The sequence below is a fragment of the Oncorhynchus clarkii genome, chromosome 3 (assembly GCF_045791955.1).
Source record: "Oncorhynchus clarkii lewisi isolate Uvic-CL-2024 chromosome 3, UVic_Ocla_1.0, whole genome shotgun sequence".
NCBI lineage: Eukaryota > Metazoa > Chordata > Actinopteri > Salmoniformes > Salmonidae > Oncorhynchus > Oncorhynchus clarkii.
This window is the reverse complement of record NC_092149.1, coordinates 89,176,052-89,314,303: the sequence shown is the minus strand read 5'-3', so window position 1 is coordinate 89,314,303 and position 138,252 is coordinate 89,176,052. Positions and strand designations below refer to the sequence as shown.

At 44.7% G+C, this 138,252-nt stretch overlaps 2 protein-coding genes and 1 long non-coding RNA gene across 4 annotated transcripts in view; 1 reads left to right on the top strand and 2 right to left on the bottom strand.

Annotated features, from left to right (window-relative positions):
• Positions 1 to 18,987: 18,987 nt before the first annotated feature.
• On the top strand, positions 18,988 to 87,515 carry LOC139405541 (abl interactor 2-like). The gene is made up of 11 exons (XM_071147956.1): positions 18,988 to 19,212; positions 47,222 to 47,389; positions 49,723 to 49,899; positions 50,139 to 50,156; positions 50,972 to 51,072; positions 61,591 to 61,734; positions 81,870 to 82,069; positions 82,214 to 82,306; positions 82,600 to 82,743; positions 86,926 to 87,036; positions 87,340 to 87,515. Exons 1-11 carry the CDS (start codon positions 19,096 to 19,098, stop codon positions 87,513 to 87,515), a joined length of 1,449 nt encoding a protein of 482 aa, XP_071004057.1. The 5' UTR covers positions 18,988 to 19,095.
• A 24,027-nt stretch (positions 87,516 to 111,542) lies between these two features.
• LOC139406206 (uncharacterized) lies at positions 111,543 to 112,977 on the bottom strand. Its single transcript, XR_011633940.1, has 2 exons — positions 112,308 to 112,977; positions 111,543 to 111,847 (listed from the first exon to the last, which is right to left on the bottom strand). It is a non-coding gene; the product is annotated as an uncharacterized lncRNA (long non-coding RNA).
• Positions 112,978 to 121,115: 8,138 nt separating this feature from the next.
• The window catches only part of LOC139405540 (ras-associated and pleckstrin homology domains-containing protein 1-like), a 131,927-nt gene continuing 114,790 nt past the window's right edge, over positions 121,116 to 138,252 (bottom strand). For both annotated transcript variants that reach the window (XM_071147955.1, XM_071147953.1), the window contains 4 exons: positions 134,023 to 134,121; positions 133,262 to 133,382; positions 132,158 to 132,291; positions 121,116 to 123,973 (listed from right to left, as the gene is read on the bottom strand). In XM_071147955.1, coding sequence (XP_071004056.1) covers positions 121,910 to 123,973; positions 132,158 to 132,291; positions 133,262 to 133,382; positions 134,023 to 134,121 — 2,418 coding nt within the window. In that variant the 3' untranslated portion in view covers positions 121,116 to 121,909. The remainder of the gene's footprint in view (positions 123,974 to 132,157; positions 132,292 to 133,261; positions 133,383 to 134,022; positions 134,122 to 138,252) is intronic.

Sequence of the window (138,252 nt, the reverse complement as noted above, 5' to 3'; positions counted from 1 at the left end):
ATGAAAGAAAAGCTCTCTACCAGTGCGTTCCCGAGCACACAGTTGGCTGATAAAATAGGTATGCTTGCCGCTGACTTTCGACGCCGATTTGCTGACTTTGAAGCACAAAAAAGCAGGTTGGAACTGCTCGGTAACCCATTTGCTGTTGACGTGGAAAGCTCACCACCAAACCTCCAAATGGAGTTGATTGACCTCCAATGCAATGATGCACTGAGGGCAAAATATGCGGCAGTGGGTGCTGCGGAGTTCGCCCGTTTCCTCCCCGGCACAATGCCCCAGCTGCGCATCCAGGCTGCTCAAACGTTGTCTATGTTTGGCAGCACATACCTGTGTGAACAACTGTTTTCTTTGATGAACCTGAACAAAACATCACACAGAAGTCGACTTACTGCTGAACACCTCCACTCAATTCTGAGGATTTCTTCAGCTCAGAGCCTTACCCCGAACATTGATGAACTTGTGGAAAAGATGGGACACCACCAAGTATCACCCTCAACCTCAAACAAGTGAACATTACTGTGCAATCACATATTTAGAGTTTTTACTCAGTTCAAGTTTAAAAGTTAAAATTTAATATTTGTTTTCACTGCATGTTACTTCTCCTTAAACAAAGTGTTGTTTTTGATTAATAGATTTTTGCACTTTATTTTTTTGTATTTCAATCCAATTATATTTTAAAAATATTTCAGTTGAGTGGATGATAGAAAATTGCTATTATTGTTTTTTCTTTGAAGTAAATTTAGCCCACTTTTGCTAAAATAGAAAATATAGTCTACTGATGGTGCCTTGAATACCGGTTTCTTTCATTTAATGTTCATGTTATGGGGATATTTATATAAAGGAAATTTGTCTTTTGTGTCTGTTGAAAATTAAAGATTACTGACAGAGCCATAAGAAAATATTGCTTTATTTATCTGATCATATTGTAATATATTTGTTAGGTTTTCAGTAGGTTCAATTAGGTTCACTAGACTATATGCGTCATTTAAAAATTTTTCAATGAACATTCGAACAGTCCGGCCCTCGTCTTGTAGCTGATTTTTTTATTTGGCCCTCCGTCCATTTGACTTTGACACCCCTGCCCTAGACCCACTCCAATTTGCTTACTGCCGCAATAGGTCCACAGACGACGCAATCGCAACCACACTGCACACTGCCCTAACCCATCTGGACAAGAGGAATACCTATGTGAGAATGCTGTTCATCGACTATAGCTCAGCATTTAACAACATAGTCCCCTCCAAACTCGTCATCAAGCTCAAGACCCTGGCTTGTCACCAAAAACACTCACAAACTTTTACAGATGCACAATCGAGAGCATCCTGTCGGGCTGTATCACAGCCTGGTACGGCAACTGCTCCGCCCATAACCGGAAGGCTCTCCAGAGGGTAGTGAGGTCTGCACAACGCATCACTGGGGGCAAACTACCTGCCCTCCAGGACACCTACATCACCCGATGTTACAGAAAGGCCATAAAGATCATCAAGGACAACAACCACCCGAGCCACTGCCTGTCACCCCGCTACCATCCAGAAGGCGAGGTCAGTACAGGTGCATCAAAGCAGGGACCGAGAGACTGAAAAACAGCTTCTATCTCAAGGCCATCAAACTGTTAAACAGCCACCACTAACATTGAGTGGCTGCTGCCAACATACTGACTAAACTCCAGCCACTTTAATAATGGAACAATCCCACTTAATATAATGTTTACATACCCTACATTACTCATCTCACATGTATATACTGTATTTTATACCATCTACTGCATCTTGCCTATGCCGTTCGGCCATCACTCATCCATATATTTATATGTATATATTCTTATTCATTCCTTTACACTTGTGTGTATTAGGAAGTTGTTGTGAAATTGTTAGGTTACTTGTTAGATATTACTGCACTGTCAGAACTAGAAGCACAAAAGCATTTCGCTACACTCACATTAACATCTGCTAACCATGTGACCAATAACATCTGCTAACCATGTGTATGTGACCAATACCATTTAATTTGATCTTGTCTTTATCCATGTTTGTCCTTGTCCTCCTGTCCTCCTGTCCCCATCCATGTCCCAATCTCTTTCCCCTGTCTCTATCCCTCCTGTCCCTCTCTCTCTGTCCCTTTCCCTGTCCCCTCCAGGCCTCCTGGCTTAGAGCACCAGATCCTACACCCCTAGATTGTGGTCAATCTGGTGATATCCCTGTTAGTGGGCCTGGGCCTTCGTCTCAACACAACCAGACAGGGACTACACCGAGGGTGAGAGCTCAACTTCGTTATCATGTTAACTAATCACAACTAGGTTTTGGCCTTTCTAGGGAGTTTTTCCTAGCCACCGTGCTTCTACACCTGCATTGCTTGCTGTTTGGGGTTTTAGGCTGGGTTTCTGTACAGCACTTTGATATATCAGCTGATGTACGAAGGGCTATAGAAATCAATTTGATTTAATTTGAACTAATCACTAATCACAACTGGTTATTAAGCCAGAAAAGCTCAATCAAGCACAGATGAAATCATTTGAAATGATTTCAAACAGATCTGATTATGTATTTGTATTTGTTGTGTTATGTATTTAGTGTTACCATTATAGAGATTTATATTCCATAACGTAATTCAAACATGAAAAAAAGGGTGATTACTGCCACTGACGTGTTTGTGGTTCACTGCTGCCCTCTAGTGGGATCATCTGATACTGCAGTGATGTACTGCTGCCCTCTAGTGGGATCATCTGATGCTGCAGTGAAGTACTGCTGCCCTCTAGTGGGATCATCTGATACTGCAGTAAAGTACTGCTGCCCTCTAGTGGGCTCATCTGATACTGCCGTGAAGTACTGCTGCCCTCTAGTGGGGTTGCCTGATACTGCAGTGAAGTAATGTTTTGTGGGGTGTGTGTGTGTGCACGTGTGTATGTGTGTGTATCTCTCTCCCTGATGATGTGAAATTTCTGAGACTGTGAGCATAACTTTCTATTGATCCAGAAGAAATAAACAGTTTTTGAGTCTGAACCAACTGTGCACAGACAGACTGAGACTCCAAATCAATAAATAGATATTTGAGCTGTTGATAAATCAATAAGAAGAGATCTTTGAGCTGTTCATCATACTACCAGCTGGGGCCCCTTAGGGATCCAAGGGTCACTGAAAGACATTTCATCAATGATTAAAAAGATAATTTGGGATGCATGCACTTCTCCTTCTCACCTTTCAGTATAGGACAGCAATACAGTGCATTCGGAAAGTATTCAGACCCCTTGATGTTTTCCATGTTACGTTGCATGTTATTTTATGTTACAGCCTTATTCTAAAATGGATTAAATATGGGTTTATGTTACAGCCTTATTCTAAAATGGATTAAATATGGGTTTATGTTACAGCCTTATTCTAAAATGGACTAAATATGGGTTTATGTTACAGCCTTATTCTAAAATGGATTAAATATGGGTTTATGTTACAGCCTTATTCTAAAATGGATTAAATATGGGTTTATGTTACAGCCTTATTCTAAAATGGACTAAATATGGGTTTATGTTACAGCCTTATTCTAAAATGGATTAAATATGGGTTTATGTTACAGCCTTATTCTAAAATGGATTAAATATGGGTTTATGTTACAGCCTTATTCTAAAATGGATTAAATATGGGTTTATGTTACAGCCTTATTCTAAAATGGATTAAATATGGGTTTATGTTACAGCCTTATTCTAAAATGGACTAAATATGGGTTTATGTTACAGCCTTATTCTAAAATGGATTAAATATGGGTTTATGTTACAGCCTTATTCTAAAATGGATTAAATATGGGTTTATGTTACAGCCTTATTCTAAAATGGATTAAATATGGGTTTATGTTACAGCCTTATTCTAAAATGGATTAAATATGGGTTTATGTTACAGCCTTATTCTAAAATGGACTAAATATGGGTTTATGTTACAGCTTATTCTAAAATGGATTAAATATGGGTTTATGTTACAGCCTTATTCTAAAATGGATTAAATATGGGTTTATGTTACAGCCTTATTCTAAAATGGACTAAATATGGGTTTATGTTACAGCCTTATTCTAAAATGGATTAAATATGGGTTTATGTTACAGCCTTATTCTAAAATGGACTAAATATGGGTTTATGTTACAGCCTTATTCTAAAATGGACTAAATATGGGTTTATGTTACAGCCTTATTCTAAAATGGATTAAATATGGGTTTATGTTACAGCCTTATTCTAAAATGGACTAAATATGGGTTTATGTTACAGCCTTATTCTAAAATGGATTAAATATGGGTTTATGTTACAGCCTTATTCTAAAATGGATTAAATATGGGTTTATGTTACAGCCTTATTCTAAAATGGATTAAATATGGGTTTATGTTACAGCCTTATTCTAAAATGGATTAAATATGGGTTTATGTTACAGCCTTATTCTAAAATGGATTAAATATGGGTTTATGTTACAGCCTTATTCTAAAATGGATTAAATATGGGTTTATGTTACAGCCTTATTCTAAAATGGATTAAATATGGGTTTATGTTACAGCCTTATTCTAAAATGGATTAAATATGGGTTTATGTTACAGCCTCATTCTAAAATGGATTAAATATGGGTTTATGTTACAGCCTCATTCTAAAATGGATTAAATATGGGTTTATGTTACAGCCTTATTCTAAAATGGATTAAATATGGGTTTATGTTACAGCCTCATTCTAAAATGGATTAAATATGGGTTTATGTTACAGCCTTATTCTAAAATGGATTAAATATGGGTTTATGTTACAGCCTTATTCTAAAATGGATTAAATATGGGTTTATGTTACAGCCTTATTCTAAAATGGATTAAATATGGGTTTATGTTACAGCCTTATTCTAAAATGGATTAAATATGGGTTTATGTTACAGCCTTATTCTAAAATGGACTAAATATGGGTTTATGTTACAGCCTTATTCTAAAATGGACTAAATATGGGTTTATGTTACAGCCTTATTCTAAAATGGATTAAATATGGGTTTATGTTACAGCCTTATTCTAAAATGGATTAAATATGGGTTTATGTTACAGCCTTATTCTAAAATGGATTAAATATGGGTTTATGTTACAGCCTTATTCTAAAATGGATTAAATATGGGTTTATGTTACAGCCTTATTCTAAAATGGATTAAATATGGGTTTATGTTACAGCCTCATTCTAAAATGGATTAAATATGGGTTTATGTTACAGCCTTATTCTAAAATGGATTAAATATGGGTTTATGTTACAGCCTTATTCTAAAATGGATTAAAATGGATTAAATATGGGTTTATGTTACAGCCTTAAAATGGATTAAATATGGGTTTATGTTACAGCCTTATTCTAAAATGGATTAAATATGGGTTTATGTTACAGCCTTATTCTAAAATGGATTAAATATGGGTTTATGTTACAGCCTTATTCTAAAATGGATTAAATATGGGTTTATGTTACAGCCTTATTCTAAAATGGACTAAATATGGGTTTATGTTACAGCCTTATTCTAAAATGGACTAAATATGGGTTTATGTTACAGCCTTATTCTAAAATGGATTAAATATGGGTTTATGTTACAGCCTTATTCTAAAATGGATTAAATATGGGTTTATGTTACAGCCTTATTCTAAAATGGATTAAATATGGGTTTATGTTACAGCCTTATTCTAAAATGGACTAAATATGGGTTTATGTTACAGCCTTATTCTAAAATGGATTAAATATGGGTTTATGTTACAGCCTTATTCTAAAATGGATTAAATATGGGTTTATGTTACAGCCTTATTCTAAAATGGATTAAATATGGGTTTATGTTACAGCCTTATTCTAAAATGGATTAAATATGGGTTTATGTTACAGCCTTATTCTCAAATGGATTAAATATGGGTTTATGTTACAGCCTTATTCTAAAATGGACTAAATATGGGTTTATGTTACAGCCTTATTCTAAAATGGATTAAATATGGGTTTATGTTACAGCCTTATTCTCAAATGGATTAAATATGGGTTTATGTTACAGCCTTATTCTAAAATGGATTAAATATGGGTTTATGTTACAGCCTTATTCTAAAATGGACTAAATATGGGTTTATGTTACAGCCTTATTCTAAAATGGATTAAATATGGGTTTATGTTACAGCCTTATTCTAAAATGGATTAAATATGGGTTTATGTTACAGCCTTATTCTAAAATGGATTAAATATGGGTTTATGTTACAGCCTTATTCTAAAATGGATTAAATATGGGTTTATGTTACAGCCTTATTCTAAAATGGACTAAATATGGGTTTATGTTACAGCCTTATTCTAAAATGGATTAAATATGGGTTTATGTTACAGCCTTATTCTAAAATGGATTAAATATGGGTTTATGTTACAGCCTTATTCTAAAATGGACTAAATATGGGTTTATGTTACAGCCTTATTCTAAAATGGATTAAATATGGGTTTATGTTACAGCCTTATTCTAAAATGGACTAAATATGGGTTTATGTTACAGCCTTATTCTAAAATGGATTAAATATGGGTTTATGTTACAGCCTTATTCTAAAATGGATTAAATATGGGTTTATGTTACAGCCTTATTCTAAAATGGATTAAATATGGGTTTATGTTACAGCCTTATTCTAAAATGGACTAAATATGGGTTTATGTTACAGCCTTATTCTAAAATGGACTAAATATGGGTTTATGTTACAGCCTTATTCTAAAATGGATTAAATATGGGTTTATGTTACAGCCTTATTCTAAAATGGACTAAATATGGGTTTATGTTACAGCCTTATTCTAAAATGGACTAAATATGGGTTTATGTTACAGCCTTATTCTAAAATGGATTAAATATGGGTTTATGTTACAGCCTTATTCTAAAATGGATTAAATATGGGTTTATGTTACAGCCTTATTCTAAAATGGACTAAATATGGGTTTATGTTACAGCCTTATTCTAAAATGGATTAAATATGGGTTTATGTTACAGCCTTATTCTAAAATGGACTAAATATGGGTTTATGTTACAGCCTTATTCTAAAATGGATTAAATATGGGTTTATGTTACAGCCTTATTCTAAAATGGATTAAATATGGGTTTATGTTACAGCCTTATTCTAAAATGGATTAAATATGGGTTTATGTTACAGCCTTATTCTAAAATGGATTAAATATGGGTTTATGTTACAGCCTTATTCTAAAATGGATTAAATATGGGTTTATGTTACAGCCTTATTCTAAAATGGATTAAATATGGGTTTATGTTACAGCCTTATTCTAAAATGGACTAAATATGGGTTTATGTTACAGCCTTATTCTAAAATGGATTAAATATGGGTTTATGTTACAGCCTTATTCTAAAATGGATTAAATATGGGTTTATGTTACAGCCTTATTCTAAAATGGATTAAATATGGGTTTATGTTACAGCCTTATTCTAAAATGGACTAAATATGGGTTTATGTTACAGCCTTATTCTAAAATGGACTAAATATGGGTTTATGTTACAGCCTTATTCTAAAATGGACTAAATATGGGTTTATGTTACAGCCTTATTCTAAAATGGACTAAATATGGGTTTATGTTACAGCCTTATTCTAAAATGGACTAAATATGGGTTTATGTTACAGCCTTATTCTAAAATGGACTAAATATGGGTTTATGTTACAGCCTTATTCTAAAATGGACTAAATATGGGTTTAAGTTACAGCCTTATTCTAAAATGGATTAAATATGGGTTTATGTTACAGCCTTATTCTAAAATGGATTAAATATGGGTTTATGTTACAGCCTTATTCTAAAATGGATTAAATATGGGTTTATGTTACAGCCTTATTCTAAAATGGACTAAATATGGGTTTATGTTACAGCCTTATTCTAAAATGGATTAAATATGGGTTTATGTTACAGCCTTATTCTAAAATGGACTAAATATGGGTTTATGTTACAGCCTTATTCTAAAATGGATTAAATATGGGTTTATGTTACAGCCTTATTCTAAAATGGATTAAATATGGGTTTATGTTACAGCCTTATTCTAAAATGGACTAAATATGGGTTTATGTTACAGCCTTATTCTAAAATGGACTAAATATGGGTTTATGTTACAGCCTTATTCTAAAATGGACTAAATATGGGTTTATGTTACAGCCTTATTCTAAAATGGACTAAATATGGGTTTATGTTACAGCCTTATTCTAAAATGGACTAAATATGGGTTTATGTTACAGCCTTATTCTAAAATGGACTAAATATGGGTTTATGTTACAGCCTTATTCTAAAATGGATTAAATATGGGTTTATGTTACAGCCTTATTCTAAAATGGATTAAATATGGGTTTATGTTACAGCCTTATTCTAAAATGGATTAAATATGGGTTTATGTTACAGCCTTATTCTAAAATGGATTAAATATGGGTTTATGTTACAGCCTTATTCTAAAATGGACTAAATATGGGTTTATGTTACAGCCTTATTCTAAAATGGACTAAATATGGGTTTATGTTACAGCCTTATTCTAAAATGGACTAAATATGGGTTCATGTTACAGCCTTATTCTAAAATGGATTAAATATGGGTTTATGTTACAGCCTTATTCTAAAATGGATTAAATATGGGTTTATGTTACAGCCTTATTCTAAAATGGATTAAATATGGGTTTATGTTACAGCCTTATTCTAAAATGGACTAAATATGGGTTTATGTTACAGCCTTATTCTAAAATTGATTAAATATGGGTTTATGTTACAGCCTTATTCTAAAATGGACTAAATATGGGTTTATGTTACAGCCTTATTCTAAAATGGACTAAATATGGGTTTATGTTACAGCCTTATTCTAAAATGGACTAAATATGGGTTTATGTTACAGCCTTATTCTAAAATGGACTAAATATGGGTTTATGTTACAGCCTTATTCTAAAATGGACTAAATATGGGTTTATGTTACAGCCTTATTCTAAAATGGATTAAATATGGGTTTATGTTACAGCCTTATTCTAAAATGGATTAAATATGGGTTTATGTTACAGCCTTATTCTAAAATGGATTAAATATGGGTTTATGTTACAGCCTTATTCTAAAATGGATTAAATATGGGTTTATGTTACAGCCTTATTCTAAAATGGACTAAATATGGGTTTATGTTACAGCCTTATTCTAAAATGGACTAAATATGGGTTTATGTTACAGCCTTATTCTAAAATGGACTAAATATGGGTTTATGTTACAGCCTTATTCTAAAATGGACTAAATATGGGTTTATGTTACAGCCTTATTCTAAAATGGATTAAATATGGGTTTATGTTACAGCCTTATTCTAAAATGGACTAAATATGGGTTTATGTTACAGCCTTATTCTAAAATGGATTAAATATGGGTTTATGTTACAGCCTTATTCTAAAATGGACTAAATATGGGTTTATGTTACAGCCTTATTCTAAAATGGACTAAATATGGGTTTATGTTACAGCCTTATTCTAAAATGGATTAAATATGGGTTTATGTTACAGCCTTATTCTAAAATGGATTAAATATGGGTTTATGTTACAGCCTTATTCTAAAATGGATTAAATATGGGTTTATGTTACAGCCTTATTCTAAAATGGATTAAATATGGGTTTATGTTACAGCCTTATTCTAAAATGGACTAAATATGGGTTTATGTTACAGCCTTATTCTAAAATGGACTAAATATGGGTTTATGTTACAGCCTTATTCTAAAATGGATTAAATATGGGTTTATGTTACAGCCTTATTCTAAAATGGATTAAATATGGGTTTATGTTACAGCCTTATTCTAAAATGGATTAAATATGGGTTTATGTTACAGCCTTATTCTAAAATGGACTAAATATGGGTTTATGTTACAGCCTTATTCTAAAATGGATTAAATATGGGTTTATGTTACAGCCTTATTCTAAAATGGATTAAATATGGGTTTATGTTACAGCCTTATTCTAAAATGGATTAAATATGGGTTTATGTTACAGCCTTATTCTAAAATGGACTAAATATGGGTTTATGTTACAGCCTTATTCTAAAATGGATTAAATATGGGTTTATGTTACAGCCTTATTCTAAAATGGACTAAATATGGGTTTATGTTACAGCCTTATTCTAAAATGGATTAAATATGGGTTTATGTTACAGCCTTATTCTAAAATGGATTAAATATGGGTTTATGTTACAGCCTTATTCTAAAATGGACTAAATATGGGTTTATGTTACAGCCTTATTCTAAAATGGATTAAATATGGGTTTATGTTACAGCCTTATTCTAAAATGGATTAAATATGGGTTTATGTTACAGCCTTATTCTAAAATGGATTAAATATGGGTTTATGTTACAGCCTTATTCTAAAATGGACTAAATATGGGTTTATGTTACAGCCTTATTCTAAAATGGATTAAATATGGGTTTATGTTACAGCCTTATTCTAAAATGGACTAAATATGGGTTTATGTTACAGCCTTATTCTAAAATGGATTAAATATGGGTTTATGTTACAGCCTTATTCTAAAATGGACTAAATATGGGTTTATGTTACAGCCTTATTCTAAAATGGATTAAATATGGGTTTATGTTACAGCCTTATTCTAAAATGGATTAAATATGGGTTTATGTTACAGCCTTATTCTAAAATGGATTAAATATGGGTTTATGTTACAGCCTTATTCTAAAATGGATTAAATATGGGTTTATGTTACAGCCTTATTCTAAAATGGATTAAATATGGGTTTATGTTACAGCCTTATTCTAAAATGGACTAAATATGGGTTTATGTTACAGCCTTATTCTAAAATGGATTAAATATGGGTTTATGTTACAGCCTTATTCTAAAATGGATTAAATATGGGTTTATGTTACAGCCTTATTCTAAAATGGATTAAATATGGGTTTATGTTACAGCCTTATTCTAAAATGGATTAAATATGGGTTTATGTTACAGCCTTATTCTAAAATGGATTAAATATGGGTTTATGTTACAGCCTTATTCTAAAATGGACTAAATATGGGTTTATGTTACAGCCTTATTCTAAAATGGACTAAATATGGGTTTATGTTACAGCCTTATTCTAAAATGGATTAAATATGGGTTTATGTTACAGCCTTATTCTAAAATGGATTAAATATGGGTTTATGTTACAGCCTTATTCTAAAATGGATTAAATATGGGTTTATGTTACAGCCTTATTCTAAAATGGATTAAATATGGGTTTATGTTACAGCCTTATTCTAAAATGGATTAAATATGGGTTTATGTTACAGCCTTATTCTAAAATGGACTAAATATGGGTTTATGTTACAGCCTTATTCTAAAATGGATTAAATATGGGTTTATGTTACAGCCTTATTCTAAAATGGACTAAATATGGGTTTATGTTACAGCCTTATTCTAAAATGGACTAAATATGGGTTTATGTTACAGCCTTATTCTAAAATGGACTAAATATGGGTTTATGTTACAGCCTTATTCTCAAATGGATTAAATATGGGTTTATGTTACAGCCTTATTCTAAAATGGATTAAATATGGGTTTATGTTACAGCCTTATTCTAAAATGGACTAAATATGGGTTTATGTTACAGCCTTATTCTAAAATGGATTAAATATGGGTTTATGTTACAGCCTTATTCTAAAATGGACTAAATATGGGTTTATGTTACAGCCTTATTCTAAAATGGATTAAATATGGGTTTATGTTACAGCCTTATTCTAAAATGGACTAAATATGGGTTTATGTTACAGCCTTATTCTAAAATGGACTAAATATGGGTTTATGTTACAGCCTTATTCTAAAATGGACTAAATATGGGTTTATGTTACAGCCTTATTCTAAAATGGATTAAATATGGGTTTATGTTACAGCCTTATTCTAAAATGGACTAAATATGGGTTTATGTTACAGCCTTATTCTAAAATGGATTAAATATGGGTTTATGTTACAGCCTTATTCTAAAATGGATTAAATATGGGTTTATGTTACAGCCTTATTCTAAAATGGATTAAATATGGGTTTATGTTACAGCCTTATTCTAAAATGGACTAAATATGGGTTTATGTTACAGCCTTATTCTAAAATGGATTAAATATGGGTTTATGTTACAGCCTTATTCTAAAATGGATTAAATATGGGTTTATGTTACAGCCTTATTCTAAAATGGACTAAATATGGGTTTATGTTACAGCCTTATTCTAAAATGGATTAAATATGGGTTTATGTTACAGCCTTATTCTAAAATGGATTAAATATGGGTTTATGTTACAGCCTTATTCTAAAATGGATTAAATATGGGTTTATGTTACAGCCTTATTCTAAAATGGATTAAATATGGGTTTATGTTACAGCCTTATTCTAAAATGGATTAAATATGGGTTTATGTTACAGCCTTATTCTAAAATGGATTAAATATGGGTTTATGTTACAGCCTTATTCTAAAATGGATTAAATATGGGTTTATGTTACAGCCTTATTCTAAAATGGATTAAATATGGGTTTATGTTACAGCCTTATTCTAAAATGGACTAAATATGGGTTTATGTTACAGCCTTATTCTAAAATGGACTAAATATGGGTTTATGTTACAGCCTTATTCTAAAATGGACTAAATATGGGTTTATGTTACAGCCTTATTCTAAAATGGATTAAATATGGGTTTATGTTACAGCCTTATTCTAAAATGGATTAAATATGGGTTTATGTTACAGCCTTATTCTAAAATGGATTAAATATGGGTTTATGTTACAGCCTTATTCTAAAATGGATTAAATATGGGTTTATGTTACAGCCTTATTCTAAAATGGATTAAATATGGGTTTATGTTACAGCCTTATTCTAAAATGGATTAAATATGGGTTTATGTTACAGCCTTATTCTAAAATGGATTAAATATGGGTTTATGTTACAGCCTTATTCTAAAATGGATTAAATATGGGTTTATGTTACAGCCTTATTCTAAAATGGACTAAATATGGGTTTATGTTACAGCCTTATTCTAAAATGGACTAAATATGGGTTTATGTTACAGCCTTATTCTAAAATGGACTAAATATGGGTTTATGTTACAGCCTTATTCTAAAATGGATTAAATATGGGTTTATGTTACAGCCTTATTCTAAAATGGACTAAATATGGGTTTATGTTACAGCCTTATTCTAAAATGGATTAAATATGGGTTTATGTTACAGCCTTATTCTAAAATGGATTAAATATGGGTTTATGTTACAGCCTTATTCTAAAATGGATTAAATATGGGTTTATGTTACAGCCTTATTCTAAAATGGACTAAATATGGGTTTATGTTACAGCCTTATTCTAAAATGGATTAAATATGGGTTTATGTTACAGCCTTATTCTAAAATGGATTAAATATGGGTTTATGTTACAGCCTTATTCTAAAATGGATTAAATATGGGTTTATGTTACAGCCTTATTCTAAAATGGATTAAATATGGGTTTATGTTACAGCCTTATTCTAAAATGGACTAAATATGGGTTTATGTTACAGCCTTATTCTAAAATGGACTAAATATGGGTTTATGTTACAGCCTTATTCTAAAATGGATTAAATATGGGTTTATGTTACAGCCTTATTCTAAAATGGATTAAATATGGGTTTATGTTACAGCCTTATTCTAAAATGGATTAAATATGGGTTTATGTTACAGCCTTATTCTAAAATGGATTAAATATGGGTTTATGTTACAGCCTTATTCTAAAATGGACTAAATATGGGTTTATGTTACAGCCTTATTCTAAAATGGATTAAATATGGGTTTATGTTACAGCCTTATTCTAAAATGGATTAAATATGGGTTTATGTTACAGCCTTATTCTAAAATGGATTAAATATGGGTTTATGTTACAGCCTTATTCTAAAATGGATTAAATATGGGTTTATGTTACAGCCTTATTCTAAAATGGATTAAATATGGGTTTATGTTACAGCCTTATTCTAAAATGGATTAAATATGGGTTTATGTTACAGCCTTATTCTAAAATGGATTAAATATGGGTTTATGTTACAGCCTTATTCTAAAATGGATTAAATATGGGTTTATGTTACAGCCTTATTCTAAAATGGATTAAATATGGGTTTATGTTACAGCCTTATTCTAAAATGGATTAAATATGGGTTTATGTTACAGCCTCATTCTAAAATGGACTAAATATGGGTTTATGTTACAGCCTTATTCTAAAATGGATTAAATATGGGTTTATGTTACAGCCTTATTCTAAAATGGACTAAATATGGGTTTATGTTACAGCCTTATTCTAAAATGGATTAAATATGGGTTTATGTTACAGCCTTATTCTAAAATGGATTAAATATGGGTTTATGTTACAGCCTTATTCTAAAATGGACTAAATATGGGTTTATGTTACAGCCTTATTCTAAAATGGATTAAATATGGGTTTATGTTACAGCCTTATTCTAAAATGGATTAAATATGGGTTTATGTTACAGCCTTATTCTAAAATGGACTAAATATGGGTTTATGTTACAGCCTTATTCTAAAATGGATTAAATATGGGTTTATGTTACAGCCTTATTCTAAAATTGATTAAATATGGGTTTATGTTACAGCCTTATTCTAAAATGGACTAAATATGGGTTTATGTTACAGCCTTATTCTAAAATGGATTAAATATGGGTTTATGTTACAGCCTTATTCTAAAATGGACTAAATATGGGTTTATGTTACAGCCTTATTCTAAAATGGACTAAATATGGGTTTATGTTACAGCCTTATTCTAAAATGGACTAAATATGGGTTTATGTTACAGCCTTATTCTAAAATGGACTAAATATGGGTTTATGTTACAGCCTTATTCTAAAATGGATTAAATATGTTTTTTTTTCTCATCACTGCTGGCTTGCTTCTGAAGCTAAGCAGGGTTGGTCCTGTTCGGTACCTGGATGGGAGACCAGATGCTGCTGGAAGTGGTGTTGGAGGGCCAGTAGGAGGCACTCTTTCCACTGGTCCCCAATAGTTTTTTTTGAATAACATCCCAATTCCCCAGGGCAGTGATTGGGGACACTGCCCTGTGTAGGGTGCCGTCTTTCGGGTGGGAAGTTAAACGGGTGTCCTGACTCTCTGAGGTCATTAAAGATCCCATGGCACTTATTGTAAGAGTAGGGGTGTTAACCCCGGTGTCCTGACTAAATTCCCAATCTGGTCCTCATACATCACAGTCACCTAATAATCCCTAGTTTACAATTGACTCATTCATCCCCCCCCTCTCCCCTCTCTCCCCAGGTCGTAAAGGGTCAAATAAAAAATGTAGAAATAAAAATCAATTTACACACAATACCCCATAATGATATCACAATACCCCATACTGACATCACAATAATGACATCACAATACCCCATAATGACAAAGCAAAAATAGGGTTTCAGATTTCTTTGCAAAACATCACATTTACGTAACTATTCAGACCCTTTACTCAGTACTTTGTTGAAGCTTCTTTGTCAGTGATTACAGCCTCCAGTCTTCGTGGGTATGATGCTACAAGCTTGGCACACATGTATTTGGGGAGTTTCTCCCATTCTTCTCTGCAGACCCTCTCAAGCTCTGTCAGAAGCTACTCCTGCGTTGTCTTGGCTGTGTGCTTAGGGTCGTTGTCCTGTTGGAAGGTGAACCTTCACCCCAGTCTGAGGTCCTGAGGCCTCTGGAGCGGTTTTCATCAAAGATCTCTCTGTAATTTGTTCTGTTCATCTTTCCCTCGATCCTGACTAGTCTCCCAGTCCCTGCTGCTGAAAAACATACCCACAGGATGATGCTGCTACCACCATGATTCACCGTGGGGATGGTGCCAGGTTTCCTCCAGATGTGACGCTTGGCATTCAGGCCAAAGAGGTTTCATTGGTTTCATCAGGCCAGAGAATCTTGTTTCTCATGGTCTGAGTCCTTTAGGGTTAGGGTTACCAGGTCCAGGACTAGAATACCATGCAGCCTAGACAAGCTGGTCCAGGACTAGAATACCATGCAGCCTAGACCAGCTGGATCAGGACTAGAATAGAGTGGCAGCCTAGACCAGCTGAACCAGGACTAGAATACTATGCAGCCTAGACCAGCTGGATCAGGACTAGAATACTATGCAGCCTAGACCAGCTGGATCAGGACTAGAATACCATGCAGCCTAGACCAGCTGGATCAGGACTAGAATAGAGTGGCAGCCTAGACCAGCTGGATCAAGACTAGAATACCATGCAGCCTAGACCAGCTGGATCAGGACTAGAATAGAGTGGCAGCCTAGACCAGCTGGATCAAGACTAGAATACCATGCAGCCTAGACCAGCTGGATCAGGACTAGAATACTATGCAGCCTAGACCAGCTGGACCAGGACTAGAATAGAGTGGCAGCCTAGACCAGCTGAACCAGGACTAGAATAGAGTGGCAGCCTAGACCAGCTGAACCAGGACTAGAATACGATGCAGCCTAGACCAGCTGGATCAAGACTAGAATACGATGCAGCCTAGACCAGCTGAACCAGGACTAGAATAGAGTGGCAGCCTAGACCAGCTGAACCAGGACTAGAATACGATGCAGCCTAGACCAGCTGGACCAGGACTAGAATAGAGTGGCAGCCTAGACCAGCTGGATCAAGACTAGAATAGAGTGGCAGCCTAGACCAGCTGGATCAAGACTAGAATACCATGCAGCCTAGACCAGCTGGATCAGGACTAGAATACCATGCAGCCTAGACCAGCTGGTCCAGGACTAGAATAGAGTGGCAGCCTAGACCAGCTGAACCAGGACTAGAATAGAGTGGCAGCCTAGACCAGCTGAACCAGGACTAGAATACAATGCAGCCTAGACCAGCTGAACCAGGACTAGAATACGATGCAGCCTAGACCAGCTGAATAGGGACTAGAATAGAGTGGCAGCCTAGACCAGCTGGATCAGGACTAGAATAGAGTGGCAGCCTAGACGAGCTGGATCAGGACTAGAATAGAGTGGCAGCCTAGACCAGCTGAACCAGGACTAGAATAGAGTGGCAGCCTAGACTAGCTGGATCAGGACTAGAATAGAGTGGCAGCCTAGACCAGCTGGATCAAGACTAGAATAGAGTGGCAGCCTAGACCAGCTGGATCAAGACTAGAATACCATGCAGCCTAGACCAGCTGGATCAGGACTAGAATACCATGCAGCCTAGACCAGCTGGTCCAGGACTAGAATAGAGTGGCAGCCTAGACCAGCTGAACCAGGACTAGAATAGAGTGGCAGCCTAGACCAGCTGAACCAGGACTAGAATACAATGCAGCCTAGACCAGCTGAACCAGGACTAGAATACGATGCAGCCTAGACCAGCTGAATAGGGACTAGAATAGAGTGGCAGCCTAGACCAGCTGGATCAGGACTAGAATAGAGTGGCAGCCTAGACGAGCTGGATCAGGACTAGAATAGAGTGGCAGCCTAGACCAGCTGAACCAGGACTAGAATAGAGTGGCAGCCTAGACTAGCTGGATCAGGACTAGAATAGAGTGGCAGCCTAGACCAGCTGAACCAGGACTAGAATACGATGCAGCCTAGACCAGCTGAACCAGGACTAGAATACGATGCAGCCTAGACCAGCTGAACCAGGACTAGAATACAATGCAGCCTAGACCAGCTGAATAGGGACTAGAATAGAGTGGCAGCCTAGACCAGCTGAACCAGGACTAGAATACGATGCAGCCTAGACCAGCTGAATAGGGACTAGAATAGAGTGGCAGCCTAGACCAGCTGGATCAGGACTAGAATAGAGTGGCAGCCTAGACGAGCTGTACCAGGACTAGAATAGAGTTGCAGCCAAGACCAGCATGAACCAGGACTAGACTACGATGCAGCCTAGACCAGCTGAACCAGGACTAGAATACAATGCAGCCTAGACCAGCTGAATAGGGACTAGAATAGAGTGGCAGCCTAGACCAGCTGGATCAGGACTAGAATAGAGTGGCAGCCTAGACGAGCTGTACCAGGACTAGAATAGAGTGGCAGCCTAGACCAGCTGAACCAGGACTAGAATACGATGCAGCCTAGACCAGCTGAACCAGGACTAGAATACAATGCAGCCTAGACCAGCTGAACCAGGACTAGAATACTATGCAGCCTAGACCAGCTGAACCAGGACTAGACTACGATGCAGCCTAGACCAGCTGGATCAAGACTCAGGAGGGCAAATGACAAACGAGTAAATTGTTTTGGTGTCTGTAGCTAGCTAGAAATATAACCTCTCTTTTTACACCAGGCAGTGTTGTTCAGTACAGCACAATTTGGTGATTAATTCAGCCATAACGGGCCTTGCTAGTACCAATACAAGCCAAGCTAGCCTTTGCCCCTACCTACAGTATACTGCTGTTACTGTCTATTATCTATCCTTTACCCCTACCTACAGTATACTGCTGTTACTGTCTATTATCTATCCTTTACCCCTACCTACAGTATAATGCTGTTACTGTCTATTATCTATCCTTTACCCCTACCTACAGTATACTGCTGTTACTGTTTATTATCTATCCTTTACCCCTACCTACAGTATAATGCTGTTACTGTCTATTATCTATCCTTTACCCCTACCTACAGTATACTGCTGTTACTGTCTATTATCTATCCTTTACCCATACCTACAGTATAATGCTGTTACTGTCTATTATCTATCCTTTACCCCTACCTACAGTATACTGCTGTTACTGTCTACCCTGTTGTCTAGTCACTTTACCCCTTGACATGGTGCAGGAGCAGACAGGGTCAAGGTAATGGAATGTGGTAGTGGGTTTTTAATGATTGTAAGGTTCGTTGGAAGGGTGTTTTATATATTTTTTAATAGTTATTTTTTTGTAGTTTTCCATTCTTTTGAATCACAAAGTTTAATATATTTATATTCTAGTCCAGCTGGAGGCGATAACGGACCATATTGGATGCCAACCGCCGATACACTCCAAAGAAGAAAGCAGAAGAAGAAGAAGCAGAAGAAGAAGAAGAAGAAGAAGAAGAAGAAGAAGAAGAGGCGCAACTCAGGGTGCCCAAAACTTTTGGAGAAAAGTCAGAATCTGAAGTGAACTCGGTCAAGTCGTGAGATCTTGTGTCCAGGACCGCATCAGTGTAGAATAATGATGTAAAGATGGCGGAGCTACAAATGCTTTTGGAAGAAGAAATCCCAGCCGGTCGGAGAGCGTTACTGGATAGTTTTACGAATCTCGAAAGAGTTGCTGATTACTGCGAAAGCAACTATGTGCAGGTAAATCTATGATTTATAATAAAACGATCGGTTATGTGCGCTGTTTAACTCAGAGAATGACAAGCTAAACGGGGTTTACTGTAGCGGACCTCTTTCCTCTACGCAGACAGCCGCACTGTTTCGACCAGGCTCGTTTACTACACCAGTTTGCTTGTTTATTCTGTTACTGTAGTTGCTTTTTACCTAAGACTACTCTTGGCTAATAATTGCAGTATGTTAGTCATGTGTACTACCAATAACGTGTGTATTGTCAGCATTGCTTACACGTTGACGTGGGTAGCGAGTCCAATAGAAAGTATTTGTGACTGGACCGTGTTGGAGGTTGGTGCCGGCAGAGACCACTTCACTCACAGATACAACAGTAACCAGATCATTTCCGATAGAGATTTAATCCTGTCTAGTTACGTTGATTCTCTTGTCCGCCAATGCGAGATATTTGGCCGCAGAATAAACTGCATTCGGGTATGATCAAATCTGGCATATTACACACAGTCTATGGACATTCCTCTCACATCACACCGTTGTATGGAAGCATCACACACACACACACACACACACACACACACACAGGGAGGATCTCAACTGCAGACTCCTCGCGTCCTCTCTCCTCATAATTCAATCCAATTATTTGCTTGGGAAACGTGTTGCATTGCCAAAGCAAGTGAAATAAGAAAAAGTGAAAAGACGAAACCTCAACAAAAAAAACATTCGAATTTAACAGTAAATATTGTGCTCAAAAAGCTGAAAAATATATAGACATTTCAAGTGTTATCAGCTATGTACAGTGTTTTAGCAATGTGCAAATAATCTCTGAGTAGTTGAGGGGTTCAGTGGTGGAATATTGGAATCGAGGTGGTTGTAGAATTTAACAGCTCTTTTCGGATTTTGATAACTAGCGGGTAAAGTCCTAATTCTGCTCGGTATGGATTGTTTGGGGTTTTGTGTTGTATACAAAGCATTTATATATTTTTTTATTTAACTAGGCAAGTCAGTTAAGAACAAATTCTTATTTACAATGACGGCCTACACCGGCCAAAGCCGAACGATGCTGGGCCAATTGTGCGCCGCCCTATGGGACTCCCAATCACAGTGGGTTGTGATACAGCCTGCAATCGAACCAGGGTGTCTCTAGTGATGCCTCTTGCACTGAGATGCAGTGCCTTAGACCGCTGTGCCACTCGGGAGCCCAAGTATATTTTTTGCAGAATTCTGCATGCAATCTCAATTGGGTGTTTGTCCCATTTTATGAATTCTTGGTTGGTGAGTGGACCCCAGACTAGAGGTCGACCGATTAATTGGAATGGCTGATTAATTAGGGCTGATATCAAGTGTTCATAACAATCGGTATTTTTGGACACCGATTTGCCGATTTAAAAATGTAAAATAATAATCATTTTTAATTAAAAAAAAATATATATATTTTTTACACCTTTTATTTAAGTAGGAAAGTCAGTTAAGAACACATTCTTATCTTCAATGACGGCCTAGGAACGGTGGGTTAACTGCCTTGTTCAGGGGCAGAACGACAGAATTTTACCTTGTCAGCTCGGGGGTTTGAACTTGCAACCTTCCAGTTACTAGTCCAACTCTCTAACCACCTGCCTTACATTGCACTCCACGAGGAGCCTGCGTGGCAGGCTGACTACCTGTTACGCGAGGGCAGCAAGAAGCCAAGGTAAGTTGCTAGCTAGCATTAAACTTATAAAAACAATCAATCTTAACATAATCACTAGTTAACTACACATGGTTGATGATATTACTAGTTTATCTAGCGTGTCCTGCTTTGCATATAATCGATGCGGTTCCTGTTAATTTCTCATCGAATCACAGCCTACTTCGACAAACGGGTGATGATTTAACAAGCGCATTTTCGATAAAAGCACTGTCGTTGCACCAATGTGTACCTAACCATAAACATCAATGCCTTTCTTTAAAATCAATACACAAGTATATATTTTTAAACCTGCATATTTAGTTAATATTGCCTGCTACCATGAATTTCTTATAACTAGGGAAATTGTGTCACTTCTCTTGCGTTCCATGCAAGCAGAGTCAGGGTATATGCAGCAGTTTGGGCCGCTGCATTTATTCCTAACAAAGGCCGTAATTAATTTGCCAGAATTGTACATAATTATGACATAACATAGAAGGTTGTGCAATGTTACAGCAATATTTAGACTTATGGATGCCACCCGTTAGATAAAATACGGAACGGTTTTGTTTTCGAAATGACAGTTTCCGGATTCGACCATATTAATGACCAAAGGCTCGTATTTCTGTGTGTTATCATGTTATAAATAAGTCTATGATTTGATATTTGATAGAGCAGTCTGACTGAACGATGGTAGGCAGCAGCAGGCTCGTAAGCATTCATTCAAAGAGCACTTTCGTGCGTTTGCCAGCAGCTCTTCGCAATTCTTCAAGCATTGCGCTGTTTATGACTTCAAGCCTATCAACTCCCGAGATTAGGCTGGTGTAACCAATGTGAAATGGCTAGCTAGCTAGTTAGCGTTTCAAACATCACTCGCTCTGGTGTTCCCCTTGCTCTGCATGGGTAACGCTGCTTTGAGGGTGGCTGTTGTCGTTGTGTTCCTGGTTCGAGCCCAGGTAGCAGCGAGTAGAGGGATGGAAGCTATACTGTTACACTGGCAATACTGATGTGCCTATAAGAACATCCAATAGTCAAAGGTATATGAAATACAAATCGTATAGAGAGAAATAATCCTATAAATACTATATTAACTACAACCTAAAACTTCTTACCTGGGAATATTGAAGACTCATGTTAAAAGGAACCGCTAGCTTTCATAAGTTCTAGTGTTCTGAGCAAGGAACTCAAATGTTAGCTTTTTTCATGGCTAAAATTGCACTTTTACTTCTCCAACACTTTGTTTTTGCATTATTTAAACCAAATGGAACGTTTCATTATTTACTTGAGGCTAAATAGATTTTATTGATGTATTATATTAAGTTAAAATAAGTGTTCATTCAGTATTGTTGTAATTGTCATTATTACAAATAAATACATAAAAAAAAAAAGATTAATCGGTATCGGCTTTTTTGGTCCTCCAATAATCGGTATTGGCGTTGAAAAATCATAATCGGTCGACCTCTACCCCAGACCTCACAACTGTTGTCTTTACAATGGATTAAGTGATATATGACATGCTATTTTATCAAATAAATTCTCCGTAATTAATATTACCTGTTTAAACTAATCATGTAAATGTAATTAACTAGAGAGTCGGGGCACCACGGAAGAATGTTAATAGAGCTGTTGTCTTCCGAATAAACTCTTAAAGACCTGGTAATATTTTACATCAATAGCAGTCAATATTAATCGTCACCTTAATTCAGTCTCATCTGAAAGTTGTACATTTCTTGGAACCCTGGCCAACAAGTTGAATCAGCAATACAACATTTGGTTTAATTATTTATTTACTAAATACCTACATAATCACACAGAATTACACATACACAGGATGGATCATACATTGATTACAAATTTTGTTATAAAAGAAAACGTCCCTGGCAGACGAAGCCGATATGACGGCTGGTTACACAAAGAAAGGGGGTTGGGTTTGAATAAAAGCGCGGGAAGACTGAGGAACAAAAGGATTGGGTCTCTATCGGACCATATGAAGCTATACTATCGTAAATACAGAATCTCATGCATTCTAAATTACCGCCCATTCGGAAAAGGAAAATGCAAGAAATATATTTACTCTGAGCTGCGCTTCGATAGATTGGTCAAAGATGGAAGGCTGGGTTGCCCAGCAGAGATCTCCCTTGTCCTTTAAAGAATATTTCTGGGCGGATACATTGTAGTCTGTCATCTTGTGGTAGAACGATTACGTTGTAGTACCATGTCTTTCTGAAGAGATTGTATGTCCTTTCCTAGCCCACATTTACAGCCGCTGTTGCTAACTCAACGTCTAGGATGTATCACTTCTTTAGTGAATAAGAGTTCAAAGTTCATACCAAGTTGCCATACTTTAAGCTCATGCTATATTCTGGCTGGTGTAGTCAAATTCATCCTTCCAGCATGTCGATCATCACCTCCATGTTGAAATTCGCCCTTCTAAACGAATGGACAGCAGTCCTCACGTCGTCGGGAACACAATGTTAATTTAGCTTGGTTGTAGTTGTTCAATCAGAGCTGAGGTTGGTTTAGTCCTGGATCACGGAGGCTCATACAGAAATGGCCACTGATTTCACTTATGAAAACTATTCTCTCATTTTAAAAACTAAAATTAAATATTTTCACAAATAGTTGAATATTTCAACATTTAAATTGTACAACAATTCCATGTGAATCTGATAACTAGAATGTGTAGACTTTCCAGTTTGTCGTCCTGTCATCAGTAATAATGTCCCAGACAACAACTGATCTGACATCATATTCTTTAAGTACCAACTGATATTTTCAACTGGTTGGATTACCTAGAGATGGTTCTTTTCCCCAACATGTTGATGTTACAATACTCTCTCTATGTTAACAAAGGGCTTTCCAAGGGTCCATTCTGTAGAGTGGAGAGAAAAAGGGGGGAAGGTATTTATGGGGGGGGGTCATAAACCTCCCCCAACAGGGCAACGTCATGACACAACCATAGAGGGCAATGGGTTCTAGAACTGATTGAATCATTTTAGCCAGATCCTCATTGGGATGTTGACTTTTTTCTGTTCTTTTTGATGGCATAGAAGACCCTTCAGATTCTGTTAGGGTGGGATCGGGTGCTGCAGACTGTTCTAGTGCCCTCTCCAATTCATTGATCTATGGAAGCGGGTGGGGCTCAAGCTGCATCCAAATCTCACCCAACAGCCCAGAGGAAAGAAATCTGTGTGTTTTATGCCAATTTCAACAGCACACTTTTTGTTTGTGTACATGAATCTTCTGATGACGTATGTTTTTCCCCCAACAACTTTCCATCAATTTGTTTAGCAGACCCTCATGCCAAATTGAGTCAAAAGCTTTCTTGAAATCAACAAAACTTGAAGACTTTGCTTTTGTTTGTTTGTCTATGTAACGGTATAGCTTCCGTCCCTCTCCTCACCCCTACCTGGGCTTAAACCAGGGACCCTCTCCTCACCCCTACCTGGGCTTAAACCAGGGACCTTCTCCTCACCCCTACCTGGGCTTAAACCAGGGACCTTCTCCTCACCCCTACCTGGGCTTAAACCAGGGACCCTCTCCTCACCCTTACCTGGGTTTAAACCAGGGACCCTCTCCTCACCCCTACCTGGGCTTAAACCAGGGACCCTCTCCTCACCCCTACCTGGGTTTAAACCAGGGACCCACTCCTCACCCCTACCTGGGCTTAAACCAGGGACCCTCTGAAAACATCAAAAACCGACACCCACGAAGCATCGTTACCCATCGCTCCACAAAACCCGGGGAACAACTACTTCAATGTCTCAGAGCGAGTGACGTCACCAATTGAAACGCTATTAGCTAGCTAACTAGCTAGCCATTTCACATCGGTTGCATCTATAAGGGTGTGCAGATTGTATACATGGTCTGTCGTACGTTATTTTCATAAGAATTAAATTTGACATTTGCTCAGGACATTGTTTTCACTGAGGAAATGTTGGAGTCTGCTGTTGATGATACTGCAGAGGATTTTTATGAAATTGCTGTTGACTCAGATTCCACTGTAATTTTTAGGGCCAGATTTCTCAAAACCCATTGGCTGAAATAGCCAAAGGTCCCTCCCCTCTGACCTTCTCCTCCAGTGGGTTTTGAGAAGGAGGTGAGGGGAGAGTACACGAGGATTGAGATTCTACTAGGAGCATCAATCACAACAACTGAGGTAACATTAGTTTTGTATTGGATTTTCCTCCCCTGATTCAGTATATATAATTGTCATAGTCATGACACACTGCTAAGAGACTCCATGAGTAAGTAACCCTGTACTGATAGTGCAGTCTGGTAGACTTTAGCCTGGTTTGGGCTGCTAACTGAAAAACACAGTCTGGTAGACTTTAGCCTGGTTTGTACTGATAGTGCAGTCTGGTAGACTAGCCTGGTTTGTACTGATAGTGCAGTCTGGTAGACTAGCCTGGTTTGTACTGATAGTGCAGTCTGGTAGACTTTAGCCTGGTTTGGGCTGATAGCTGAAAAACACAGTCTGGTAGACTTTAGCCTGGTTTGGGCTGATAGCTGAAAAACACAGTTTGTTTGGTTTGTGATGGTCTGTCCTAACTCCCCCAGTTCTCTAAGCTGACCTCTTCAACCTTGTCTGCGTCCCAAATGTCACCCTATTCCCATTAGTACTGTTGTTAAAAGCAGTGCTGTACAACAGGAATAAGGAGTCATTTGGGACTAAAACCTCTCCAGAACACACCCCAACTCCCTCTTAAATGTTTAGGCTGCAGGCTTTTAAACCTTTTAAACCTTTTAAACCTTTTAAACCTTTTAAACCTTTTAAACCTTTTAAACCTCAGACCTTCAACAGTTGGATGTATTTTTTTGAATGTGGTTTAAGCATCTAGGATAGCGTTGTCTTAGTTTTTCCTGATGATGCTCTCCACTGCATTCAGAAAGCAAGTCAAGTACCTTGACTTTTCCCAATGTTGTTACGTTACAGCCTTATTCTAACGTGGATTAAAACAAAACAATTATCTCATCTTCTTGGGTATGACACTACAAGCTTGACACACCTGTATTTGGGGAGTTTCTCCCATTCTTCTCTGCAGATCCTCTCAAGCTCTGTCAGGTTGGATGGGGAGTGTTGCTGCACAGCTAATTTCGAACATCTCTGGAGAGACCTGATCGGGTTCAAGTCCGGGCTCTGGCTGGGCCACTCAAGGACATTCAGACTTGTTCCCATGCCACTCCTGTGTTGTGTAGTGAGTCGATGGTCTACTGTAGTGTAGTGAGTCGATGTTGTAGTGTAGTGACTCTCGAGTCGGTGGTCTAGTGTAGTGTAGTGAGTCGATGGTCTACTGTAGTGTAGTGAGTCGATGGTCTACTGTAGTGTAGTGAGTCGATGGTCTACTGTAGTGTAGTGAGTCGATGGTCTACTGTAGTGTAGTGAGTCGATGGTCTACTGTAGTGTAGTGAGTCGATGGTCTAGTGTAGTGAGTCGGTGGTCTACTGTAGTGTAGTGAGTCGATGGTCTACTGTAGTGAGTCGAGTCGGTGGTCTAGTGTAGTGAGTCAATGGTCTACTGTAGTGTAGTGGGTCGATGGTCTACTGTAGTGTAGTGAGTCGGTGGTCTAGTGTAGTGAGTCGGTGGTCTAGTGTAGTGAGTCGGTGGTCTAGTGTAGTGAGTCGGTGGTCTAGTGTAGTGAGTCGATGGTCTACTGTAGTGTAGTGAGTCGGTGGTCTAGTGTAGTGAGTCAATGGTCTACTGTAGTGTAGTGAGTCAATGGTCTACTGTAGTGTAGTGAGTCGGTGGTCTACTGTAGTGAGTCAATGGTCTACTGTAGTGTAGTGAGTCGGTGGTCTAGTGTAGTGAGTCGGTGGTCTAGTGTAGTGAGTCGATGGTCTACTGTAGTGTAGTGAGTCGGTGGTCTAGTGTAGTGAGTCAATGGTCTACTGTAGTGTAGTGAGTCAATGGTCTACTGTAGTGTAGTGAGTCGGTGGTCTACTGTAGTGAGTCAATGGTCTACTGTAGTGTAGTGAGTCGGTGGTCTAGTGTAGTGAGTCAATGGTCTACTGTAGTGTAGTGAGTCGGTGGTCTAGTGTAGTGAGTCAATGGTCTACTGTAGTGTAGTGAGTCGGTGGTCTAGTGTAGTGAGTCGGTGGTCTAGTGTAGTGAGTCGGTGGTCTAGTGTAGTGAGTCGGTGGTCTAGTGTAGTGAGTCGGTGGTCTAGTGTAGTGAGTCGGTGGTCTAGTGTAGTGAGTCGGTGGTCTAGTGTAGTGAGTCGGTGGTCTAGTGTAGTGAGTCGGTGGTCTAGTGTAGTGAGTCGGTGGTCTAGTGTAGTGAGTCGGTGGTCTAGTGTAGTGAGTCGGTGGTCTAGTGTAGTGTAGTGAGTCGATGGTCTACTGTAGTGTAGTGAGTCGGTGGTCTAGTGTAGTGAGTCAATGGTCTACTGTAGTGTAGTGAGTCGGTGGTCTACTGTAGTGAGTCAATGGTCTACTGTAGTGTAGTGAGTCGGTGGTCTAGTGTAGTGAGTCAATGGTCTACTGTAGTGTAGTGAGTCGGTGGTCTAGTGTAGTGAGTCGGTGGTCTAGTGTAGTGAGTCGGTGGTCTAGTGTAGTGAGTCGGTGGTCTAGTGTAGTGAGTCGGTGGTCTAGTGTAGTGATGAGTCGGTGGTCTAGTGTAGTGAGTCGGTGGTCTAGTGTAGTGAGTCGGTGGTCTAGTGTAGTGAGTCGGTGGTCTAGTGTAGTGAGTCGGTGGTCTAGTGTAGTGAGTCGGTGGTCTAGTGTAGTGAGTCGGTGGTCTAGTGTAGTGAGTCGGTGGTCTAGTGTAGTGAGTCGGTGGTCTAGTGTAGTGAGTCGGTGGTCTAGTGTAGTGAGTCGGTGGTCTAGTGTAGTGAGTCGGTGGTCTAGTGTAGTGAGTCGGTGGTCTAGTGTAGTGAGTCGGTGGTCTAGTGTAGTGTAGTGAGTCGATGGTCTAGTGTAGTGTAGTGAGTCGATGGTCTACTGTAGTGTAGTGAGTCGGTGGTCTACTGTAGTGTAGTGAGTCGATGGTCTACTGTAGTGTAGTGAGTCGATGGTCTACTGTAGTGTAGTGAGTCGATGGTCTACTGTAGTGTAGTGAGTCGATGGTCTACTGTAGTGTAGTGAGTCAAGTCGATGGTTGTGTAACCTCAGTGTAGAGTGTAGGGGAGGCAGGTAGCCTAGTGGATAGAGTGTAGAGGCGGCAGGTAGTCTAGTGGTTAGAGGCGGCAGGTAGTCTAGTGGTTAGAGGCGGCAGGTAGTCTAGTGGTTAGAGGCGGCAGGTAGTCTAGTGGTTAGTGGCGGCAGGTAGTCTAGTGGTTAGAGGTGGCAGGTAGCCTAGTGGTTAGAGAGGCAGGTAGCCTAGTGGTTAGAGTGTAGGGGAGGCAGGTAGCCTAGTGGTTAGAGTGTAGGGGAGGCAGGTAGCCTAGTGGTTAGAGTGTAGGGGAGGCAGGTAGCCTAGTGGTTAGAGTGTAGGGGAGGCAGGTAGCCTAGTGGTTAGAGTGTAGGTGCGGCAGGTAGCTTCGTGGTTAGAGGTGGCAGGTAGCCTAGTGGTTAGAGGTGGCAGGTAGCCTAGTGGTTAGAGGTGGCAGGTAGCCTAGTGGTTAGAGGTGGCAGGTAGCCTAGTGGTTAGAGGTGGCAGGTAGCCTAGTGGTTAGAGAGGCAGGTAGCCTAGTGGTTAGAGAGGCAGGTAGCCTAGTGGTTAGAGAGGCAGGTAGCCTAGTGGTTAGAGAGGCAGGTAGCCTAGTGGTTAGAGAGGCAGGTAGCCTAGTGGTTAGAGAGGCAGGTAGCCTAGTGGTTAGAGAGGCAGGTAGCCTAGTGGTTAGAGAGGCAGGTAGCCTAGTGGTTAGAGTGTAGAGGTGGCAGGTAGCCTAGTGGTTAGATTGTAGGGGAGGCAGGTAGCCTAGTGGTTAGAGAGGCAGGTAGCCTAGTGGTTAGAGTGTAGGGGCGGTAGGGTAGCCTAGTGGTTAGAGTGTAGAGGAGGCAGGTAGCCTAGTGGTTAGAGTGTATAGGCGGCAGGGTAGCCTAGTGGTTAGAGTGTAGGGGCGGCAGGGTAGCCTAGTGGTTAGAGTGTAGAGGAGGCAGGGTAGCCTAGTGGTTAGAGTGTAGAGGTGGCAGGTAGTCTAGTGGTTAGAGTGTAGAGGTGGCAGGTAGATTAGTGGTTAGAGTGTAGAGGAGGCAGGTAGCCTAGTGGTTAGAGTGTAGAGGAGGCAGGTAGCCTAGTGGTTAGAGTGTAGAGGAGGCAGGTAGCCTAGTGGTTAGAGTGTAGAGGTGGCAGGTAGCCTAGTGGTTAGAGTGTAGAGGTGGCAGGTAGCCTAGTGGTTAGAGTGTATAGGCGGCAGGGTAGCCTAGTGGTTAGAGTGTAGGGGCGGCAGGGTAGCCTAGTGGTTAGAGTGTAGAGGAGGCAGGGTAGCCTAGTGGTTAGAGTGTAGAGGTGGCAGGTAGTCTAGTGGTTAGAGTGCAGAGGTGGCAAGTAGATTAGTGGTTAGAGTGTAGAGGAGGCAGGTAGCCTAGTGGTTAGAGTGTAGAGGAGGCAGGTAGCCTAGTGGTTAGAGTGTAGAGGAGGCAGGTAGCCTAGTGGTTAGAGTGTAGAGGAGGCAGGTAGCCTAGTGGTTAGAGTGTAGAGGAGGCAGGTAGCCTAGTGGTTAGAGTGTAGAGGAGGCAGGTAGCCTTGTGGTTAGAGTGTAGAGGCGGCAGGTAGACTAGTGGTTAGAGTGTATGTGCGGCAGGTAGCCTAGTGGTTAGAGTGTAGAGGCGGCAGGTAGCCTAGTGGTTAGAGTGTAGAGGTGGCAGGTAGTCTAGTGGTTAGAGTGTAGGGGAGTCAGGTAGCCTATTGGTTAGAGTGTAGGGGAGGCAGGTAGCCTAGTGGTTAGAGTGTAGGGGAGGCAGGTAGCCTAGTGGTTAGAGTGTAGGGGAGGCAGGTAGCCTAGTGGTTAGAGTGTAGGGGAGGCAGGTAGCCTAGTGGTTAGAGTGTAGGGGAGGCAGGTAGCCTAGTGGTTAGAGTGTAGGGGAGGCAGGTAGCCTAGTGGTTAGAGTGTAGGGGAGGCAGGTAGCCTAGTGGTTAGAGTGTAGGGGAGGCAGGTAGCCTAGTGGTTAGAGTGTAGGGGAGGCAGGTAGCCTAGTGGTTAGAGTGTAGGGGAGGCAGGTAGCCTAATGGTTAGAGTGTAGGGGAGGCAGGTTGCCTAGTGGTTAGAGTGTAGAGGCGGCAGGTAGCCTAGTGGTTAGAGTGTAGGAGAGGCAGGTAGCCTACTGGTTAGAGAAGCAGGTAGCCTAGTGGTTAGAGAGGCAGGTAGACTAGTGGTTAGAGTGTAGAGGAGGCAGGTAGCCTAGTGGTTAGAGAGGCAGGTAGCCTAGTGGTTAGAGAGGCAGGTAGCCTAGTGGTTAGAGAGGCAGGTAGCCTAGTGGTTAGAGAGGCAGGTAGCCTAGTGGTTAGAGAGGCAGGTAGCCTAGTGGTTGGAGCGTTGGGCCAGTAACCGAAAGGTTGCTGGATCGAATCCCTGAGCTGACAAGGTAAAAATCTGTTGTTCTGCCCCGGTAGGCTGTCAATGTTAAATAAAGATAAATAAATCAAGATAAAATAACCATTATCAAGCTTCTGTAGTTCCCCAGAACAGTTGATCCAGTCACGTGTTCGTAAACACCTGGAGAAAACAGGAGTGGGGATCATAGATGCACTACTATAGACCAGAGCCCTATTCCAGTGTCACATGAAATACATCAGTGCACATTGGCAGAAAATAAATATGTTTTCATCAGACGACAACAGAAATGTCACTTGGCTGCCAGCCACACAATTAAAAAGCAAGGTATTTTTTTCAGCTACATTTCCTAATGTTTAGCTTAAAGTTAATCTTGCATTTTACCAGAGAATAGTAGGCTGGCTACACCAGAGAATAGTAGGCTGGCTACACCAGAGAATAGTAGGCTGGCTACACCAGAGAATAGTAGGCTGGCTACACCAGAGAATAGTAGGCTGGCTACACCAGAGAATAGTTGACTGGCTACACCAGAGAAAGTAGACTGGCTACACCAGAGAAAAGTAGGCTGGCTACACCAGAGAATAGTAGGCTGGCTACACCAGAGAATAGTAGGCTGGCTACACCAGAGAATAGTAGGCTGGCTACACCAGAGAATAGTAGGCTGGCTACACCAGAGAATAGTAGGCTGGCTACACCAGAGAATAGTAGACTGGCTACACCAGAGAATAGTAGGCTGGCTACACCAGAGAATAGTAGGCTGGCTACACCAGAGAATAGTAGGCTGGCTACACCAGAGATTAGTAGGCTGGCTACACCAGAGAATAGTAGGCTGGCTACACCAGAGAATAGTAGGCTGGCTACACCAGAGAATAGTTGACTGGCTACACCAGAGAAAGTAGACTGGCTACACCAGAGAATAGTAGGCTGGCTACACCAGAGAATAGTAGGCTGGCTACACCAGAGAATAGTAGGCTGGCAGGCTACACCAGGGAATAGTAGGCTGTCTACACCGGAGAATAGTAGGCTGGCTGGCTACACCAGGGAATAGTAGGCTAGCTACACCGGAGAATAGTAGGCTGGCTACACCAGAGAATAGTAGGCTGGCTACACCAGAGAATAGTAGGCTGGCTACACCAGAGAATAGTAGGCTGGCTACACCAGAGAATAGTAGGCTGGCTACACCAGAGAATAGTTGACTGGCTACACCAGAGAAAGTAGACTGGCTACACCAGAGAAAAGTAGGCTGGCTACACCAGAGAAAAGTAGGCTGGCTACACCAGAGAATAGTAGGCTGGCTACACCAGAGAATAGTAGGCTGGCTACACCAGGGAATAGTAGGCTGGCTACACCGGAGAATAGTAGGCTGGCTGGCTACACCAGGGAATAGTAGGCTAGCTACACCGGAGAATAGTAGGCTGGCTACACCAGAGAATAGTAGGCTGGCTACACCAGAGAATAGTAGGCTGGCTACACCAGAGAATAGTTGACTGGCTACACCAGAGAAAGTAGACTGGCTACACCAGAGAAAAGTAGGCTGGCTACACCAGAGAATAGTAGGCTGGCTACACCAGAGAATAGTAGGCTGGCTACACCAGAGAATAGTAGGCTGGCTACACCAGAGAATAGTAGGCTGGCTACACCAGAGAATAGTAGGCTGGCTACACCAGAGAATAGTAGGCTGGCTACACCAGAGAATAGTAGGCTGGCTACACCAGAGAATAGTAGACTGGCTACACCAGAGAATAGTAGGCTGGCTACACCAGAGAATAGTAGGCTGGCTGGCTACACCGGAGAATAGTAGGCTGGCTGGCTACACCGGAGAATAGTAGGCTGGCTGGCTACACCAGAGAATAGTAGGCTGGCTGGCTACACCGGAGAATAGTAGGCTGGCTGGCTACACCAGAGAATAGTAGGCTGGCTGGCTACACCGGAGAATAGTAGGCTGGCTGGCTACACCAGAGAATTGTAGGCTGGCTGGCTACACCGGAGAATAGTAGGCTGGCTGGCTACACCGGAGAATAGTAGGCTGGCTGGCTACACCGGAGAATAGTAGGTCTGGCTGGCTACACCGGAGAATAGTAGGCTGGCTGGCTACACCGGAGAATAGTAGGCTGGCTGGCTACACCGGAGAATAGTAGGCTGGCTGGCTACACCAGAGAATAGTAGACTGGCTACACCAGAGAATAATAGGCTGGCTACACCAGATAATAGAAGGCTGGCTGGCTACACCAGAGAATAGTAGGCTGGCTACACCAGAGAATATTAGGCTGGCTACACCAGAGAATAATAGGCTGGCTACACCAGAGAATAGTAGGCTGACTGGCTACACCAGAGAATAGTAGGCTGGCTACACCAGAGAATAGTAGGCTGGATACAACGGAGAAAAGTAGGCTGGCTACACCAGAGAATAGTAGGCTGGCTACACCAGAGAATAGTAGGCTGGCTACACCAGAGAATAGTAGGCTGGCTACACCAGAGAATAGTAGGCTGGCTACACCAGAGAATAGTAGGCTGGCTACACCAGAGAATAGTAGGCTGGCTACACCAGAGAATAGTAGGCTGGCTACACCAGAGAATAGTAGGCTGGCTACACCAGAGAATAGTAGGCTGGCTACACCAGAGAATAGTAGGCTGGCTACAACGGAGAACAGTAGGCTGGCTACACCAGAGAATAGTAGGCTGGCTGGCTACACCAGAGAATAGCAGGCTGGCTACACCAGAGAATAGTAGGCTGGATACACCAAAGAATAGTAGGCTGGCTACAACGGAGAACAGTAGGCTGGCTACACCAGAGAATAGTAGGCTGGATACACCAAAGAATAGTAGGCTGGCTACAACGGAGAACAGTAGGCTGGCTACACCAGAGAATAGTAGGCTGGCTGGCTACACCGGAGAATAGTAGGTCTGGCTGGCTACACCGGAGAATAGTAGGCTGGCTGGCTACACCGGAGAATAGTAGGCTGGCTGGCTACACCGGAGAATAGTAGGCTGGCTGGCTACACCAGAGAATAGTAGACTGGCTACACCAGAGAATAATAGGCTGGCTACACCAGATAATAGAAGGCTGGCTGGCTACACCAGAGAATAGTAGGCTGGCTACACCAGAGAATATTAGGCTGGCTACACCAGAGAATAATAGGCTGGCTACACCAGAGAATAGTAGGCTGACTGGCTACACCAGAGAATAGTAGGCTGGCTACACCAGAGAATAGTAGGCTGGATACAACAGAGAAAAGTAGGCTGGCTACACCAGAGAATAGTAGGCTGGCTACACCAGAGAATAGTAGGCTGGCTACACCAGAGAATAGTAGGCTGGCTACACCAGAGAATAGTAGGCTGGCTACACCAGAGAATAGTAGGCTGGCTACACCAGAGAATAGTAGGCTGGCTACACCAGAGAATAGTAGGCTGGCTACACCAGAGAATAGTAGGCTGGCTACACCAGAGAATAGTAGGCTGGCTACAACGGAGAACAGTAGGCTGGCTACACCAGAGAATAGTAGGCTGGCTGGCTACACCAGAGAATAGCAGGCTGGCTACACCAGAGAATAGTAGGCTGGATACACCAAAGAATAGTAGGCTGGCTACAACGGAGAACAGTAGGCTGGCTACACCAGAGAATAGTAGGCTGGCTGGCTACACCAGAGAATAGCAGGCTGGCTACACCAGAGAATAGTAGGCTGGATACACCAAAGAATAGTAGGCTGGCTACAACGGAGAACAGTAGGCTGGCTACACCAGAGAATAGTAGGCTGGCTGGCTACACCAGAGAATAGCAGGCTGGCTACACCAGAGAATAGTAGGCTGGCTACACCGGAGAACAGTAGGCTGGCTACACCAGAGAATAGCAGGCTGGCTACACCAGAGAATAGTAGGCTGGCTACAACGGAGAACAGTAGGCTGGCTACACCAGAGAATAGTAGGCTGGCTGGCTACACCAGAGAATAGTAGGCTGGCTACACCAGAGAACAGTAGGCTGGCTACACCAGAGAACAGTAGGCTGGCTACACCGGAGAACAGTAGGCTGGCTACACCGGAGAACAGTAGCTCCACATCATTCTGAACGCTGTCTGCTGATAGAATACCTATTCATGAAATGTCATTTCAGTGGAGAAGTGCAACTGAAGCACAACATTAGTCTGATGCTGAGCAGTAATTACAATAAGAAACATTTTAGAGCATAAGATATTTGTTATGCGTTTCATATTTATTTTTTTTGCTGTGTGAAAAATGCAGAATTCCTAATTTTAGGCAACCCCAAAGGTTAACTTTCTAGTTACCTTAGTAAGTGGCCGAATGAAGAAGGTGACGGGGGGCATCATCGTGTTAGCTTTCTGCCATGTTTGAGAAGTCAAAGCCCATTGGATGAGTTATCTGTACAGCTGCCACTGCTATCTTGATTTTCTGTTTTTCTTTTTGTTAGTTCTCGGCATGTCTGCTCCTCCCCCCTCTTCTCCGAGCAGGAAGGCCCGTTGCCCTAGCGACTCTAGACTCCACACAGACACAGCTCTTCCTTCAGACAAGCATGAGTCAACTCTGTTTGTTTGCACAATGTCTCTTGTTTATATTCTTGTTGTAAATGTGTACGCATTGTAAATGTGTACGCACCAAAAATGACATTAGGTAGCTCCTAACTATATATGTATAACTTTGGGCTGGATTGCCTGTCTGTCGGGACACCGAGTGGCCCAGCGGTCTAAGGCCCCGGTTCTAAGGCCCGGGTTCCACTCCAGGCTGCATCACAGCGGTCTAAGGCCCCGGTTCCATTCCTAGGATGTATCCCAGCGGTCTAAGGCCCTGGTTCTAAGGCCCGGGTTCCACTCCAGGCTGCATCACAGCGGTCTAAGGCCCCGGTTCCATTCCTAGGATGTATCCCAGCGGTCTAAGGCCCTGGTTCTAAGGCCCCGGTTCCACTCCAGGCTGTATCCCAGCGGTCTAAGGCCCCGGTTCCATTCCTAGGATGTATCCCAGCGGTCTAAGTCCCCGGTTCTAAGGCCCCGGTTCCACTCCAGGCTGTATCCCAGCGGTCTAAGGCCCCGGTTCCACTCCAGGCTGTATCCCAGCGGTCTAAGGCCCCGGTTCCACTCCAGGCTGTATCCCAGTTGTCTAAGGCCCCGGTTCCACTCCAGGCTGTATCCCAGCGGTCTAAGGCCCCGGTTCCACTCCAGGCTGTATCCCAGCGGTCTAAGGCCCCAGTTCCATTCCAGGCTGCATCACAGCGGTCTAAGGCCCTGGTTCTAAGGCCCCGGTTCCATTCCAGGCTGTATCCCAGCGGTCTAAGGCCCCGGTTCTAAGGCTCCGGTTCCATTCCAGGCTGTATCCCAGCGGTCTAAGGCCCCGGTTCCATTCCAGGCTTTATCCCAGCGGTCTAAGGCCCCGGTTCCATTCCAGGCTGTATCCCAGCGGTCTAAGGCCCCGGTTCTAAGGCTCCGGTTCCATTCCAGGCTGTATCCCAGCGGTCTAAGACCCTGGTTCTAAGGCCACGGTTCCATTCCAGGCTGTATCACAGCGGTCTAAGGCGAGGGGAGGCAGGGACAATTCCAGGGGCTCTGAAGGGCAGAAGAGGACTGAGACAGGACTAGGTTCTATCATGGGGCTCTAGAGGACAGGAAGTGGGAGCAGAGGAGAGAGGCAGGCAGCCCTGTTGATCCATAAAGACACACTTCCAGGAAGTTGTTGTTTCCTGTCTTCCTGGTCTTATCCTGGCCATATATCACTGTCACCAGAGTAGTCTGGTGGGGTCCTGTCTTCCTGGTCTTATCCTGTCCATATCACCAGAGTAGTCTGGTGGAGTCCTGTCTTCCTGGTCTTATCAATGCATTCCTCACTCTTATCTGCAGAACTGACTGTTGATTACTGCACCAGTCTTAGATAGGAGGACCTCTGATCCTGACTAAGTGTCTTAAAACTTTGCCCAATTTCTCGCCCACATAGGCCTAAATGCTCCACATTTCCAGTAAACCCCGTCTCTCCATAGCCCTGGCATCTGGTCTGGTCAGGGAGGGAGGTGGGAAGGCTTTGCTTCCTCTCCAGCTTGGGGGGCAAAGGGGGGGGGGGGGTCCACATTTCTTCTTTACGCCTACTCTCCATTGCCATGGCGTCTGGTTTGGGGGTTTCCTCTCCAGCTCGGCTAGAACGGGGGCTCCTCTCAACCTCTACATCTGTTTTAGGTTACCTCCCACTGGAGACTCCCACAGGTAATTGAAACCGGGCTGACTTGTTGTTGGGATGCTGGGAAAGAGGGACGGGGGTGTGGGGTTGAGATTGGAGAGGAGCTGTGTAGGTGTGGTACTCAGTGTTTGTGTGGTTGGTAACCAGGGAAACCACAGTGCAACAGAATACTTGATAGTTAGGTGCAGTACATCCCAAATGGCATCCTATATTCTAAAGTAGTGCACTACATAGGGTATAGGGCTCTGGTCTATAGTAGTGCACTATATAGGGAATAGGGCTCTGGTCTATAGTAGTGCACTATAAAGGGAATAGGGCTCTGGTCTATAGTAGTGTACGATATAGGGAATAGGGTGCCATAGGGCCCTGATCTATAGTAGTGCACTATATAGGGAATAGGGCTCTGGTCTAAAGTAGTGCGCTATATAGGGAATAGGACTCTGGTCTATAGTAGTGCACTATATAGGGAATAGGACTCTGGTCTAAAGTAGTGCACTATATAGGGAATAGGACTCTGGTCTATAGTAGTGCACTATATAGGGAATAGGACTCTGGTCTATAGTAGTGCACTATATAGGGAATAGGGTTCTGGTCTATAGTAGTGCACTATATAGGGAATAGGGTTCTGGTCTAAAGTAGTGCACTATATAGGGAATAGGGCTCTGGTCTATAGTAGTGCACTATATAGGTATCTGGTCTAAAGTAGTGCACTATATAGGGAATAGGTCTCTGGTCTAAAGTAGTACACACATAGGGAATAGTGCTCTTGTCTATAGTAGTGCACTATTTTGGGCTCTGGTCTATAGTAGTGCACTATATAGGGAATAGGGCTCTGGTCTAAAGTAGTGCACTATATAGGGCTCTGGTCTATAGTAGTGCACTATATAGGGAATAGGGCTCTGGTCTATAGTAGTGCACTATATAGGGCTCTGGTCTATAGTAGTGCACTATATAAGGAATAGGGTTCTGGTCTATAGTAGTGCACTATGTAGGGAATAGGGCTCTGGTCTATAGTAGCGCACTACATAGGGAATAGGGCTCTGGTCTAAAGTAGTGTACTATATAGGGAATAGGGCTCTGCTCTATAGTAGTGCACTATATAGGTATCTGGTCTAAAGTAGTGCACTATATAGGGAATAGGTCTCTGGTCTAAAGTAGTACACACATAGGGAATAGTGCTCTTGTCAATAGTAGTGCACTATATAGGGAATATGGCTCTGGTCTATAGTAGTGTACTATATAGTGAATAGGGCTCTGGTCTATAGTAATGCATTATATAGGGAATAGTGCTCTGGTCTATAGTAGTGTACTATATAGGGAATATGGCTCTGGTCTATAGTAGGGTACTATATAGTGAATAGGGCTCTGGTCTATAGTAATGCATTATATAGGGAATAGGGCTCTGGTCTATAGTAGTGTACTATATAGGGAATATGGCTCTGGTCTATAGTAGTGTACTATATAAGGAATAGGGCTCTGGTCTATAGTAGTGTACTATATAAGGAATAGGGCTCTGGTCTATAGTAGTGCACTATATAGGGAATATGGCTCTGGTCTATAGTAGTGTACTATATAGTAAATAGGGTTCTGGTATATAGTAATGCATTATATAGGGAATAGTGCTCTGGTCTATAGTAGTGTACGATATAGAAAATAGGGTGCCATTTGGGATGCTGTGTTTGATGTGTATCTGAAACACCAGTGGGGATCTAAATAACATAAATATACAGCACACTAAAGGTGTCGCTAACCTTGATCACTTCCTCCTGTCTACCCTGAATCACTTCCTACTGTCTACCCTTAATCACTTCCTCCTGTCTACCCTGAATCATTTCCTCCTGTCTACCCTGAATCATTTCCTCCTGTCTACCCTGAATCATTTCCTTCTGTCTACCCTTAATCACTTCCTCCTGTCTACCCTGAATCACTTCCTCCTGTCTACCCTGAATCACTTCCTCCTGTCTACCCTTAATCACTTCCTCCTGTCTACCCTTAGTCACTTCCTCCTGTCTACCCTGAATCACTTCCTCCTGTCTACCCTTAATCACTTCCTCCTGTCTACCCTGAATCACTTCCTCCTGTCTACCCTGAATCACGTCCTCCTGTCTACCCTGAATCACTTCCTCCTGTCTACCCTTAATCACTTCCTCCTGTCTACCCTGAATCACTTCCTCCTGTCTACCCTGAATCACTTCCTCCTGTCTACCCTGAATCACTTCCTCCTGTCTACCCTTAATCACTTCCTCCTGTCTACCCTGAATCACTTCCTCCTGTCTACCCTTAGTCACTTCCTCCTGTCTACCCTTAGTCACTTCCCCCTGTCTACCCTGAATCACTTCCTCCTGTCTACCCTTAGTCACTTCCTCCTGTCTACCCTTAGTCACTTCCTCCTGTCTACCCTGAATCACTTCCTCCTGTCTACCCTTAGTCACTTCCTCCTGTCTACCCTGAATCACTTCCTCCTGTCTACCCTGAATCATTTCCTCCTGTCTACCCTTAGTCACTTCCTCCTGTCTACCCTTAATCACTTCCTCCTGTCTACCCTGAATCACTTCCTCCTGTCTACCCTGAATCACTTCCTCCTGTCTACCCTTAGTCACTTCCTCCTGTCTACCCTTAGTCACTTCCTCCTGTCTACCCTGAATCACTTCCTCCTGTCTACCCTGAATCACTTCCTCCTGTCTACCCTGAATCACTTCCTCCTGTCTACCCTGAATCACTTCCTCCTGTCTACCCTTAATCACTTCTTCCTGTCTACCCTGAATCACTTCCTCCTGTCTACCCTTAGTCACTTCCTCCTGTCTACCCTTAGTCACTTCCTCCTGTCTACCCTTAGTCACTTCCTCCTGTCTACCCTTAGTCACTTCCTCCTGTCTACCCTTAGTCACTTCCTCCTGTCTACCCTTAGTCACTTCCTCCTGTCTACCCTTAGTCACTTCCTCTTGTCTACCCTGAATCACTTCCTCCTGTCTACCCTTAGTCACTTCCTCCTGTCTACCCTTAGTCACTTCCTCCTGTCTACCCTGAATCACTTCCTCCTGTCTACCCTTAGTCACTTCCTCCTGTCTACCCTTAGTCACTTCCTCCTGTCTACCCTTAATCACTTCCTCCTGTCTACCCTTAATCACTTCCTCCTGTCTACCCTTAATCACTTCCTCCTGTCTACCCTTATTCACTTCCCCCTGTCTACCCTTAATCACTTCCTCCTGTCTACCCTTAATCACTTCCTCCTGTCTACCCTTAGTCACTTCCTCCTTGTATTTTAAGTAGGCTCTGAGACATGTTTTGTCTTGTAAACCAAGTCCTCAGTGAAGCCCCTTTTTCCCCACAAAAGGGCTTTATTGCAGACAGAAATACTCCGTTTGATCAGCTGTCCGGGTGGCTGGTCTCAGACGATCCTGCAGGTGAAGAAGCCGGATGTGGACGTCCTGGGTTGGCGTGGTTACACGTGGTCTTTTGAGGCCGGTTGGACTTACTGCCAAATTCTGTAAAATGATGTTGGAGGCGGCTTATGGTAGAGAAATAAACATTAAATTATCTGGCAACAGTTCTGGTGGACATTCCTGCAGTCGGCATGACAGTCGTACGCCCCCTCAAAACCTGAGACATCTGTGGCATTGTGTTGTGACAAAACTGCACATTTTACTGGCATTTTATTGTCCCCAGCACAAGGTGCACCTGTGTAATGATCATGCTGTTTAATCAGCTTTTTGATATACCACACCTGTCAGGTGGATAGATTATCTTGGCGAAGGAGAAATGACTAACAGGAAGCACATTTTTTAGCACAATATTTTTATGGGAATTGAACATTTCTGGGACTTATTTATTTTATTTCATGAAAAAACGGGATCAACACTTTTTACATGTTGCGTTTTAATATTTTTGTTGATTTATATTTAACTATTTAGTAGTCGTATGACTTGGGGTATGAATGTGCTGCTCCCCCTCTCCCTCCAGACAAGTATTCTTGGTAAAAAAAATACTTATGAGTAGCATAATACTGTATATTGATTGAACTGTAAATAACATTTGCCCTGGTGTCTTCAGTGTTGATACCTTATCAGGTGTAAAGGGTTGGGGTTGTTATACTTACCCAGCACATTGTCCAGCTCATTACTCAACCATGCTGATTCATTGGTCTGTGTGTTGACTTAATGAGGGGAGGTAGGGGAGATGGCGAAAGAGGGAGAGCTGGAGAGGAGAGAGAGAGAGAGAGAGAGCCTTGCTCCGACAGCACATCCCTCAGGATTAAAGCCTGTACTGAGATCAGGCTGAGAGGAGGAGAACAGCTCAGGGTTAAAGCCTGTACTGAGATCAGGCTGAGAGGAGGAGAACAGCTCAGGATTAAAGCCTGTACTGAGATCAGGCTGAGAGGAGGAGAACAGCTCAGGGTTAAAGCCTGTACTGAGATCAGGCTGAGAGGAGGAGAACAGCTCAGGATTAAAGCCTGTACTGAGATCAGGCTGAGAGGAGGAGAAACGCTCAGGGTTAAAGCCTGTACTGAGATCAGAACAGCTCAGGGTTAAAGCCTGTACTGAGATCAGGCTGGGAGGAGGAGAACAGCTCAGGGTTAAAGCCTGTACTGAGATCAGGCTGAGAGGAGGAGAACAGCTCAGGGTTAAAGCCTGTACTGAGATCAGGCTGAGAGGAGGAGAACAGCTCAGGATTAAAGCCTGTACTGAGATCAGGCTGAGAGGAGAACAGCTCAGGGTTAAAGCCTGTACTGAGATCAGGCTGGGAGGAGGAGAACAGCTCAGGGTTAAAGCCTGTACTGAGATCAGGCTGGGAGGAGGAGAACAGCTCAGGGTTAAAGCCTGTACTGAGATCAGGCTGGGAGGAGGAGAACAGCTCAGGGTTAAAGCCTGTACTGAGATCAGGCTGGGAGGAGGAGAACAGCTCAGGGTTAAAGCCTGTACTGAGATTAGGCTGGGAGGAGGAGCACAGCTCAGGGTTAAAGCCTGTACTGAGATCAGGCTGGGAGGAGGAGCACAGCTCAGGGTTAAAGCCTGTACTGAGATCAGGCTGAGAGGAGGAGAACAGCTCAGGGTTAAAGCCTGTACTGAGATCAGGCTGAGAGGAGGAGAACAGCTCAGGGTTGAAACCTGTACTGAGATCAGGCTGGGAGGAGGAGAACAGCTCAGGGTTAAAGCCTGTACTGAGATCAGGCTGGGAGGAGGAGAACAGCTCAGGGTTAAAGCCTGTACTGAGATCAGGCTGGGAGGAGGAGAACAGCTCAGGGTTAAAGCATGTACTGAGATCAGGCTGAGAGGAGGAGAACAGCTCAGGGTTGAAACCTGTACTGAGATCAGGCTGGGAGGAGGAGAACAGCTCAGGGTTAAAGCCTGTACTGAGATCAGGCTGAGAGGAGGAGAACAGCTCAGGGTTAAAACCTGTACTGAGATCAGGCTGGGAGGAGGAGAACAGCTCAGGGTTAAAGCCTGTACTGAGATCAGGCTGAGAGGAGGAGAACAGCTCAAGGTTAAAGCCTGTACTGAGATCAGGCTGGGAGGAGAACAGCTCAGGGTTAAAGCCTGTACTGAAATCAGGCTGAGAGGAGGAGAACAGCTCAGGATTAAAGCCTGTACTGAGATCAGGCTGAGAGGAGGAGAACAGCTCAGGGTTAAAGCCTGTACTGAGATCAGGCTGAGAGGAGGAGAACAGCTCAGGGTTAAAGCCTGTACTGAGATCAGGCTGAGAGGAGGAGAACAGCTCAGGGTTAAAGCCTGTACTGAGATCAGGCTGAGAGGAGGAGAACAGCTCAGGGTTAAAGCCTGTACTGAGATCAGGCTGGGAGGAGGAGTCCCAAAAGTTGAATTTAGGGCTCTGATAAACAATGTGGCCGATGAAAAGGGCACTTTTTTTGATGGTAGATTTGTTTCTAAATGCAAAGTCATTTATTTAAAGTGTTGTAACTGAAATTATTGCTCACATGGCTTGAACTGTTCTCAGGACACCATTTGGAAATGTCATCAATGGGTTTCCCTTATTAAAGAGAAGATAATAACAAAAATAATGAACAGAAGCTTAATGGGTTTCTTTATAGGAAGTTAAGATTTTAATTATCACGCGTTAAAGAATGGGGGGTTTATTGTAAAGCTTTTGCTGCTTGGTACAATTGTCACAATGGATCTAATATGGAGTTGATTAATGAGAGGTTTGTACTGATAAGATCACAGCTGTGGAGTGTTAGAGACGGAGAGGAGAACCAGGAAACTGTCTCTATTTACCTCTTTTCACTGACTGACACTGTTCTCTCTCTCTCTCAATTCAATGGGTTTTATTGGCATGCCAAACATACATGTTTATCCAAAACAAGTTAAATAGATCATTTGTTGTTTGTTTACACTCACGAGTTCCAAAGGAATAGAGACATTTTAAATGGTGTGTGTGTGTGTGTGTGTGTGTAATAATACAGTGTTGAAATGCTGTGCAATGATGGACCGACTCTCTTCTCTGTATACATCAATGATGTCGCTCTTGCTGCTGGTGATTCTCTGATCCACCTCTACGCAGACGACACCATTCTGTATACTTCTGGCTCCTCCTTGGACACTGTGTTAACTAACCTCCAAACGAGCTTCAATGCCATATAACTCTCCTTCCGTGGCCTCCAACTGCTCTTAAACACAGGGAAAATTAAATGCATGCTCTTCAACCGTTCGCTGCCCGCTGCTGCTCGCCCGTCCAACATCACCACTCTGGACGGTTCTGACTTAGAATACGTGGACAACTACAAATACCTGGGTTTCTGGTTAGACTGTAAACTCTCCTTCCAGACTCACATTAAGCATCTCCAATCCAAAATTAAATCTAGAATCGGCTTCCTATTTCGCAACAAAGCCTCCTTCACTCATGCTGCCAAACATACCCTCGTAAAACTGACCATCCTACCGATCCTCGACTTCAGTGATATCATGTACAAAATGGATGTAGTCTGTCACAGTGCCATCTGTTTTGTCACCAAAGCCCCATATACTACCCACCACTGCGACCTGTATGCTCTCGTTGGCTGGCCCTCGCTACATATTCGTCGCCAAACCCACTGGCTCCAGGTCATCTACAAGTCTCTGCTAGGTAAAGCCCCACCTTATCTCAGCTCACTTGTCACCATAGCAACACGCGCTCCAGCAGGTATATTTCACTGGTCATCCCCAAAGACAACTCATACTTTGGCCGCCTTTCCTTCCAGTTCTCTGCTGCCAATGACTGGAACGAACTGCAAAAATCACTGAAGCTGGAGACTCATATCTCCCTCACTACCTTTAAGCAGCTTACCGATCACAGTACCTGTACACAGCCAATCTGTAAATAGCCCACCCAACTACCTCATCCCCATATTGTTATTTATCCTCTTGCTCTTTTGCACCCCAGTAGCTCTACTTGCACATCATCATCTGCCCATCTATCACTCCAGTGTTAATGCTAAATTGTAATTATTTATCCTCTCTGGCCTATTTATTGCCTTACACACACTGTTCATAGATGTTTTTCTATTGTGTTATTGACTGTACGTTTCTCGGTTTTTGGTTGGACAGGTTTCTCAATTTATTTCTTAGGGTTTTACATTCTTCCTCAAACCATTTGTCATTGTTGTTAATTTTCTTAGGTTGTCTGCTTGACATTTTTAGATTTGATAGGGAAGCTGAGAGGTCAAATATACTGTTTAGATTTTCTACTGCCAAGTTTACACCTTCACTATTACAGTGAAATGTTTTGTCCAGGAAGTTGTCTAAAAGGGATTGAATTTGTTGTTGCCATTTCTTAATGTTACTCAGTTCTTTTGGCTTTGATGCCTCGTGATTGAGTATTGCTCTGTTTAAGTAGACTGTGATTTTGCTTTGATCTGATAGAGGTGTCAGTGGGCTGACTGTGAACTCTCTGAGAGACTCTGGGTTGAGGTCAGTGATAAAGTAGTCTACAGTACTACTGCCAAGAGATGAGCTATAGGTGTACCTACCACAGGAGTCCCCCCGAAGCCTACCATTGACTATGTACATACCCAGCGTGCGACAGAGCTGCAGGAGTTGTGACCCATTTTTGTTGGTTATGTTATCGTAGTAATGCCTAGGGGGGCATATGGGGGAGGGAATGCTGTCACCTCCAGGTAGGTGTTTGTCCCCCTGTGTGCTGGGGGTGTCAGGTTCTTGTCCGGTTCTGGCATTTAAGTCGCCACAGACTAGTACATGTCTCTGGACCTGGAAATTATTGATTTCCCCCTCCAGGATGGAGAAGCTGTCTTCATTAAAGTATGGGGATTCTAGTGGGGGGATATAGGTAGCACACAGGAAGACATTTTTCTCTGAGACAATTTCCTTATTAATTTCTAGTCAGATGTAAAATGTTCCTGTTTTGACTAATTTAACAGGGTGAGTTAGGTCTGATCTATACCAAATTAGCATACCCCCCGAGTCTCTTCCCTGTCTCACACCTGGTAGTGTGGTGGATGGGACTACCAGCTCTCTGTAACCTAGAGGGCAACCAGTGGGTCCATCTCCTCTATACCATGTTTCACACCTGATAGTGTGGTGGATGGGACTTCCAGCTCTCTGTAACCTAGAAGACAACCAGTGGGCCCGTCTCTTCTATACCATGTTTCTTATAGGATGACAATGTCTATATTTCCAATTTCTTTGAAGTCTGGGTTCCTGCTCTTTAGGCCAAAGGCAGATGACCTCTGAACTTGTAAATTCCAGGATGAGAAAGTAAAAGCTTTGTGTTCCATAGTGTCTAGTGTTGTTTTTGTGTGGTTTAGGGCCGGACCATTACAGTAGGTGTGAACAGAGCATGTTGAGCATCTGATACGCCCTCTTCCCCCCCGCCCCTTCCTTCTTTCTCTTGCTCCCCCCCGCTCCTTCCTTCTTTCTCTTGCTCCCCCCGATCCTTCCTTCTTTCTCTCGCTCCTTCCTTCTCTTGCTCCCCCCCGATCCTTCCTTCTTTCTCTCGCTCCTTCCTTCTCTTGCTCCCCCCGATCCTTCCTTCTTTCTCTCGCTCCTTCCTTCTCTTGCTCCCCCCCGATCCTTCCTTCTTTCTCTCGCTCCTTCCTTCTTTCTCTTGCTCCCCCCGCTCCTTCCTTCTTTCTCTCGCTCCTTCCTTCTTTCTCTCGCTCCCCCCCGCTACTTCCTTCTTTCTCTCGCTCCCCCCGCTCCTTCCTTCTTTCTCTCGCTCCCCCCGCTCCTTCCTTCTTTCTCTCGCTCCCCCTCGCTCCCTCCTTCTTTCTCTCGCTCCCCCTCGCTCCCTCCTTCTTTCTCTCGCTCCCCCCGCTCCATCCTTCTTTCTCTCGCTACTTCCTTCTTTCTCTCGCTCCCCCCGCTCCTTCCTTCTTTCTCTCGCTCCCCCCGCTCCTTCCCCCTCGCTCCCTCCTTCTTTCTCTCGCTCCCCCCGCTCCATCCTTCTTTCTCTCGCTCCCCCACGCTCCTTCCTTCTTTCTCTCGCTCCCCCCGCTCCTTCCTTCTTTCTCTCGCTCCTTCCTTCTTTCTCTCGCTCCTTCCTTCTTTCTCTCGCTCCTTCCTTCTTTCTCTCGCTCCCCCCGCTCCTTCCTTCTTTCTCTCGCTCCTTCCTTCTTTCTCTCGCTCCTTCCTTCTTTCTCTCGCTCCCCCCGCTCCTTCCTTCTTTCTCTCGCTCCTTCCTTCTTTCTCTCGCTCCTTCCTTCTTTCTCTCGCTCCTTCCTTTCTCTTGCTCCCCCGCTCCTTCCTTCTTTCTCTTGCTCCCCCCCGCTCCTTCCTTCTTTCTCTTGCTCCCCCCGATCCTTCCTTCTTTCTCTCGCTCCTTCCTTCTCTTGCTCCCCCCCGATCCTTCCTTCTTTCTCTCGCTCCTTCCTTCTCTTGCTCCCCCCGATCCTTCCTTCTTTCTCTTGCTCCCCCCCGCTCCTTCCTTCTTTCTCTCGCTCCTTCCTTCTTTCTCTCGCTCCCCCCCGCTACTTCCTTCTTTCTCTCGCTCCCCCCGCTCCTTCCTTCTTTCTCTCGCTCCCCCCGCTCCTTCCTTCTTTCTCTCGCTCCCCCTCGCTCCCTCCTTCTTTCTCTCGCTCCCCCTCGCTCCTTCCTTCTTTCTCTCGCTCCCCCACGCTCCTTCCTTCTTTCTCTCGCTCCTTCCTTCTTTCTCTCGCTCCTTCCTTCTTTCTCTCGCTCCTTCCTTCTTTCTCTCGCTCCCCCCGCTCCTTCCTTCTTTCTCTCGCTCCCCCCGCTCCTTCCTTCTTTCTCTCGCTCCTTCCTTCTTTCTCTCGCTCCTTCCTTCTTTCTCTCGCTCCCCCCGCTCCTTCCTTCTTTCTCTCGCTCCTTCCTTCTTTCTCTCGCTCCTTCCTTCTTTCTCTCGCTCCTTCCTTTCTCTTGCTCCCCCGCTCCTTCCTTCTTTCTCTCGCTCCTTCCTTCTTTCTCTCGCTCCCCCACGCCCCTTCTTTCTCTCGCTTCCCCCCGCTCCTTCCTTCTTTCTCTCGCTTCCCCCCGCTCCTTCCTTCTTTCTCTTGCTCCCCCCGCTCCTTCCTTCTTTCTCTCGCTCCCCCCGCTCCTTCCTTCTTTCTCTCGCTTCCCCCCGCTCCTTCCTTCTTTCTCTCGCTCCCCCACGCTCCTTCCTTCTTTCTCTTGCTCCTTCCTTCTTTCTCTCGCTCCTTCCTTCTTTCTCTCGCTCCCCCCCGCTCCTTCCTTCCTTTCTCTCGCTCCCCCCCTGCTCCTGCGCTCAGCAAATATTCATTGGACCTTGTGGACAATTGGACAATAACGTAACCTCTCTGTCTCTCTCTCTCTCTCTGTCTGTCTAGTCCCCAGATAAGCACCGAGCCCTGGAGGAGACGAAGGACTATACGTCCCAGTCCCTGGCCAGTGTAGCCTATCTGATCAACACCTTGGCTAATAATGTCCTCCAAATGCTTGATATCCAGGCATCGCAGCTCCAACGCATGGAGTCCTCCATCAACCATATCTCTCAGGTAAGACCTTCCAATCATCTAATGAATCAGTCAAATGGATTTATAAATCTGTTTTCTACACTATCAGTGGTCTTAGTGTATTTTACAGTAATATGGCTTAGACCCAAAACAAGCAAGCAGAAACACAGTGATGAGGATAACATTTATTTGACTAAAACAGTTGGAGCGACAAAGCGATTTTGGCACTCTTGCATGTCGAACACATCCACAACTCTGACATCATAGGTAGTTGTCCTGATCTTTCCATTCCTCTGTTATGTGTTCTAGTCAGGGACGGATGAAAGAGACAAGTCAGGCAGTGTTTCAGATGAACTTTGATCTATTCTCCCGTTGTCAATCCGCCTCCCCTTTCTCCCTCACTCTGAGAACGACACCCCATGGCCACACATCTGAGCAGACAGGCTACTGCTCCTCCTCTGAGCTGTGACACAGGCTCTACAGTAGCCTGGGGATATCCCACTCTCACAGGGCAGCTGGACCAGGGTTATAAAGTGACTAGCTAACCTACAGTAGTCTGGGGATATCCCACTCTCACAGAGCAGCTGGCCAGGGTTATAAAGTGACTAGCTACTCTACAGTAGCCTGGGGATATGCCACTCTCACAGGGCAGCTGGCCAGGGTTATAAAGTGACTAGCTACTCTACAGTAGCCTGGGGATATGCCACTCTCACAGGGAAGCTGGACCAGGGTTATAAAGTGACTAGCTACTCTACAGTAGTCTGGGGATATCCCACTCTCACAGAGCAGCTGGCCAGGGTTATAAAGTGACTAGCTACTCTACAGCAGCCTGGGGATATGCCACTCTCACAGGGCAGCTGGCCAGGGTTATAAAGTGACTAGCTACTCTACAGTAGCCTGGGGATATGCCACTCTCACAGGGCAGCTGGACCAGGGTTATAAAGTGACTAGCTACTCTACAGTAGCCTGGGGATATCCCACTCTCACAGAGCAGCTGGACCAGGGTTATAAAGTGACTAGCTACTCTACAGTAGCCTGGGGATATGCCACTCTCACAGGGCAGCTGGACCAGGGTTATAAAGTGACTAGCTACTCTACAGTAGCCTGGGGATATCCCACTCTCACAGAGCAGCTGGACCAGGGTTATAAAGTGACTAGCTACTCTACAGTAGCCTGGGGATATCTCACTCTCACAGGGGAGCTGGACTAGGGTTATAAAGTGACTAGCTACTCTACTGTAGCCTGGGGATATCCCACTCTCACAGAGCAGCTGGACCAGGGTTATAAAGTGACTAGCTACTCTACAGTAGCCCGGGGATATCCCACTCTCACAGGGCAGCTGGACCACTGTGACATCATTACCATCTCCCTAGCCTGGTTAAACCACACTGACATCATTACCATCTCCCTAGCCTGGGATGCAACAGGTAAAACAGTGTCTGTGAATTAGTCATCCTATTTCCTGTGAAGTTATTTCTGACATATTTTTAAAATTGGTGTGAAATTAAAGTGAGCTGCTTATCCTGTCGGGTTGACACCGCTCGGTGGGCCCAGTTATTACACAGCTTGGAGGGCCCAGTTATTACACCGCTCGGTGGGCCCAGTTATTACACCGCTCGGTAGGTCCAGTTGTTATACCGCTCAGTGGGCCCAGTTTTTACACAGGATGTTGAGGACACCGCTCGGTGGGCCCAGTTATTACACCGCTCGGTGGGCCCAGTTATTACACAGGATGTTGAGGACACCGCTCGGTGGGCCCAGTTATTACACCGCTTGGTGGGCCCAGTTATTACACAGAATGTTGAGGACACCGCTTGGTGGGCCCAGTTATTACACAGGATGTTGATGACGCATCTCGGTGGGCCCAGTTATTACACAGCTCGGTGGGCCCAGTTATTACACAGCTCGGTGGGCCCAGTTATTACACAGCTCGGTGGGCCCAGTTATTACACAGCTCGGTGGGCCCAGTTATTACACAGCTTGGAGGGCCCAGTTATCACACAGGATGTTGAGGACACCGCTCGGTGGGCCCAGTTATTACACCGCTTGGTGGGCCCAGTTATTACACAGGATGTTGATGAAGCATCTCGGTGGGCCCAGTTATTACACAGCTCGGTGGGCCCAGTTATTACACAGCTTGGAGGGCCCAGTTATTACACCACTCGGTGGGTCCAGTTGTTACACCGCTCAGTGGGCCCAGTTTTTACACAGGATGTTGATGACCATTTAACTCATTCACCTTTTTCTCTCTCTACCTGTCTTTCTCTCTTTCTCTCTCGATCTCTACCTCTCTTTCACTCTCTCTTTACCTCTCTACCTCTCGTTCTCTCTCTTTCTCTCTCTCCACCGCTCTCTGTCTGTCTCTCTCCATATAGACGGTGGACATCCACAAGGAGAAGGTGGCAAGGAGAGAGATTGGAATCCTGACTACCAATAAGAACACATCTCGCACCCACAAAATCGTTGCTCCAGCCAATCCGGAGAGGCCAGTACGCTACATCCGTAAACCTATAGAGTACAATGTGCTGGATGACATCGGCCATGGAGTCAAGGTAGGTTGAAAGAACACAATATAATTGATTATTACTCATGTAATGCTTTGGGTGTGAATATGATGCCGTGGTATATTTCTCAATAGTTGCATGCATTTTCACTGCTTATCTAACTGCTAATGTTGCATACTCTCATAACTAGATATTGTTATTTCTCTATAATGACTTCCTTCTCCTCGCCAACCTCCTCACTGCTCTCCCTTTTCTCACTCTTCTCTTGTTTTCATTCCCGCTTTAAGTGGTTGCTAAGGTTCAAGGTAAGGATGTTCTGACAGCAATGTGTTTGTTGCTAAGGTTCAAGGTAAGGATGTTCTGACAGCAATGTGTCTGTTGCTAAGGTTCAAGGTAAGGATGTTCTGACAGCAATGTGTTTGTTGCTAAGGTTCAATGTAAGGATGTTCTGACAGCAATGTGTTTGTTGCTAAGGTTCAAGGTAAGGATGTATCTGTTGCTAAGGTTCAAGGTAAGGATGTTCTGACAGCAATGTGTCTGTTGCTAAGGTTCAAGGTAAGGATGTATCTGTTGCTAAGGTTCAAGGTAGGGATGTATCTATTGCTAAGGTTCAAGGTAAGGATGTGTCTGTTGCTACGGTTCAAGGTAAGGATGTGTCTGTTGCTATGGTTCAAGGTAGGGAGGTTCTGATAGCAATGTGTCTGTTGCTAAGGTTCAAGGTAAGGATATGTCTGTTGCTAAGGTTCAAGGTAAGGATGTGTCTGTTGCTATGGTTCAAGGTAGGGATGTATCTATTGCTAAGGTTCAAGGTAAGGATGTTCTGACAGCAATGTGTTTGTTGCTAAGGTTCAAGGTAAGGATGTGTCTGTTGCTACGGTTCAAGGTAAGGATGTGTCTGTTGCTATGGTTTAAGGTAGGGAGGTTCTGATAGCAATGTGTCTGTTGCTAAGGTTCAAGGTAAGGATATGTCTGTTGCTAAGGTTCAAGGTAAGGATGTGTCTGTTGCTATGGTTCAAGGTAGGGAGGTTCTGATAGCAATGTGTCTGTGGTAGCAAGGTGTCTGATGTCATAACTGATTCCTGTGTGCGCGCTGAATGATTCCAAATGACTCTCCTCACAGGTCAACAGCCAGAATATGAAGATGGGTGGAGGTCTCCCTCGAACCAACCCCCCGACCCAGAAACCGCCCAGCCCCCCCATGCCAGGGATGGGAACCATTGGGTATGTGATGTCCCTATCCATGATGGTGGCATAACCATAGCAATAACAATAATCATATTTCTATTGGACATTGTGGAAGGGCCAACTATCCTGTTGTTTTCTCTACTGTGTTTCCTCATCTGTGACTTAATGTTGGGCGGGAAGAGGAACATCTCAACATGTACATCCTGAAGTGATATTCTGTGTTGTGATCTCTGATCGGCTAAAGGGATGACGGAACATCTCAACATGTACATCCTGAAGTGATATTCTGTGTTGTGATCTCTGATTGGCTAAAGGGATGACGGAACGTCTGGCAGCTTATTACATGACCTTTCTCAGCCCTCTAATCAAATGTAGGTCGTTGATGTGAGGTACTATAGATTACATTTAAAGGTTGTTGATGTGAGGTACTGTAGATTACATTTATATAGTTGATGTGAGGTACTGTAGATTACATTTATATCGTTGATGTGAGGTACTATAGATTACATTTAAAGGTTGTTGATGTGAGGTACTGTAGATTACATTTATATCGTTGATGTGAGGTACTATAGATTACATGTAGGTTGTTGATGTGAGGTACTGTAGTTTACATGTAGGTTGTTGATGTGAGGTACTATAGATTACATTTAAAGGTTGTTGATGTGAGGTACTGTAGATTACATTTATATAGTTGATGTGAGGTACTGTAGATTACATTTATATCGTTGATGTGAGGTACTATAGATTACATTTAGGTTGTTGATGTGAGGTACTGTAGATTACATTTATATCGTTGATGTGAGGTACTATAGATTACATGTAAAGGTTGTTGATGTGAGGTACTGTAGATTACATGTAAAGGTTGTTGATGTGAGGTACTGTAGATGTCGAGGCAACAGTGGGCTCTGTTGCTATAGGCAGCATAGAAAGGACAACGATCAGTCATACACCACAGATACACTGGAGCTGTTATCTAGCAGTCAGATACACTGGAGCTGTTATCTAGCAGTCAGATACACTGGAGCTGTTATCTAGCAGTCAGATACACTGGAGCTGTTATCTAGCAGTCAGCTACACTGGAGCTGTTATCTAGCAGTCAGCTACACTGGAGCTGTTATCTAGCAGTCAGCTACACTGGAGCTGTTATCTAGCAGTCAGCTACACTGGAGCTGTTATCTAGCAGTCAGCTACACTGGAGCTGTTATCTAGCAGTCAGATACACTGGAGCTGTTATCTAGCAGTCAGATACACTGGAGCTGTTATCTAGCAGTCAGCTACACTGGAGCTGTTATCTAGCAGTCAGCTACACTGGAGCTGTTATCTAGCAGTCAGCTACACTGGAGCTGTTATCTAGCAGTCAGCTACACTGGAGCTGTTATCTAGCAGTCAGCTACACTGGAGCTGTTATCTAGCAGTCAGATACACTGGAGCTGTTATCTAGCAGTCAGATACACTGGAGCTGTTATCTAGCAGTCAGATACACTGGAGCTGTTATCTAGCAGTCAGATACACTGGAGCTGTTATCTAGCAGTCAGATACACTGGAGCTGTTATCTAGCAGTCAGATACACTGGAGCTGTTATCTAGCAGTCAGATACACTGGAGCTGTTATCTAGCAGTCAGATACACTGGAGCTGTTATCTAGCAGTCAGATACACTGGAGCTGTTATCTAGCAGTCAGATACACTGGAGCTGTTATCTAGCAGTCAGATACACTGGAGCTGTTATCTAGCAGTCAGATACACTGGAGCTGTTATCTAGCAGTCAGATACACTGGAGCTGTTATCTAGCAGTCAGATACACTGGAGCTGTTATCTAGCAGTCAGATACACTGGAGCTGTTATCTAGCAGTCAGATACACTGGAGCTGTTATCTAGCAGTCAGATACACTGGAGCTGTTATCTAGCAGTCAGATACACTGGAGCTGTTATCTAGCAGTCAGATACACTGGAGCTGTTGTCTAGCAGTCAGATACACTGGAGCTGTTGTCTAGCAGTCAGATACACTGGAGCTGTTATCTAGCAGTCAGATACACTGGAGCTGTTATCTTGCAGTCAGATACACTGGAGCTGTTGTCTAGCAGTCAGATACACTGGAGCTGTTGTCTAGCAGTCAGATACACTGGACATACTGGAGCTGTTATCTAGCAGTCAGATACACTGGAGCTGTTGTCTAGCAGTCAGACGCACTGGAGCTGTTGTCTAGCAGTCAGCTACACTGGAGCTGTTATCTAGCAGTCAGATATACTGGAGCTGTTATCTAGCAGTCAGCTACACTGGACATACTGGAGCTGTTATCTAGCAGTCAGATACACTGGACATACTGGAGCTGTTATCTAGCAGTCAGCTACACTGGAGCTGTTATCTAGCAGTCAGATACACTGGACATACTGGAGCTGTTATCTAGCAGTCAGATACACTGGACACACTGGAGCTGTTATCTAGCAGTCAGATATACTGGACATACTGGAGCTGTTATCTAGCAGTCAGATATACTGGACATACTGGAGCTGTTATCTAGCAGTCAGATACACTGGACATACTGGAGCTGTTATCTAGCAGTCAGCTACACTGGACATACTGGAGCTGTTATCTAGCAGTCAGATATACTGGAGCTGTTATCTAGCAGTCAGCTACACTGGAGCTGTTATCTAGCAGTCAGCTACACTGGAGCTGTTATCTAGCAGTCAGCTACACTGGAGCTGTTATCTAGCAGTCAGCTACACTGGAGCTGTTATCTAGCAGTCAGATACACTGGAGCTGTTATCTAGCAGTCAGATACACTGGAGCTGTTATCTAGCAGTCAGATACACTGGAGCTGTTATCTAGCAGTCAGATACACTGGAGCTGTTATCTAGCAGTCAGATACACTGGAGCTGTTATCTAGCAGTCAGATACACTGGAGCTGTTATCTAGCAGTCAGATACACTGGAGCTGTTATCTAGCAGTCAGATACACTGGAGCTGTTATCTAGCAGTCAGATACACTGGAGCTGTTATCTAGCAGTCAGATACACTGGAGCTGTTATCTAGCAGTCAGATACACTGGAGCTGTTATCTAGCAGTCAGATACACTGGAGCTGTTATCTAGCAGTCAGATACACTGGAGCTGTTATCTAGCAGTCAGATACACTGGAGCTGTTATCTAGCAGTCAGATACACTGGAGCTGTTATCTAGCAGTCAGATACACTGGAGCTGTTATCTAGCAGTCAGATACACTGGAGCTGTTATCTAGCAGTCAGATACACTGGAGCTGTTATCTAGCAGTCAGATACACTGGAGCTGTTATCTAGCAGTCAGATACACTGGAGCTGTTATCTAGCAGTCAGATACACTGGAGCTGTTATCTAGCAGTCAGATACACTGGAGCTGTTGTCTAGCAGTCAGATACACTGGAGCTGTTATCTAGCAGTCAGATACACTGGAGCTGTTATCTTGCAGTCAGATACACTGGAGCTGTTGTCTAGCAGTCAGATACACTGGAGCTGTTGTCTAGCAGCAAGCTACACTGGAGCTGTTGTCTAGCAGTCAGACGCACTGGAGCTGTTGTCTAGCAGTCAGCTACACTGGAGCTGTTATCTAGCAGTCAGATATACTGGAGCTGTTATCTAGCAGTCAGCTACACTGGACATACTGGAGCTGTTATCTAGCAGTCAGATACACTGGACATACTGGAGCTGTTATCTAGCAGTCAGCTACACTGGAGCTGTTATCTAGCAGTCAGATACACTGGACATACTGGAGCTGTTATCTAACAGTCAGATACACTGGACACACTGGAGCTGTTATCTAGCAGTCAGATATACTGGACATACTGGAGCTGTTATCTAGCAGTCAGATATACTGGACATACTGGAGCTGTTATCTAGCAGTCAGATACACTGGACATACTGGAGCTGTTATCTAGCAGTCAGCTACACTGGACATACTGGAGCTGTTATCTAGCAGTCAGATATACTGGAGCTGTTATCTAGCAGTCAGATACACTGGAGCTGTTATCTAGCAGTCAGATACACTGGAGCTGTTATCTAGCAGTCAGCTACACTGGAGCTGTTATCTAGCAGTCAGCTACACTGGAGCTGTTATCTAGCAGTCAGATACACTGGAGCTGTTATCTAGCAGTCAGATACACTGGACATACTGGAGCTGTTATCTAGCAGTCAGATACACTGGACATACTGGAGCTGTTATCTAGCAGTCAGCTACACTGGAGCTGTTATCTAGCAGTCAGATACACTGGACATACTGGAGCTGTTATCTAGCAGTCAGATACACTGGACACACTGGAGCTGTTATCTAGCAGTCAGATATACTGGACATACTGGAGCTGTTATCTAGCAGTCAGATATACTGGACATACTGGAGCTGTTATCTAGCAGTCAGATACACTGGACATACTGGAGCTGTTATCTAGCAGTCAGCTACACTGGACATACTGGAGCTGTTATCTAGCAGTCAGATATACTGGAGCTGTTATCTAGCAGTCAGATACACTGGAGCTGTTATCTAGCAGTCAGATACACTGGAGCTGTTATCTAGCAGTCAGCTACACTGGAGCTGTTATCTAGCAGTCAGCTACACTGGAGCTGTTATCTAGCAGTCAGATACACTGGAGCTGTTATCTAGCAGTCAGATACACTGGAGCTGTTATCTAGCAGTCAAATACACTGGAGCTGTTATCTAGCAGTCAGCTACACTGGAGCTGTTATCTAGCAGTCAGCTACACTGGAGCTGTTATCTAGCAGTCAGCTACACTGGAGCTGTTATCTAGCAGTCAGATACACTGGAGCTGTTATCTAGCAGTCAGATACACTGGAGCTGTTTAGCTTTAGGACTTAAAAGTAGTATCACATTATTTTGGTCCCATAAACATATTTAGCGGGTGTTATTGCGGGTGTAGTGAAATGCTTGTGTTTCTAGTTCCAACAGTGCAGTCATATCTAAAAATGTCACAACAATACACACATCTAAAGGAATGGAATTAAGAATATATAAATATTTGGATGAGCAATGTCAGAGTGGCATAGACTAAGATAAGACAGAATACAGTATATACATATGATGCGTTTGGCAGACCGCACCACCCTCTGGAGAGCCCTGCAGTTGTTGTATCAAGCGGTGATACAGCCCGACAGGATGCTCTCAATTGTGCATCTGTAAAGGTTTGTGAGGGTTTTAGGTGACAAGCCAAATTTCTTCAGCCTCCAGAGGTTGAAGAGGCGCTGTTGCACCTTCACCACACTGTGTGGATGGACAGTTTGTCAGTGACGTGTACACTGAGGAGCTTTCCATATTTTCCATTGCGGTCGATGTGGATAGGGGGGGTGCCCACTCTGCTGTTTCCTGAAGTCCACGATCAAATCAAAGTTTTTGTCACGTGCGCCAAATACAACAGGTGTGGACCTTAGTGAAATGCTTACTTACAAGCCCTAACCAACAGTGCAATTATTAAGTATAGGTAGCAGAGATTACAGTCTATGATAAGTAAAGGGAGAAAAAATGTGTAAGTAAAATAATTAGTAAGTAAGTAAAGTAAGTAATTAGTAAGTAAAATAATAATAGTGAGGCTATATACAGGGGGTACCGGTACAGAGTCAATGTGGAGGCTATATACAGGGGGTACCGGTACAGAGTCAATGTGGAGGCTATATACAGGGGGTACCGGTACAGAGTCAATGTGGAGGCTATATACAGGGGGTACCGGTACAGAGTCAATGTGGAGGCTATATACAGGGGGTACCGGTACAGAGTCAATGTGGAGGCTATATACAGGGGGTACCGGTACAGAGTCAATGTGTGGGGCACCGGTTAGTCGGGCTAATTGAGGTAATATGTACATGTAGGATTAGTTAAAGTGACTATGCATAGATAATCAACCGAGAGTAGCAGCAGCGTAAAAGAGGGTTTGGTGGGACACAATGCATAGTTTGGGTAGCCATTTGATTACCTGTTCAGGAGTCTTATGGCTTGGGGGTAAAAGCTGTTGAGAAGCCTTTTGGTCCTAGACTTGGCGCTCCGGTACCGCTTGCCGTGCGGTAGCAGAGATTACAGTCTATGACTGGGGTGCCTGGGGTCTTTGACAATTTTTAGGGCCTTCCTCTGACACCGCCTGGTATAGAGGTCCTGGATGGCAGAAAGCTTGGTCCTAGTGATGTACTGGGCCGATAATAACAGAGAGTAGCAGCAGTGTAGGGGGGGATAGTCTATCCTCTAGTGCCTTGCGGCCAGAGGCCGAGCAGTTGCCGTACCAGGCAGTGATGCAACCAGTCAGGAGGATGTTCTCGATGGTGCAGCTGTAGAACCTTTTGAGGATCTGAGGACCCATGCCAAATCTTTTCAGTCTGCTGAGGGGTAATAGGCTTTGTCGTGCCCTCTTCACGGCTGTCTTGATGTGTTTGGACCATTCTAGTTTGTTGGTAATGTGGACGCCAAGGAACTTGAAGCTCTCAACCTGCTCCACTACAGCCCCGTCGATGAGAATGGGGGCGTGCTCGGTCCTCCTTTTCCTGTAGTCCACAATCATCTCCTTTGTCTTGATCACGTTGAGGGAGAGGTTGTTGTCCTTGCACCACACGTTCAGGACTCTGACCTCCTCCCTATAGGCTGTCTCGTCGTTGTCGGTGATCAGGCCTACCACAGTTGTGGCATCGGCAAACTTAATGATGGTGTTGGAGTCGTGCCTGGCCGTGCAGTCATGAGTGAACAGGGAGTACAGGAGGGGACTGAGCACGCACCCGAGGGGCCCCCTGTTGAAGATCAGCGTGGCGGATGTGTTACCTACCCTTACAACCTGCGGGGGTGGCCCATCAGGAAGTCCAGGATCCAGTTGCAGAGGGAGGTGTGAGTTCCAGGGTCCTTACCTTAGTGATGAGCTTTCAGGGCACCATGGTGTTGAACACTGAGCTGCATTCTCACATAGGTGTTCCTTTTGTCCAGGTGGGAAAGGGCAGTGTGGAGTGCAATAGAGATTGCATCATCTGTGGATCTGTGGGTGCGGTATTAGTGTTCTTAGTGTTCTTGGACACAGGGACTACGGTGGTCTGCTTGAAACATTTTGGTATTACAGACTCATACAGGGAGAGGTTGAAAATGTCAGTGAAAACACCTGCCAGTTGGTCAGTGCATGCTCGGTGTACACGTCCTGGTAATCCGTCTGGCCCTGCGGCCTTGTGAATGTTGACCTTTTTTAAAGGTCTTACACACATCGGCAGCTGAGAGCATGATCACACAGTCGTTTGGAACAGCTGATGCTCTCATGCATGTTTCAGTGTTACTTGCCTTGAAGCCAGCATATAAGTTATTTAGCTCGTCTGGTAGGCTCATGTCACTGGGCAGCTCTCGGCTGTGCTTCCCTCTGTAGTCTGTAATCGTTGGCAAGCCCTGCCACATCCGACGAGCGTCAGAGCCGGTGTAGTACGAATCGAGTTTAGTCCTGTATTGATGCTTTGCCTGTTTGATGGATCGTCGGAGGGCTTAGCAGGATTTCTTATAAGCTTCCGGGTTAGAGTCCCGCTCCTTGAAAGCGGCAGCTCAACCATTTATTTCAGTACATATGTTGCCTGTAATCCACGGCTTCTGGTTGGGGTATGTACGTACAGTCTGATGGGGTGTACTCCTCAATGCCATCGTCAGAATCTCAGAACATATTCCAGTCTGTGCTAGCAAAACAGTCCTGTAGTTTAGCATCTGCTTCATCTGACCACTTGTTTATAGACCGAGTCACTGGTACTTCCTGCTTTAATTTTTGCTTGTAAGCAGGAATCAGGAGGATAGAATTATGGTCAGATTTGCCAAATGGAGGACGAGGGAGAGCTTTGTATGTGTCGCTGTGTTTGGAGTAAAGGTGGTCTAGAGTTTTTCACTCTGGTTGCACATTTAACATAGAAATGAGTTAACTGATTTAAGTTTCCCTGCATTAAAGTCCCCGGACACTAGGAGCGCCGCCTCTGGATGAGCATTTTCCTGTTTGCTCATGGTGGAATACAGCTCATTGAGTGTGGTTTTAGTGTCAGCATCAGTCTGTGGTGGTATGTAGACGACAGCAACGAAAAACACAGAAACTCTAGCTAGTGTGGTCAACAGCTTATCATGAGATACTCTCCCTCAGGCGAGCAAAGCAGAGAGAGAGAGAGAGAGAGAGAGAGAGAGAGAGAGAGAGAGAGAGAGAGAGAGAGAGAGAGAGAGAGAGAGAGAGAGAGAGAGAGAGAGAGAGAGAGAGAGAGAGAGAGAGAGAGAGAGAGAGAGAGAGAGAGAGAGAGAGAGAGAGAGAGAGAGAGAGAGAGAGAGAGAGAGAGAGAGAGAGAGAGAGAGAGAGAGAGAGAGAGAGAGAGAGAGAGAGAGAGAGAGAGAGAGAGAGAGAAATTGGCTTTTTACCAAATTACCGTACAACAGACCATGTATTCACCCTGCACATCCTAATTGACAACCAAACAAACCAAAACAAAGGCAAAGTCTTCTCATGCTTTGTTGATTTCAAAAAAGCCTTCGACTCAATCTGGCATGAGGGTCTGCTATACAAACTGATGGAAAGTGGTGTTGGGGGTGAAACATACGACATTATAAAATCCATGTACACAAACAACAAGTGTGCGGTTAAAATTGGAAAAAACACATTTCTTCACACAGGGTCGTGGGGTGAGACAAGGATGCAGCTTAAGCCCCACCCTCTTCAATATATGAATCAGCGAATTGGCACGGGCACTAGAAAAGTCTGCAGCACCCGGCCTCCCCCTGCTAGAATCCGAAGTCAAATGTCTACTGTTTGCTGATGATCTGGTGCTTCTGTCACCAACCAAGGAGGGCCTACAGCAGCACCTAGATCTTCTGCACAGATTCTGTCAGACCTGGGCCCTGACAGTAAATCTCAGTAAGACCAAAATAATGGTGTTCCAAAAAAGGTCCAGTCGCCAGGACCACAAATACAAATTCAATCTAGACACTGTTGCCCTAGAGCACACAAAAAACTATACATACCTTGGCCTAAACATCAGCGCCACAGGTAACTTCCACAAAGCTGTGAACGATCTGAGAGACAAGGCAAGAAGGGCATTCTATGCCATCAAAAGGAACATAAATTTCAACATACCAATTAGGATTTGGCTAAAAATACTTGAATCAGTCATAGAGCCTATTGCCCTTTACGGTTGTGAGGTCTGGGGTCCGCTCACCAACCAAGACTTCACAAAATGGGACAAACACCAAATTGAGACTCTGCACGCAGAATTCTGCAAAAATATCATCCGTGTACAACGTAGAACACCAAATAATGCATGCAGAGCAGAACTAGGCCGATACCCACTAATTATCAAAATCCAGAAAAGAGCTGTTAAATTCTACAACCACCTAAAAGGAAGCGATTCCCAAACGTTCCATAACAAAGCCATCACCTACAGAGAGATAAACCTGGAGAAGAGTCCCCTAAGCAAGTTGGTCCTGGGGCTCTGTTCACAAACACAAACACACCCCACAGAGCCCCAGGACAGTAGCACAATTAGACCCAACCAAATCATGAGAAAACAAAATGATAATTACTTGACACATTGGAAAGAACTAACAATAAAACAGAGCAAACTAGAATGCTATTTGGCCCTAAACAGAGAGTACACAGCGGCAGAATACCTGACCACTGACCCAAAATTACGCAAAGCTTTGACTATGTACAGACTCAGTGAGCATAGCCTTGCTATTGAGAAAGGCCGCCGTAGGCAGACCTGGCTCTCAAGAGAAGACAGGCTATGTACTCACTGCCCACAAAATGAGGTGGAAACTGAGCTGCACTTCCTAACCTCCTGCCCAATGTATGACCATATTAGAGAGACATATTTCCCTCAGATTACACAGATCCACAAAGAATTAGAAAACAAATCCAATTTTGATAAACTCCCATATCTACTGGGTGAAATTCCAGTGTTCCATCACAGCAGCAAGATTTGTGACCTGTTGCTACTAGAAAAGGGCAATCAGTGAAGAACAAACACCATTGTAAATACAACCCATATTTATGCTTATTTATTTTTCTTAACCATTTGTTCATTGCTACAACACTGTGTGTGTGTGTGTATATATATATATATATATATATATGTATATATATATATATATGTATATATATATATATATATATATATATAATATGACATTTGTAATGTCTTTATTGTTTTGAAACTTCTGTATGTGTAATATTTACTGTTCATTTTTATTGTTTATTTCACTTTTGTATATTATCTACCTCACTTGCTTTGGCAATGTTAACATGTGCCTCCCAATAAAGCCCCATGAATTGAATTGAATTGAGAGAGAAGTGTTCATTCATTCAGACAGTTTCTCAGGTGATCCAGAGGAGTGGATTCTCCAGTCATCTGTTTTTATGATCCTCCACACTACCAGAGCTATATTCATGTTGCCAGTTCTCCTCCTTGTAATGATCCACTGTGATCTCAACATTACACAACTGTAAAATGTCTCTCATTTGCAATAACACCAAAACCTTTCAATCTTTCCTTTTACAGTTGTGTAATGTTGAGATGTTAAACTGCCCCCTCACCCCTTTCGTCCAGGCGCCACTCCCCCTATCGGACGCTGGAGCCCGTTCATCCTCCTGTGGTCCCGAACGACTATGTCCCCAGCCCCACACGCAGCATGGCCCAGCAGGAGATTCCTGTACTCACCACTACAGTTAACCAGCGGACACGCACCTACAGGTACCCCTCCTCTCTCTCTCTCTCTGTGTTCTACAGGTACCCCTACTCTCTCTCTCTCTCTGTGTTCTACAGGTACCTCTCTCTCTGTCTCTCTGTCTCTCTGTCTCTCTGTCTCTCTGTCTCTGTCTCTCTGTCTGTCTCTGTCTGTGTTCTACAGGTACCCCTCCTCTCTCTCTCTCTCTGTTCTACAGGTACCCCTCCTCTCTCTCTCTCTCTCTCTCTCTGTCTCTCTGTCTGTGTCTCTCTGTCTCTCTCTCTCTCTGTGTTCTACACGTACCCCTCCTCTCTGTCTGTCTCTGTCTCTCTCTCTCTCTCTGTGTGTTCTACAGGTACCCCTCCTCTCTCTGTCTCTCTGTGTGTTCTACAGGTACCCCTCCTCTCTCTCTGTGTTCTACAGGTAGCCCTTCTCTTTCTCTCTCTGTCTCTCTGTGTGTTCTACAGGTACCCCTCCTCTCTCCCTCTGTCTCTCTGTGTGTTCTACAGGTACCCCTCCTCTCTTTCTCTGTCTCTCTCTCTGTCTCTCTGTCTGTCTCTCTGTGTGTTCTACAGGTACCCCTCCTCTCTCTGTCTCTCTCTCTGTGTGTTCTACAGGTACCCCTCCTCTCTGTCTCTCTGTCTCTCTCGCTCTCTGTGTGTTCTACAGGTACCCCTCCTCTCTCTCTCTCTCTCTCTCTCTCTCTCTCTCTCTGTCTCTCTGTCTCTCTGTGTGTTCTACAGGTACCCCTTCTCTCTCTCTCAATTCAATTCAATTCAAGGGCTTTATTGGCATGGGAAACATGTGTTAACATTGCCAAAGCAAGTGAGGTAGACAACATACAAAGTTAATATATAAAGTGAAAAACAACAAAAATGAACAGTAAACATTACACATACAGAGGTTTCAAAACAGTAAAGACATTACAAATGTCATATTATATATATATATATATATACAGTGTTTTAACAATGTACAAATGGTTAAAGGACACAAGATAAAATAAATAAGCATAAATATGGGTTGTATTTACAATGGTGTGTGTTCTTCACTGGTTGCCCTTTTCTCGTGGCAACAGGTCACAAATCTTGCTGCTGTGATGGCACACTGTGGAATTTCACCCAGTAGATATGGGAGTTTTTCAAATTTGGATTTGTTTTCGAATTCTTTGTGGATCTGTGTAATCTGAGGGAAATATGTCTCTCTAATATGGTCATACATTGGGCAGGAGGTTAGGAAGTGCAGCTCAGTTTCCACCTCATTTTGTGGGCAGTGTGCACATAGCCTGTCTTCTCTTGAGAGCCATGTCTGCCTACGGCGGCCTTTCTCAATAGCAAGGCTATGCTCACTGAGTCTGTACATAGTCAAAGCTTTCCTTAATTTTGGGTCAGTCACAGTGGTCAGGTATTCTGCCGCTGTGTACTCTCTGTTTAGGGCCAAATAGCATTCTAGTTTGCTCTGTTTTTTTGTTAATTCTTTCCAATGTGTCAAGTAATTATCTTTTTGTTTTCTCATGATTTGGTTGGGTCTAATTGTGCTGTTGTCCTGGGGCTCTGTAGGGTGTGTTTGTGTTTGTAAACAGAGCCCCAGGACCAGCTTGCTTAGGGGACTCTTCTCCAGGTTCATCTCTCTGTAGGTGATGGTTTTGTTATGGAAGGTTTGTGAATCGCTTCCTTTTAGGTGGTTGTAGAATTTGACGGCTCTTTTCTGGATTTTGATAATTAGTGGGTATCGGCCTAATTCTGCTCTGCATGCATTATTTGGTGTTCTACGTTGTACACGGAGGATATTTTTGCAGAATTATGCGTGCAGAGTCTCAATTTGGTGTTTCCCATTTTGTGAAGTCTTGGTTGGTGAGCGGACCCCAGACCTCACAACCATAAAGGGCAATGGGCTCTATGACTGATTCAAGTATTTTTAGCCAAATCCTAATTGGTATGTTGAAATTTATGTTTCTTTTGATGGCATAGAATGCCCTTCTTACCTTGTCTCTCAGATCGTTCACAGCTTTGTGGAAGTTACCTGTGGCGCTGATGTTTAGGCCAAGGTATGTATAGTTTTTTGTGTGCTCTAGGGCAACAGTGTCTAGATTGAATTTGTATTTGTGGTCCTGGTGACTGGACCTTTTTTGGAACACCATTATTTTGGTCTTACTGAGATTTACTGTCAGGGCCCAGGTCTGACAGAATCTGTGCAGAAGATCTAGGTGCTGCTGTAGGCCCTCCTTGGTTGGTGACAGAAGCACCAGATCATCGGCAAACAGCAGACATTTGACTTCGGATTCTAGCAGGGGGAGGCCGGGTGCTGCAGACTTTTCTAGTGCCCGCGCCAATTCGTTGATATATATGTTGAAGAGGGTGGGGCTTAAGCTGCATCCCTGTCTAACCCCACGACCCTGTGTGAAGAAATGTGTGTTTTTTGCCAATTTTAACCGCACACTTGTTGTTTGTGTACATGGATTTTATAATGTCGTATGTTTTACCCCCAACACCACTTTCCATCAGTTTGTATAGCAGACCCTCATGCCAGATTGAGTCGAAGGCTTTTTTGAAATCAACAAAGCATGAGAAGACTTTGCCTTTGTTTTGGTTTGTTTGGTTGTCAATTAGGATGTGCAGGGTGAATACATGGTCTGTTGTACGGTAATTTGGTAAAAAGCCAATTTGACATTTGCTCAGTACATTGTTTTCATTGAGGAAATGTACGAGTCTGCTGTTAATAATAATGCAGAGGATTTTCCCAAGGTTACTGTTGACACATATTCCACGGTAGTTATTGGGGTCAAATTTGTCTCCACTTTTGTGGATTGGGGTGATCAGTCCTTGGTTCCAAATATTGGGGAAGATGCCAGAGCTAAGTATGATGTTAAAGAGTTTTAGTATAGCCAATTGGAATTTGTTGTCTGTATATTTGATCATTTCATTGAGGATACCATCAACACCACAGGCCTTTTTGGGTTGGAGGGTTTTTATTTTGTCCTGTAACTCATTCAATGTAATTGGATAATCCAGTGGGTTCTGGTAGTCTTTAATAGTTGATTCTAAGATCTGTATTTGATCATGTATATGTTTTTGCTCTTTATTCTTTGTTATAGAGCCAAAAAGATTGGAGAAGTGGTTTACAAATACATCTCCATTTTGGATAGATAATTCTTCTTGTTGTTGTTTGTTTAGTGTTTTCCAATTTTCCCAGAAGTGGTTAGAGTCTATGGATTCTTCAATTGCATTGAGCTGATTTCTGACGTGCTGTTCCTTCTTTTTCCGTAGTGTATTTCTGTATTGTTTGAGTGATTCACCATAGTGAAGGCGTAGACTCAGGTTTTCCGGGTCTCTATGTTTTTGGTTGGACAGGTTTCTCAATTTCTTTCTTAGATTTTTGCATTCTTCATCAAACCATTTGTCATTATTGTTAATTTTCTTTGGTTTTCTATTTGAGATTTTTAGATTTGATAGGGAAGCTGAGAGGTCAAATATACTGTTAAGATTTTCTACTGCCAAGTTTACACCTTCACTATTACAGCGGAACGTTTTACCCAGGAAATTGTCTAAAAGGGATTGAATTTGTTGTTGCCTAATTGTTTTTTGGTAGGTTTCCAAACTGCATTCCTTCCATCTATAGCATTTCTTAATGTTACTCAGTTCCTTTGGCTTTGATGCCTCATGATTGATTATTGCTCTGTTTAAGTAGACTGTGATTTTGCTGTGGTCTGATAGGGGTGTCAGTGGGCTGACTGTGAACGCTCTGAGAGACTCTGGGTTGAGGTCGGTGATAAAGTAGTCTACAGTACTACTGCCAAGAGATGAGCTATAGGTGTACCTACCATAGGAGTCCCCTCGAAGCCTACCGTTGACTATGTACATACCCAGCGTGCGACAGAGCTGCAGGAGTTGTGACCCGTTTTTGTTGGTTATGTTGTCATAGTTGTGCCTAGGGGGGCATATGTGGGAGGGAATGCTGTCACCTCCAGGCAGGTGTTTGTCCCCCTGTGTGCTTAGGGTGTCAGGTTCTTGTCCGGTTCTGGCATTTAGGTCGCCACAGACTAGTACATGTCCCTGGGCCTGGAAATTATTGATTTCCCCCTCCAGGATGGAGAAGCTGTCTTCATTAAAATATGGGGATTCTAGTGGGGGGATATAGGTAGCACACAGGAGGACATTTTTCTCTGTTAGGATAATTTCCTTTTGAATTTCTAGCCAAATGTAAAATGTTCCTGTTTTGATTAATTTAATGGAGTGAGTTAGGTCTGCTCTATACCAAATTAGCATACCCCCTGAGTCCCTTCCCTGTTTCACACCTGGTAGTTTGGTGGATGGGACTACCAGCTCTCTGTAACCTAGAGGGCAACCAGTGGGTCCGTCTCCTCTATACCAGGTTTCTTGCAGGATGACAATGTCTGTATTACCGATTTCTTTGGTGAAGTCCGGGTTTCTGCTCTTTAGGCCAAAGGCAGATGACCTCAGGCCTTGGATATTCCAGGATAATATAGTGAAGGCTTTTTGTTCCATAGAGTGTCCAATGTTGTTGGTCGTGGTTTGGCCTCAGGCCAGTAAGTGTGAGCAGAGCCTGCTGAGCATCTGGTACATGCCATTGGCTTCGGCGAGTGTGAGAGTGGGGGTTGGGACTGTTTGCCCGCTCACTACCTGGGCGTATGTGTGGCTTCCATGTTGAGGCCCTCTTTGCGGGGGTGGGGTGCATGGGGTGGGCAGGAGTGGCATAGGTCTGATCTGAGGGGGCCTAAATGGAGTGTGGGCATGGTTGACGTGGGGGGGTGTTGATTGGTTGGGGTGGGGGTGTGGATGTGTCTGGGTGTACTGTGGTCTGGATGTAATTCCTCTTGGCGTGGGTCCTCTATGTGTAGGTCCAGGGGGGGGGTCCTGCAGATCTGGGAGGGTGTCTCGCTGGTCTGGATGGGGTGTCTATTGATCTGTTGCTCCTGTGTGAAGTGTTGGGGATACGTTTGAGAGCGATGTCCTTTAGAGTTCGGGCAAAGGTGGGCACTGCTGCCTTGTAGAGGTGGACCTGGTCATAGAGGCTGTTCAAGTCCAGGGTGGAGTGGTGGGCCAGGAAAACGTTTGGTTTTGAGGCACAGTCACGGGAAATACTTGCATTTACCCGCTGTATTGTGGCAGGGTGGAAGTCTTTTCGTGGTAGCAGGGTGGAGATAACCACTTGTGCGTTGGGGAAAGTAGAAGAAGCCTTTTCAATCACTCCCTTCAGTGCTGTGGCCACTCTTTCCTGCTGTGCTCTCAGGTCGTTTGTGCCTGTGTGTATTATTATGTGGCTGGGTGAGCCTAGTTTGGCCTCAAACAGAAGGTCTAGGGCGCGCTGGGTGTTTGGACACCAGAGTTTAGACACACTGTGTTTGGGAAAAAGTTTTTTTTCTTCTATATATTTCCCATTTGAGTCCATAAGTAGTACAATCTGTGTCTTGTGTTTGTCCTCAGTGGGTGTGGGGGGGTTGTCAAAAGGGCTATCAGGGTGGCTGACAGGGGGGGTGCTCAGAGGGGGTGAGAGCCTCTGGGCTTGGGGTTCTTCATTTGTCTGTTCTGCTGTGATGTCGACTCTATGGTCAGGGTCTGGTGTGGACTGTTCTGCTGTGGTGTCGACTCTATGGTCAGGGTCTGGTGTGGACTGTTCTGCTGTGGTGTCGAGACTTTTGTTGGGTGCTGAGGTGGGCTGTTCTGCTGGCTTCTCTGTGGGGGTGGCCACCTCTCTAGTGGGTTGTTCTCTGTCACACGCCGTCCCCCTCAACTTCTCCTCCATCCCCCTCAACCTCTCCTCCACCAGCAGTCTGATACTCTCCTCTAGTGCTCTGTTCTGCTCCTCTTTCTCCTGTTGTATTTGTCTCACCACTGTCCAAAGTGCAGATATGTCTCTGTCCACCTCCAGCTCTCCGGGTCTGGTTAAGGGGCTGTTGTTGTGCTGGACTGTTGTCTGGGTCTGTGCTGACTGAAGTGTAATCACCTGCTGTTCCAGCTCCACCTGCCTTACCTCCAGCTGGGTGAATTTGTCCTTCATTTCAATGAGGGAGTGGTAATCTGTGCTGGGAGGTTGACTCTCCGCTGGGGGTTGCTCATCTGTGGGGTTACATAATGAAGAGGTCTGGTCTGACCCGCTCGGTGTGGGGGTATCTTTATCAAGGCAGAGCTTCTCCTGCTGGGCTAATTCTTTGATTAGGTGATAGTCCAGCTGAAACTGTTTGTGGTTATTCTGTACCATTACTGTTCCGGATTTATAGATATTTATATTACTTAACTCAGAGTCCTCGTTATCAAGTATTCTGAGTTTCCACCCCTCGTTAACCCCCCCCTCTCTTAACAAAGGGGTAGTGTGCTAATATGGCACTGTGCCATGCCAGGGGATGGTTTGTGTGGAAGATAAGGTTGCTGATGTTCCCATTTTTGTAATAGTCAGCAAAAAGTGTTTCTTGATTTTCCATAAGGAGCTTCTTCTTGTGGTCTTTTCTTGCCTTATCATTCTTTACATGCAAAGGGTACTGTATTTTAATTACCTCTGAACAGCGGGAGGGAGCTTCTAAGGCCTCTACATTTGGTTGGGGTAGACTGTGTGACTCTCCTGCCATTGTTGGGCTAATGGGCTTTGACACCTCTCACTTGACACGTCAGTGCTAGTTGAAGCTGTATCAAGCTTGGCAGAATTATGTTAGAATTCAGTCCTTATAAAGTAATGTTGTGTATTCTCTCTCTGTGTGTTCTACAGGTACCCCTCCTCTCTCTCTCTGTCTCTCTGTGTGTTCTACAGGTACCCCTCCTCTCTTTCTCTGTCTCTCTCTCTGTCTCTCTGTCTGTCTCTCTGTGTGTTCTACAGGTACCCCTCCTCTCTCTGTCTCTCTCTCTGTGTGTTCTACAGGTACCCCTCCTCTCTGTCTCTCTGTCTCTCTCTCTCTCTGTGTGTTCTACAGGTACCCCTCCTCTCTCTGTCTCTCTCTCTGTGTGTTCTACAGGTACCCCTCCTCTCTGTCTCTCTGTCTCTCTCTCTCTCTGTGTTCTACAGGTACCCCTCCTCTCTGTCTCTCTGTCTCTCTCTCTCTGTGTGTTCTACAGGTACCCCTCCTCTCTCTCTCTCTCTCTCTCTCTCTGTGTGTTCTACATGTACCCCTCTCTCTCTCTGTCTCTCTGTGTGTTCTACAGGTACCCCTCCTCTCTCTCTCTCTCTGTCTCTCTGTTTGTCTCTCTGTGTTCTACAGGTACCCCTCCTCTCTCTCTGCGTTCTCTAGACTGAGACATGGTTTCGATGTGATCATAGACCACTAAAAGTGTATTGAACCATTAGTTACTACTCTCATGAAGTGTTTTATTGAACCATTAGTTACTACTCTCATGAAGTGTTTTATTGAACCATTAGTTACTACTCTCATGAAGTGTTTCATTGAACCATTAGTTACTACTCTCATGAAGTGTTTCATTGAACCATTAGTTACTACTCATGAAGTGTTTTATTGAACCATTAGTTACTACTCTCATGAAGTGTTTTATTGAACCATTAGTTACTACTCTCATGAAGTGTTTTATTGAACCATTAGTTACTACTCTCATGAAGTGTTTTATTGAACCATTAGTTACTACTCTCATGAAGTGTTTTATTGAACCATTAGTTACTACTCTCATGAAGTGTTTTATTGAACCATTAGTTACTACTCTCATGAAGTGTTTTATTGAACCATTAGTTACTACTCTCATGAAGTGTTTTATTGAACCATTAGTTACTACTCTCATGAAGTGTTTTATTGAACCATTAGTTACTACTCTCATGAAGTGTTTTATTGAACCATTAGTTACTACTCTCATGAAGTGTTTTATTGAACCATTAGTTACTACTCTCATGAAGTGTTTTATTGAACCATTAGTTACTACTCTCATGAAGTGTTTTATTGAACCATTAGTTACTACTCTCATGAAGTGTTTTATTGAACCATTAGTTACTACTCTCATGAAGTGTTTTATTGAACCATTAGTTACTACTCTCATGAAGTGTTTTATTGAACCATTAGTTACTACTCTCATGAAGTGTTTTATTGAACCATTAGTTACTACTCTCATGAAGTGTTTTATTGAACCATTAGTTACTACTCTCATGAAGTGTTTTATTGAACCATTAGTTACTACTCTCATGAAGTGTTTTATTGAACCATTAGTTACTACTCTCATGAAGTGTTTTATTGAACCATTAGTTACTACTCTCATGAAGTGTTTTATTGAACCATTAGTTACTACTCTCATGAAGTGTTTTATTGAACCATTAGTTACTACTCTCATGAAGTGTTTTATTGAACCATTAGTTACTACTCTCATTAAGTGTTTTATTGAACCATTAGTTACTACTCTCATTAAGTGTTTTATTGAACCTTTATTTAACATGTCAGTTGAGAACAAATTCTTATTTACAATGAAGGCGCTACCCGGTGGGACTCCCAATCACGGCCGGATGTGATACTCCCTGGATTCGAACCAGGGACTGTAGTGATGCCTCTTGCACTGAGATGCTGTGCCTTAGACCTCTGTATTTTATGGTGCTACCTAATAAATATATTTATAGGCCTCTCGGATACAGATATTTATGGTCTTTATAGCCCTCGGGAGCCCATTCTGCATTCTTCTCATCTTGCTGAGAAGAATGCAGGACCCCATCTCAAAAACAGGGTCCTTGGAGCAGGATTGCAACACCCGATGTATTGTTCAAAGGCAACTGTTGAATGGCACCACCCAGGAGGATCTTGTGGAATATGCATGACCTGCCCTACTGAATGACGAATGACTACTGAGCCATGAAGAAGTGCTGACTGGCTGCTAGAATCACTTTTCCCAGCCTTTCAACAGAAACATGAACACTGAGGGCTCTGAGACCAGAAAGACTCCTGCCTCATCTGTTCCTCAGGAACTTTTTTCCCCCTTCATTTTTCTTTTGAAGTGACTTCACTGCTGAGTTTATATAAGGTGCCCCCCCCCCCCACCCCCCCAGTCTTGGGCTGTGTATTAAATGGCACCCTCTTTCTTCTCTATTTAGTGCACTACGTTTTACCTGGGCCCATAGAGACCTATAGGGCTCTGGTCAAATGTAGTGCACTATATAGGGAATAGGGTGCCATTTTGGGACTCAAGTCTCTGTCTCCTGCTGTATGCTGTGTCAGCCTTTTCAGTACTCTCCAGAGGGCCAACCTGCTCAGAGAGCTTTAGGAGCTCAGAGAATTCACTGGAAAGAAATGGAGATTTAGATTTTTCTCATCATAGTCCAAGTCCACCCACACAGTCAATCTTGATATCTGGCTGTTGTAACTATGCCTTGGACCGGAGGAGAGCGTGCTGTGCCATATTACCTCCTATTCCCATCTGCCTCAGAGAGAATTGTGTCACTGAACATCTTGAACAGATGACGAATGCAGTGGCGTTAGAAGCTTAGTGAATCCTACCCTACCCTGTAGAGAAGCTGAGAAACCCTCCTGACTGAGGATAGAGCTGTTGGGGCCTATCCTCCTGACTGAGGATAGAGCTGTTGAGGCCTATCCTCCTGACTGTGGATAAAGCTGTTGGGGCCTATCCTCCTGACTGAGGATAGAGCTGTTGAGGCCTATCCTCCTGACTGAGGATAGAGCTGTTGGGGCCTATCCTCCTGACTGAGGATAGAGCTGTTGGGGCCTATCCTCCTGACTGAGGATAGAGCTGTTGGGGCCTATCCTCCTGACTGAGGATAGAGCTGTTGAGGCCTATCCTCCTGACTGAGGATAAAGCTGTTGAGGCCTATCCTCCTGACTGAGGATAAAGCTGTTGAGGCCTATCCTCCTGACTGAGGATAAAACTGTTGAGGCCTATCCTCCTGACTGAGGATAAAGCTGTTGAGGCCTATTCTCCTGACTGAGGATAAAGCTGTTGAGGCCTATTCTCCTGACTGAGGATAAAGTTGTTGAGGCCTATCCTCCTGACTGAGGATAAAGCTGTTGAGGCCTATCCTCCTGACTGAGGATAAAGCTGTTGAGGCCTATTCTCCTGACTGAGGATAAAGCTGTTGAGGCCTATCCTCCTGACTGAGGATAAAGCTGTTGAGGCCTATAAAGCTGTTGAGGCCTATCCTCCTGACTGAGGATAAAGCTGTTGAGGCCTATTCTCCTGACTGAGGATAAAGCTGTTGAGGCCTATTCTCCTGACTGAGGATAAAGCTGTTGAGGCCTATCCTCCTGACTGAGGATAAAGCTGTTGAGGCCTATTCTCCTGACTGAGGATAAAGGTGTGGAGGAGCCTACAATGCTTGTAGTCACAGTGGTGCAGTCGAGTCACAAAAGGTCCCAGGTCTCTATTGCTAAGTCCGAGTCACCAATGGTCGATTCACGAGTCCCTATGTCTGAAGTCATTTCTAATTCATAATGTTTACTTTGCAGTCGGTTGCAAAATCAAATCAAATCAAATTTATTCATATAGCCCTTCGTACATCAGCTGATATCTCAAAGTAATGTACAGAAACCCAGCCTAAAACCCCAAACAGCAAGCAATGCAGGTGTAGAAGCACGGTGGCTAGGAAAAATTCCCTAGAAAGGCCAAAACCTAGGAAGAAACCTAGAGGAACCAGGCTATGTGGGGTGGCCAGTCCCCTTCTGGCTGTGCCGGGTGGAGATTATAACAGAACATGGCCAAGATGTTCAAATGTTCATAAATGACCAGCATGGTCAAATAATAATAAGGCAGAACAGTTGAAACTGGAGCAGCAGCACGGCCAGGTGGACTGGGGACAGCAAGACAGGATGATCACATCAGTGACTCAACCCACTCAGGTGACGCACCCCTCCCAGGGATGGTATGAGAGAGCCCCAGTAAGCCAGTGACTCAGCCCCTGTAATAGGGTTAGAGGCAGAGAATCCCAGTGGAAAGAGGGGAACCGGCCAGGCAGAGACAGGAAGGGCGGTTCGTTGCTCCAGAGCCTTTCCATTCACCTTCCCACTCCTGGGCCAGACTACACTCAATCATATGACCCACTGAAGAGATGAGTCTTCAGTAGAGACTTAAATGTTGAGACCGAGTTTGCGTCTCTGACATGGGTAGGCAGACCGTTCCATAAAAATGGAGCTCTATAGGAGAAAGCCCTGTCTCCAGCTGTTTGCTTAGAAATTCTAGGGACAATTAGGAGGCCTGCGTCTTGTGACCGTAGCGTACGTGTAGGTATGTACGGCAGGACCAAATCAGAGAGATAGGTAGGAGCAAGCCCATGTAATGCTTTGTAGGTTAGCAGTAAAACCTTGAAATCAGCCCTTGCTTTGACAGGAAGCCAGTGTAGGGAGGCTAGCACTGGAGTAATTTGATCAAATTTGTTGGTTCTAGTCAGGATTCTAGCAGCCGTATTTAGCACTAACTAAAGTTTATTTATTGCTTTATCCGGGTAGCCGGAACGTAGAGCATTGCAGTAGTCTAACCTAGAAGTGACAAAAGCATGGATTAATTTTTCTGCATCATTTTTGGACAGAAAGTTTTGATTTTTGCAATGTTACGTAGATGGAAAAAAAGCTGTCCTTGAAATGGTCTTGATATGTTCTTCAAAAGAGAGATCAGGGTCCAGAGTAACACTGAGGTCCTTCACAGTTTTATTTGAGATGACTGTACAACCATCAAGATTAATTGTCAGATTTAACAGAAGATCTTTGTTTCTTGGAACCTAGAACAAGCATCTCTGTTTTGTCCGAGTTTAAAAGTAGAACGTTTGCAGCCATCCACTTCCTTATGTCTGAAACACATGCTTCTAGCGAGGGCAATTTTGGGGCTTCACCATGTTTCATTGAAATGTACAGCTGTGTGTCATCCGCATAGCAGTGAAAGTTAACATTATGTTTTCGAATGACATCCCCAAGAGGTAAAATATATAGTGAAAACAATAGTGGTCCTAAAACGGAACCTTGAGGAACACCGAAATTTACAGTTGATTCGTCAGAGGACAAACCATTCACAGAGACAAACTGATATCTTTCCGACAGATAAGATCTAAACCAGGCCAGAACTTGTCCGTGTAGATCAATTTGGGTTTCCATTCTCTCCAAAAGAATGTGGTGATCGATGGTATCAAAAGCAGCACTAAGGTCTAGGAGCACGAGGACAGATGCAGAGCCTCGGTCTGATGCCATTAAACACTGAGTCGTGGCTGAACAAGGACACAGTAAATGAGATGTTCTCAGTCAACTTACCTGGTCAGAATAAGGGTTAAACAAAAGGACAAATCTGGTTTATTTGTTTATACATCGGCAGGACAGAAGGGTAAAAGCTCAGGGGACAGGGAGGAGTCTCTAAACAACAGCTGGTGCACCATCTCTAATCTTAAGGAAGTCTCGAGGTTCTGCTCGCCTGAGTTACAATACCTTATGATATGCTGTCGACCAAACTGAAATCCGCCTCATTTTCACCAGCATGTCACCTGTGCAACTAGAGGTGTGAACTAGATCACCTTTACTCCAAACAGACACATATAATACTAGATCACCTTTACTACACACAGACACACATAAAACTCTAGATCACCTCTACTCCACACAGACACACATATACAACTCTAGATCACCTCTACTCCACACAGACACACATATACAACTCTAGATCACCTTTACTCCACACAGACACACATATACAACTCTAGATCACCTTTACTCCACACAGAGACACATATACAACTCTAGATCACCTCTACTCCACACAGAGACACATATACAACTCTAGATCACCTCTACTCCACACAGAGACACATATACAACTCTAGATCACCTCTACTCCACACAGAGACACATATACAACTCTAGATCACCTCTACTCCACACAGAGACACATATACAACTTTAGATCACCTCTACTCCACACAGAGACACATATACAACTCTAGATCACCTCTACTCCACACAGAGACACATATACAACTCTAGATCACCTCTACTACACACAGACACATAAAACTCTAGATCACCTCTACTCCACACAGAGACACATATACAACTCTAGATCACCTCTACTCCACACAGAGACACATATACAACTCTAGATCACCTCTACTACACACAGAAATGCATACAACACCTACAAAACAGGAAGTACCAGCGACGTGCTCAATACGGAAGTGGTCCGACGAAGCGGATGCTAAGCTACAGGACTGTTTCCCTAGCACAGACTAGAATATGATCAGACTAGCACAGAATGGAATATGATCAGACTAGCACAGACTAGAATATGATCAGACTAGCACAGAATGGAATATGATCAGACTATCACAGAATGGAATATGATCAGACTAGCACAGACTGGAATATGATCAGACTAGCACAGACTGGAATATGATCAGACTACCACAGACTGGAATATGATCAGACTAGCACAGACTGGAATATGATCAGACTAGCACAGACTGGAATATGATCAGACTACCACAGACTGGAATATGTTCAGACTAGCACAGACTGGAATATGATCAGACTAGCACAGACTGGAATATGTTCTGGGATGTTACTGATGGTATTGAGGAGTATGCCACAGTCACCGGCTTCATGAATAAATGCATCGACGACGTTGTCGCCACAGTGATCGTACGTACATATCCCAAACAGAAGCAATGGATTATAGGCAACATCCGCACTGAGCTGAAGAGCTGCCGCTTTCAAGGAGCGGGACACTAATCCGGATGCTTACAAGAAATCCTGCTACTCCCTCAGACGAATAATAAAACAGGCAAAGCATCAATACGGGACTAAGATTGAATCCTACTACACCTGCTCTGGCGTTTTTCGAATGTGGCAGGGCTTTCAAACTACTACGGATTACAAAGGGAAACCCAGCCGTGAGCAGCCCAGTAACCCGAGCCTAACAGAGCTAAATGCCTTTTATGCTGACTTCGAGGTAAGCAACACCGAATCATGCATGAGAGCACCAGCTGTTCCGGACGACTGTGTGATCACACACACGGTAGCCGATGTGAGTAAGACCTTTACACAGGACGAGCACTGACCAGCTGGCAAGTGTCTTCACTGACTTTTTCAACCTCCCTGACCCAGTCTGTAATACCAACATGTTTGAAGCAGACCATCATAGTCCCTGTGTCCAAGAACACTAAGGTAACCTGTCTAAATTACTATTGCTCTGTAGCACTCACATCTGTAGCCATAAAATTATTTGAAAGGCTGGATGGCTCACATCAACATCATTATCCCAGAAACCCTAGACCCACTCCAATTTGCATACCGCACCAACGGATCCACAGATGATGCAATCTCTATTGCACTGCACACTGCCCTTTCTCACCTGGACAAAAGGAACACCTATGTAAGAATGCTGTTCATTGACTACAGCTCAGCGGTCAACACCATAGTGCCCTCAAAGCTCATCACTAAGCTAAGGACCCTGGGCTGCCTCAACGATGCAGTTCATTAGTTAATAACAATCAGGTCTAGTCAGACTAACACTAGAAGTAATAAGAGGTAGTATGCATAGTACTACGTAGTACAAAATCAAATCAAAGTTTATTTGTCACGTGCACCGAATACAACAGGTATTTTGACGACCGTCCCACTCTGTCTGCTGTATTCTGTCTTTGTTCTTGTTTCCTTATTAGGATGCCGGTGGGCGGAGTTGGGAGGGTCGTCAGCTTCATGGGAAACACCTGGGCCAGGTGTCTCCCAGGATAAATAGACCTCTTCCACATTCATGGAGGAGACTCTCTCCATGCAGACACCTTTGTAGATTGTGTTGTGGTTCTTGGTGGCCTTTTGTTTGTTTGCTTTGGCACCTTTCAACACCCTGCATTATCACATTCATGCACGCAAAACTCACTTACACTACTGATTACTGATTACACACATCATTGTATATTTTCCTTAGTTGCTTTAATTAATAAATATATATTTTGTTACTTCTTATCTCCACGTTGTCTCCCTTTGTTACGGGCTTTGAGCCGGTTCGTGACAAGTGGGGGCCTCATCCGAGATATTTGAACTATTGGTTTGGGAGACCGTGGAGACCGTGGAGGTACGTGTTTGGTTTGAATATTGTGTTTGAGTGTGATAGGCCCAGTATTGGTTGCCTTTGTTGTTTGGTTTGTGTGCTGCGTTGGAGAGAGAGTGGTTAGTTTCCAGGCCCTGCCTAGCCTGGAAACTCTTGTTCTACTTTCTGTTGGGAAGTCAGTCTGAGGAGGTGAGTAAATCGGCTGTGTACCTCGGTAGGAGATTTGTGTAGGGTAGTGGAACTTGCTACCCGGAGCTATAGCCTTTTCCCCTGATAGGCTTAGCGACGTGTTTCAATTTTGGACATGTTGGGCATGGTTAAATGTTTGTTATTTTTGTGTGGTGTCTGTGGACTGAGCAGTTGTCTCGGGGGCACATCGGTGGCTTGGTGGAATTTGCCAGCATGCTGGGGAGTTCTATTTCCTTGCCAGCGGGCTACAGTGCGTAAATACCCACCGCAAATCTGCACGAAGACTAGGGTTGAGTTATTGTAGGTTTTGGGGAAGCTCCGTATCTCGTCTCTCTTCTGTGGTGCTCAGGGTGATTGTCATTTCTCTGGTTGTGGTCTGATGTGCTCAGCAGAGGGGTTGAGCAAGATTATTTACTTATGACTATGGTGTCTCATGTAGACAAGTTCATTCGCTTTCATCAGAGGAACTGTTAGAATTAGGTACTAAAGAACAGCTGTTGAAGATCGCTGAACACTACAAGGTTAAATGATTGAAATGAGTGAAATTCTGTTTCGTTGGAAGTGACTATGAATCGTTGGAAGTGACTATGAATCGTTGGAAGTGACTATGAATCGTTGGACGTGACTATGAATCGTTGGGAGTTGTAAAAAATTAAGAAGGACCCTGATGTTCTTTTCGTTGGAGTTTGTAGCTGTTGTGGTCTTTTGTGCCATGTTCCTGAATGTTTACGTGACTGACCATTGGTTGGGGTTGTCATGTTCTATCTTTCCTGTCTGTTCCCTCCTGGTCTTGTGTTCTTCTTTCCTCTTAAATATTGCTTCCTATGCGCAAAGGTTGCTGAGGTCTGGGGAGGAGGAGGTTGGCTGGCGCAGGTGGAGGTGTGAACACATAACCCCTCACCAATTTGGGACGCAGAGGCTGTGTCAATTTGGGACGCAGAGGCTGTGTCAATTTGGGACGCAGAGGCTGTGTCAATTTGGGACGCAGAGGCTGGTATGTTGTTCCGGGGTCCTTGTTGGTCCCCGGTTTTATGGGGGGGAATGTGACGACCCTCCCACTCTGTCTGCTGTATTCTGTCTTTGTTCTTGTTTCATTATTCGGATGCCGGTGGGCGGAGTTGGGAGGGTCGTCAGCTTCATGGGAAACACCTGGGCCAGGTGTCTCCCAGGATAAATAGACCTCTTCCACATTCATGGAGGAGACTCTCTCCATGCAGACACCTTTGTAGATTGTGTTGTGGTTCTTGGTGGCCTTTTGTTTGTTTGCTTTGGCACCTTTCAACACCCTGCATTATCACATTCATGCACGCAAAACTCACACTACTGATTACTGATTACACACATCATTGTATATTTTCCTTAGTTGCTTTAGTTAATAAATATATATGCTGAATACAACAGGACCTCACAGTGAAATGCTGAATACAACAGGTGTAGTAGACCTCACAGTGAAATGCTGAATACAACAGGTGTAGTAGACCTCACAGTGAAATGCTGAATACAACAGGTGTAGTAGACCTTACAGTGAAATGCTGAATACAACAGGTGTAGTAGACCTTACAGTGAAATGCTGAATACAACAGGTGTAGTAGACCTCACAGTGAAATGCTGAATACAACAGGTGTAGTAGACCTTACAGTGAAATGCTGAATACAACAGGTGTAGTTGACCTCACAGTGAAATGCTGAATACAACAGGTGTAGTAGACCTGACAGTGAAATGCTGAATACAACAGGTGTAGTAGACCAGTGAAATGCTGAATACAACAGGTGTAGTAGACCTCACAGTGAAATGCTGACTACAACAGGACCTCACAGTGAAATGCTGAATACAACAGGTGTAGTAGACCTTACAGTGAAATGCTGAATACAACAGGTGTAGTAGACCTTACAGTGAAATGCTGAATACAACAGGTGTAGTAGACCTCACAGTGAAATGCTGAATACAACAGGACCTTACAGTGAAATTATGAATACAACAGGTGTAGTAGACCTCACAGTGAAATGCTGAATACAACAGGTGTAGTAGACCTCACAGTGAAATGCTGAATACAACAGGTGTAGTAGACCTTACAGTGAAATGCTGAATACAACAGGTGTAGTAGACCTCACAGTGAAATGCTGAATACAACAGGTGTATTAGACCTCACAGTGAAATGCTGAATACAACAGGTGTAGTAGACCTTACAGTGAAATGCTGAATACAACAGGTGTAGTAGACCTCACAGTGAAATGCTGAATACAACAGGTGTAGGTAGACCTTACAGTGAAATGCTGAATACAACAGGTGTAGTAGACCTCACAGTGAAATGCTGAATACAACAGGTGTAGTAGACCTCACAGTGAAATGCTGACTACAACAGGACCTCACAGTGAAATGCTGAATACAACAGGTGTAGTAGACCTTACAGTGAAATGCTGAATACAACAGGTGTAGTAGACCTCACAGTGAAATGCTGAATACAACAGGTGTAGTAGACCTCACAGTGAAATGCTGAATACAACAGGTGTAGTAGACCTTACAGTGAAATGCTGAATACAACAGGTGTAGGTAGACCTTACAGTGAAATGCTGAATACAACAGGTGTAGTAGACCTCACAGTGAAATGCTGAATACAACAGGTGTAGGTAGACCTCACAGTGAAATGCTGAATACAACAGGTGTAGTAGACCTCACAGTGAAATGCTGACTACAACAGGACCTCACAGTGAAATGCTGAATACAACAGGTGTAGTAGACCTCACAGTGAAATGCTGAATACAACAGGACCTTACAGTGAAATGCTGAATACAACAGGACCTTACAGTGAAATGCTGAATACAACAGGTGTAGTAGACCTTACAGTGAAATGCTGAATACAACAGGACCTCACAGTGAAATGCTGAATACAACAGGACCTTACAGTGAAATGCTTACTTACAGGCTCTAACCAACAGTACAAAAAAGATGTTAGGTGAACAAGGTAGATCGGTAGATAAAGAAATAAAAACAACAGTAAAAAGACAGGCTATATACAGTAGAGGGGCTATATACAGTAGAGAGGCTATATACAGTAGAGGGGCTATATACAGTAGAGGGGCTATATACAGTAGAGGGGTTATATACAGTAGAGGGGTTATATACAGTAGAGAGGCTATATACAGTAGAGGGGTTATATACAGTAGAGAGGCTATATACAGTAGAGAGGCTATATACAGTAGAGAGGCTATATACAGTAGAGGGGCTACATATACAGTAGAGAGGCTATATACAGTAGAGGGGCTATATACAGTAGAGGGGCTATATACAGTAGAGGGGCTATATACAGTAGAGGGGCTATATACAGTAGAGGGGCTATATACAGTAGAGGGGCTATATACAGTAGAGGGGCTACATATACAGTAGAGGGGCTACATATACAGTAGAGGGGCTATATACAGTAGAGGGGCTATATACAGTAGAGGGGCTATATACAGTAACCAGGTTATATACAGTAGAGAGGCTATATACAGTAGAGGGGCTATATACAGTAGAGGGGCTATATACAGTAGAGGGGCTATATACAGTAGAGGGGCTATATACAGTAGAGGGGCTATATACAGTAGAGGGGCTATATACAGTAGAGAGGCTATATACAGTAGAGGGGCTATATACAGTAGAGAGGTTATATACAGTAGAGGGGCTATATACAGTAGAGAGGTTATATACAGTAGAGGGGTTATATACAGTAGAGAGGCTATATACAGTAGAGGGGTTATATACAGTAGAGAGGCTATATACAGTAGAGGGGTTATATACAGTAGAGAGGTTATATACAGTAGAGGGGTTATATACAGTAGAGAGGCTATATACAGTAGAGGGGCTCTATACAGTAGAGGGGCTATATACAGTAGAGAGGCTATATACAGTAGAGAGGCTATATACAGTAGAGAGGTTATATACAGTAGAGGGGCTACATATACAGTAGAGAGGCTATATACAGTAGAGAGGCTCTATACAGTAGAGGGGCTATATACAGTAGAGGGGCTATATACAGTAGAGGGGCTATATACAGTAGAGGGGTTATATACAGTAGAGAGGCTCTATACAGTAGAGGGGCTATATACAGTAGAGGGGCTATATACAGTAGAGGGGCTATATACAGTAGAGGGGCTATATACAGTAGAGGGGCTACATATACAGTAGAGGGGCTATATACAGTAGAGGGGCTATATACAGTAGAGGGGCTATATACAGTAGAGGGGCTATATACAGTAGAGGGGCTATATACAGTAGAGGGGCTATATTTATTTTTCCGTTATTTTACCAGGTAAGTTGACTGAGAACACGTTCTCATTTGCAGCAATGACCTGGGGAATAGTTAAAGGGGAGAGGAGGGGGGTGAATGAGCCAATTGTAAACTGGGTATTATTAGGTGACCGTGATGGTTTGAGGGCCAGATTGGAATTTAGTCAGGACACCGGGGTTAACACCCCTACTCTTACGATAAGTGCCATGGGATCTTTAGTGACCTCAGAGAGTCAGGACACCCGTTTAACGTCCCATCCGAAAGACGGCACCCTACACAGGGCAGTGTCCCCAATCACTGCCCTGGGGCATTGGGATATATTTTTAGACCAGAGGAAAGAGTGCCTCCTACTGGCCCTCCAACACCACTCCCAACAGCATCTGGTCTCCCATCCAGGAACTGACCAGGACCAACCCTGCTTAGCTTCAGAAGCAAGCCAGCAGTGGTATGCAGGGTGGTTTGCTGCTGGCCTATATACAGTAGAGAGGCTATAAAAGGACACTAATCCGGATGCTACATAGTAGTATTGGACTGTCTGGTGACTAGCTCGTGTCAGTTGTGTTATGCGAGCCCTGTCCTGTCCTCTCTTATCCCTGAACAGTAGTGGCAGCAGTGTTCTGTAACGCGCGCGCGTGTGTGTGTGTGTGTGTGTGTGTGTGTGTGTTTTAATCAGCAGTGTGTCTATAATGTGTGTGTTACGCAGCAGTGTTCTGTAACGTGTGTGTGTTGTAATCAGCAGTGGAGGCAGTCACCCCAACAGCAGTGGAGGCAGTCACCCCAGCAGCAGTGGAGGCAGTCACCCCAGCAGCAGTGGAGGCAGTCACCCCAGCAGCAGTGGAGGCAGTCACCCCAGCAGCAGTGGAGGCAGTCACCCCAGCAGCAGTGGAGGCAGTCACCCCAGCAGCAGTGGAGGCAGTCACCCCAGCAGCAGTGGAGGCAGTCACCCCAGCAGCAGTGGAGACAGTCACCCCAGCAGCAGTGGAGACAGTCACCCCAGCAGCAGTGGAGGCAGTCACCCCAGCAGCAGTGGAGACAGTCACCCCAGCAGCAGTGGAGGCAGTCACCCCGACAGCAGTGGAGGCAGTCACCCCAACAGCAGTGGAGAGAACAGTGGGAGTGGCTCTGTAGGAGTACCCATCGCTGTGCCAACAGCCTCTCCAACAGGTAACACACAGGAAAGGTACTTCTCTATGGCCACCCAGCTACTGCACAGTCACACACACCTGAGTTTTGGATTTCCATTTCCTAAGGAGGTTGAGGCTAAAGAAACAAAGCTCTGTTAGAGCAGGTAGAAAGGTAAGAAGGGATCCCTCCCAGCGCCCACAGCAGCAGTGTTGCTCTGTATGTCCAACACCCTGTTAACCCAAAGACAATCTGCTTTATCTTTCAGTTCTCGCTGTCTCTCTCCCCTCCCTGTCCTTTATTTGTCTATTTTACTGTCTCCTCCTCCTCTGCTGGTGGGGCTACAGGGACCTCTCTTCTTGCTACCCAATCCCCACCGTCCGCACCTGACCGCGCCCCTAACACTGAGGCCCAATCGGCTGAGGCTGTAGCCGAGGCCCCTCTTCCCGCCCAATATCCTCTCTCTGCTGCAGCCATCTCGGCGGAAGGTGAGTGACCCACCCCTCTCCTCACCCCTTTGTCCCACATCACCCTCTCTCCCCTCGTCCCCCATCACTCCCTCCTCACCCCTCGTCCCCCCCACATCACCCTCTCTCCCCTCGTCCTCCCATCACTCCCTCCTCACCCCTCGTCCCCCCCACATCACCCTCTCTCCCCTCGTCCTCCCATCACTCCCTCCTCACCCCCTTCAGGAGCATCCTTTGTCCCACATCACCCTCTCTCCCCTCGTCCTCACATCACTCCCTCTTCACCCCCACATCACCCTCTCTCCCCTCGTCCCCCATCACTCCCTCCTCACCCCTCGTCCCCCCCACATCACCCTCTCTCCCCTCGTCCTCCCATCACTCCCTCCTCACCCCTCGTCCCCCCCACATCACCCTCTCTCCCCTCGTCCTCCCATCACTCCCTTCAGGAGCATCCTTTCTCCTTTGTCCCACATCACCCTCTCTCCCCTCATCCTCCCATCACTCCCTCTTCACCCCTCGTCCCCCCCACATCACCCTCTCTCCCCTCGTCCCCCATCACTCCCTCCTCACCCCTCGTCCCCCCCACATCACCCTCTCTCCCCTCGTCCCCCATCACTCCCTCCTCACCCCCTTCAGGAGCATCCTTTATCCCACATCACCCTCTCACCCCTCGTCCTCCCATCACTCCCTCCTCACCCCCTTCAGGAGCATCCTTTCTCCTTTGTCCCTGTAGCTCAAACCATCCTTTTCCATTAAGTTGTTTTTTAAAATCTCAGTATGCCACAGAGATGGGACCGTTGGGTATTTAACAATGTCTCTTAATAGAGCTGTAATTTAGTTTCATGTCTTCCTTCAGCAACAGCAGGTTTATAATTGCTCTCCTGCTGACTGTGGTGTTGTACCAGTGTGGGCCCAGCATGAGGTCCCAAGTGACAGTAATTAGTAGCACTAGACTGTGTTACTCTAGAGTTCCCCCTGCTGGGCCCAGCTAGCTGGTGAAGGGGGGTCTGGATCATCAGTCTGGGCCTGTCCATCGCTTGTCTCACATAGTATAGTACCGTTGAGAATACTGATTCACTCTCTGCGGAGGGTAGGGGGTGAACTATGACCCGACTATCTGTGGAGACCGGGCGGGTATCTGTGGAGACCGGGCGGGTATCTGTGGAGACCGGGCGGGTATCTGTGGAGACCGAGTATACAGTAGGTTTGCACACTTCAGTGTTCTAGAACGGAGCACCTGTTTGATTCCTTTTCCCACTGTGTGGTTTTACAACATTACATGATGTGTCTGAGAGAAAAAAGTCTAGAGCTGTGTTGGAAAATCCATACTAACATACTGTATACTATATACTTAAACCTGTTTGTGCTAGGGGGCAGCATTTTCACTTTTGGATGAAAAGCGTGCCTAGAGTAAACTGCCTGCTACTCAGTCCCAGATATTAATATATGCATATTATTAGTAGTATTGGATAGAAAACACTCTGAAGTTTCTAAAATGGTTTGAATGATGTCTGTGAGTATAACAGAACTCATATGGCACGGGAAACCTGAGAAAAATCCAACCAGGAAGTGGGAAATCTGAGGTTTGTAGTTTTTCAACTCATTGCCATTCCAATATACAGTGTCTGTGGGGTCATATTGCACTTCCTAAGGCTTCCACTAGATGTCAACAGTCTTTAGAACCTTGTTTGATGCTTCTACTGTGAAGGTGGGCCGAAATGAGTCCGGTGTCTGGCAGAGTGCCTTGGGCTTGTGACACGCGTTCATGTGAGAGTTACCTCGCGTTCCATTGCTTTTCTACAGACAAAGGAATTCTCCAGTTGGAACATTGATTCTATACATCGTTTGACATGTTTCTACGACCTGTAATATAACTGTTTGGACCTTTCGTCCGTCCTTTCCGCTGGACTTGCACACGTGTTTGGATTTTTTTACCAAACGCCCTAACGAAAGGAGGTATTTGGACATAAATTATGAACTTTATCAAACAAATCAAGCATTTATTGTGGAACTGGGATTCCTGGGAGTGCATTCTGATGAAGATCATCAATGGTAAGTTAATATTTATAATGCTATTTCTGACTAATGTTGACTCCACAACATGGCGGATATCTGCCATGTTGAAATCTGACACAGCGGTTGCATTAAGGAGAAGTTTATCTAAAGTTCCATGTATAAAAGTTGTATCTTTTATCAATGTATATTATGAGTATTTCTGTAAATTGATGTGGCTCTGCAAAATCACCGCATGTTTTGGAACTACTGAACATAACACGCCAATGTAAAATGAGATTTTTGGATATAAATATGCACAAAACATGCATGTATTGTGTAACATGAAGTCCTATGAGTGTCATCTGAAGATCATCAAAGGTTAGTGATTAATTTTCTCTATTTCTGAATTTTGTGACTCTCTTTGGCTGGAAAAATGGCTGTGTTTTTGTGTGACTTGGTAGTGACGTAACATAATCGTTTGGTGTGCTTTCGCTGTAAAGCCTTTTTGAAATCGGACACTGTGGTTGGATTAACAAGAAGTTTATCTTTAAAATGGTGCCTAATATTTGTATGTTTGAGAAATTTGAATTATGAGATTTCTGTTGTTTGAATTTGGCATCCTGCAATTTCACTGGCTGTTGGCGAGGGTTTCCGCTAGCGGAACGGGGTTCCCAGACAGGTTAATGAGTGTATATACTATTAGTTAATTTTAGTATACTGGATATCCTTTCAGTTGAGCTAACTAGCGCTTTGCCTGTTTACCGGAAGTTGATGCTGTTGCTATGCAACCTCTTGATATCTTGTTAGCATAACAAATGACTAGCTAGACATTTTACAGTATCGGGTGTGTTTGTAAATTCGATCTGGAGTACCAGAGTGCGCCTTGGGCGTTCGTAAATCCAGAGCCTTGCCACTGGCAACTATTTAATTACGCATTTTTTTGCAGAGTCTGTCATTCCTGCTTGCTCGCTTCTGACAGCGTTTTGTCTGCAGCTCACTAAAGTAACGGACCTCTTGTCTTGTTCTGTGTGTCTCTCTGTCCATTCATCATCTTGTCTTTGTCACTTCCCTTCACCCTGTTGTCCTCCCCTCCCCATAGTGCTATGATACTTCACTGCGCTCCTCTGTCTGTCCACCTGCCTCTGTCCACGCTGAGGGCTCTATTTAAGATCTCAATGTCCTCTTGGTGTTCTACTACCGTTGTGTCCAGTGAGGCTTCTGTCTCTTTCCTATATTGAGAGCTATATTGGAGATGTCCATGTTGTGAGCTCTGTGATGCTGAGAGCTGTATTGGAGATGTCCATGTTGTGAGCTCTGTGATGCTGAGAGCTGTATTGGAGATGTCCATGTTGTGATGCTGAGAGCTGTATTGGAGATGTCCACATTGTGAGCTCTGTGATGCTGAGAGCTGTATTGGAGATGTCCATGTTGTGAGCTCTGTGATGCTGAGAGCTGTATTGGAGATGTCCATGTTGTGATGCTGAGAGCTGTATTGGAGATGTCCACGTTGTGAGCTCTGTGATGCTGAGAGCTGTATTGGAGATGTCCACGTTGTGAGCTCTGTGATGCTGAGAGCTGTATTGGAGATGTCCATGTTGTGATGCTGAGAGCTGTATTGGAGATGTCCATGTTGTGAGCTCTGTGATGCTGAGAGCTGTATTGGGGATGTCCACGTTGTGAGCTCTGTGATGCTGAGAGCTGTATTGGGGATGTCCACGTTGTGAGCTCTGTGATGCTGAGAGCTGTATTGGAGATGTCCACATTGTGAGCTCTGTGATGCTGAGAGCTGTATTGGAGATGTCCACATTGTGAGCTCTGTGATGCTGAGAGCTGTATTGGAGATGTCCACATTGTGAGCTCTGTGATGCTGAGAGCCTTATTGGAGATGTCCACGTTGTGAGCTCTGTGATGCTGAGAGCTGTATAGGAGATGTCCACGTTGTGAGCTCTGTGATGCTGAGAGCTGTATTGGAGATGTCCACGTTGTGAGCTCTGTGATGCTGAGAGCTGTATTGGAGATGTCCACGTTGTGAGCTCTGTGATGCTGAGAGCTGTATTGGAGATGTCCACGTTGTCCCCTTGTTGCTCCTCCATCCCATTCAGCATGGAGCCCTATGTTACGACCTCCACGTGCCTCAGACGCCGACAGACAGAGCATGGTGCAGTCAGAGTTGTCAGGTACTGATTTCCTATCTCTCCTCTCCTCCAGTCTCAGATGCACCTCCTCCTGCAGAGGAGGAGGAGTCAGCCGTGATTGAGTACAGTGACCCCTATGCCGAGGAGGACCCTCCCTGGGCCCCACTCACCTACCTGGAGAAAGGTATGTTCTAGCTCCACCCCCTAGCCCTAGCTCCAACCCTAACCCTAGCTCCACCCCTAGCCCTAGCTCCACCCCCTAGCCCTAGCTCCACCCCCTATCCCTAGCTCCACCCCTAGCCCAAGCTCCACCCCCTACCCCTAGCTCCACCCCTAGCCCTAGCTCCACCCCCTAGCCCAAGCTCCACCCCTAGCCCTAGCCCCACCCCTAACCCTAGCTCCACCCCTTGTCCTATGACATCAATAGGTGTAATACTATTAATGTGTAATAATACTGACTGATCTGTGCCTCGTCTCTCCTCTTCAGTTGTCGCCATCTACGACTACGCAGCAGACAAGGAGGACGAGCTGTCGTTCAACGAGGGCTGTATCATCTATGTGATCAAGAAGAACGACGATGGCTGGTACGAGGGGACTAAGACTGGTACCTCCGGGCTGTTCCCTGGTAACTACGTAGGATCCATCATGCATAACGCAGACTGAGGCCACCTTCCCTCCAAGCCCCAACCCCAGAGACACACTCTGAACCACATCCCAGAAGAGAACAGGGAGGAGATAGCTGTGTACCCAATGCATGGATAACATGTACGGGTTGTACAGACTACCATGCAGACTAATTAGTGTACCTGTATACGAGGTGTACAGACTACCATGCAGACTAATTAGTGTACCTGTATACGAGGTGTACAGACTACCATGCAGACTAATTAGTGTACCTGTATACGAGGTGTACAGACTACCATGCAGACTAATTAGTGTACCTGTATACGGGGTGTACAGACTACCATGCAGACTAATTAGTGTACCTGTATACGAGGTGTACAGACTACCATGCAGACTAATTAGTGTACCTGTATACGAGGTGTACAGACTACCATGCAGACTAATTAGTGCATTGGGGTGTAAAAAGGAGACATTGAAGATAATTGGATTACTGACTCAGGAAAAGAGGAAGAGGAGTGGAGAATCAAGACTGGGCTTCTGCTCACTGTGGAGTGAGAGACACACTACCATACACCATCGAAACTCAACAAGTAATAACTACCAATAACAATCATTTATAAGACATATGAAGGATAAACTGTTTTAATAAAAACAACTATTTTATTCCCTGTGTTTGGAAGGAAAGATGAGTGTTGGGGTTATGCTAACTCCTCTATCCTGAGGAAAAGAAACGAGTGGTCACCATGGTTATCTTCATGGATTTTGGCCATGTTCACGTTGCCTGTGTAGGGGTTGGCCGATATGTCTCGGATCTGAGTCTGGTCTGCAGGTGCAGAGCACCACATTCCCTATGTAGTGCACTATTTAGGGAATAGGGTACACTATTTAGGGAATAGGGTGCACTATTTAGGGAATAGGGTGCACTATTTAGGGAATAGGGTGCACTATTTAGGGAATAGGGTGCCATTTGAGACGCATTCATAGAATATTGGTACTTCCCCCTTGTGGAGCTGAATATAATGGACTTCCTGTCTCTGACAGTAGTAGTAGGCATCGGTCAACCCTCTTCCTGTCTCTAACAGTAGTAGTAGGCATCGGTCAACCCTGAACATTCTCTTCCTGTCTCTGACAGTAGTAGTAGGCATCGGTCAACCCTCTTCCTGTCTCTAACAGTAGTAGTAGGCATCGGTCAACCCTGAACATTCTCTTCCTGTCTCTGACAGTAGTAGTAGGCATCGGTCAACCCTGAACATTCTCTTCCTGTCTCTGACAGTAGTAGTAGGCATCGGTCAACCCTGAACATTCTCTTCCTGTCTCTAACAGTAGTAGTAGGCATCGGTCAACCCTCTTCCTGTCTCTAACAGTAGTAGTAGGCATCGGTCAACCCTCTTCCTGTCTCTAACAGTAGTAGTAGGCATCGGTCAACCCTGAACATTCTCTTCCTGTCTCTGACAGTAGTAGTAGGCATCGGTCAACCCTCTTCCTGTCTCTAACAGTAGTAGTAGGCATCGGTCAACCCTGAACATTCTCTTCCTGTCTCTGACAGTAGTAGTAGGCATCGGTCAACCCTCTTCCTGTCTCTAACAGTAGTAGTAGGCATCGGTCAACCCTGAACATTCTCTTCCTGTCTCTGACAGTAGTAGTAGGCATCGGTCAACCCTCTTCCTGTCTCTGACAGTAGTAGTAGGCATCGGTCAACCCTGAACATTCTCTTCCTGTCTCTGACAGTAGTAGTAGGCATCGGTCAACCCTGAACATTCTCTTCCTGTCTCTGACAGTAGTAGTAGGCATCGGTCAACCCTGAACATTCTCTTCCTGTCTCTGACAGTAGTAGTAGGCATCGGTCAACCCTGAACATTCTCTTCCTGTCTCTGACAGTAGTAGTAGGCATCGGTCAACCCTCTTCCTGTCTCTAACAGTAGTAGTAGGCATCGGTCAACCCTGGACATTCTCTTCCTGTCTCTGACAGTAGTAGTAGGCATCGGTCAACCCTGAACATTCTCTTCCTGTCTCTGACAGTAGTAGTAGGCATCGGTCAACCCTCTTCCTGTCTCTAACAGTAGTAGTAGGCATCGGTCAACCCTGAACATTCTCTTCCTGTCTCTGACAGTAGTAGTAGGCATCGGTCAACCCTCTTCCTGTCTCTGACAGTAGTAGTAGGCATCGGTCAACCCTGAACATTCTCTTCCTGTCTCTGACAGTAGTAGTAGGCATCGGTCAACCCTGAACATTCTCTTCCTGTCTCTGACAGTAGTAGTAGGCATCGGTCAACCCTGAACATTCTCTTCCTGTCTCTGACAGTAGTAGTAGGCATCGGTCAACCCTGAACATTCTCTTCCTGTCTCTGACAGTAGTAGTAGGCATCGGTCAACCCTCTTCCTGTCTCTAACAGTAGTAGTAGGCATCGGTCAACCCTGGACATTCTCTTCCTGTCTCTGACAGTAGTAGTAGGCATCGGTCAACCCTCTTCCTGTCTCTAACAGTAGTAGTAGGCATCGGTCAACCCTGAACATTCTCTTCCTGTCTCTGACAGTAGTAGTAGGCATCGGTCAACCCTGAACATTCTCTTCCTGTCTCTGACAGTAGTAGTAGGCATCGGTCAACCCTGAACATTCTCTTCCTGTCTCTAACAGTAGTAGTAGGCATCGGTCAACCCTGGACATTCTCTTCCTGTCTCTGACAGTAGTAGTAGGCATCGGTCAACCCTGGACATTCTCTTCCTGTCTCTGACAGTAGTAGTAGGCATCGGTCAACCCTCTTCCTGTCTCTAACAGTAGTAGTAGGCATCGGTCAACCCTGAACATCCTCTTCCTGTCTCTGACAGTAGTAGTAGGCATCAGTCAACCCTGAACATCCTCTTCCTGTCTCTGACAGTAGTAGTAGGCATCGGTCAACCCTCTTCCTGTCTCTAACAGTAGTAGTAGGCATCGGTCAACCCTGAACATTCTCTTCCTGTCTCTGACAGTAGTAGTAGGCATCGGTCAACCCTGAACATCCTCTTCCTGTCTCTGACAGTAGTAGTAGGCATCGGTCAACCCTGAACATTCTCTTCCTGTCTCTGACAGTAGTAGTAGGCATCGGTCAACCCTGAACATCCTCTTCCTGTCTCTGACAGTAGTAGTAGGCATCGGTCAACCCTGAACATTCTCTTCCTGTCTCTGACAGTAGTAGTAGGCATCGGTCAACCCTGAACATTCTCTTCCTGTCTCTGACAGTAGTAGTAGGCATCGGTCAACCCTGAACATTCTCTTCCTGTCTCTGACAGTAGTAGTAGGCATCGGTCAACCCTGAACATTCTCTTCCTGTCTCTGACAGTAGTAGTAGGCATCGGTCAACCCTGAACATTCTCTTCCTGTCTCTGACAGTAGTAGTAGGCATCGGTCAACCCTGAACATCCTCTTCCTGTCTCTGACAGTAGTAGTAGGCATCGGTCAACCCTGAACATTCTCTTCCTGTCTCTGACAGTAGTAGTAGGCATCGGTCAACCCTGAACATCCTCTTCCTGTCTCTGACAGTAGTAGTAGGCATCGGTCAACCCTGAACATTCTCTTCCTGTCTCTGACAGTAGTAGTAGGCATCGGTCAACCCTGAACATTCTCTTCCTGTCTCTGACAGTAGTAGTAGGCATCGGTCAACCCTGAACATTCTCTTCCTGTCTCTGACAGTAGTAGTAGGCATCGGTCAACCCTGAACATTCTCTTCCTGTCTCTGACAGTAGTAGTAGGCATCGGTCAACCCTGAACATTCTCTTCCTGTCTCTGACAGTAGTAGTAGGCATCGGTCAACCCTGAACATTCTCTTCCTGTCTCTGACAGTAGTAGTAGGCATCGGTCAACCCTGAACATTCTCTTCCTGTCTCTGACAGTAGTAGTAGGCATCGGTCAACCCTGAACATTCTCTTCCTGTCTCTAACAGTAGTAGTAGGCATCGGTCAACCCTGAACATTCTCTTCCTGTCTCTGACAGTAGTAGTAGGCATCGGTCAACCCTGAACATTCTCTTCCTGTCTCTAACAGTAGTAGTAGGCATCGGTCAACCCTGAACATTCTCTTCCTGTCTCTGACAGTAGTGGGAGGGCTTGGCACATCTTTTCTTTATTTTCTGGTTCAGAATATTATGTTATGTAGGGAGCGCTGCGTGGACTAAACTAGACTGGTAGGGAGCGCTCCGTGGACTAAACTAGACTGGTAGGGAGCGCTCCGTGGACTAAACTAGACTGGTATGGAGCGCTCCGTGGACTAAACTAGACTGGTAGGGAGCGCTCCGTGGACTAAACTAGACTGGTAGGGAGCGCTCCGTGGACTAGACTAGACTGGTAGGGAGCGCTCCGTGGACTAGACTAGACTGGTAGGGAGCGCTCCGTGGACTAAACTAGACTGGTATGGAGCGCTCCGTGGACTAAACTAGACTGGTAGGGAGCGCTCCGTGGACTAGACTAGACTGGTAGGGAGCGCTGCGTGGACTAAACTAGACTGGTATGGAGCGCTCCGTGGACTAGACTAGACTGGTAGGGAGCGCTGCGTGGACTAAACTAGACTGGTATGGAGCGCTCCGTGGACTAAACTAGACTGGTAGGGAGCGCTCCGTGGACTAAACTAGACTGGTATGGAGCGCTCCGTGGACTAAACTGGTATGGAGCGCTCCGTGGACTAAACTGGTATGGAGCGCTCCGTGGACTAAACTAGACTGGTAGGGAGCGCTCCGTGGACTAAACTAGACTGGTAGGGAGCGCTCCGTGGACTAAACTGGTATGGAGCGCTCCGTGGACTAAACTGGTATGGAGCGCTCCGTGGACTAAACTAGACTGGTAGGGAGCGCTCCGTGGACTAAACTAGACTGGTAGGGAGCGCTCCGTGGACTAGACTAGACTGGTAGGGAGCGCTCCGTGGACTAAACTAGACTGGTAGGGAGCGCTCCGTGGACTAGACTAGACTGGTAGGGAGCGCTCCGTGGACTAAACTAGACTGGTAGGGAGCGCTCCGTGGACTAGACTAGACTGGTAGGGAGCGCTCCGTGGACTAAACTAGACTGGTATGGAGCGCTCCGTGGACTAAACTAGACTGGTAGGGAGCGCTCCGTGGACTAAACTAGACTGGTATGGAGCGCTCCGTGGACTAAACTAGACTGGTAGGGAGCGCTCCGTGGACTAAACTAGACTGGTAGGGAGCGCTCCGTGGACTAGACTAGACTGGTAGGGAGCGCTCCGTGGACTAGACTAGACTGGTAGGGAGCGCTCCGTGGACTAAACTAGACTGGTATGGAGCGCTCCGTGGACTAAACTAGACTGGTAGGGAGCGCTCCGTGGACTAGACTAGACTGGTAGGGAGCGCTGCGTGGACTAAACTAGACTGGTATGGAGCGCTCCGTGGACTAGACTAGACTGGTAGGGAGCGCTGCGTGGACTAAACTAGACTGGTATGGAGCGCTCCGTGGACTAAACTAGACTGGTAGGGAGCGCTCCGTGGACTAAACTAGACTGGTATGGAGCGCTCCGTGGACTAAACTGGTATGGAGCGCTCCGTGGACTAAACTGGTATGGAGCGCTCCGTGGACTAAACTAGACTGGTAGGGAGCGCTCCGTGGACTAAACTAGACTGGTAGGGAGCGCTCCGTGGACTAAACTGGTATGGAGCGCTCCGTGGACTAAACTGGTATGGAGCGCTCCGTGGACTAAACTAGACTGGTAGGGAGCGCTCCGTGGACTAAACTAGACTGGTAGGGAGCGCTCCGTGGACTAAACTAGACTGGTAGGGAGCGCTCCGTGGACTAAACTAGACTGGTAGGGAGCGCTCCGTGGACTAAACTAGACTGGTAGGGAGCGCTCCGTGGACTAAACTAGACTGGTAGGGAGCGCTCCGTGGACTAAACTAGACTGGTAGGGAGCGCTCCGTGGACTAAACTAGACTGGTATGGAGCGCTCCGTGGACTAAACTAGACTGGTAGGGAGCGCTCCGTGGACTAAACTAGACTGGTATGGAGCGCTCCGTGGACTAAACTAGACTGGTAGGGAGCGCTCCGTGGACTAAACTAGACTGGTAGGGAGCGCTCCGTGGACTAAACTAGACTGGTAGGGAGCGCTCCGTGGACTAAACTAGACTGGTAGGGAGCGCTCCGTGGACTAAACTAGACTGGTAGGGAGCGCTCCGTGGACTAAACTAGACTGGTATGGAGCGCTCCGTGGACTAAACTAGACTGGTAGGGAGCGCTCCGTGGACTAAACTAGACTGGTAGGGAGCGCTCCGTGGACTAAACTAGACTGGTAGGGAGCGCTCCGTGGACTAAACTAGACTGGTAGGGAGCGCTCCGTGGACTAAACTAGACTGGTAGGGAGCGCTCCGTGGACTAAACTAGACTGGTAGGGAGCGCTCCGTGGACTAAACTAGACTGGTATGGAGCGCTCCGTGGACTAAACTAGACTGGTAGGGAGCGCTCCGTGGACTAAACTAGACTGGTAGGGAGCGCTCCGTGGACTAAACTAGACTGGTAGGGAGCGCTCCGTGGACTAAACTAGACTGGTAGGGAGCGCTCCGTGGACTAAACTAGACTGGTAGGGAGCGCTCCGTGGACTAAACTAGACTGGTAGGGAGCGCTCCGTGGACTAAACTAGACTGGTAGGGAGCGCTCCGTGGACTAAACTAGACTGGTAGGGAGCGCTCCGTGGACTAGACTAGACTGGTAGGGAGCGCTCCGTGGACTAGACTAGACTGGTAGGGAGCGCTCCGTGGACTAGACTAGACTGGTAGGGAGCGCTCCGTGGACTAAACTAGACTGGTAGGGAGCGCTCCGTGGACTAAACTAGACTGGTAGGGAGCCCTCCGTGGACTAAACTAGACTGGTAGGGAGCGCTCCGTGGACTAGACTAGACTGGTAGGGAGCGCTCCGTGGACTAGACTAGACTGGTAGGGAGCGCTCCGTGGACTAGACTAGACTGGTAGGGAGCGCTCCGTGGACTAAACTAGACTGGTAGGGAGCGCTCCGTGGACTAGACTAGACTGGTATGGAGCGCTCCGTGGACTAAACTAGACTGGTAGGGAGCGCTCCGTGGACTAGACTAGACTGGTATGGAGCGCTCCGTGGACTAAACTAGACTGGTAGGGAGCGCTCCGTGGACTAAACTAGACTGGTAGGGAGCGCTCCGTGGACTAAACTAGACTGGTAGGGAGCGCTCCGTGGACTAGACTAGACTGGTAGGGAGCGCTCCGTGGACTAGACTAGACTGGTAGGGAGCGCTCCGTGGACTAAACTAGACTGGTAGGGAGCCCTCCGTGGACTAGACTAGACTGGTAGGGAGCCCTCCGTGGACTAGACTGGTATGGAGCGCTCCGTGGACTAAACTAGACTGGTAGGGAGCGCTCCGTGGACTAAACTAGACTGGTAGGGAGCGCTCCGTGGACTAGACTAGACTGGTATGGAGCGCTCCGTGGACTAAACTAGACTGGTAGGGAGCGCTCCGTGGACTAGACTAGACTGGTATGGAGCGCTCCGTGGACTAAACTAGACTGGTAGGGAGCGCTCCGTGGACTAAACTAGACTGGTAGGGAGCGCTCCGTGGACTAGACTAGACTGGTATGGAGCGCTCCGTGGACTAAACTAGACTGGTAGGGAGCGCTCCGTGGACTAGACTAGACTGGTATGGAGCGCTCCGTGGACTAGACTGGTAGGGAGCGCTCCGTGGACTAAACTAGACTCGTAGGGAGCGCTCCGTGGACTAGACTAGACTGGTATGGAGCGCTCCGTGGACTAGACTAGACTGGTATGGAGCGCTCCGTGGACTAGACTGGTATGGAGCGCACGTGGACTAGACTGGTATGGAGCGCTCCGTGGACTAGACTGGTATGTTGTGTATAGGGTACGCCATAGACTGGTATGGAGCGCTCCATAGACTGGTATGGAGCGCTTCGTGGACTAGACTAGACTGGTATGGAGCGCTCCGTGGACTAGACTGGTATGTTGTGTATAGGGTACGCCATAGACTGGTATGGAGCGCTCCGTGGACTGGTATGGAGAGCTCCGTGGACTAGACTGGTATGTTGTGTATAGGGTACGCCATATTCTGGTATGGAGCGCTCCGTGGACTGGTATGGAGCGCTCCGTGGACTGGTATGGAGCGCTCCGTGGACTAGACTGGTATGTTGTGTATAGGGTACGCCATATTCTGGTATGGAGCGCTCCGTGGACTGGTATGGAGCGCTCCGCGGACTAGACTGGTATGTTGTGTATAGGGTACGCCATAGACTGGTATGTTGTGTATAGGGTACACCATAGACTGGTATGTTGTGTATAGGGTACACCATAGACTGGTATGTTGTGTATAGGGTACGCCATAGACTGGTATGTTGTGTATAGGGTACGCCATAGACTGGTATGTTGTGTATAGGGTACACCATAGACTGGTATGTTGTGTATAGGGTACGCCATAGACTGGTATGTTGTGTATGGGGTACACCATAGACTGGTTTGTTGTGTATAGGGTACACCATAGACTCCATGCTTCAACAGTTTGACATTTCACCCGTTTTACTTGAGCTTTGCCTTCCATCAGATGTGGTTGTTTTATCATATTTAGGGACATCCTTAAATGGTTGTTTTTCCTGTGTTTTATGTTGTACAACAGACGATGACACTAACACTGTGTAAATGTGATCAGTGGTGATAGTTGCTGGTTGAAAATACAAGGACCTTCTAATCAGTACATTTGCATGAGCGGAGTTTTGGCTTTCCGTGGTGACATCACCATGCTGTAAAGACCAATAAGAAAGAGTTCCAATCCTCTGCTAATAACAGCTAGTTCAAACATTCTTGCTTGAGTTTTTTGCTAAAAAGCTATTTGTGCCCATTTCAATGGAAATCTATTACAGTAAGGTACTTAACTGTTACTCAGAAAGGATTTGATATTGATGTAAAAACGTCTGCATTCAGCCTTTAACATGGACCTCCACTCTGAAGGTGTTGAATATTTTGTTGTGTGTGGACAGGGCCGGCCTAGCCTTTTTAGGGCCCTAACCTAAAACATTTTTTTTGGAGGGGGGGGGGACACCGAAGACAAACAGTTTTACACTTGATTTCCTGCAATTCTACTTATTTTGCCATGGGGCTGCAATTAAATTAGCAGTTTCATAGCTAATTTCCTGAAATTCTACACATTTTGCCATGATATGCAACGTTAAAATGACGTTGAGTGACTAAGAAAATCAATTGGGGCCCACTGGAGGTCTGTGCTCCTGGGTGCGTGCCCGGTCGGTAATTCAACCATGATCACAAATTTACCAATCTAAAACAATGTTAGCTGACATGGGCTAATAGAGTGACTGACTCACAACCACATTTAGAAGTTGCACCTTGTGTATTCTAAATCTCAACAGTAAGTTTTCTGTTGCTTTATGCCTAGGCCCTGTGTGGAAGTCATTCTTAACCAGAGGTTTCACTGTGTAACTTATTAACTGAAGTGATAACAAGTGTTTGACGGTATTGTGGTGGAAATTAAACCGAGAAATATTGTTACATATTGCAAGGTAGTGTTTTTATATTTGGGTCACTAGTGCAATAACAATAGGGTCAATCTCCACATGTTTGCAGTAATGCCTAGTAGAATGTAATGAAATACTTCATTTTGTATTTGTTCGGTACTGATGAGAGCAATAACAAAAATTGATACGCAAATATAGTTTTAGTTTATCTTTGAAGGACAAACTGATCGTGGTATATATATATTTTTTTTAAAGAAGTCAAATCAGACAAAATGCAGAGCACTAACTTTAAACCTTCTGTACTTGATCTAATTCTGTCTGTGGCCTCGGCAAGTGTTATATTATGCACAAAGACTATATTCAACTGTATGTAATGTGAAGGGCACGTCCCAAATGGCATCCTTTTCCTTATATAGTGCACTACTATGGCTCAAAAGAAGTGCACTAATTAGGGAGCCATTTTGGACACAAATGATTTTAAATAGTGGGGGACTGACGATGTGTGACTGCTGCATGTGACCGAGGCTGGGATTCAAATCCGACCGGGTTAAAGGCCCCTCAAAGGGCAGGAGACCACGTTCACATGTTGGCCCAATCAGAAATCACCTTTTAAATGGCGCGTTGCCGACCAAAGAGCCATGGATTGAATCCCGGCCCACCTCCTTGTTCTACTGTCTTCAGAACCAACCGAACAGGGAGAGACAACTTGGACAATAAACTCTTTCGGTTTCTATTTAAAACATTTCCCCTGTGTGTCCTAATGAACACTACCCAGGCCGGGGTATGTATCCTAAATGGCAGCCTATTCCCTAGAAAGTGCACTACCCCTATGGGCCCTGGTCTAAAGTAGAGCACTACCCCTATGGGCCCTGGTCTAAAGTAGAGCACTACCCCTATGGGCCCTGGTCTAAAGTAGTGCACTACCCCTATGGGCCCTGGTCTAAAGTAGAGCACTACCCCTATGGGCCCTGGTCTAAAGTAGAGCACTACCCCTATGGGCCCTGGTCTAAAGTAGAGCACTACCCCTATGGGCCCTGGTCTAAAGTAGTGCACTACCCCTATGGGCCCTGGTCTAAAGTAGTGCACTACCCCTATGGGCCCTGGTCTAAAGTAGTGCACTACCCCTATGGGCCCTGGTCTAAAGTTGTGCACTACCCCTATGGGCTCTGGTCTAAAGTAGTGCACTACCCCTATGGGCCCTGGTCTAAAGTAGTGCACTACCTCCATGGGCCCTGGTCTATAGTAGTGCACTACCCCTATGGGCCCTGGTCTAAAGTAGTGCACTAGAAAATGAATTGGTCCCGTTTAGAGTGCAGACTGTAGCCATTTTAACATGATTCCCTGTGACCCCCAGTCGATCATAGACACAAACAAATATTACAATAAAATGAGAGTATTGAAACTGAACACCTTTGGCTGCACAGTTCCTACAGCTGTGTGTTTTCACTGTCTGTTATATACGTTGGCCGAGCCTTGCAGCTCCAGGACGGGCATGAGGATAAAAGAGCTAGGATGTGTAGAACTTCAGATGGTTGTAGAAGTAGGATATGTAGAGCTAGGATGTGTAGAACTTCTTGGAGAGCTACGATATGTAGAACTTCAGATGGTTGTTGAGGTAGGATGTGTAGAACTTCAGATGGTTGTAGAGCTAGGATGTGTAGAGCTAGGATGTGTAGAACTTCAGATGGTTGTAGAGCTAGGATGTGTAGAACTTCAGATGGTTGTAGAGCTAGGATGTGTAGAACTTCAGATGGTTGTAGAGCTAGGATGTGTAGATCTTCAGATGGTTGTAGAGCTAGGATGTGTAGATCTTCAGATGGTTGTAGAGCTAGGATGTGTAGATCTTCAGATGGTTGTAGAGCTAGGATGTGTAGATCTTCAGCTGGTTGTAGAGCTAGGATGTGTAGAACTTCAGCTGGTTGTAGAGCTAGGATGTGTAGAACTTCAGCTGGTTGTAGAGCTAGGATGTGTAGAACTTCAGATGGTTGTAGAGCTAGGATGTGTAGAACACAGGTCTGACTTTACACCCTGTTATGTCTCCTCTTGTCTCCTAAACCTGGAAACCATAGATCATTAAAAATAACTTCCTAATGTCATCGGGCAGCAGTCCATTATGAACGTGCCAGAACCGTGGTTAACCATGTGAATAGTGCATTTAAACACTTGTGAAAGGTTGTTACTAAACCTAAGATGGTTGAATGTATAGAAAAACAAAATGGCTGTCCTGAGATGACATCCTCCTGTTATGAACACCCCAGACTGTGTGTGTGTGTGTGTGTGTGTGTGTACAGGGCATGTTGCAGGGTCTGTCTGATATCAATACTGTTTACCTGGCGACACATCTTATCATCAGAACTGAGAAATACACAAGAGACCAGCTAGATCTATCATCATCAGAACTGAGAAACAACTTTTCAAATACTACCTGCGTTCACCCCATACAGATTTGAATGGGTCGATGAAGAGGTAGAGAAGAGATTGTATCATGGGGACTGATCCTTGTGCTACTGCTGTCTCTGCCCTGTCAGGTGAGTGTCTTAATGTCTGAAACAGAATTACATATAGAAACTATAGGAGCTCTATGGTCTGAATTCTTAAGTTTACCTGTGCTGGTGCAGAGTATAACATACAGTTATGAATACAACTACTGTTCCCTGAAGGAGGGAACAAGGTTTAACAGAGGATGTGTAGAGCTAGGATATGGGGAGTCAACGACCAATGTAGGGGTGTTTAACATGCTGCCACAGCAGCCCAAGTCTCTAGAACCCACGGTTCCAAGAACAACACTTACTCTGTGAAGTGTCAGCATACGTAACAGGGAACCAACCGCCAGTTCAAAACAACAGAACACCTATCGTGACTTGGTAAAAACGAGCACTGCATAACATCGACCAGAGTCGATGAACCACGGCTCAAACCCACAGGAGAACTGTGGTAATCTTGATACTGTAAATGTGCAGTCTGCTCGTTAGCCCACATCTCAAACCCACAGGAGAACTGTGGTAACCCAAACAAAACATCGACCACGGTGGCCCACGTCTCAAACCCACAGGAGAACTGTGGTAACCCAAACAAAACATCGACCACGGTGGCCCACGTCTCAAAACCACAGGAGAACTGTGGTAACCCAAACAAAACATCGACCACGGTGGCCCAAGTCATGCTTTGGGGATGCTTTTCAGCAGCAGGGACTGGGAGACTAGTAAGGATAGAGGGAACAATGAATGGAGCCAATTACAGGCAAATCCTTGATGAGAACCTGCTTCAGAGTGCAGCTTTACATTCCAACAGGACAATGACCCCAAGCATACAGCCAAAGCAACACTGGAATGGCTTCAGAGCAAGAATGTGAAAGTCCTTGAGTGACCCAGCCAAAGCCTAGACTTGAATCCCATTGAAAACCTGTGGAAAGACTTAGATGGCTGTTCTCTACCACCAACTAACTTGACAGAGCTGAAGAAAATATGCCAGGAATAATAGAAAATCCCCTAATCCAGATGTGAAAAGTTGATCCAGACATACCGAAGACGACTCAAAGCTGATCCAGACATACCGAAGACGACTCAAAGCTGATCCAGACATACCGAAGACGACTCAAAGCTGATCCAGACATACCGAAGACGACTCAAAGCTGATCCAGACATACCGAAGACGACTCAAAGCTGATCCAGACATACCCAAGACGACTCAAAGCTGATCCAGACATACCGAAGACGACTCAAAGCTGATCCAGACATACCGAAGACGACTCAAAGCTGATCCAGACATACCGAAGACGACTCAAAGCTGATCCAGACATACCCAAGACGACTCAAAGCTGATCCAGACATACCGAAGACGACTCAAAGCTGATCCAGACATACCGAAGACGACTCAAAGCTGATCCAGACATACCGAAGACGACTCAAAGCTGATCCAGACATACCGAAGACGACTCAAAGCTGATCCAGACATACCCAAGACGACTCAAAGCTGATCCAGACATACCGAAGACTCAAAGCTGATCCAGACATACCGAAGACGACTCAAAGCTGATCCAGACATACCCAAGACGACTCAAAGCTGATCCAGACATACCGAAGACGACTCAAAGCTGATCCAGACATACCGAAGACGACTCAAAGCTGATCCAGACATACCCAAGACGACTCAAAGCTGATCCAGACATACCGAAGACGACTCAAAGCTGATCCAGACATACCGAAGACGACTCAAAGCTGATCCAGACATACCCAAGACGACTCAAAGCTGATCCAGACATACCGAAGACGACTCAAAGCTGATCCAGACATACCGAAGACGACTCAAAGCTGATCCAGACATACCGAAGACGACTCAAAGCTGATCCAGACATACCCAAGACGACTCAAAGCTGATCCAGACATACCGAAGACGACTCAAAGCTGATCCAGACATACCGAAGACGACTCAAAGCTGATCCAGACATACCGAAGACGACTCAAAGCTGATCCAGACATACCGAAGACGACTCAAAGCTGATCCAGACATACCCAAGATGACTCAAAGCTGATCCAGACATACCGAAGACGACTCAAAGCTGATCCAGACATACCGAAGACGACTCAAAGCTGATCCAGACATACCCAAGACGACTCAAAGCTGATCCAGACATACCGAAGACGACTCAAAGCTGATCCAGACATACCGAAGACGACTCAAAGCTGATCCAGACATACCGAAGACGACTCAAAGCTGATCCAGACATACCGAAGACGACTCAAAGTTGATCCAGACATACCGAAGACGACTCAAAGCTGATCCAGACATACCGAAGACGACTCAAAGCTGATCCAGACATACCGAAGACGACTCAAAGCTGATCCAGACATACCCAAGACGACTCAAAGCTGATCCAGACATACCGAAGACGACTCAAAGTTGATCCAGACATACCGAAGACGACTCAAAGCTGATCCAGACATACCGAAGACGACTCAAAGCTGATCCAGACATACCGAAGACGACTCAAAGCTGATCCAGACATACCCAAGACGACTCAAAGCTGATCCAGACATACCCAAGACGACTCAAAGCTGATCCAGACATACCGAAGACGACTCAAAGCTGATCCAGACATACCGAAGACAAAGGTGCTTCTACAAAGTATTGACTCAGGTGTTAATACACACAGTGGGGCAAAAAAGTATTTAGTCAGCCACCAAGTGTGCAAGTTCTCCCACTTTAAAAGATGAGAGGCCTGTAATTTTCATCATAGGTACACTTCAACTATGACAGACAAAATGAGAAGAAAAAAAATCCAGAAAATCACTTTGTAGGATTTTTAATGAATTGATTTGCAAAATATGGTGGAAAATAAGTATTTGCCCCACTGTATGTATATAGGTGTGTGTATGTATATATGGGTATATGTATATATGGGTACGTATGTATATATGGGTACGTATGTATATGCATGTGTGTATGTAAATGGATACATATATATATTTACCCCAAAAATATATGGGGGATTGGAAATGATGCAGACAATTACATTGATGGAACCAATATTCTTTCCGCAATATTAAGCTGACCCAACCCTGAAAATAAAATATATCCATCCACCTGACAAGTGTGGTATATCAAAAAGTTGATTTAAACAACATGGTCATTACACAGGTGCACCTTGTGCTGGTGACAATAAAAGGCAGTTTTGTCACACAACACAATGCCACAGATGTCTCAAGTGGAGGGAGAGTGCAATTGCCATGCTGACTGCAGGAATGTCCACCAGAGCTGTTGCCAGAGAATTGAATGTTAATCTCTCTACCATAAGCCGCCTCCAACATTGTTTAAGAGAATTTGGCAGTACGTCTAACCGGCCTCACAACCGAAGCCCACATGTAACCACGTCAAACTCATTCTGACTGGCTGGGCCTGGCTGCCAAGTGGGTGGCCCAGTCATGTGAAATCCATAGATTAAGGCCTAACAATGTCTTTATATGAACTGTACCACAATAACATATTTTAAAATGTTGTATGTATGCATTTAGATGTTTGTTCAGTATAATTCAACTACTGAAAACCCTCCCACTTGCTGGCCACCGGCAAAATCCTTTTCATTCAATAGGGGTTTGAGTACATTTATCTAAAGCTAAATCCCGTTTAAATTGGGTGTAACTTGAATTTATAATTTTCTCTAGAATATATGGAGAGAAGTGTTCAGAATATTAGAGATCAAAACAGAAAGTAAATAATGTATTAATATGTCATGTAAATACACACATATTCATCTCCTGTTCAGCACCAATTGAAATACTCTGATCTTGTATATTATTCAGGAAATCTGAATAATGAAAAGACAGGATTGGAAAGCCTTTAATATATATTAAATATATAATATTATATCATATTTAATATATTCACCAAATATATTGGTGAATCAAAAATAGTGGTTCGATTCATCCTGAAAGCTGACATATTAAATTGTTCAATCCATTAAATATTGGAAGGTGAGAAAGTGTGTAGTTGGAATAGTAGTCCTGTAAATCAACACTAATAATCCTCATGTGACTGTGACGACAACGGTCCAGTTGTTGTTAGACCAGGTTTAAACTGCTATGTAGGGTCAGAGTTCCCATAATGAATCCAATAGGCTACGAATGATTGGCCAACGTGTAATACGCCTAATAAGATCCACTAATGCAACTACACAGATTAGACAGGAGAAAGAAAGGTCAACTAATAATATAATGGAATGATGATAATGTAAGGAAACTAACACTAAAGTGATAACTGATGGTGGCTACCGGTAGTGGCTAATATTTAACACGATACAAACTTTAAAAAATACAGTGAAAAGACTGGGCATAAATTAAAACATTCTAGAAATCATGAATCAACTTGTTTGGCTATCATGGCTACAGAAGCCTATAGCTTGGGTCTGATCACCCCAATCCACAAAAGTGGAGATCAATTTGATCCCAATAATTACTGCGGATTCTGTGTCAACAGTATCCTCTGGAAAATCCTTTGCAGTATCATCAACAGCAGACTCCAACATTTCCAACGTTGAAAACAATGTCCTGAGCAAATTTCAAATGTGCTTCTTACCAAAATACCTCACAACAGACCACGTATACAACCTGCACACCCTCATAGACAAACAAACAAAACAAAAGTTTACTCATGTTTTGTTGATTTCAAGAAAGGTGTACAAACTGATGGAAAGCGGTGTTGGGGGGGAACCTAGAATTGTATAAATATTCAATATTATAAAATCAATGAACACAAACACTAAGTGTGCGGTCAGAACTGGCAATAAACACACATATTTCTTTCCACAGAGCTGTGGGGTGAGATAGGGATGCAGCTTGAGACCCACCCTCTTCAACATATATATATCAATGAATTGGTGAAGACACTAGAACTGTCTGCAGTACCCGGCCTCACCCTACTCTGAAGTCAAATGTCAACTGTTTTCTGATGATCTGGTGCTTCTGTCCCCAACGAAGGAGGGCCTACAGCAGCACCTAGATCTTGTACAACTGACTAGGTATCCCCCTTTCCTTTCTGCACAGATTCTGTCAGACCTGGGCCCTGACAGTGAATCTCAGTAATTCAAAAATAATGGTGTTCCAAAACAGGTCCAGTTGCCAGGACAACAAATACAAATTATATCTAGACAAAGATTTACACCTACCTCGGCCTAAACATCAGCGCCACAGGTAACTTCCACAAAGCTGTGAACGATCTGAGAGACAAGGCAAGAAGGACATTCTATACCATCAAAAGGAACATAAAAGTTGACATCACAATTAGGATCTGACTAAAAATACTTATACGGCCATGTTTTCATAAACCTCACTGTGGAAAAGGTACCATGTCGATATGCTTCAGTTTGCTGCCATATGACTGGTTACACAGTTGTCTCCAGCGATCATAAGGTCAAATAGATCTGAAACAATTGTCTTATATGTTTACAATCCCCCGGTCCTAACAGCTCGCTCATTTACCTTTATCTTATTAATAGCAGTGGATTCGAAAATAGTGTTATTTCTATCAGAAAAAAAATAGATGTTTTTGCACTTGGAATTTACAGGTTGCTAGACCTTAGTCATCGTTTCATCACACAAAGGTGGTGGAATTATGAGGGGAATTAAGTCAAGGTCAGAATAAGGTGCATCTATAGACACTAGAGGTCGACCGATTAATCAGAATGGCCGATTAATTAGGGCCGATTTCAAGTTTTTATAACAATCGGTATTTTTGGCCGCCGATAAAAAAAAAAATATATATATTTATTTTTTTATCCCTTTATTTAACTAGGCAAGTCAGTTAAGAACACATTCTTATTTTCAATGACGGCCTAGGAAAGGTGGGTTAACTACCTTGTTCAGGGGCAGAATGACAGATTTTTACCTTGTCAGCTCAGGGGATCCAATCTTGCAACCTTACAGTTAACTAGTCCAACGCAATAACGACCTGCCTCTCTCTCGTTGCACTCCACAAGGAGACTGCCTGTTACGCGAATGCAGTAAGCCAAGGTAAGTTGCTAACTAGCATTAAACGTATCTTATAAAAAACAATCAATCAATAATAATCACTAGTTATGGTTGATGATTTTACTAGTTTATCTAGCGTGTCCTGCGTTGCATATAATCGATGCAACGCTGGGGGATGATTTAACAAAAGCGCATTCGCGGAAAAAGCAATCTTTGGACGACTGTACCTAACCATAAACACCAATGCCTTTCTTAAAATCAATACACAGAAATATATATTTTTAAACCTGCATATTTAGCTAAAAGAAATCCAGTTTAGCAGGCAATATTAACCAGGCGAAATTGTGTCATTTCTCTTGCGTTCAGAGTCGGGGTATATGCAACAGGTTGGGCGGCCTGGCTCATTGCGAACTCATTTGCCAGAATTTTAAGTAATTATGACATAACATTGAAGGTTGTGCAATGGAACAGGAATATTTAGACTTATGGATGCCACCCGTTAGATAAAATACCAAACGGTTCCGTATTTCACTGAAATAAACGTTTCCGGATTAGACCATATCAATGACCTAAGGCTCGTATTTCTGTGTGTTATTATGTTATAACTAAGTCTATGATTTGATAGAGCAGTCTAACTGAGCGATGGTAGGCAGCAGCAGGCTTGTAAGCATTCATTCAAACAGCACTTTCGTGCGTTTTGCCAGCAGCTCTTCGCAAGCACAGCACTGTTTATGAGTTCAAGCCTAATGGCTGGTGTAACCGATGTGAAATGGCTAGCTAGTTAGCGGGTGCGCGCTAATTGTGTTTCAAACGTCACTCGCTCTGAGGCTTGGAGTAGTTATTCCCCTCGCTCTGCAAGGAGCGATGGGTAACGCTGCTTCGAGGGTGGCTGTTGTCGATGTGTTTGTGGTTCGAGCCCAGGTAGGGAGGGAAGCTATACTGTTACACTGGCAATACTATAGTGCCTATAAGAACCTCCAATAGTCAAACGTATATGAAATACAAATGGTATAGAGAGAAATAGTCCTATAAATACTATATTACCTAAAACCTCTTACCTTGGGATATTGAAGTCTCATGTTAAAAGGAACCACCAACTTTCATATGTTCTCATGTTCTGAGCAAGGAACTCAAACGTTAGCTTTTTTACATGGCACATATTGCACTTTTACTTCTCCAACACTTTGTTTTTGCATTATTTCAACCAAATTGAACATGTTTAATTATTTATTTGAGGCTAAATAGATTTTATTGATGTATTATATTAAGTTAAAATAAGTGTTACATTTTTTTTTATTTTTTTTTATTATTATTATTATTTTTTTTTAAATCGGCCGATTAATCGGTATCGGCATTTGGGTCCTCCAATAATCGGTATCGGCGTTGAAAAATCATAATCGTTCGACTTCTAGTAGACACACCTTCATTTGTATATATTTACACCCCAAACAAATAGCGCAAATATTATGCTGAAGTTCAAGGTAAGAATACGCGTAGGGGGAAAAGTGCATAAAAAAGGGAATTGTATTCCATTTACTTGGGAATACCTTTCAAACGTTCTCGGGTGGGAATACCTTTCATATGGAACGTACTCGGGTGGGAATACCTTTCATATGGAACGTACTCGGGTGGGAATACCTTTCATATGGAACGTACCTGCCAAAGGCCATGTTTTTGCACAACAAAGACTACACACTAACATTATTTTTCTAAATTGAATTTGATCTGTAAACTATTTATTATTGGCCTAAATTAATCAAATAGTTTGCTAATAGAACAGACAACACTTTAAAAACAAGCTCTAGTATGATGCAGTACACTTGGCAGACAGCTATGTTTTCAGTTTATTCATAGACCCCACAGAGTGAAAAGACATGTCATTTTGTGGTGAAAGGTTCTGATGATCTAGATGTTCTGCTTCCACAGATCAACAAAAGATGGAGGAATTATGAGAAAGGAATGAGAAGAGAGAAAAGAGGGAGAGAAGAGGGAGAAAGAGAGAGGAGGGAGAAAGAGAGAGGAGGGAGAAAGAGAGAGGAGGGAGAAAGAGAGAGGGAGAAAGAGAGAGGAGGGAGAAGGAGAGAGGAGGGAGAGAGATGGAGAGAGAGAGATGGAGAGAGAGAGATGAGGGAGAAAGAGAGAGAGGAGGGAGAAAGAGAGAGAGGAGGGAGAAAGAGCTTATCCTATCGATTATTAAGTACACAGAGAGTTGAGGACACTCAGGCTTTAAACACTTCCTGTCTGCCTGTCTTCCCATCTGAAAGCAAATAAAGTAACAATGAAGGCTCTTTCTCTCTGTGTCTTTTGCAGGATGCCGATGAGCCCTGTATCTCTATTTACAGCGCATTTGGAAAGTGTTCAGACCCCTTCACTTTTTCCACATTTTGTTACGTTACAGCCTTATTCTAAAATGGATTAAATAGCTTTTTCCCCCTTCATCAATCTACACACAATACCCCACAATGACATCACAATACCCCATAATGACATCACAATACCCCACAATGACATCACAATACCCCACAATGACATCACAATACCCCACAATGGCAAAGCAACATCAGGTTCATAGAAATGTTTGCAAATGTATAATAAAAAAATACAAATATCACATTTACATAAGTATTCAGACCCTTTACTCAGTAATTTGTTGAAGCACCTTTGGCAGCGATTACAGCCTCGAGTCTTCTTGGGTATGACGCTACAAGCTTGGCAAACCTGTATTTGGGGAGTTTCTCCCATTCTTCTCTGCAGACCCTCTAAAGCTCTGTCAGGTTGGATGGGGAGCGTCGACACAGCTATTTTCAGGTCTCTCCAGAGATGTTCGATCGAGTTCAAGTCCGGGCTCTGACTGGACCACTCAAGGACATTCAGAGACTTGTCCTGAAGCCACTCCTGCGTTGTCTTGGCTGTGTGCTTAGGGTTGATGTCCTGTTCGAAGGTGAACCTTCGCCACAGTCTGAGGTCCTGAGCGCTCCGGAGCAGGTTTTCATCAAGGATCTCTCTGCACTTTGCTCCGTTCATCTTTCTCTCGATCCTAACTAGGGTTGCAAAGGGTCGGAAAGTTTACGGGAATTTTCCATGGGAAGTTAAGCCCGGACATTCTGAAATTCATCAAAAAAGGTTAGCTTATAACAGTGAACCTTTTTGTGGGATACACACAAGGCAATTCTAGGTCTTGTGGCATATTCTGGTTAAACTATCCCCAATCCAATGGAATTGCAACCCTCTGCATGCACAGTGCATTCTGCCATCACATGTATTTCTCAAGATCTTGCACACTAATGAGATGCTATTCAACCCACACTACTACACTGTCTGAGCCAAGGACTACATGCTTTCTGGTGAGTTTTGATTACAATACTGGGCGGGGTGAATATAGTTTATATGACATACATGCATTTTTTTGTTAACTAGTAAATAGTAGCCTACAGCAAAGTGTGTTTAAATCATTTCTAACTTGTTAACAATTTCTGCTAGTTAGTTTTTGCTACCATGTGGGTTTTAGCTTGCTTGAGCCTGCTAACTGAGGAGTGTTAATTCACCTGTTTCCATACATTTCATTTAAAAACATTTATCTTACAAAGGAGTTGTTTAATCTAACTGCTTAACTATTTATCTGGAATTGTTTTTTTTCCTTTTTTTAAAATCTTTACAAGAAAATACCGTGGAAACATTTCACTGCAGCTAATGTAGAAGGAAAATCTGTGTACATTTGCAAAATACTGTTCCAAATCATGTGAGGAATGCAACAAAGATGCAGAGTCATCTGGCCAAGTGCATAAAGTTCCCTCAGCGCTCACAACAAGCAACCTCTGACAAAAGTCCCTCTACTTATATTCAAGGTGAAAATGATGACTCTGACACCTTATCGATGGCAACGGCTCATGGTCCTCCTGGAATCAGACACCTTATCGATGGCAACGGCTCATGGTCCTCCTGGAATCAGACACCTTATCGATAGCAACGGCTCATGGTCCTTTGTTTTGACTCCATGGAGGAATGTAGTCAGAAAAATGCTGATGAATGTCTTGCTCGAGCTGTGTGTACAACTGGTTCACCTCTGATGCTCACAGGCAATGTGCATTGGAAGAGATTACTGAATGTTCTTCAACCAGCATACACCCCTTCAACCAGACATGCTTTATCTACTCATTTGCTGGATACAGAGTTCAACAGAGTTCAAGTGAAGGTCAAGCAAATCATAGAGAAAGCAGATTGTATTGCAAGGAATAATTAACTACATCATCTCCACCTCTCAACCAGTATTCTACAAGAGCACAGACCCCAGGGACAACAGACACACCGGCCTCTACATTGCAGATGAGCTGAAGGCAGTCATCAATGACCTTGGACCACAGAAGGTATTTGCACTTGTGACAGACAATGCTGTGAACATGAAGGCTGCTTGGTTTAAAGTGGAGGAGTCCTACCCTCACATCACAACCTTTGGCTGTGCTGCTCATGCATTGAATCTGCTCCTCAAGGACATCATGACACTGAAAACAATGGATGCACTCTACAAGAGAGCCAAGGAGCTGGTTAGGGAGGTGAAGGGTCATCAAGTTATAGCAGCAATCTATCTCACCAAGCAAAGTGAGAAGAATAAGAGCACCACATCGAAGCTGCCCATCAACACCTGTTGGGGTGGTGTTGTCATCATGTTTGACGGTCTCCTGGAGGGGAAGGAGTCTCTCCAAGAAATGGCCATATCACAGTCTGCCGATATGGACAGCCCCATTAAGAGGATCCTCCTGGATGATGTATTTTGGGAGAGAGTGGTAAGCAGCCTGAAACTCCTGAAACCTATAGCAGTAGACATTGCTCGGATTGAGGGAGACAATGCCATCCTGTCTGATGTTCAGACTCTGCTTGCAGATGTAAGAGAAGAAATCCGTACTGCCCTGCCCACTTCACTGTTGCTCCAAGCAGAGGAAACTGCAGTTCTGAAATACATCAAAAAGCGTGAAGACTTCTGCCTGGAGCCCATACACGTCACAGCGTACATGTTGGATCCCAAGTACGCTGGCTAGAGCATCCTGTCTGGTGCAGAGATCAACAAGGCCTATGTTGTCATCACTACCGTGTCTCGTCACCTTGGCCTGGGTGAGGGCAAGGTTCTTGGCAGTCTGGCGAGGTACATTTCCATGCAAGGGCTTTGGGATGGAGATGCAACATGGCAGTCGTGCCAACACATCTCATCAGCCACCTGGTGGAAGGACTTTGTTAATCATTTGCACAAATGTCTACTTATGAGGTAAAAGGTTTATGTTTCTGTCAGCTCTGGGAAGACGTGGTTCCAAACTTCTTACATTTAAGAATGATGTTGTTGGGGACCTTCAATGCTGCAGAAATGTTTTGGTACGCTTCCCCAGATCTGAGCCTCGACACAATCCTGTCTCGGAGCTCTACGGACAATTCCTTCAACCTCATGGCTTGGTTTTTGCTCTGACATGCACTGTCAACTGTGGGACCTTATATAGACAGGTGTATGTCTTTCTAAATCATGTCCAATCAATTGAATTTACAGAATTTACAATCAAGTTGTAGAAACATCTCAAGGATGATCAATGGAAACAGGATGCACCTGAGATCAATTTAGAGTCTCGTAGTAAAGGGTCTGAATACTTATGTAAATAAGGTATGTTTTTTTTGCAAACATTTCTAAAAACCTGTTATTGCTTCGTCATTACAGACTTGCCTAGTTATATAAAGGCTACATTAAAACAAACAAAATATATATTTATACAGGGTATTGTGTGTAGATTGAGATGTTTTTTTTTATTTTTTTTTTATCCATTTAGAATAAGGCTGTAACTTAACATTTGGAAAAAGTCCAGGGGTCTGAATACTTTCCGAACGAACTGTAAATCCAGGCTCAGTGAGGAGCCAATCACAACTCCAATAAGGGGTCAGGTGACACACAGGAGCCAATGTCAGATGGGGAGCCGGACCCTCTGTCAGCACAGTGGAATGTAGTGTAGGTCACCCTGACTCCCACTAAGTGATCTACACACACACTTCACAATACACACAGCTCTCCCCATCATAGCAATGCAAGTTTAAACTGTGACTACATATAAACAAATAAACAGAAACACTCGGTCAGACACAAAAATGCACTGAGATATGCAGAGGTATGATTTGCACATTTTTATTCAGTTTAAATGCATTTTAGGTTTTTATTTTCCCCCGTTACAGCAATGTATCTAAGAATATTGTTGACTTTATAGAGCTCCTTTGACCTTCAGTTAATAATGTTTAGGTTGTTTTTCACCATTTATCTTGTTGTTCTTGACCTGAAATTTAAGGACAGAACTGTTTAAATGCTGCTGATGTCACTTCCTGTTGACAGACGTAAAAGGCAGCGGTATGATTATGTAGTACACATGTTTACCTTCCACTCTACACAACGTTGTGTATGATGTAGTACACATGTTTACCTTCCACTCTACACAACGTTGTGTATGATGTAGTACACATGTTTACCTTCCACTCTACACAACGTTGTGTATGATGTAGTACACACGTTTACCTTCCACTCTACACAACGTTGTGTATGATGTAGTACACATGTTTACCTTCCACTCTACACAACGTTGTGTATGATGTAGTACACATGTTTACCTTCCACTCTACACAACGTTGTGTATGATGTAGTACACATGTTTACCTTCCACTCTACACAACGTTGTGTATGATGTAGTACACATGTTTACCTTCCACTCTACACAACGTTGTGTATGATGTAGTACACATGTTTACCTTCCACTCTACACAACGTTGTGTATGATGTAGTACACATGTTTACCTTCCACTCTACACAACGTTGTGTATGATGTAGTACACATGTTTACCGTCCACTCTACACAACGTTGTGTATGATGTAGTACACATGTTTACCTTCCACTCTACACAACGTTGTGTATGATGTAGTACACACATTCACCTTCCAGTCTACACATCATTTCAGTTTGGCTGATCTCTAATGACCTCAATGTGGATTGTAGATTTCTAGGTACTGACTTACTAGATGAACCAATGGGCATGCCTGGTTTTAACCAAACAACACACAGACAGACAGACAGATCACCACAGCCAGATGTGGTCTTAGTTCATGCTACAGCCTCTTCTTACTACTAAGAATGTAAAAACTAGTCCGTTCCCAACCACAACTACGGAAAAACACTGGTTGGAAAGAAAATGGCTCCTGCTGAAAAGAGAAGACTATACTCTGTCTGCTTTAATCAACCAACATATTAGATCAACTTCCAAATATTGTTTTAAAACGAGAGATAGAGGCTTTTGGCACGAGCCCATAAGCCATCAGCAGTGAGTGAGCTGTGCATCATGGGGGGTGAGTCAGTAAAATTGGAAAGCATTTTTAGGACTATACTTTCTTCCTCATATTGTAGCCTACACTGTGTCTCCACACACCTAGGCCGGGCTATTGATGGATTCAAGACAACACTGTGGTTTCAGAACAACTGGGAACTCTGGGGGGAAAAAACTAGGATTGAATCATGACGTCAGTCATTTTCAGGTCGGAAAGTCAGAGCTCTAGAAAGAGGCCAGAGTTGGATGACCGTTCAACTCATTTTCTCCCCCAGTTGTTTTGCTGAAGTTGGAAGTCGGAGATTTGCCAGCTCCAAGTTCTCAGTTCTTTTGAAAGCAGCATCAAAAACAAATTATGCCAAAGTCTCCAGTCTGGTAAAATGTCAGGAATGGCATGAAGTGCGTTTATAAGAGGCAGTTCCTGCACCCAAGGCTACTAAAATTTTTTTTCCATGTGTGCAACTCCTGTAAGTTCCTCTACTGCTCTATGCCACAAATGTGATCGGCATGCAATGCTTTTTGTTAATCACTTTTTGTTCTCGGTACCTCAGAACTCCCCAGGTCACTCCAGGTCACCCACCTCCCGATCTATAAATGAAACACTGGCCACAATATTCCTTTCCCTTACTTAATAAAGCAACCCTGGTCAGAGCCAGAAAGGACCATAGGAGCCAATCTCCTGTTTCTGTATCGAGGCAGCTTGATGTACAATAACAACCCCCTGGAACAGGACGCTCACAGGGCATATGGGCCGGCATATGGAATAGGGTGCAATTTGGGACCTAATGACATTAAAAGAGAAGGCATTAGTGTGAAACAACAATGTGTCAAATGGAATGCCGTTTGGGTCACTGCGTGTCAAATGGAATGCCGTTTGGGTCACTGCGTGTCAAATGGAACGCCGTTTGGGTCACTGCGTGTCAAATGGAACGCCGTTTGGGTCACTGCGTGTCAAATGGAACGCCGTTTGGGTCACTGCGTGTCAAATGGAACGCCGTTTGGGTCACTGCGTGTCAAATGGAACGCCGTTTGGGTCACTGCGTGTCAAATGGAATGCCGTTTGGGTCACTGCGTGTCAAATGGAACGCCGTTTGGGTCACTGCGTGTCAAATGGAACGCCGTTTGGGTCACTGCGTGTCAAATGGAACGCCGTTTGGGTCACTGCGTGTCAAATGGAATGCCGTTTGGGTCACTGCGTGTCAAATGGAATGCCGTTTGGGTCACTGCGTGTCAAAAAAAAGAAGTCAAATAACTTGTTGACCAATCAGGACCTGAATATGACTGCAAGTCACATAATAATTGAACGTTCATCACTTAAAAAAAGTAGTTACTAAACATTTACTTCACTAGGGTAGGGGGCAGCATTCGGAATTTTGGATGAAAAGAGTGCCCAAATTAAACTGCCTGCTACTCAGGCCCAGAAGATAGGATATGCATATAATTAGTAGATTTGGATAGAAAACACTAAAGTTTCCAAAACTGTTAAAATAATGTCTGTGAGTATAACAGAACTGATATGGCAGGCGAAAACCAGAGGAAAATCCAACCAGGAAGTACTCTTATTTTGAAAGGCTGTTTTTCCATTGAAAGCCTATCCACCATACAAAGACTTAGGACCCAGTTCACGAGCTCTATGGCTTCCTCAACATGTGACCAGTCTTTAGGCATCGTTTCAGGCCTTTACTCTGAAAAACGAGGGAGATACAGCACTTTCAAATCAGTGGCCAGTGGAAATCTCCATTTATCAGCCATGCGCCTGATCGGGAACGCGCCTTTCTTGTTTCTCCTTTCCTATTCACGAAGCTTTTGTCCGGTTGAAATATTATTTATGACAAAAACAACCGGACGATTGATTTTAAACATCGTTTGGCATGTTTCTACTAACTTTTATTGTACTTAAAAAAAAACTTTTTGTCTGGAGTGTACACGCCTTCTATTACTGGATTACTGGACAAAACTGAGGTTTTTGGTCATAAAGAGGGACATTATCGAACAAAACAAACATTTATTGTCTAACATGGAGACCTGGGAGTGCCACCAGATGAAGATCATCAAAGGTAAGTGATTCATTTTAATGCTATTTCTGACTTTTGTGACACTCTCCTTGGCTGGAAAATGGCTGTATGGGTTTCTGTGGCTTGGAGCTGACCTAACATAATCGCATGATGTGCTTTCGCCGTAAAGCCTTTTGAAATCTGACACAGCGGTTGCATTAAGGAGAAGTTTATCTATATTTCCATGCTTAACACTTGTATCGTTTACCAATGTTTATGATGAGTATTTCTGTAATTTGATGTGGCTGTCTGCACTTTCACCGGATGTTTGTTTGAGACGATGCATTTCTGACCAGAACGCGCCAATGTAAACTGAGATTTTTGGATATAAATATGAACTTCATCGAACAAAACATACATGTATTGTGTAACATGAAGTCCTATGAGTGCCACCTGATGAAGATCATCAAAGGTAAGTGATTCATTTTATCTCTATTTCTGCTTTTTGTGACTCCTCTCTTTGGCTGGAAAAATGGCTGTATAGTTTCCTGTGACTAGGCGCTGAACTAACATAATCGCATGGTGTGCTTTCGCAGTAAAGCCTTTTTGAGATCAGACACTGTGGTTGGATTTACAAGAAGTTTATCTTTAAAACGGTGGATAATACTTGTATGTTTGAGGAATTTTAATTATGGGATTTCTGTTGTTTTGAATTTGGCGCCCTGCAATTTCACTGGCTGTTGTCGAGGTGGGACGCTACCGTCCCACTGGTGCAGGAGAGGTTAATTACACTACTACTCGTATTGCATATATGTCACAGCGATATATTCACCAATTCATATGTCATGATGCTGGTAAAGTGTTGTCTCGCACACTTGCCACGTGAAGCATACCTAGTTAGTTCGCTCTGGGAAAGTACAGGTCAGAAATAAAGCTAGCTGATGGATGGATGGATGTCCCCCCCAAAACATAGCAAAACAACACTTGTTTCAGTAGCTATGGTCAGCTAACTTACTATCTTATCATCTAAAATACCCCTAAGACGTATTTTGGCCGGACCCCGGTCCGGTCAAGCCACACTAGCCAGATGAAGTTAGCTGCTTAACTATAACGTTAGTTTGTGGGCTAGGTACTAGCTTGTGAGCTAGGTACTAGCTGGCTCGCGTGTGGGCTTTTAAGTGTGTTATCCTGCTAGCGAACTAGTTATTTTTATCAACTGAAGCTCCAAAAATCCCAAACTGTCATCAATGTTGACAAAACGCTTGATTATTCAGTATTTTGACTAGCTAGGATGAATCAGGTATAACTGCTTGGGATATGGCTGGCTAGCTGGCTGGCGGCAGCATCACCACCCTTTCTCCCTTGCCTATGGAATGGTTACATGGGAGAATATTGTACTACATAGCTAACATGTTTGATCCCGATCTTAATTCAAATGCTCATGCAGATGTTTTCCCATTTGGTCAAACAAATAATGACTTATTACCAATGCTGTGTTTTAAACACAATCTTGGCCGGAGTGTGTGCTTGTTTGCAGACTATTATTTTTTACAGCTTCGATGACTGTGGTGGCGCTTGCGCATGAGCAAAAGAAGAAACCTACACGCTGTTCTCTGCTCTTGATAGTATTACTGCTCTTTAATGAGCTTTACGTATCGGCCTTCGTCTGAGCTTTTGTGAGTTTTTTTTAAATTAGCACCGTTATGTAGACCTAGCTCCGCCCACATCCGTTCCATCAAATGGGATTGAAGTCGAGGGGAAAACAAATAAGTGCTACCAAATATAACAATATGCTTTTCATAAATATTTGAATAAAGTGTGTACCTTATACGTATCAAACACGTCTGTTTTTCGAACATTCTGTTAAAAATCGCGCAACTTTTCAGCGTCCTGCTACTCATGCCAGGAATATAGTATATGCATATGATTAGTATGTGTGGATAGAAAACACTCTGAAGTTTCTAAAACTGGTTAAATCACGGCTGTGACTATAACAGATCATGTGTTTCATTGAAAAACGCAAGAAAAACTGCTCTCTGAAAGCTAAAAATAATTTCCATAAGTCACTTCCATGGGTTGTTAAAAGGGGACAAAATGTAATATCGACCTGCATGCAATTCATACAAATTCCACACGATGTCGCCATTGTCGTCATTTTCAATTGAATTTTTTGTTGGAAAATCCAACTATCTGGATTCCGTTTCTTCCAGTCTCCACCAGGATGCTGTGAATGTGGACATTGGCAGCCATTGATTTGCAGACGAGGAGCTATTGAATATACATCGCCCTGTAATCATTTTGATAGATTATAAACGTTTACTAATACCTAAAGTTGGATTACAAAAGGATTTCGAAGTGTTTTGTGAAAGTTTATCGTCGACTTTTTTAATTTTAAAAAATGACGCAGCGTTTAAAAACAATGTTTTTTTCTGAATGACACAGCTTCCATAGAAAGCTATTTTGGGTATATATGGACCGATTTAAACGAAAAAAAGACCCAATAGTGATGTTTATGGGGCATATAGGAGTGCCAAGAAAGAAGCTCGTCAAAGGTAATGAATGTTTTATATTTTATTTCTGCGTTTTGTGCTGCGTCGGATAAGCAGAGTCTTTGTTTACGTCGCATTCAGGCATTTTGAGGTGTTGCATGCTATCAGATAATAGCTTCTCATGCTTTCGCCGAAAAGCATTTTAAAAATCTGACTTGTTGGCTAGGTTCACAACGAGTGTAGCTTTAATTCAATACCCTGCTTGTGAATTTTGATCAAGGTTTGAGTTTTAACGAGTACATTTAGCATAGCGCATTTGCATTTCCAGGTGCCTACTTGAGACATATGCGTCTCAAGTAGAATCAAGAAGTTAAACCACAATGAGGACATCGACCGACCGAGCAAAGGTTTCATCAATCATTGGGTACAGCGCAAGAAAAACGTCAAGAGTAAGTGAGCTTGTCTTGCGCATGTAAATTCAGAGCACACAACATTCTATAATATAATTGTGTCATTTAACGTGTCAAGTTAAAAGTGTATCTTTTTTGACCCAAACGGCGTTCCGTACGTCCACCCTCAGTCAGGAGCTACATGGCTATCTGGTCTGGTCTAGAGATGCTTCTAGAACATTCACTTAATTCTAGAATATTTTCTGTTACGTGACCTGGCTGTCCTAGCACTTCCTGTAGTTTAGTGTACTTCCTGTCTGTCTGTCTGTCTGCAGGGCCAAAGGAGGCCCTTGGAGACAGGAGCTGCAGCTGTATACACAGACAGACGGACAGCTAATGTGACCTAAAGAGACAGAACAGGTTAGACCCGTCACCATCAACATAACAGACAATCGTACAGCTTGACCTTCATTGTGCACCGTTTTGTCCAATCAAAGCCATGACCATCTGAGAGGATCATTAAAACATAAGCCAATCATCTGCCTTTTAACCATTTTGCAAAACATCTTGAATAGAATTAACACAATGTATCTGTGAACACTACAGACAGATGGATGGACAGAAACAGGCTGTGTCTGAAACAGCAAGCTATTCCCTATATAGTGCACTACTATAGACCAGAGCCCTATTCCCTATATAGTGCACTACTATAGACCAGAGCCCTATTCCCTATATAGTGCACTACTTTAGACCAGGGCCCTATTCCCTATATAGTGCACTACTTTAGACCAGAGCCCTATTCCCTATATAGTGCACTACTTTAGACCAGAGCCCTATTCCCTATATAGTGCACTACTTTAGACCAGAGCCCTATTCCCTATATAGTGCACTACATTAGACCAGAGCCCTATTCCCTATATAGTGCACTACTTTAGACCAGGGCCCTATTCCCTATATAGTGCACTACTTTAGACCAGAGCCCTATTCCCTATATAGTGCACTACTTTAGACCAGAGCCCTATTCCCTATATAGTGCACTACTTTAGACCAGAGCCCTATTCCCTATATAGTGCACTACTATAGACCAGAGCCCTATTCCCTATATAGTGCACTACTTTAGACCAGAGCCCTATTCCCTATATAGTGCACTACTTTAGACCAGAGCCCTATTCCCTATATAGTGCACTACTTTAGACCAGAGCCCTATTCCCTATATAGTGCACTACTATAGACCAGAGCCCTATTCCCTATATAGTGCACTACTTTAGACCAGAGCCCTATTCCCTATATAGTGCACTACTTTAGACCAGAGCCCTATTCCCTATATAGTGCACTACTTTAGACCAGAGCCCTATTCCCTATATAGTGCACTACTATAGACCAGAGCCCTATTCCCTGTAGATAGTGCACTACTTTAGACCAGAGCCCTATTCCCTATATAGTGCACTACTTTAGACCAGAGCCCTATTCCCTATATAGTGCACTACTTTAGACCAGAGCCCTATTCCCTATATAGTGCACTACTTTAGACCAGAGCCCTATTCCCTATATAGTGCACTACTTTAGACCAGAGCCCTATTCCCTATATAGTGCACTACTATAGACCAGAGCCCTATTCCCTGTATATAGTGCACTACTTTAGACCAGAGCCCTATTCCCTGTATATAGTGCACTACTTTAGACCAGAGCCCTATTCCCTATATAGTGCACTACTTTAGACCAGAGCCCTATTCCCTATATAGTGCACTACTTTAGACCAGAGCCCTATTCCCTATATAGTGCACTACTTTAGACCAGAGCCCTATTCCCTATATAGTGCACTACTTTAGACCAGAGCCCTATTCCCTATATAGTGCACTACTATAGACCAGAGCCCTATTCCCTATATAGTGCACTACTTTAGACCAGAGCCCTATTCCCTATATAGTGCACTACTTTAGACCAGAGCCCTATTCCCTATATAGTGCACTACTTTAGACCAGAGCCCTATTCCCTATATAGTGCACTACTTTAGACCAGAGCCCTATTCCCTATATAGTGCACTACTATAGACCAGAGCCCTATTCCCTATATAGTGCACTACTTTAGACCAGAGCCCTATTCCCTATATAGTGCACTACTTTAGACCAGAGCCCTATTCCCTATATAGTGCACTACTTTAGACCAGAGCCCTATTCCCTATATAGTGCACTACTTTAGACCATAGCCCTATTCCCTATATAGTGCACTACTTTAGACCAGAGCCCTATTCCCTATATAGTACACTACTTTAGACCAGAGCCCTATTCCCTATATAGTGCACTACATTAGACCAGGGCCCTATTCCCTATATTTATTTTTTTATTTTATTTCACCTTTATTTAACCAGGTAGGCAAGTTGAGAACAAGTTCTCATTTACAATTGCGACCTGGCCAAGATATAATATATAGTGCACTACTTTAGACCAGAGCCCTATTCCCTATATAGTGCACTACTTTAGACCAGAGCCCTATGGGCCCTCTGCACTACGTAGGGAATAGGCGGCCATTTCAAACACAACCAAATGGGGGGTGTTAGCCTGGTCTGTCTGTCCCACATCCAACTACACCAGTGTCTGTCTGTCTGTCTGTCCCATATCCAACTACACCAGTGTCTGTCTGTCTGTCCCAAATCCAACTACACTAGTGTCTGTATGTCCCCAATCCAACTACACTAGTGTCTGTATGTCCCATATCCAACTACAGTAGGGTCTGTCTGTCTGTCCCCAATCCAACTACACTAGTGTCTGTCTGTCCCAAATCCAACTACACTAGTGTCTGTCCCATATCCAACTACACCAGGGATCCTCCCTGTATACTGCTCCTATACACACACACACACACACATGTCTGTCTCTACACTAGCTCTGGTCCAGGGTGTTACGTGTGGCTTGCTGAAGCTGAACCTGCCACACGTAACACCCTGGACCAGAGCCATCTCCACATCATCCCTGGTCTCTACTACTCCCAGTTCATATTCACTCACTACGCTTTAAAAACGTAACTTTAAAATAATAATATCTTTCAGGTATTAAATAATCTGATATAAAAACACAAAATGTACCCCCCCCCCCCACATGACATCCCTCCCAAACCCCAAACGGTACCTGTTTATATTGTGTTATAATTCAATGCAAAGCGGCACAAACACATGGAAAAGCTTGATAGGTGGTTTGGCTCGCTCTCTTTTCATAGAGTTATTATAACGTAGACAGAGTAAAGGAATAACAATCTGGGATTACAAGGAACAAGATTCTTCTTCTAGCTCAGTCCTGTCTGTGTGGCATGAGAGGAGAGGAGTGAAGAGGAGACGGGCTGAGTTCAGGGTCGAATTCATTAGTGTTCACCGTAATTAAACGTTTTTGCAACAAAAAAAAAGAGTTTCTTATTGGACAAGTTCAGGTAGTCCCTCAGTCCCAGTTTCGGTCCTTTTTCTTCCGTTTGGTGTCTAGTGAATACGACCGTGGCCTGGGGGAGAGCGGCCTGGGGGAGAGCGGCCTGTGGGCTCCATATAGCCTGTAGCCTGATTGGGTCTTTAGGCTGTATTCAGTCTGTAGCCTGTGGCCTTGATGGGTCTTTAGGCTGTAGTCAGTCTATAGTCTGATTGGGCCTATAGGCTGTAGTCAGTTTGTAGCCTGATTGGGCCTATAAGCTGTAGTCAGTCTGTAGCCTGATTGGGTCTATAAGCTGTATTCAGTCTGTAGCCTGATTGGGCCTATAGGCTGTAGTCAGTCTGTATCCTGATTGGGTCTATAAGCTGTAGTCAGTCTGTAGCCTGATTGGGCCTATAAGCTGTATTCAGTCTGTAGTCTGATTGGGTTTATAGGCTGTAGTCAGTCTGTAGTCTGATTGGGTCTATAGGCTGTAGTCAGTCTGTAGTCTGATTGGGTCTATAGTCTGTAGTCAGACTGTAGTCTGTAGCCTGATTGGGTCTATAGGCTGTAGTCAATCTGTAGCCTGATTGGGTCTATAGTCTGTAGTCAGCCTGTAGCCTGTTTGGGTCTATAGGCTGTAGTCAGCCTGTAGCCTGTAGCCTGATAGGGTCTATAGCCTGTAGTCAGTCTGTAGTCTGTAGCCTTGATGGGTCTATAGCCTGTAGTCAGTCTGTAGCCTGATTGGGTCTATAGCCTGTAGTCAGTCTGTAGTCTGATTGGGTCTATAGCCTGTAGTCAGTCTGTAGCCTTGATGGGTCTATAGCCTGTAGTCAGTCTGTAGCCTTGATGGGTCTATAGCCTGGGTAGCTAAGCCCTAGTCCTCATCTTTCCCCTGCTACCTCCTAGCTACCACTCTCCCGTCAGTTTGGTGCTTTGGTCCCGTTTGGGCGGGGCAGGGCGCGGCCCCCGCCGTAACGTTGCATAGCCTGAGGACATGTACCCGTGGCCCCCGACCTGTCCACCCCTCTGCTGGTCCAGCAGCAGCTCTGGGGGAGGAGGGGGGAGGGCCATGTCGTCCATGGAGACGGGCTCCAGCCGGGAGGAGCCGTGCCGCGTGAGGGAGCCGTGCCGCGTGATGGACTTCCTCTTCAAGGTCCGGTTCAGGTCCTCCAGGAAGTTGGGTTGGACCGAGGAGAGGGTACCGCCCCCCTTAGGTACCCCGGGGGAGGTGGGGGGCAGGGGACAGGCAAAGGGCGGGGGGGACAGGGGTAAGGGGTCTTGGACCGTGTTGCTCCGGGACAGCCTGTGCAGTGTCAGAGGCGGAGTCTTCTTCAGAGACTGGGTCTTCCATGATGATTGGCTGACGGGGTGGGAGATGGGCGTGGCCTGCGGTTGGGGGTTGACGACTGCGACCCTGGGGGCTCCCGGGTGGAGCTCAGAGAGGAGGGGGGGCGGTGGGAGCAGCTCAGAGTCGGGAGGAGGTGGGGGGAAGTAATCGAGCTCTGAAGGAGGAGAGGGGAAGTCTCCACTGGGCTGGCAGTGCTGCCCTGTCTGTAGACCCTGGAGGGCTAGAGGGAGAGCTGACAGGTTCAGCTTGCCTGGTTTAGGAGGAGCAGGAGGCCCCAAGTCCTTAGCAGGAGATCCAGAAGAGGAGGCAGCAGAGGAGTTGCAGGAGCCGAGGGCAGGCTGGGCGAACTTACTGACCAGAGACTCCACCTTCTTAGGCTGCCTCTGGACCTGGGCCTCTTCCTGGTACTCCCCTGAGGAGTTAGACTTGATGGAGGAGGCGCGCTGGGGGGTGGGAGGAGGCCCCCTCTTCCCGAAGGAGCCGGTTGAGGTGGAGGAGGGAGACTTCTTAATAGGAGAGCCCATCTTGGCAGGGGAGAGAGGGGGAGGAGCGGGGGTGGGGACAGAGTGGGGAGGAGGGGGGAAGTCGAGGCTGTCCTCAGGGGGAGGAGGGGGGAACTCTGGGGACTGGGGGGGGATCTGACCCCCTGGCTGCCATCTTGGTTTGGTCTTGACGGCCGGGGGGGACTGGGGTGGCAGGGGGGCTCCGGGGAACTGGTTGACTATCTGTTTGACCAGGGAGGGGGTCGGGGAGATTGGGGCGGACAGGGGGAGGGTCTTAGAGGAGAAGCTGTGCTGTTTGGGCATGGTGGGAGGCGGCTGATTGGGTGAATGGCCTGTCGAGAAGCTCTGCTGCTTTTTCATTGGACCAGAAGGAGGGGATGGTGAGACTGGGGACAAGGGGATCCCTGGACCAAAGGTCTTAGGAGCAGTCTGGGGTGGGAAAACACCAGAGAAGGTTCTGGGAGGTGCAGGGGGTGACATGGGGGGGGAGAGGGCAGGAGGAGGAGGGGACACAGGTTGGCCATCCAGGTCGGAGAAGTCGTAGTTCATATTGGGGAACTTTTGGGCCAGGAACTGCTGCAGCCCGGTGTTACTGAGAGGGGGGCACTGGTGGTCCTCTTCTGGGGGAGGAGGGGGGGGCAGGGTTTGGGCCTGGGGGGGAGGAGGGGGGATGAACTGAGGAACAGGGCTGGGGGGGCCAAGCCTCAGAGAGGCCATGGCAGAGCCTGGAGAAGGCATGGAGCAGGGGGGAGGAGGAGGGGGAGGGTTGTGGAGAGTGGAAGCCAATGGCATGGTGTTGTAGTTGGGTTTGACAGACTGGAGGGGAGGGGCTGGAGGGCCTTGCTGCTGCCCCATTGGCTGGACATTGTAATGATTGGCAGTCTGGTTGGAGCCACCCTGCAGGCGGGCAATGGTGCTGTACTTAACGAACAGGGTGGGGGCAGCCTGGTGAGGGGGGTTGGGGAGAGGGGGAGGTGGAGGAGGAGGAGGGGGAGGGTCGGGGGGAGAGGGCGAGGATTCAGGGGAGACACTGGTGTAGCTAGTTCGGGATGGGGGGGCTGACTGGTGCATGGGGGGCAGCGTCAGAGGGTAGGGTCTGCTCACTGACTCCATCCTCAACTAGAAAGAGAGAGGACAAGAGAGAGCCAGAACGAGAGAGAGAGAGGGAGAGAGAGGGAGAGAGAACAAGAGAGAGGGAGAGAGAACAAGAGAGAGGGAGAGAGAACGAGAGAGGGAGAGAAAACGAGAGAGGGAGAGAAAACGAGAGAGGGAGAGAGGGAGGGAGGGTAAGAGAGAGAACGAGAAAGAGGGAGAGAGGGAAAGAGAGAACGAGAGAGGGAAAACAGGAGAGAGAACGAGAGGAAGATTGAGAGAAGGAGAGAGGGAGCGAGAGAAAACAAGAGAGAGAAATCTGAGTTAGATTATGATATAGAAGTGGTTACATTACTACTATTAAAATGGTAGAAAGCAAACATTGTTATTTTAAACTGCCAGACTGGGTAAAACACTGGAAGACATTAGTGTCCTATTTTGGTAGCACTGCATTGATGCATAACATTCAACAGACCACCTGTACATTCAGCAGACCACAACAGACCACCTGCACATTCAACAGACCACCTGTACATTCAGCAGACCACAACAGACCACATGTACATTCAACAGACCACATGTACATTCAGCAGACCACCTGTACATTCAGCAGACCACCTGTACATTCAGCAGACCACCTGTACATTCAACAGACCACAACAGACCACCTGTACATTCAGCAGACCACCTGTACATTCAGACCACAACAGACCAACTGTACATTCAACAGACCACCTGTACATTCAACAGACCACAACAGACCACCTGTACATTCAACAGACCACCTGTACATTCAGCAGACCACCTGTACATTCAACAGACCACCTGTATATTCAACAGACCACCTGTACATTTAATAGACCACAACAGACCACCTGTACATTCAACAGACCACCTGTACATTCAGCAGACCACAACAAACCACCTGTACATTCAGCAGGCCACCTGTACATTCAACAGACCACAACAGACCACCTGTACATTCAGCAGACCACCTGTACATTCAGCAGACCACAACAATCCACCTGTACATTCAGCAGACCACAACAAACCACCTGTATATTCAGCAGACCACCTGTACATTCAACAGACCACCTGTACATTCAACAGACCACCTGTACATTCAGTAGACCACCTGTACATTCAACAGACCACATGTACAATCAGTAGACCACCTGTACATTCAGCAGACTACCTGTACATTTAGCAGATCACCTGTACATTCAGCAGACCACCTGTACATTCAACAGACCACCTGTACATTCAACAGACCACCTGTACATTCAACAGACCACCTGTACATTCAACAGACCACAACAGACCACCTGTATATTCAAGACCACAACAGACCACCTGTACATTCAGCAGACCACAGCAGACCACCTGTACATTCAACAGACCACCTATACATTCAACAGACCACCTGTATATTCAGCAGACCACAACAGACCACCTGTATATTCAACAGACCACAACAGACCACCTGTACATTCAGCAGACCACCTGTACATTCAGCAGACCACCTGTACATTCAGCAGACCACCTGTACATTCAGTAGACCACCTGTACATTCAGTAGACCACCTGTACATTCAACAGACCACCTGTACATTCAGTAGACCACCTGTACATTCAACAGACCACATGTACATTCAGCAGACCACCTGTACATTCAGCAGACCACCTGTACATTCAACAGACCACAACAGACCACCAGTACATTCAACAGACCACCTGTACATTCAACAGACCACAACAGACCACCAGTACATTCAACAGACCACCTGTACATTCAACAGACCACCTGTACATTCAGCAGACCACCTGTACATTCAACAGACCACAACAGACCACCAGTACATTCAACAGACCACCTGTACATTCAACAGACCACCTGTACATTCAGCAGACCACCTGTACATTCAACAGACCACCTGTACATTCAACAGACCACCTGTACATTCAACAGACCACAACAGACCACCTGTACATTCAACAGACCACCTGTACATTCAACAGACCACAACAGACCACCTGTACATTCAACAGACCACCTGTACATTCAGCAGACCACCTGTACATTCAACAGACCACAACAGACCACCAGTACATTCAACAGACCACCTGTACATTCAACAGACCACCTGTACATTCAGCAGACCACCTGTACACTCAACAGACCACCTGTACATTCAACAGACCACCTGTACATTCAACAGACCACCTGTACATTCAACAGACCACAACAGACCACCTGTACATTCAACAGACCACCTGTACATTCAACAGACCACCTGTACATTCAACAGACCACCTGTACATTCAACAGACCACCTGTACATTCAACAGACCACCTGTACATTCAACAGACCACCTGTACATTCAACAGACCACCTGTACATTCAACAGACCACAACAGACCACCTGTACATTCAACAGACCACAACAGATCACCTGTACATTCAACAGACCACAACAGACCACCTGTACATTCAACAGACCACAACAGACCACCTGTACATTCAACAGACCACAACAGATCACCTGTACATTCAACAGACCACCTGTACATTCAACAGACCACCTGTACATTCAACAGACCACAACAGATCACCTGTACATTCAACAGACCACAACAGATCACCTGTACATTCAACAGACCACAACAGACCACCTGTACATTCAACAGACCACCTGTACATTCAACAGACCACCTGTACATTCAACAGACCACAACAGACCACCTGTACATTCAACAGACCACCTGTACATTCAACAGACCACCTGTACATTCAGCAGACCACCTGTACATTCAACAGACCACCTGTACATTCAACAGACCACCTGCACATTCAACAGACCACCTGCACATTCAACAGACCACCTGCACATTCAACAGACCACCTGCACATTCAACAGACCACCTGCACATTCAACAGACCACCTGCACATTCAGCAGACCACCTGTACATTCAACAGACCACCTGCACATTCAACAGACCACCTGCACATTCAACAGACCACCTGTACATTCAGCAGACCACCTGTACATTCAACAGACCACCTGTACATTCAACAGACCACCTGTACATTCAGCAGACCACCTGTACATTCAGCAGACCACCTGTACATTCAACAGACCACCTGTACATTCAACAGACCACCTGTACATTCAACAGACCACCTGTACATTCAACAGACCACCTGTACATTCAGCAGACCACCTGTACATTCAACAGACCACCTGTACATTCAGCAGACCACCTGTACATTCAACAGACCACCTGTACATTCAGCAGACCACCTGTACATTCAACAGACCACCTGTACATTCAACAGACCACCTGTACATTCAACAGACCACCTGTACATTCAACAGACCACCTGTACATTCAACAGACCACCTGTACATTCAACAGACCACCTGTACATTCAACAGACCACCTGTACATTCAACAGACCACCTGTACATTCAACAGACCACCTGTACATTCAACAGACCACCTGTACATTCAACAGACCACCTGTACATTCAACAGACCACCTGTACATTCAACAGACCACCTGTACATTCAACAGACCACCTGTACATTCAACAGACCACCTGTACATTCAACAGACCACCTGTACATTCAACAGACCACCTGTACATTCAACAGACCACCTGTACATTCAACAGACCACCTGTACATTCAACAGACCACCTGTACATTCAACAGACCACCTGTACATTCAGGAAAAAAACTAAACAAATGGCAACTCAAGAGTAGAATTGGACTTTAAAAACACACGACTGACAACACACATCACAAGGAAATGTCCTCCTGCACTCTGACCAAGAGACATATTTAGACTGTAGACCCATCAGTGTTCGGATGTGATACCCAGACAGGATACGGAAGCACACACAAGCCAGGGGAGTAGTGAAAAACGCTAACACAGTAATTAGGATACACAGTAACACAGTAACACACCAGTGCTGTAGAGTAACACAGTAACACACCAGTGCTGTAGAGTAACACAGTAACACACCAGTGCTGTAGAGTAACACAGTAACACACCAGTGCTGTGTGGTCAGAAACAGACCGTCACGAGTCTCACAGCCTCAGTTACCAAACATCATTAACCACACATTAAACCACTTGTTACCAAGGGTGACCCAGTTCTGTTAGTGTTCTGAAGAAACGTGCGGATTACAGAAGTCTAATGTTAAAACGAGAGTAACCCCCCAAACCTCAAACCTCCGTCCCTCCAGTGCACAGGGGCACCGTATGAAACTTGACTGACTTGACCTTCCTCTCCTGGGGAGAACAGTGGAGGGGAGAGACAACAGACACAGTCAGTCACCCCTGGAACGGACCATGAAATGACAGTGTCCACGTTGGACACCGCAACACTGATGTCCCGACTACATTCTAGGGTCAACCCGGACCACACTGTGCTGGCTATGATATTGTCCTTCCCTGTATGGTTCCAGACACTATGGTGGATGTGCAACCAGGTCAGTACAGCTCGGCCTGGCTCGGTTTGACCCTACAGTGGGAATCGGGCATGACAGAATGTCAGTCACACTCCTCCTAGGGGTAAAACTGAGGCAGGTCAATAGAGACAGGTGACAGGTGAGGAATACTGAGGCAGGTCAATAGAGACAGGTGACAGGTGGGGAATACTGAGGCAGGTCAATAGAGACAGGTGAGGAATACTGAGGCAGGGCAATAGAGACAGGTGAGGAATACTGAGGCAGGTCAATAGAGACAGGTGACAGGTGAGGAATACTGAGGCAGGTCAATAGAGACAGGTGACAGGTGAGGAATACTGAGGCAGGTCAATAGAGAAAGGTGAGGAATACTGAGGCAGGTCAATAGAGACAGGTGACAGGTGAGGAATACTGAGGCAGGTCAATAGAGACAGGTGACAGGTGAGGAATACCGAGGCAGGTCAATAGAGACAGGTGAGGAATACTGAGGCAGGTCAATAGAGACAGGTGACAGGTGAGGAATACTGAGGCAGGTCAATTGAGACAGTTGAGGAATACTGAGGCAGGGCAATAGAGACAGGTGACAGGTGAGGAATACTGAGGCAGGGCAATAGAGACAGGTGACAGGTGAGGAATACTGAGGCAGGTCAATAGAGACAGGTGACAGGTGAGGAATACTGAGGCAGGTCAATAGAGACAGGTGACAGGTGAGGAATACTGAGGCAGGTCAATAGAGACAGGTGACAGGTGGGGAATACTGAGGCAGGTCAATAGAGACAGGTGAGGAATACTGAGGCAGGTCAATAGAGACAGGTGACAGGTGAGGAATACTGAGGCAGGTCAATAGAGACAGGTGACAGGTGAGGAATACTGAGGCAGGTCAATAGAGACAGGTGACAGGTGAGGAATACTGAGGCAGGTCAATAGAGACAGGTGAGGAATACTGAGGCAGGTCAATAGAGACAGGTGAGGAATACTGAGGCAGGTCAATAGAGACAGGTGACAGGTGAGGAATACTGAGGCAGGTCAATAGAGACAGGTGACAGGTGAGGAATACTGAGGCAGGTCAATAGAGACAGGTGAGGAATACTGAGGCAGGTCAATAGAGACAGGTGACAGGTGAGGAATACTGAGGCAGGTCAATAGAGACAGGTGAGGAATACCGAGGCAGGTCAATAGAGACAGGTGAGGAATACTGAGGCAGGGCAATAGAGACAGGTGACAGGTGAGGAATACTGAGGCAGGTCAATAGAGACAGGTGAGGAATACTGAGGCAGGTCAATAGAGACAGGTGACAGGTGAGGAATACTGAGGCAGGTCAATAGAGACAGGTGACAGGTGAGGAATACCGAGGCAGGTCAATAGAGACAGGTGACAGGTGAGGAATACCGAGGCAGGTCAATAGAGACAGGTGACAGGTGAGGAATACTGAGGCAGGTCAATAGAGACAGGTGACAGGTGAGGAATACTGAGGCAGGTCAATAGAGACAGGTGAGGAATACTGAGGCAGGTCAATAGAGACAGGTGACAGGTGAGGAATACTGAGGCAGGTCAATAGAGACAGGTGACAGGTGAGGAATACTGAGGCAGGTCAATAGAGACAGGTGAGGAATACTGAGGCAGGGCAATAGAGACAGGTGACAGGTGAGGAATACTGAGGCAGGTCAATAGAGACAGGTGACAGGTGAGGAATACTGAGGCAGGTCAATAGAGACAGGTGAGGAATACTGAGGCAGGTCAATAGAGACAGGTGACAGGTGGGGAATACTGAGGCAGGTCAATAGAGACAGGTGACAGGTGAGGAATACTGAGGCAGGTCAATAGAGACAGGTGACAGGGGAATACTGAGGCAGGTCAATAGAGACAGGTGAGGAATACTGAGGCAGGTCAATAGAGACAGGTGACAGGTGAGGAATACTGAGGCAGGTCAATAGAGACAGGTGAGGAATACTGAGGCAGGTCAATAGAGACAGGTGACAGGTGAGGAATACTGAGGCAGGTCAATAGAGACAGGTGACAGGTGAGGAATACCGAGGCAGGTCAATAGAGACAGGTGACAGGTGAGGAATACCGAGGCAGGTCAATAGAGACAGGTGACAGGTGAGGAATACTGAGGCAGGTCAATAGAGACAGGTGACAGGTGGGGAATACTGAGGCAGGTCAATAGAGACAGGTGACAGGTGAGGAATACTGAGGCAGGTCAATAGAGACAGGTGAGGAATACTGAGGCAGGTCAATAGAGACAGGTGACAGGTGAGGAATACTGAGGCAGGTCAATAGAGACAGGTGAGGAATACTGAGGCAGGGCAATAGAGACAGGTGACAGGTGAGGAATACCGAGGCAGGTCAATAGAGACAGGTGACAGGTGAGGAATACCGAGGCAGGTCAATAGAGACAGGTGACAGGTGAGGAATACTGGGGCAGGTCAATAGAGACAGGTGACAGGTGGGGAATACTGAGGCAGGTCAATAGAGACAGGTGACAGGTGAGGAATACTGAGGCAGGTCAATAGAGACAGGTGACAGGTGAGGAATACTGAGGCAGGTCAATAGAGACAGGTGACAGGTGAGGAATACTGAGGCAGGTCAATAGAGACAGGTGAGGAATACTGAGGCAGGGCAATAGAGACAGGTGAGGAATACTGAGGCAGGTCAATAGAGACAGGTGACAGGTGAGGAATACTGAGGCAGGTCAATAGAGACAGGTGACAGGTGAGGAATACTGAGGCAGGGCAATAGAGACAGGTGACAGGTGGGGAATACTGAGGCAGGTCAATAGAGACAGGTGACAGGTGAGGAATACTGAGGCAGGTCAATAGAGACAGGTGACAGGTGGGGAATACTGAGGCAGGTCAATAGAGACAGTTGAGGAATACTGAGGCAGGTCAATAGAGACAGGTGACAGGTGAGGAATACTGAGGCAGGTCAATAGAGACAGGTGACAGGTGGGGAATACTGAGGCAGGTCAATAGAGACAGGTGAGGAATACTGAGGCAGGTCAATAGAGACAGGTGAGGAATACTGAGGCAGGTCAATAGAGACAGGTGACAGGTGAGGAATACTGAGGCAGGTCAATAGAGACAGGTGACAGGTGGGGAATACTGAGGCAGGTCAATAGAGACAGGTGACAGGTGAGGAATACTGAGGCAGGGCAATAGAGACAGGTGACAGGTGAGGAATACTGAGGCAGGTCAATAGAGACAGGTGACAGGTGAGGAATACTGAGGCAGGTCAATAGAGACAGGTGACAGGTGAGGAATACTGAGGCAGGTCAATAGAGACAGGTGACAGGTGAGGAATACTGAGGCAGGTCAATAGAGACAGGTGACAGGTGAGGAATACTGAGGCAGGGCAATAGAGACAGGTGACAGGTGAGGAATACTGAGGCAGGGCAATAGAGACAGGTGACAGGTGAGGAATACCGAGGCAGGTCAATAGAGACAGGTGACAGGTGAGGAATACTGAGGCAGGTCAATAGAGACAGGTGACAGGTGGGGAATACTGAGGCAGGTCAATAGAGACAGGTGACAGGTGAGGAATACTGAGGCAGGTCAATAGAGACAGGTGACAGGTGAGGAATACTGAAGCAGGTCAATAGAGACAGGTGACAGGTGAGGAATACTGAGGCAGGTCAATAGAGACAGGTGACAGGTGGGGAATACTGAGGCAGGTCAATAGAGACAGGTGACAGGTGACAGGGTAAGGTGAGGGTGTCAGTACAGGAGGAGGCGGTACCTCATCCTGGGTGCCTCTCTTCCAGGCCTCGGAGAAGATGGAGCTGACCTGGCTCTGAGAGCGGCTGTGGCCTGACAGGTTGTTCTCTGACACAGCAACACCACTATCACTACTGCAGTGGGTCGACTGGGACTCTGTAGGGAGAGAGAGAAGGGAGGGAGAAAGAGATTGAAGAGGGGGAGGGAGGGAGCGAGAGGAGAGCGAGGAGAAAGAAAGTGAGAGGGTGGAGAGAGGAGTGTTATAGCAAGAACCAATATTATTATTTATTATTTAAATATTTTTTCCCAATTTCATGATTACAATCTAGTCTCATCGCTGCAACTCCCCAACGGGCTGGGGAGAGGCGAAGGTCTCATCGCTGCAACTCCCCAACGGGCTGGGGAGAGGCGAAGGTCTCATCGCTGCAACTCCCCAACGGGCTGGGGAGAGGCGAAGGTCTCATCGCTGCAACTCCCCAACGGCTGGGGAGAGGCGAAGGTCTCATCGCTGCAACTCCCCAACGGGCTGGGGAGAGGCGAAGGTCTCATCGCTGCAACTCCCCAACGGGCTGGGGAGAGGCGAAGGTCTCATCGCCGCAACTCCCCAACGGGCTGGGGAGAGGCAAAGGTCTCATCGCTGCAACTCCCCAACGGGCTGGGGAGAGGCGAAGGTTGAATCATGAGTCCTCCGAAACATGACCTGCTAAAGCCGCACCAATGTGTCAGAGGAAACACCGTTCAACTGACCGACAAGGTCAGCCTGCAGGCGCCTGGGACCGCCACAAGGAGTCGCTAGAGCACCCCGCGGCTGGTAATGACACAGCCTGGGATTGAACCTCAGGCTGTAGTGACGCTGCAACACTGCAATGCAGTGCCTTAGGCCGCTGCGCCACTCGGGAGGCCCCACAACTACAAATCTTATAAATACTATACTGTGGCTAAGAACGTGGGTAACTGCTGCAGCGTTGGGGACTAATCCATTTCAATCTGTCATTACAGGAAGTAAACTGAAATTCCTGGAATTGTACTTCCAAAAAATGACTGAATTGAAATAAAAATAGACCCTGCTATGCTGTAGCTGAGTGTGTGTTGTGTTGTAGGTGTGTGTCTGTCCACCACCACTCACCAGGCAGGCTGGAGGAGCTGGATCCAGACTTGATAGAGGAGCTAGAGAGAGAAGACCAGTCGTAGGCTGCCTCAGTCCTCTTCATAGCCTCCTGGTAGTTCACATACAGGGTCTTCCCATACTGGAGACACAGATCAAAAGACATTAGTCAGTCAACAGACTTCAGGGTGTATTCATTAGTCAGTCAACAGACATCAGGGGTGTATTCATTAGTCAGTCAACAGACATCAGGGGTGTATTCATTAGTCAGTCAACAGACATCAGGGGTGTATTCATTAGTCAGTCAACAGACATCAGGGGTGTATTCATTAGTCAGTCAACAGACATCAGGGTGTATTCATTAGTCAGTCAACAGACTTCAGGGTGTATTCATTAGTCAGTCAACAGACTTCAGGGTGTATTCATTAGTCAGTCAACAGACAGGGGTGCATTCATTTGTCGGTTTGCAACGTAGCAAAATGGTTTGCATCGGAAACTGTTTACACCAAGCGCAAAACGTTCTGCAATGAAAACTAGAGTCTAGACTAGATCTATTTAACACATTCAGATAGGTCCCTCCCCGGTTTCTTCCGTTTGGTTGATAGTGAATACAGCCCAGCTTTCTCAAATGTTCCCACAGCTTTCAGTCAGAGCCAAATACATCAAGTTTGGCCATTGAGGTATTCTGTCCAAGATGTTCTGTGAGTACCCAGACTATGGCTCTGCTTTCCTCGACTCTCTCTCTCTCTCGTTACGTTGTTGCTGAGGAAACGTAACGTTACCTTGGCGATGCGTATCCCATTGATCCACTGGTGTAGGGTTCTGACGTCATCACAACACAGGTACTTGATGTACTGGGATTTCTTCTGGATCTGAGGATGCTGAACAGACAGACAGTAGGACATGTTAATGATGAATGACAGCATAGATACAGAACATGTAACGGCGACGCATCACAACGATAACATGTTCGGATTTCTGTCTAATCTCTCATGGGACAGATTCTGCTGACCAAATTATACAAGGTTTTAGTTCTGGGTTAACTGAGATCTGGGCACGGTTTCTCGATAGCGAGTATATATATATATATACATATACACACACACACACTGCTCAAAAAAATATAAAGGGAACACTAAAATAACACATCCTAGATGTGAATGAAATATTCTTATTAAATACTTTTTTCTTTACATAGTTGAATGTGCTGACAACAAAATCACACAAAAATGATCAATGGAAATCAAATTTATCAACCCATGGAGGTCTGGATCTGGAGTCACACTCAAAATTAAAGTGGAAAACCACACTACAGGCTGATCCAACTTTGATGTCATGTCCTTAAAACAAGTCAAAATGAGGCTCAGTAGTGTGTGTGGCCTCCACGTGCCTGTATGACCTCCCTACAACGCCTGGGCATGCTCCTGATGAGGTAGCGGATGGTCTCCTGAGGGATCTCCTCCCAGACCTGGACTAAAGCATCCGCCAACTCCTGGACAGTTTGTGGTGCAACGTGGCATTGGTGGATGGAGCGAGACATGATGTCCCAAATGTGCTCAATTGGATTCAGGTCTGGGGAACGGGCGGGCCAGTCCATAGCATCAATGCCTTCCTCTTGCAGGAACTGCTGAAACACTCCAGCCACATGAGGTCTAGCATTGTCTTGCATTAGGAGGAACCCAGGGCCAACCGCACCAGCATATGGTCTCAGAAGGGGTCTGAGGACCTCATCTCGGTACCTAATGGCAGTCAGGCTTCCTCTGGCGAGCACATGGAGGGCTGTGCGGCCCCCCAAAGAAATCCCACCCCACACCATGACTGACCCACCGCCAAACCGGTCATGCTGGAGGATGTTGCAGGCAGCAGAATGTTCTCCACGGCGTCTCCAGACTCTGTCACGTCTGTCATGTGCTCAGTGTGAACCTGCTTTCATCTGTGAAGACCACAGGGCGTCAGTGGCGAATTTGCCAATCTTGGTGTTCTCTGGCAAATGCCAAACGTCCTGCACGGTGTTGGGCTGTAAGAGCAACCCCCACCTGTGGACGTCGGGCCCTCATACCACCATCATGGAGTCTGTTTCTGACCGTTTGAGCAGACACATGCACATTTGTGGACTGCTGGAGGTCATTTTGCAGGGCTCTGGCAGTGCTCCTCTTTGCACAAAGGCGGAGGTAGCGGTCCTACTGCTGGGTTGTTGCCCTCCTACGGCCTCCTCCACGTCTCCTGATATACTGGCCTGTCTCCTGGTAGTGCCTCCATGCTCTGGACACTAAGCTGACAGACACAGCAAACCTTCGTGCCACAGCTCGCATTGATGTGCCATCCTGGATGAGCTGCACTACCTGAGCCACTTGTGTGGGTTGTAGACTCCGTCTCATGCTACCACTAGAGTGAAAGCACCGCCAGCATTCAAAAGTGACCAAAACATCAGCCAGGGAGCATAGGAACTGAGAAGTGGTCTGTGGTCACCACCTGCAGAACCACTCCTTTATTGGGGGTGTCTTGCTAATTGCCTATAATTTCCACCTGTTGTCTATTCCATTTGCACAACAGCATGTGAAATGTATTGTCAATCAGTGTTGCTACCTAAGTGGACAGTTTGATTTCATAGAAGTGTGATTGACTTGGAGTTACATTGTGTTGTTTAAGTGTTCCCTTTATTTTTTTGAGGAGTGTATACATAAAAAAAAATATATATATTCTTTTTTTAATTAGAAAAGATGACCTAGGTTTGGACCTTGGTGCCCTGATAGATAAATTGGGCTAAAAGCCCAGAGATGTGAGTTGAGGCAATGCAGAGATGATTTCTCAGTAGGTTTATACACTGTGCCACTAGATGGCAGTGTGACGCTGTATAAGCTCCTCTGAAAGGCAGACTAGGTAGAGATCCAACCAGTTGACGATCTGTCATTCAGGGCAGGTGGGGCTCTGCCTGTTTTGCATGTTATTTTGGCATTAAAACGTGTCACATATCAGTTTGTAAATAATGTAAATCATTGAGTTAATAATAAAGACATCTTATTGGTCTCTTTTTTGTTTTCTTGAGTAAGGCAGCTCCAAAACTCAGGTGTTTCAGTCTAGCTCAGTGCTTTCTGTGGTGGTGGGGAAAGCCAGCAGAAAATACAGTGTGTTGCGCCGTGATTGGCTCAGTGTTCTGTCACTCATGTGGACTTTATGTCACTGCCAAGTGTAAGAGGAGAGCCCATCGGGTGCTGCCATATATTTACATTAGAAATGCCCATCCAAGAAGACTCAAGGTCATTGGCCACAGATAAAATGTCATATCACGTGATATGTACAGTAGCTTTGATTGGACTGATCATGTCAACATCATACGTTCACAATCTTAGTTAGCAGTCATCATTATGAATCAAGTCGACAATCTCCTGGCAAATCCTTTTTAATCGTTGTCATATGAAGAGAAATTATAGATAAAACGTATCGGTGCTCATCGGCCATTGGACATAAACATTACACAACAAGTTGGAAATCGCAAATTCAACGATGAGGGGTTTGGAAGGAATCAGTGCCAGCGGCAGTGTGGACCGAAATCTGGGATTAAGTGTCTCTTTTTCAAGTTTAAAATGATAAACATTCAACATTGGCTGTCAATGAAGCATGATTTGTGCTGCACTCAAAACTATGAAAACTTGACTTCAGTGAGTTCAAGACAGCTGGGAACTCTGAACTATGAAAACTTGACTTCAGTGAGTTCAAGACAGCTGGGAACTCTGGGAACTTTCTAAGACTGTGAAAATACGTTTTGAACGGTCGTTCAACTCGGAGGATGGCGCCGACGGAGACGCAGCATCACAACTCGCTCCTAGAAAACTTTGCAGTATTTTGATTTTATGTAATTGTTTTTACATTATTAGCTCAGGAAATGTTTTGTGTCATTACATACAGCCGGGAAGAACTATTGGATATTAGAGCGGCAGAAACTCACCAGAACTACCAGCATTACGACCAGGAATACGACTTCCCTGGACCAGATCCTTTGTTCACTCTCACCAGAGCAATGGAACTTATTCTAGAGGCCGACCCAAAACATCGCCCGGGGAGGAGAGGCACTCGAGGCGACCTGCTGGTTCGACTCAGTAGGACCACCCACCGCTTTCAAGTATATTACTCTCTAATGTTCAGTCTTTGGATAATAAAGTTGATGAGCTTAGAACAAGGATTTCTTTCCAGAGAGACATCGGGGCCTGTAACATAGTTTGTTTCATGGAAACATGGCTCTCTCGGGATACTCTGTCGGAGTCGGAGTCGGTAAAGCCAGCAGGATTCTGCAGACAGGAATAAATATCTCTCCGGGAAGCAGAAGGGCGGGGGGGGGGGGGGTTTCATGATTAACGATTCATGGTGTAATTCTAGGAACATACAGGAACTCAAGTAATTTTGTTCACCCGACCTAGAATACCTCAAAATTAAATGCCAACCATATTATCTCCCAAGAGAATTCTCCTCCGTCATCGCCACGGCCGTTTACGAAAACCTCGTCGGCCCTCAAAGAACTTCACTGGACTTTATGCAAACTGGAAACCACATATCCTGATGCCGCATTTATTGTAGCTGGGGATTTTAACAAAGCAAATATGAGAACAAGGCTACCTAAATTCTATCAGCATATCGACTGTAGCACTCACTCAGGAAAAACACCAGACCACTGCTACTCTAACTTCCGTAATCTGACCACAACTCCATTTTGCTCCTCCCCTCCAATAGGCAGAACCTCAAACAGGAAGTACCCGTGCAAAGGACTATTCAACGCTGGTCTGACCAATCGGAATCCACGCTTCAAGATTGTTTTGCGGCCTGGATAAGTTCCGAGAATAATATCGACGTATACACTGATTCGGTGAGTGAGTTTATTAGGAAGTGTTTAGGAGATGTTGTACCCACTGTGACAATTAAAACCTACCCTAACCAGAAACCGTGGACAGATGGCGGCATTTGCACAAAACTGAAAGCGTGAACCACTTCATTTAACCATGGAAAGAGGTCTGGGAATA

Coding starts and splice junctions, on each gene's coding strand:
- LOC139405541 (XM_071147956.1), top strand. CDS start 19,096: ATGGCGGAGCTACAAATGCTTTTGGAAGAAGAAATCCCAGCCGGTCGG. Junction 82,070..82,213: donor TCACCCCAGCAGCAGTGGAG/GCAGTCACCCCA, acceptor ACAGCAGTGGAG/GCAGTCACCCCAACAGCAGT. Junction 82,307..82,599: donor CTCTCCAACAGGTAACACAC/AGGAAAGGTACT, acceptor CTGGTGGGGCTA/CAGGGACCTCTCTTCTTGCT.